Source organism: Equus asinus, chromosome 10 (assembly GCF_041296235.1).
Source record: "Equus asinus isolate D_3611 breed Donkey chromosome 10, EquAss-T2T_v2, whole genome shotgun sequence".
Lineage (NCBI taxonomy): Eukaryota > Metazoa > Chordata > Mammalia > Perissodactyla > Equidae > Equus > Equus asinus.
In genome coordinates, this window is record NC_091799.1 from 107,756,290 (window position 1) to 107,876,431 (window position 120,142).

A 120,142-nucleotide genomic window follows, 5' to 3' on the forward strand; every position below is an offset into this window, starting at 1 on the left:
CAAATTATCTTGCAGTTATTGTTTTGTTGTTGTTTTGTTTTGTTTTGTTTTGCTGAGGAAGATTGGCCCTGAGCTGACATCTGTGCCATCTTCCTCTATTTTGTACGTGGGACGCCGCCACAGCATGGCTGATGAGTGGAGTATGTGAATGCCCAGGATCCGAAGCCGTGAATCTGGGTAGCCAAAGCGGAGTGTGCCTGACTTAACCACTGCGCTACAGGGCCAGCCCCCGGTTATTGTTTTATTGCTTGGTTAACAACTTCTTCACCAAAAAGTGCTCTAAATAAATATGAGAGAAGAGGTGACATTTTGACTTGGTTTCAGTAAAAACTTGGTCACTGATTTCTCAACACGACAGCTATTACTCAGGAGACACATGGGGAACAAGGGAACAGGACCCTGTGTTTTGATGAGCCATGCTTTTCACTTTGTGAACACACATCAAGCTGGGGAAGGGGGGCAGCGGCCATTGTGGACCCTTGTCCGCAGGTGTTCATGTCGTCTGTCCACCAGGTGTGTAGATGCACCGTTTCCAAGCACAGCCTGTGACCTTGTGTATTCTCTCTGCCATGGCCTTATTTTCAAGTGCACTTTAACTGCACAATGACCATGAGCTCCAAAGAGAAGGAACGACTGGTGAAGAAAATAGCGCAGGAAGAAAAAGAAAGAATGAAAAAGCTTTGACCATTGAGCGATGGTGCGATGAGCAGCGTTGGGAAGAGAGCCGGCAGGAGAGAGTAAGATCTTCCCGCAGCACTAAGTGTGCAAACCTCGAGAAGGTGAACAAGGGCTCCGAGTCCTGTGGGTCTGGAAGGGGGCGGCACCAGGATGCCGGGGGGTGTGTGAGGAAAGTCAGCCTGTCGTATCTCACCCAGTGGACAGAGAACCAAAGTGACTGTGGACGACCATTGTCAACTCTGATGAGGCAGCCGAGGGCCCATCGATGTTCAAAGAACTGAAGAAGGCGGGCGAGACGCCCGGCACAGCCAATCTCAGTGCGTGGGTGGTTTCAGAAGCGCCCGTGTGCGGGGGACAGGATCACGGGAGATGCAGCCTCTGCTGCCCTGGAGGAGCCCCGGTGCTGGAGCCTGCTGGATGCTGCCAGTCACGTCTCCCCTGAAGTCAGCATAGGGCCATGCTCCCCACCTGGCAGCTCCTCCACCAGCTCCAAGTCCACACCTTTTTTTTTTTTTTTAAGATTTTATTTTTTCCTTTTTCTCCCCAAAGCCCCCCAGTACATAGTTGTATATTCTTTGTTGTGGGTCCTTCTAGTTGTAGCATGTGGGACGCTGCCTCAGCGTGGTTTGATGAGCAGTGCCATGTCTGCACCCAGGATTAGAACCAACGAAACACTGGGCCGCCTGCAGCGGAGCGCATGGACTTAACCACTCGGCCACGGGGCCAGCCCCCAACTCCACACCTTTGTACCCGTCGTCCGCTGTGCCCTGAGTAACTCAAAGCTTCTGCAAAGTCTGTGTATTAAAGTGCTTGCAATTCACCAGGAGTTGGGCTCAAGCTGTGATGCCCCCCAAGTGGTGTAAGCCCCTCCCAAGCAGTCCCCCAAGAACGGCCTGGGGATGACTTTACAATGCAGACCCCCAACCCCACCCGCAATTGGAGGAGGTGGTCAGCAGGGCCAGAAACCATCTCCCAAACGCAGCTGTTCCGGGGCTGCCCCTGAGAACGATGGGTCAGAAACCCCGTGTTGAATAGAGTATCGGGTTGGGCAGCAGAGCAGGAGCCCATGCGCCCCACTCACCGGAGCAAACGGCTCTCGAGTTTTAAAGCTTTTGTTTTTTGCATGAATAATTTGTATTATAAAATAAATGACCCACGAAGCTCTTCACTGAAACCGACCCCACAGGAATCCTCCTTGGACGCACTTGGTGACTTCTCGATGCCGTCCGCTCCGTGATGTGGAGACGCTGACCTATAGCTCCTCACACGGACTGTCCGATTCAGACTCTTCAACGATGAAAGCCGGTCCCCAGTCCTCCCCAGAGCAAGGCTTTAGGGCAGCTTACAGCAGCATCAATCATGCGTAGTCAGCGTGTCTGAATCCCTCCTCGTCTCTGAACACTCGCTCACAGACTCAGCTTTCCTGACTCTGAGCCGGGCAGGATCCTGGGACAAACCACATCCCGCCGTCGGGGAATGAATACCCTGGGCAACAAGAAAAACAGCGAGAGACTGAGCACACTCAGGATGCTCAAGACAGGTTGTGCCAGGGAGTGTGTGCCAGCTGTGGTGTGCAGCGGGGTGGTGGGTGGGGTACACTGCCGGGTGCAGGCCCTCAACTGATTTGTCAGTGTCCCATCACACTGGGACGGGCCCTCTGCTTTACTGAGCCTGTGGATTCAAATACTAATCTCATCCAGATACACCCTCACAGACACACCCAGCAATGATGTTTGACCAGAGGTCTGGCCCATGATCCAGCCAAATTGACCCATAACACTGACTGATGTTTCACGGGGAGCTCTGGCTTCCGTCTTGAGGATACGCTGTCAGACGGGGCAGGAGTGGAAGCTGGAGACACTTGGGGCTGCTGCAGTAACCCAGGCCGGGACCAGCCGCCCCTTGTGTCTCAGGCTTCAGCCAGTGTCATGGGCCGACCAGCTTCCTGGTTTTGGCGCCTCCCCTCTGGGTACCCACCTGCAGGATCTGGTGGGGGCTCCCAGAGGGGAGGATTTGGGGCCTCTGATGCTACAGTCTCCTGGAGGGCCCTCCCCATCCAGGCAGGACCAGGCTCCCCTGGGTGGCCGCAGGGGTGATCATCTGTGCTCTGCCGTCCCACTGTCTTCCCCATGCTCGTCAGGCAATGCCTGGAGTGCTAGTCAGAATCTGGTGCCCCCATCCACATGGCTGTTAGGAAAAAGGAGCAGCCCAAACGGGTCACAGGAAAAGTGGAGTTTTCAGAGCACCTGTGGCTTTGAAATGCAGGCCCCAGGGCAGGGGCAGGGCAGGGGGGGGTGGTGCGAGGTGGGGGGGGTGGCGCGCTGCTTGTAAACGTTAGCGGAGGCTCCCAGACGCTTGGTGGGAAAGATCAGCCTCAGGAGCAGTCAGCCAAGGCCCACGCTTTCCCTGCTTTGGAAACTGATGCTCAACTTGCTCATTCGAGTGGTTTTACAGCGGAAGGAAACGTTGTTCCTGTGAAAACCTTCAGTGCTTGCTTCCAACAGTACTGTCGGTTCTCGTTATGCGCAGTAGCTATGTTCTGCGAAGCCACCCGAACGCTGAGTCAGCCAGCACTGAGCGGCTGCTCCTGGAGGAAGCACAGGGCGAGGTTCCCACAGCCTCTGGTCCCGACATTTCCCTCCGCCCATTGGCACACGACCTCGGTTAGTGTGTGCTTCTGTTTACAGACGCCTTATTGAATACTTACAGTTGGTTCACTGACATTGACCTCTGGGTACAGAACTCGGGCTGAGTGAAGATTCTCTCACACACTTTTTCTCTGTGAGGCAGATCACAGCCTCCCTGAAGGCTGCAGGCCACACATCCATCCAGCTCTGTGTGCTGGAGATAGCCATGCCTGCAACCCACCTTCAGGACAGCACTTCAGCACTATGCTTAGGGGCATTTTAAGCAGCAAAATCACCTAAAAGGAAAAACCACAAAAGTGCAAAAAAATATGGCTTTTATAGACCTTGAAAAGGCCACGTGTCCCCAATACAAGCTGAGACAGACAGGAAGGCACAACCTCAGTTGGAAACATGCATGTTGGGTGACTCAGAAATTTCACCACACTGGCATGTCCATAAAAGACGGTGAGGGTGCCACAAATATTCATTTAAGGTTACAAATGAATTTTCATAAACAGGTGGACTGAAGTGAGGAACCCGGGAACAATGAGGACCGGCTGTCACTGAGCTGTGTTCCTCCCACCGTCCAGGACCAGTCCTGCACCCGGCAGCTTCCAGGCTGTGACAGGATGGCACCTCTCAGTCAACGCATCCCAGCTGTAAACACTCCCAGGCCGGTGCGCGAGTCACTTAGCACAAAGGGATGTGGATGGGGAACAAGAGGTCAGCAGGGGGCACACGAGGCAGGGCCAGGACCTGACACCCCGTCTTCCAGGGGCCCCACAAGACAGCCAGGGGCACATCTATACAAAGCTATGCAAACCAGACAGACGTCCAGCCTGGCCCGGTGCCTGGTGTTGCGTGGTGACAAACAAATGGCAAGCAATAGGATGGAGTACACGAGGAAGCCATCGGTGGAAAGCTAATTCGGCCTGACCTTGTCTTTCCAAAAGGGCCTGACATGGCCCTTGAGCATACACTGTGTGTCTGCTTTAAGCGTTTGCTGTGTCCCAGAGGCAAGAACAAATGGCCTTAAGATAAAGATGCAACTCCCCCCCACCCCACCCCCCCCACCCCCACGCCCCCCCCCACCCCCCCCCCCATGCTGGCATTTCCTTAGGGATAAGCATCTCTCCCTAGGCTAGGAACTGATTGCTGTGCTCACCTGTGACCACCCAGCTCCAAACAACAGATCTGCCACCCTGCTGTGTCCACCAAGACAGCAGACCTACTACCCGCTGTGTCCGTCAATCGCTGTGCCGACAGAGCAGTCTCATGATATTGTAAAAGGGGCATTTCAGTCATATGTGGAACATGCTCTTTGAGGGCATGTAACCACTCTGTGCACCCCACTTCTTTGGAACGCTCCATTCCTCTATGGAAGGACTCTCCTGGGCTGTATGGTCCTCACATCTGGCTCAAAATAAACTCACCCCAATTTTGATTTATAGATTGATTATGGCTCATTTGCATCGATGGTGGGCATTCTGTAAATAGTTGTGACCTGACCATGAACCCCAAGGGGCCTGGGAAGAGGAGCTCTCATCCTGGCCTCGTGGCACTGCTGGCAAGAGACCCATGGACGTGGAGCCTGGCACACAGTGTGTCACCATCCGGCAGCAGGGCCACGGGAAAATGGGCAGTGAGGGTGACACCAGCGCACATGCCGCCCTGCTCACCCAGGCGAGCAGTGCAGCCGGGATTCATCTGGACTGTGGGTGCTGGGGAAAGCCATGTCTGCAACCCGCTTGTGTGGCAGAGTCATACGGTCCCTGCAGAGGAAGCTGGAGAGGAAAACAGAGGGGCTGAATAGGGCTCGGGGGGAAGGCCCACCGAGGTGTGGAGGAGGGCGCCAGCCAGGGTCCTGCCCGGGGGAGACCCCCTTCCCTCTGTTCCTTTCAGCAAGTGGACACATCAGGCTTTCTGGGTTTCCAGGTGTGATAGTTTTCTAGAGTATTTTCCTTCTGCCAAGGAACTTTCAACCTTAATTTGCTAGAGATGTCTTACAACCTCGTCTCCATCCATTCACATATTTTGGGGGAATTAAGATAAAACTTTCCACTTTCTGTCCTCTTCTAAGGGATTTATTCAAAGGCTTCGATATTCCAAGCACTGTTTTGATTTTATAATTCACCTTACTGGGCAAGTTGGCTTAAGGAGAATTTCTGAAATAGACCAGGAGATGGGCCTGGCCACACCACCTCTGAGCGCCACATGACGCCCTTCAGATCCCAGCTCCTTGGCCTGAGCTGGGAGCCACTGCGGGTTTCCCCTCCAAGAGCCAAGCCCCCTCACCTGTGAAGCAGGTGACACCCCTCCCCATCCCGCACTGTTGGGGGCCAACAAAAAAGATCACTTGCAAACTCTGACCCGTTGATTGTCATGGCATCATTGTTGCCATTGTGTTACAGGTAAAACTCTAATAAAACAGAACAGACGAAGTGGAGAGCCTGCGGTATTGTAAAGGTAGGAGTAAAAAGCAGCCATCTAAAATGGTCAAAATATAGGAGGTACCAGAGTTTTCTAAATTCTAATATTTAAAAAATCTATTTTGTCTCGGAAATTACTTCTCCGGATTGTCGTGTATTTCACATTCATCTTCAGCCGGGAGTAAAGATATTCAGCTCTCCAAACTTCCGGCATGAGCTTTGGGGAACTGGCCATGGCCAGGCTGCCAGGGACAGGAGGGTCACCCCGATGCCAGCCTGCTCAGGCCAGTGTCTCAGAGGAGAGCGTGGCTGGGCAGACACAGTGGAGGGATGGGGTTTGCCCGGCCGGCCCCCCTGCCCGTCCTTGTGTCCTTGCTCCCTTTGAGTGGAAGAGACTGGAGGGAAGCCCCACCCCAGAAAGCCAGGGCCTCCTGGGAAGCTGGGTGAGCAGAGAGGGGGCTGGGTCCTGAGACCCAACCCCAGGCCATGGGAACAGGCGTGAGTCAGCTCCGGGCAGCTAGGCAGGTGCCAGACACATCTCGTGACTTCCACTGCAGCCTTGGAAAAGGAACTGAAGTGGAGGGACTCACTCCCAGCCCCTCTGCAAGGAGGGAGGGAGCCAGGACGGGGAGGGTGGGAGCTGACAGCTGGAGGTCTGCCCTGAACCCTGTCTCTGAGTCCCCTTGTCTGGAGAGGCCCCCAGGGGTGGGAGAAGTCAGGAGGGGCTTCTGGGATGGAGTGTCTGCCACTTGGCCTGGGTGCTGGTTTCCACCGGGGCTGACCCACCTCAGTGCACCGATGCTGGGTGAGGTTGTGCAGGGGCACCCCTGGCATGGGGTGGACAGCGAGAACTGTGTGAGCTCCCAGCCAGGAGTGCACGCCCGGCTCTCTCATGGGGCCCGTGTGTCCTCGAGGTCGCCGAGCCCTGACCTGCATGTCAAGCCTGGTGTCTCAAGGGGAGAGAAGAAACCCAGACAAGGAGGGGGTCTGGCCAGAGTGCCAGGACTGGGAGCAGAGCTGTGGCCCTAGCTTAAGCCAAGAAAGCCCTAAAAACTGGCTTTCACGGTGATTAATGCCAGGGAACTGGGTACATGGTCCAGTTGGATGAGCCGGAAGCTGAAGAAGCCGACAGACAGACAGATCTGTGTCCCAGACTTTCTTGTAAGTTTGTTGGTTGGTATCCACCGTCACGGGAGAATAAGGATGCTGCTGGACAGAGGGCCCTAGACGTTCAGGCGGCTTTTCCATGGGCTCCACAGGCAGGTCTGGAAAGCCCCCTCGGCCCGCACCTCAGCCGGCAGGGCCCCCAGACTCTGCTGCTCCAAGAGCCGGCCGGTCCTTCCCTCTGCTCAGGGGTCTGCCCAATTCCTCCAAAGCCCCGTCACACACAGCCCCACCCCAAAGTCCAGAGTCTTATGATTCTCCAGCCAGACGGGGACAGCCAGGCGTGTCCAGGGGTGTGAGAGACTCCTCGGGGACATGGAGTTCCCGAGCGTCGGCTCAAGCAGAACTCCCAGACACCTACGGTGCATTGTCCCCGAGCAGATGGGTGAGCCCGGGAGGGTGGAGTGGGCCAGCAGATGGCCCCCCGCCTCCATGCCCCACCAGGCTCATGGTGTCCTAGAAGCTGGGCCCTGCTGCCTCACGCAACCATGAGCTGCTCACGTGGAGGAGTCGGCCGACATGTCATGGGGAAAGAAGTCCCTGTCTGCAGTGACCCCAGGACTCAATGCCCAAGACACAGGAGGGGAGAGAGCGGCAGGGACGTCCCCTCCCACTGCGGCCCCGCAGACCCCCACAAGCTAGAACGGCCAGTCACGGTGGCCGGGCACCGTCCCCTGCTCAGCTTCAGTCCCCCTGAGGAAAGCCTGTGGTTGTGAAGAGCTCCCACCCAGAAAGGGGCTGTCTGTGGAAACACTGATTCTGGGGGCTTCATCCAGAAGTACCCTCAGCACCCAGAGGGGCCCCTTGCCGGGCAGAGCCTCAGTGCTGTGCTCCCCGCTCTGAGGGTCACAGGCACCTTGGGAGGCCCCACAGAGACGAGACCTTCCTTCCTCCTGAGAGTAGGGCACAGACACACGCCCCAGCTTCAACGGCAGGATGGGGCGTCACGGACACTCATTGGTCTGGGGTGTCCCAAAGCTTCTGCACATGAGGGGCTTTCCCACCCCCACGGAAGAGGAAGAAACCGGGGAAGGGGTCCGTCTGCCTGCTATGAATTGATTGATGGATTCATCGATCGCCTGCAGCCTGCTGCCTGCGTTCCTGCCCGAAGCTCAGAGTCTAAAGCTCCCACCGGGTCCCTCAGCTTCAGGAAGGGGCAGAACTTGAACTCTGATCTTAACTGGCCAGGTCACTCTCCCGCCATTAGCAACCATCACAATGATGACGTTACAAAAGTGATTCTGTAAGATCATCCAGATTATAAACCAAACCGGCTGCTCTCTTCTCCCATCTGGGGAACTCAAGGTCATAGCCTTCAACTCTGGCCCCAGCACGGCCCTCCTGGCAGGCTTCCTGGCCCCTGGGTCTGAGTTCACAGCTGACACTTGTACAAAGAAACCGGCCTCTTTCCATTGAGCCCAGGGCCACTGTCTCTCGCACGTTCCATGCCACACCCTCGAGGACACCTCCCCCAGAGGATTACAGACCTCCTGAGGCCTGACGTGCCCAAAACACATGTCCACTGTCCTGTGGTTCGGCAGCCTGGGGCCTCGGGAAGTGCCGGCTTCAACGTCCCCATGCTCTCCGAGCGTGGCCGGGCAGCAGGCAGCCTCCCTGGGACCTTGTCAGAGAGGCAAACCCCGTACCTCTGCCCCCACCACTCCCACCTGTGCATCCATCCGAGCTCAGGCTCAGAACCACAGCCCCAGGCAACCGGCATCTCGCCACCACCTTTGCCACATCAGGGCAGGTGGCACACGATTTGTCCTCGTGGCCAAGATCTGGGCCTGCTGCCCATCCCGGCACGCTGTCCTCTGTGCCCCTCACAGCCCCAGCGCTCAGTTCCCATGGAACGCCAGCCTGGTGCCCCGGGGGTGTCAGGGTGCGCATGGGTTCTGCAGGGTCCTCGGGAGGCCGAGACCACTGAGCAGCGTTCACGAGGGTCCTGCGCATCTCCCTGGCTAGCTCGCACACCCTTGCACGCTGGAGGGACGCGCGATGAGCCCCCACTAGCATCAGGGGGAGTCAGCACCCTGTGCCTGTGGCTGGCGGCCTGCCCGCAAGACGCTCCTGCCGTCCCGGGAGCTGGTCCGGAGTCACTGCTAAAACCCTCAAGACGGAGGACAAAGATGGTTTCTTCTCCAGCAGAGAGGGTGGCTGCGCAGAGAGAGACGAGGGAGACGGCCGCCTCTCCAGGGTGCTCTGCACATCCCTGGCAGCCCCCAGCAGAGCGGCACGGGATGCTCAGGCTGGAGGCCGTGGGTGTGTGCCTCCCACAGAGACTGGGTGAGGTGGCCTCTTCCAACCAGCTTCCATGTCCGAGCGGCTCTCCTCTTGCGGCTACTGCAGGCTGCCCCCACAGGTCCCTCCAAGCTTTCCCCTCTCATCCCCACGGAGCACAGACATCCCAGGGGAGATTAAATGGGCGTTCTGCAAATAGCAAATTGATGGTGGAAATTTCCTTTTTTGCTAAAATTTTAAATATACCTTGGAAAAAAGCTAAACACGTGTCCATAGTCACACCCATTGTCACGAGAGTTGGTGTGGGGCAGGTCAGGAAAGGTCAGGAAGGAGACACTCGAACAGGGTTCTGAGGGATGAGTAGGAGTTCCTAGGGGGGAGGAAAGTCGTTCCAGAACAGGAAGGTACAAAAGCATTTGGGAAGGGGTGGGAGCCAGCCACCTACTGCCTTCGGGAGGTCCTCACCCACCGACCTGCAGGGCCAGGCAGGTGGGCAGCGTCCTGTCTAGCGCAGGTGGCTGTGACTCACCTCCCACCAGGTGGGGCCTGTAGAAAATGCAGCCAAACCTTTTGAGTTCTTTCGAGAAAAGCAAAAATACAGTTTTTCATGTGAAATCTGCTTTAAATGTTTATCTTAAGAAGGAAAATTCCCCTCCACCTGATGTTTCCTTAAATTTGAAAGCACTCAGTAGATGCAACGGGAAGCCCCTCTGAGCCCCATTTCTTATGCCACACAGATTACATAGCAGTCAACGTTGGGGCAGAACAGGCATGTCTGCCCCCTGCAGCCTCTGCCCAGTGGATGGAGGCTGTTCCTCCCCCCCGGCAGAGCCTGCCCCACGGCGGCCTGGCAGGGTCAGCCTGCCCAGGGCCAGGGCTCCCCTGGGCCCTCACAGAGACAGTCCTGCACCCCACCAGCTGGCTCGGGCCCCCGGTCCCCCACTGGCACCAGCTCTCACCTGCGACTCTATGGTTCAGGGGCCCCTGTCCCCTCCCTCCTGCGGTTTCTGGTGAGGGGCTGCCACCATCTGCCAGCCAGGACCCCCCTTGTCATAACGGATCCCCAACTGAGGCCGCCAAACTTGGTCTGTGCAGGGCTGGACCCCGATAATTTGAGGCTCCACAGAGCCTTGGGTCTGGGCCGCAGCTGCTCATCCTGATGCTGCATCGAGACGACAGCCACAGCCACTGCGTAAACAGCTGGGCACAGCCGTGTCCAGTAAAGCTGTGTCCACAGACACCTGCCCGTGGGCCGCAGTGACCTCTCCCGGCCCCGGGTCCTGCTCACACCCGTGAGATGGGACCTGTGGGCATCCTTCCCCACGGAATCCTGGCTGCTCGGACGACCAGGCCCCCAGAGCCCTCGCCTGGTGCCAAGTGGAATGTGAGGCTGCAGATGGGCTCCTGGCAGCCGTAACGGGCTTGTCCTGGGTCTGGATAGCAGGAGGGGCGTCCTGACCTGGCCAGGTGCACAGGCCCCGTGACACCAATGGGTGTCTGTGGCTGGTTGCTGGCTTCTGTGGCCTGCAGGCCACCCTACCTTTGGGGCTTGGCCAGTGCCTGTGGCTTTGTCCACAGGAGGAGGCTATTTCCACAGAGCCCCTCTGCCCGGTGGGCCTTCACCAACCCCAGGGAGCCTTGGGATTGAGGCTCCTCAGTGGAGAAGGGGGGGTCTCTCTGATGGGAGGGGCTCTCTCTGCACAGCCCAGGTCGGGGCTGTGGCTCCATTGAGTGCCCAGTGGGGTGTGAGCAGCGGTCCCTGAGCTCAGGGACTCGCTGTCCCTCAGAAGGGCCGAGCCTGGCGGCTCCACATGTTCCTGCCTTCAGGGCGGAGGAGAGGGGCACAGGGAGCAGGCCTTGGACTCACATGACGTTTCCACAGGCTCAGGAGAACTGCCCGGCCCCTGGTAAGCTCCAGACTAGACACGTCCCAAGCCGGCCGGGCGCCTGGGCCCTGGAACAGGAAGCCAGCATCACGGGATCACCTACGGGGAAGCGGGTCCACGGTGTGTTCTCCGGGGAGGCACGCGGACGTAAACCTGGAGAGAAGGCAGCGGCCCTCGAAGACTTCCCACGAGGACCCCGTGTGCCTAGGGCATCCCCCCTTGTGTGTGTTAGAACCCACACTGTGTCCCCCAAGGTTGTTAGAGTCCTGACCCCAGGACCTCAGAATGCGACTTTATTTGGAGACGGAGTCCCTACAGAGGTCATAAAGCTAAAGAGACATCACTGGGGTGGGCCCTGATCCAGTAGGACTTGTGTTCCCCCATAAAGGGGAATCTGTTCACAGATGCAGACATGGGGAGCAGAAGGCCGCGTGAGGAGGAAGGCAGAGATGGGGAACACGGCCAAAAGTCGGGGAATGCCAACGATAGCCAGGGGCCGCCAGAAGCTGGTGAGCAGCGTGGACAGATGCTCCCTCGGCCTCAGGAGGAACCAGCCAGCGGCATCTTGACCTCGTGCTTCCTGCCTCCAGAACCAGGAGAGAATGCACGTCTGTGGCTCCTTGTTCCCGAGCCCCGGGGCCTGCCCACCTGGGCCCAGGCCCATCCTGACGGGAGGTGCCTCCCACTGCAGGTGAGTGCCCACCCTGGAACCCGGCACCCGTGTGGGCTGGTGGCCGCTGGACGGGCTCAGCCAGAGTTTTTCCAGAAGTTGAGCGCAGGACCCAGAGCTCAGAGCAGCTCCCATCCGACTCACAGTGGCTTTTGCCTTGTTGCTGCTCAAGAACGACTCTCACACCCAGGTCTCCCCCGTTTGCAGACTGAGTAACCTCGGCCCACCCGGACGGGACCATGAGAAACCTTAGGAAAAGAGTCACTGAAACAGGTTCAAAGTCAAACAAATACCTAGAGGAGATCTTAAAACTCTGAACCCGCACTTTATGATGAACATGATTTATTTCTTATTTTCGAAAGCAACATCTGCTCACCTAGAAAAGCTGGAACAGGCAGAGAAGTAAAAAAGAAAATTTAAATTTCTGCCACCAACCTTCCAGGGCTTTTTAAAAATCTGTATTCACACATATTCAGGGTTTAGGTCGTAAGTTTTCGTCATAGCGTGTCTCATCATTTCCATGTAGTAATATTTTCTTAAGACTTCTTCATTTCATGAAAGTTCTGCAGAAGCATAGTTTTGAAGGAGTGCACAGCATTTCTTCACGTTGGATTTCCTTCATTTATTCAACCGTCATCCTTGCTGGCCAGGTTCTTGCTCAATGCAGGGTGTGTAGCTTCCATCCTGGAGCCATGGGACTGCCTCCTCACTCTTCAACCTCACCTCAGGGCAGCCTCCCCAGAGCAGGTCACCCCCCTGGGCATCTCCAGAGATGCCCGTGGTCCCCTCCACCCATCAGTGGTGCCCAGGCCTGGTCAGGAGGAGCTAGGTAGGGAAGCCACATCCCCCATTAACGGTACCCACAGCTGGGGCCCCCGTCCGACACGGGCTTGGCTCCCTGCACAGCGTGGATGAGATTCTCCAGTGGCTGGTGGAGAGCGGGCACATGCATGTGTTCAGGATCAGCCACACGCAAGGAAGCGCAATGCTGCCTGCATGTACAAGGGCCATGCTCTCCGGCTGCCTCCAGCCAAAGGGCAGCAAGTTGGAAAAATGCTCTCCTTACAGCTGGATTTTGGTCGGGAGTCGTGTCATGAGTTCCTCGAGAGCACAGCCCTCGGTCTGGAGAGGGTGGGTCCCAGGGGTCACTGGAGGGCGGGGGGAAGGCTCTGGTCTGCAAGGTGTCCTCTCAGACTCCAGCAACAATTCTGCCTCCTCCAGTGGCTTCCTTGGGATGACCAGGTCACCTCCCTGAGCCTCGGGCTTCTCATCCTGGAAGGTGCTGGAAACGTGCGCCTGGACCCTGGTGGGCCGTTCTGAGGTTACACAAGACCCTGTTGGAAAGCGGGTTGCAAGCGGACCCTTGTGCAAATCGCCGTTGAAGCCGTGCTTGTGTCAGCGAGAAGGACGAGCTGGTGTGACTTCCGGACAAAGTCACCGTCTGCACCCCCTCATCAGATGTTCTGTCCCGAGCTCACCCCACGGGTGGCAGCTCGCTCATCGCAGGCCGCACCTGGGTCACAGCTTGGCAGTGGAAATATGCCTTTTCCACCATGCGGTGGCGGTCCAGTCGGATGGCCGCAGTCCAGACCTGTCCCCTACGTGTGAATTCCTCAGGGTCCTAAGTCACCCAGAGCTTGAGCGTGTCCTTGCAGTGCCGTGACCCTCCAGTGCTTTTCTTCACTTCATTATGAAAACACAGGTGAGGCGGTGATTTGCACAGTTCATCATAAACCGCTGGTTGACTAACGGACAGCGCTTGTCCGTAAGAGCTATCCTGACGTGATGTGGACCCGTGAGGCTGGCACACGCAGCTCCTCACGACTGACCTGGCCTCTGCCTCCTCCTCCGTCTCCAGAGGCTGGGCCAGCCCTCGTGCTCCCCACAGGCGGACGCGAAAGCTGGGCAACGATGGGGAGGACAATAAGGGCCGGAAAGTTCTATCTGGAGCAGGGGAAGTTTTGTGGGAAACTGAAGGAGGAATCAGAAGCTTGGTGGTGTTTACACAGCGAGGGAAGTGGGAGACGAGGGGAGACCTTGACGTGCTCTTACGCAGTTAAACACCTGAGAGATGTTTTCAGGAAGGAATCTAAATTCAACAGCTTAGCAAACAGTGCACAGGAGACAACACCCTGAGGGCTGGATGCGGAGCTGGACACCAGCCAATTGTGGACTAGGTTCTGCCAAGGTCAGCCTGCGCGGAGCTGGGGGGAGGGCACCCGCCCACAGGCAGAGCCTCAGTGACCCCCAGCAGCACCTCGCCACAGGGTCCCAGGCAGCCCCAGCCTCGGCCTCCTCAGCGGGCCCCCTGGAGGCAGAACCACCGTGTGCACTGGCGGGCTCCAGGTCCATGCTGCCTCTGGTGAGTCAGGGAGCAAAGGAGCCCTTCATCAGGCCTGCTGAGAACCCAGACGCTGCCCCCCACATCCTCGGGCCGTGTGTAATTGGAACCACTGAAATTGTGCAGAAAGACAAACGCCGCACAGCAGCTGCTTCCCACGCCTAACGGAGGAGGCCTTGCCGTCCAGATGCGGCCAGACACTTAAAGGGAGCACTCACTCAAAAAAAGAAGCTTTAAAACTAAGGAATCGTTCCTGTGAGGCTGAATAATCCTCATGTTAATAGAAAAATCGGTTTCCAAATTAATCTGTCTTATATTCGAAATCTTTATGTATCGAAATGTCTTAGAGCAAAGTGCACCCACCGTGGCCCCCATGGCCATGTGATCAGGACACCGGGACATGGTTAATCGGCAGCCACAACAGCCCCCGGCTTTCTGGGTCCGTTCCCAGCGCCCAGTTTTATGGGATGCTTTACCAGGGGTCTGGGTGAGCCTCAGGGTAAGACTTGGATGAATGTGTGTTTACTGTAGCCTTGAAAACACAGTTAAAATTCCTAAAACTTGTCATCCCACAGAGGAGGAGGCAGAGGGCCCGAGTGCCCAGCCTCGACCAAGGACACGCAGTGACCCGGGATCGGCCTCCAGACCTGCCCCCTCCCACCCGCCTCACGTGCCGCCGGCTCTGGAGTTTCTGTTTGGCCCACGGACCCTGCATCCGTCTCCTGCCTCCAGAGCCTCCTGCCCTTTCCCTGCCTCATGCTGCCGAGTGCAACCCCACCTGCTCCCAGAGCACCGCGTAAAATGTGTGCGCGCGTGAAAGTGTTTGAAAACCGCACAGAGCAGCACCACACGCGGGCGCGTTCCGGAATCGGGGCATGCTCGCCTCCTGCCGCACATGAGCTCCTCCGTCCCGGTGAGAGACAGGTGGCCCCTCGAAGCCCCAAGCTGCCCTGTGGGACGTGGCCCAGGTCGCCCACACGGCACCCGTTCCTTCTGCTCTCTCCTCCCTGCGTGTCCAGAGGGCTCATCAGAAAATGGAGGGATGGGGGCAGAGGGGCCGATGCATAAAAAGATCAGAGGGCGTCGTTGCACCCGCCGTCTGGACATTACATCCCTGGGGCCAGCGTTCGAGGCCAGAGGCCTGAAAGTGTGAAAGCAGCTTCAGAAGCTTGGCTGCAGAGAGGAGGGGGGCCAGTGGGGTGGGGGCCACCGTGGGGAGCCACTGGGTGGCAGTGGGTCTGTCCAGACCCCGGCTGGAACCCTTGACCTCCCCTGCTCTCTCGGCTGACTTCCAGTGGGGGTTTCAGCCTGTCTTCTGCTCCCAGGGGTCTGGCCAAGTGTCGCTTTAAGGATGGTGCCCAAAACGGGGAGGGAAATGTGTCGTCTTCGCTCTTTCTGTCTGCTGGTTTCTGGAAAGGGAGTCCAGTGGCTTCCGGATGCTGAGATTTAGGGCTGTCGCTTAATGGGAACCTCAGTGCTCGAGTTGAACACTGAGCCGACTTAAAAGGACCGCCCCGTGGCTGGCAAGACCCCTGAACCCCAAGCCCTGAAATGTCAGATGCCCCCTCCACATCTCAGAGTCTCACGAGCATCTCCAGGCCCGACCCTGAGGCCCCGCCCTCCCCAGACCCTGAGGCCCCGCCCTCTCCAGATGCTCCCCTCGCAGCGGGAAAGGCTCCCACCAGCCAGTTCCCCCACCAGCAGACCAGCTGCAGCCCACCTGGGGCTCAGGCTAATAGGTTTCAGGTCCCTGCCAGGCCGCAGAATTATTCAGCCAAGCTCGTCACACCCTCCCACCCTGGGAAGAGCGGCCGCCCGCCCACGCTCGCCACAAAGCCTGGCCCGCAGCCCCTGCGTTTCCTGCCATTCCTGGCGCAGCCTTGTGTGGCCCTGTGCTGTGCGGGGTCCTCCTCGCAGCTGTGAGCACCCGGGATGGGTCACCTGCTGGCAGTCTCACCCATCCAGGTCACTGCGTACCGCTTAGGGTGGGATCCTCCCCAACGGGGAGAGAGCAGGTGATCAGAGCGGCCTCTTTGGCTGCGTTGACCCAGCATCCAGGCCCAGGGAGAGCGCCCCAGGACCCCCATCTCCTCGGTCACCAGGCGTCAGGGAACCCCTCCCCCTTCCTGGAACCATCCACACAGCTCAGGTTTCAAAGCCAAAAAAAAAAAAAACAGGACTGAGAACTGAGTACACAACCCCACAAAGTCTGCATGAAGGGAGGTCTCCTTCCCGGAACCCGGAACTGGCTCCAGTTTCTGAGTCGTGGGGCCTCTCACTGACGGCAGGAGGGTGCTGACGGCCAATGTCCACGCCCCAAAAGCTAAAAACAGGATCCTTGCACGTTAGGAAGCAAAGAAAAGGTGGCCATGAGCGTCAGCAAACTCTTAAAGTTGCCCGAGAAACTCGTGATGGGGTTTCCTCCAGGTTCACCCACTGAGCTGGAATAGGGGGGCCCTCTGATCCTCCTGGCCTAATTACAGAGCCCTCCCCCGGGCGCCCATCTGTGGGACCCTCTCTGTTCACAGCCCGTCGTGAATGGAACAGAGGCCTTTTGTTGTGCTGAGATTTCCAGGGCTGAGCTGGCTCCGTGTGCTGAGTGATCCTGTCCCGTGGAGGGGGGACGCCTGGCCTGCGTCCAGCGGGGGACAGAAGGGATCTGTGTCATGCTGGGTCCACATCACAGCGCAGTGACGGTGGGAAAGCGGGGCGTCCGTTCACAACTGCTGGACTTGCGTGAATGAGCTTCGCTTTTCCCAAGCAGCCAAACTGTCGCTGCGTGACGAAAGTTCCCTGCCCACCAGGGTCATCGCATTTAGGTTTAAATAAAAGTATGAAAGAACCAGAAGGGATGGCAAATTCTTTTTTCTTACTCTCCTTCAGCAAAGCTGAATGGAATAACTGAGAGCAAATCCTGCTCTTCAAAACCGCGTTTGGCTGAGCACTGCCTGTGCCGCGCGCCAGCCTGGATTAATCCTCCCATTATGAGCCCCGTGAAAGACCGGCCGCCGCAGAGGTGCTGACGCCGCCAGAGCACAGCAGGCGGGTGAGACGCGAGCTCTAATTTTATTCTGAGAGCGCAAGGGCTTGGCTGCCGAGCTGCGTCTAAAATCCAGAGGCATGTAAGTGATGTCAGCAATAAAACGAACAACTGTTAGGACAACAGTTACGCTCTCAAACGAAAAACAAAATTCAAACCTGAAATTAAAAATATAAAATGTCATCCTTTCATGATCAAATCAAATGAAACTGAACACCTAAATGCAAACTTGCAATCAGGCACCTGTCGGCCTTCTCAGCGTCAGCCCCGCTCCTCCGTCCAGTTCCCGCTTCCCGGGCCTGAGACTCCACCTGGACTCGGGCGCCACATTGTTCCCCACACTGCCCGGCTCTGTGCCCACTCTCAGCCACAGTGGGTTTATTTATGGGGTTGCTTCAACCCTCCAGATGGCGTTTCGTCACCTGCCGTCTCTGCTTGTAGAGATCCCCTCCTTCTCTTAGAAGATCCTGAGTCCCCATCAGGCGATGCCGTGGACTCCGCCTCTCGCTCTGTGTCTCTTCTTGTCCCACATTGTGATTATTTCAGGGCTTCTAAAAAGTCCCCAGTCAACCAGGGGCTCGGGGCTGTGCCTCAATGTGACTAATCCTCGTGGGTGCATGTGGTTCCGGTTACTAACTCGATGCAGTTTGGCACTCGCCACACGCCTACGAACACTTTACTGTTGCTTCCCTCCATGATGGGCATTTTCAGTTTCTCACAATCCCCAAGTATAAATGATTCTCACATTGAGATTTCTCGGGGAACTATTCTGAGGAGCGAGGTTCCAGGATCACAGGGCATTGCTTCTTGACTCAGCGCACGTTCGAGGGCTGCTCAGCATCACCACGTGTCTCCCAACGCTCGGCCCCGTCAGACCCCCTCGCACGGCGGGGGGGGCTCAGGAGCCCAGGTGCAGCTCTCTGGGCTGTGAGCATGTTTCCAGCGTAGAGTGAGCACCTGCACCTTCCCTCTGTTTTTCTGCGTGCGGGTGGGTTTCCTCCTCTGAGAATTGCTTCTTCACGCACTTTGCCCATTATTTGGTTGTTCTGCTTTCTTAGAGCCACGTAGAAGCCTTTTTTGTTGCACAGAGGCTGATCTTTTCCTCAGGACATTCTTTGTAACTATTTTTTGCCCCGTTTGTGGCTTATATTTTCAGTCGGTTTATAGAGAAACATTTACAGTGTTATCTTACTAAATGCATCACGTTTTTCTCTGTGGCTTGTGATTTGGGTGGGCTTATGAGGAAATCCTTCCCCATCCCGAGGTCATGAAGGTGATCTAGCATCTTTTTAAGCTTAAGCTTACACTTTCCACATTTAATCACTCATTCTTTAGCAGTATTTTTTATTGTGGTAAAATATACATAACATAAAATTTGCCATTTAAACCATTTTTAAGTGTACAATCCAGTGGCATCAATGTCTTGCCTCCATCAGCCAAGCTCGCTCCTCGCCCCAAACAGACTCACTCATGTTTTAATTGATTTCTTCCACAGATCGTCACTGAGCACACACCACACGCAGCTCTGAGGCAAGGGAACAGAGTCGACACAGTTCCCCATCTGCAGGGCCGGCCTCGAGTGTGGGGGGCTGACAGACACAAGGGCACCACAGACAAGTGGTAAGAAACGTGGACTGGCCAAGGAGAGCCAAGGCGGCTTTTCCCAGGGACCAAGATTTGTCCCCTGGGGTCAGAACCCACCACCACCTGTGAGGTGACGTGTGGCACCCTGGCCCCGGCCATGTGATCGGCCCAATTGCACAGGATGCTGCTGCACGTCCAAGGACTTTCCTCAAGAGAGAGGATTAGAGTGCTCAGCTCTGTGGGCTGGGGTCTGTGCAGGCAGGTGCCGAAGCCCCTTAGTATGAGGATTTTGTTCTTCCAGGTGTGGACAGGAGGCCACAGCTCAAGCAGGACACAATGGCCTGGCAGCCACGATGGCCCTGGTGTGAGCTCCCAAGTCACCCAAGGGCAGCCATGAGACCAGGTGTCTGGAGAAGGGGCAGATGGCTCGGCAGAGAGGTGCTTTCGGGGTGTGGATGGACGAGGTGCCAAGCCCTGGGGTGGGGCAGCAGAGGGGTGGAGGAAGGCCCCATCCTCGGGGTCCCGGGGGCTCATGTCCCACTGGGGCTCAGCAGCGGGCTCCTGGCAGCCTCTTCACAGGTGCAGCTGGAAGGGACAGGGATGAGTTCAACTCTGGCTCCCTCGGGATTTGTTGTGGGGGAAACCCTGGCTCAGAACTCACCCCTGGATGAACGAGCAGGACGGCAGGGTTAGGGCCACACTCACGGCCCTTGGTGGGGCGTCTCAGGGCCAACTCATGGTGCTAGAGAAGACCCACAGGCTGGACCAGCCATGGCAGCAAGTCAGCGCCTGTGCCCAGCCCTGGCAGAGCCCAGACCAGATGGGCTCCCCGGCTCCAGGTGCTGCTTCTCTCACACTGGCCTAGAGCCCACGTCCAGCCTTGTCCTGACTCTTGTCACCCAGGCCACCCCCGTCACCGCCATTTTTAACATGCCTTCTCCCCAGTAGTGAGCCACCTCGGACCTTGGTGACAAAGCTGTCAGGGAGACGTCCCCAGAATGGGTGGCCGAGGCAGGCAGGTCCCACAGGGAGAAAGCATGGGGGTCTCCTCGGGCGCCTGCAGGACTCGCCTGGGGCGTCCTCCTCCAGGCGACAGTTAGAAGGTGGCCTTGACTGTGGGGCTGGAGCTTATACAATCAGAGGTGCTTTCTCTGGGAAAAATATACAAAATTGCCACAACAGACCGACCTGTGACTCTGAGTATCCATTTAGAATGCGGAAAGAAGAGGCAGCATATTACCAGCGTTTTAAAGCCGTGTGTCGAGATGCAGAAGGTTGTCAAGTGCAGAGGCCCGGCTGGCACCGCTCTGCCTGGGGGCCACTCCGTGGATGGAGAGGACGGGCACCAGCTCAGCCTCAGGCCGCGGGCGGCAGCGTTCACTGGCAGTTTAGGGAAGTTTCTTTCCGCTTTGCAGCTGCTCACCCTAGGTTGGGGGCCCCCTGGAGAAGTCCTGCCCTTTGACCTCACTGGTGCCATCGTTGCAGACCTTGCATAGCCTCTGAGCCCCTTGGCCAGCCCCGGGTGCCCCTGGGAGAGCTTGCCATGTGTGGCTCCTTCCCCTTGGGATCACAGGGGCCCATGCGAGTGCTGGGCCTAGGCTCCCAGGGCGGGGAGTGGCCAGGCGCCACCCAGGACCTCACCCGGGGAGGGGCACCCCCCTCCCCGCCTCCTGCACCTGCTGGAGCCGCCATCTCCCCCCACAGGTCCCAGAGGACCCTCTGGAAGGGTCACGGAAGGAGGGTGCGGGGGCTCGAGGGGGAGGCACCCCAGTTCCTGGGTGAGGCCGAGGGTCGTTCTCCACAGAGTGGGTGCCTGTGGCTGATGGGCAGGAGCGCTTCCACGGCACAGGCTGTCAGCCAGCCCTCCCTGACAGACGGACGGATAGACACGTCACTGCAGGAGCATCTCCAGTGCGGTGGACGCCGCCATGGTCAGAGTGTCCTGGCAGAAAGAGGGAGGACGAGGACGTATTTCCAGGACAGGTTGACTTTGTTACGGTCATTCTCATGTGTGAACAGTGGCCACAGGGCAGCATTGGGCCCTCCAATGCCTGTGGACTGTGGACGACCCCGACGCCATAGCTATCATCACCTCTACAATGGTCTTGGGCCCCTCTTGCTGCCCCCTCATCCTGCTCTGTGGCTCCCTCCCTCTGCTCACTCTAACGGGACCTGGGGGCCGCCCCGACCCCTGTCACTTCCCTCTGTCACTGTGATCCCCTGAATTCTGATCCAGTGACCTCCAGTGACCTACCCCATCACCCCGCCACGGCCTTCTCTCCCCCTCTTTCTCTCTGGGGCTGCGTCTCCTCCATGAAGGCTGCCGTCAGCGCTGCTCCACTCGTATCCACTCCCCAAGCAGTGCCAGCACATCTGGGTGTCCCTTACATGCTTGGTGGACAGAAAACAAATCAGCTTTGAGGATCTGAGAGGGAATTCAGCCCAACAGTTACAAAGAAAATGGTTGGATGACCCCTAGACAACAAAGATTCGAACATAAGGAACATGTGGATCCCAAAGATGCTGCTGGTTGTTCGACGATCAATACAATAAGAATTGGCAATGCTAATCAAATGATAGCTCGTCCACAGATTTTATTTTCTACTGAATCTCCTGCCACCAGAAACTTTCTTCACTACTGAGCTAAAACATTAAAAGGATTCTGAGAAAAAGATTAAGTTGGAGCTTAAGAAACTTGTCACATACAGCTTGAGGGATTAACCAAAAAAAAGAAGAGGTCATTGCAAAAATGTGACAAGTGTAACTACGCAAGTCTGTCTGCCCCCAGATTTCACGAGAGTTTTCTGTCTTAAAGCTCTGGATGCACCTTCTGAGAAACGTTTGCCTCACGTTGGGTCACGGTGTGTCTTTACATTTGACTGGATAAAGTAGATGATACTGTTTCACATGGCACCTGGTCCCAAGGATCCTGTAACAGGCAAGTGGCCTGACTGGGGATTCGGCCTCCCAACCCATCGACTGCAGAAAGCCCCCCGCCCCCAACACCAGGCGTCCCGTCCTCTCCTCTCTGAGCCCCAACCCTGAGAACATAACAAACTAGACAGCAGGGCGAGCAAATACCTGCCTTACATCAGGGAAATTTAAACTTACTCTGCACCCTTTAGGGCTGATCCATCCAATTTCCCAATGCGGGTTCCTACGCAAGGAACTCATCTCCACATTTCACCCCCTTACATGCAACCAGAGTAACCGGGGGAGCAGACGCAGGGGCTACACGCATGTTCCTGCAGACTCCGCCGCACCTGCTTCAGAGAATCAGGTCTCTCCTCACCTCCCGCCTGCTGGGGACCTGCAGGAATTCTTCGTGACGTGTCCTGGCTGCCACGAGCCAGGAAGCTCCTGACACCATTTTATTGACGTGATTTATGAGCCATAGTAACAGCGTACAACAATAAGCAACATCGTAAATACTTTATGAGTTCCCCTAAAATTAGACTGTTTTGCTGTATGCAGCATTTTCCCATGTTTCTTTTTTTCAGATGAAAAGATGGTGTCCTTAAATCATAGTGCCTATTGATGCATGATTTAACGTCGTTGGTTTGATATGGGCGAGCCGGGGTCTCCTGGTCTTGTGTCAGAGGCTCTTGAACTCCTGCCCATCCCCGCTGACTTCCCTGGGCAACAGGCCAACATAGAAGTGGGACAATTTACTTAGTTATTTTCTTTGTAAACCTCTTTGGACAATGATCACGGAAGAAGCAAGATCTGGAGGCAGTTCTGGGAGGGCCCACAGAGCTCCAGGGAGCAACCCGCAGACGTAGCACTCAGATTTAGACCCGAATTGCCTTCAGGGCCTGGTTGACTAACTCTCCACCAGAGCACAGCATCCCTGAGGTGGTCAACGTGTGAGTTAACACTCTCTAATAAGAGGAAGCAGGAAACCAGCTGAAAAACATTCTCTGATTTGGAATAATAATAATAATTAATAATATAAAAAGACAGCAGAGCATCAGCTCAGCTTCTCCCCAAGAGAGTACGGGGTGGACGTGGACCCACCGGTCATGAACACTGAGCAGACCCCCGAACCAAAAAAAGGCCACAGTCTTACACCTCATGGAGGAAGAAGAGGACAGTCCACTCAGTTGGCACAGCGAATGAGAAACTGCAGAATTTTCCATTTAGGGGAGCGAAGGTGGCGCACTCTTTTCGTGCTAAAACTGACAGCTACGGTTTGTCCAGAACTCTCCACAGGCCCGGCTTGGCACTAAGGTTTGACAGCAGGGTGCTATTTGCACTGACCCTTGAGATGGTGGTCTCATCAGCCCCTTTTCATAGATGAAAAAGCCAAGGCTTAAAAGTGGTAATATTGGGCCGGCCCCGTGGCCGAGTGGTTAAGTTTTTGTACTCCCCTCTGGCGGCCCAGGGTTTTGCCAGTTTGGATCCTGGGCACGGACATGGCATCACTCATCAGGCCATGCTGAGGTGGCGTCCCACATGCCACAACTAGAAGGATTTACAACTAGAATGTACAACTATGTGCTGGGGGGCTTTGGGGAGAAGAAGAAGAAAACAAAGAGGATTGGCAACAGATGTTGGCTCAGGTGCCAATCTGTAAAAAAAAAAAAAAAAAGGTGGAAATAACCCTCTAAAGTTCCCCTTAGGGTCCACGTTGGTGCCAGGTCCTAACGCACCCGCCATCCCCAGCTAGGGAGGTCTATCCAGAGAAATGTGTGTGTTTTAAGCAGTAACCAACTCAAACTGTCAAAATGAAGAACGGAGGACACACCGTCAAAGTTGGACCCACATGACCGTCCACGAATGTTAAGAAATCATTTGTTCAATGAGAAGGTGGTGAGTTGCCCCAGACACAACTACCGTCTCTTTCTCGAGGAATCAGAAATACTCAAACCTGGAGTTCTACAGAAATACACTGACTCGGTGGCCCTCTTTCATCCTGGTAGTCTAGTTGGTAGCTGAAATCACAGTAGCTTTTTACAAAATCCCGTTTGCAATCCAGGATCCAGCTCTCAAGGAACTGTGAGTAATTCCCAACTTTCACAAAAGTCAACATTGTGCATCCCCCTGCTCATGAAATCAGACTCTGCTGAGAATTCGGGGGTTGCTCTTGTCCACCCCAACTGCCCCCTTGTTGGTGGAAAGACTGCAGACCCCAGAAGATGAACGCCAAGCACGGGGTAAGACAGCAAGGGCTTAGGGAGCGGCTGTCGGGTGCCACGCCGACCCGGGCACCCCACCTGCATTCACTCTCTGAAGTTCACAGGATCCCTCGGGGGAGGTGCAACTCTATCCTGATTTTACAGATGAGGAAGGAAATCAGGGCAGAGAGAAGCCATCCCCCACCCCCCACCGAGGTCGCCGGTGCTGTAGCTCTGCCCTGTGGCTCTGTGGGGTGTCACTCACACAACAAAACCAGACTCGAGACCTGGGTCAACCCGCCCCAGCGGGAGCATCGCTGTTGGTTGACACTGGATATTTAGGATAATGCTGTTGCTCTGAGCAGGGAGGAAGGAGAACACTGTTGGAAAACGACATTGCCTCCTTGAAGCTCTGTCTAAAAGAATGGCTGAGCCAGATTGAAACCAAGGGTTTCCACATCAGATGGGGTTGGGCAACTGAACAGTTTGCAAGGAAATATTTCATTTTCAGCTTGAAGAATAGCACTGCCAAGGAAATTCGGTTCATTCGGGGTTATCAACGGGCATGTTCTAAATGGGGATCCTTCTAAAAATGCACGATGAAGTGAAACGTGCCATTCAGTTCTGACTAATCCAGCATTCCGGGACTCAAGGACGCACATCTAACCCTGCTCAGAACGTCCTTCCTCAAATACAAATGCTAGTTCCCCTCTTCGCTGTAAGACATACGCACAGTTTATGGAGTCTTTAAAATCAAACCACTTATAAAAAGGCCTTTGATCCAATAAGAGCTCCTGGCCTGGCCTCATCAATTCAAGTACCAAAAATATGTACAAGGATCCTCTTACCACAAATATCCCGAAGCCAAAGAGCCGGGTCACGTGACTCTAGCACCTGTTACCAGACACGAGCTTCCACTCAGGAGGACTTCCCTGTTTGCTGAAGCGAGAACTGCTTGTGCAAAGCAAAGCCCTGGGCCACCACAGCTGGGGCATCAGCACAAGTGTGGGGTGACACGGAGAGGGCAGGTGTGCGTGGAGAGCAGGTGTGTATGTAGGGGCAGGTGTGCATGGGGGCAGGTGTGCATGTAGCGGCAGGTGTGCATGGGGGCAGGTGTGCTTGTAGGACAGGTGTGCATGGTGGAGCAGGTGTGCATGGTGGAGCAGGTGTGCATGTAGGGCAGGTGTGCATGGAGGGGCAGGTGTGCATGGAGGGCAGGTGTGCATGGAGGGCAGGTGTGCATGTAGGACAGGTGTGCATGGAGGGGCAGGTGTGCATGGAGGGCAGGTGTGCATGGAGGGCAGGTGTGCATGTAGGACAGGTGTGCATGTAGGGCAGGTGTGCATGGAGGGCAGGTGTGCATGGAGGGCAGGTGTGCATGGAGGGCAGGTGTGCATGTAGGGGCAGGTGTGCATGTAGGGCAGGTGTGCATGTAGGGCAGGTGTGCATGTAGCGGCAGGTGTGCATGGTGGAGCAGGTGTGCTTGTAGGGCAGGTGTGCATGTAGGGCAGGTGTGCTTGGAGGGGCAGGTGTGCATGTAGGGCAGGTGTGCTTGGAGGGGCAGGTGTGCATGTAGTGGCAGGTGTGCATGGTGGAGCAGGTGTGCTTGTAGCGCAGGTGTGCATGTAGGGCAGGTGTGCATGTAGGGCAGGTGTGCATGTAGCGGCAGGTGTGCATGGGGGCAGGTGTGCACGTAGGGCAGGTGTGCATGTAGGGCAGGTGTGCATGTAGCGGCAGGTGTGCATGGTGGCAGGTGTGCATGTAGGGCAGGTGTGCATGGGGGCAGGTGTGCATGTAGGGCAGGTGTGCATGTAGGGCAGGTGTGCATGTAGCGGCAGGTGTGCATGGTGGAGCAGGTGTGCTTGTAGGGCAGGTGTGCATGTAGGGCAGGTGTGCATGGGGGCAGGTGTGCATGTAGGGCAGGTGTGCATGTAGGGCAGGTGTGCATGTAGCGGCAGGTGTGCATGGTGGAGCAGGTGTGCTTGTAGGGCAGGTGTGCATGTAGGGCAGGTGTGCATGTAGCGGCAGGTGTGCATGGTGGAGCAGGTGTGCTTGTAGGACAGGTGTGCATGTAGGGCAGGTGTGCATGGGGGCAGGTGTGCATGTAGGGCAGGTGTGCATGTAGGGCAGGTGTGCATGTAGCGGCAGGTGTGCATGGTGGAGCAGGTGTGCTTGTAGGGCAGGTGTGCATGTAGGGCAGGTGTGCATGTAGGGCAGGTGTGCATGTAGCGGCAGGTGTGCATGTAGGACAGGTGTGCATGTAGGGCAGGTGTGCATGGAGGGCAGGTGTGCTTGGAGGGGCAGGTGTGCATGTAGGGCAGGTGTGCTTGGAGGGGCAGGTGTGCATGTAGTGGCAGGTGTGCATGGTGGAGCAGGTGTGCTTGTAGCGCAGGTGTGCATGTAGGGCAGGTGTGCATGTAGGGCAGGTGTGCATGTAGCGGCAGGTGTGCATGGGGGCAGGTGTGCATGTAGGGCAGGTGTGCATGTAGGGCAGGTGTGCATGGGGGCAGGTGTGCATGGGGGCAGGTGTGCATGTAGGGCACGTGTGCATGGGGGCAGGTGTGCATGTAGGGCAGGTGTGCATGTAGGGCAGGTGTGCATGTAGCGGCAGGTGTGCATGGTGGAGCAGGTGTGCTTGTAGGGCAGGTGTGCATGTAGGGCAGGTGTGCATGGGGGCAGGTGTGCATGTAGGGCAGGTGTGCATGTAGGGCAGGTGTGCATGTAGGGCAGGTGTGCATGGTGGAGCAGGTGTGCTTGTAGGGCAGGTGTGCATGTAGGGCAGGTGTGCATGTAGCGGCAGGTGTGCATGGTGGAGCAGGTGTGCTTGTAGGACAGGTGTGCATGTAGGGCAGGTGTGCATGGGGGCAGGTGTGCATGTAGGGCAGGTGTGCATGTAGGGCAGGTGTGCATGTAGCGGCAGGTGTGCATGGTGGAGCAGGTGTGCTTGTAGGGCAGGTGTGCATGTAGGGCAGGTGTGCATGTAGGGCAGGTGTGCATGTAGCGGCAGGTGTGCATGGTGGAGCAGGTGTGCTTGTAGGGCAGGTGTGCATGTAGGGCAGGTGTGCATGTAGGGCAGGTGTGCATGTAGCAGCAGGTGTGCATGGTGGAGCAGGTGTGCTTGTAGGACAGGTGTGCATGGAGGGGCCGATGTGTGGTTAGGGGCTGGTGTGCATGCAGGGCAGTTGTGCACGTAGGGCAGGTGTGCATGCGGGGGCAGGCTGTGAGCAGATACTCAGGGTCACCTATGGCTCCACGGCCCAACTATGCACACTCGCTGAACACACCTCCGGGGGTGAGTGAGGGATGTGACAACACCCAACTGTGTGAGAAGCGCTGCCCAGGAGCCGGTGCCCAGCAGCTACACCCCTGAGAGAGAAAGAAGGGAGAGGAGCAGGCTCAGTAACCTCCCCCCCACAACATGAACAAGGTGCTTCCACCCAGCTGGGCCTCCACTGCAGGGGACCGCATGTTCGCCTCCTCACTCACTGCTTTCGGGGGCCTCTTTCCAGACCTCCTCAAACGCCCCCCGCTCCTCAGAGGCCTTCCTGGTGTCCCAGCAGGCGGTACCCCTCTCCTCCTGAAGCCCTGGACCTGTCCTGGTCCCCCTTGCCCTAGATGCCTCCCACAGGGCTCACCTGTGGGAGCAGAGCGCCCTTCCCTCTGCGTGTCCCTCTCCCAGCCAGAGCGTAGGACGTCCTCAGGGCTGTTAGATGGTGAATAGGGGGATTCCTGCCATGACATCCTTCTGGAATTACACATTTTGATTCTCCAGATGAGTTTATTCTCTTTCCTTTTTCAGACAGTGAATATCATACAACTAAAATGTCTCAGGAGTTTAGAGCCAAACTGGCCCCTTGAGAAGCTTGTCCTGATGCCCTGAGATGTCCTCAGGCTTCAAGAAGATGAAGAAGAAGGTGCTGAGGGTGGCACTAGAAGTGAAACAACCCTGGAATGGAGGATGAAGCCACAGAGGTGAGTCAGAGGCGTTTAAAGGGCTTTCTAACCCTGTCTCCATGCACGAAAACCAGCTCAACATCGCCTCGCCTTTGCTCTTTCATTCCTAGTGGCTTGCATATTCATTAGGATTATGTTCACTTGTAAGTAACAGAAAAACCCTAAACAACAACAGCTTAAACAAGATAGAAGTTTACTTCTTCCCTGCCATCAGGAAGGCCAGAGGTAGCCAGCCCAGGGTTGGGAGTACCCTCCATGGGGACCAGGACTCGGGCCCCTTCTCTCTGATTGCTCTGCTGGCATTGCTGTCATTCCCAAAGTTGTTTCACGGTCCAAGATAGATGCTGTAGCTCCAGCCATTGCGTTCACCTTCCAGCCGGCAGGAAGGCACCCTCTCCTTAAGGCACTTCCCAGAAGTTCCACAAATCATGTGCTTGTGTCCCCTTTGCTGCCAGAACTTAGATGACCGCGGCTAGCTGGCAGGCAGGCTGGGGAAAGCAGTCTGTACCCCAGATGGCCGTACTTCCTGCTGAACACGTGGTTCTATCACTGAGGAAGTGAAGACAGATGTGGGGAGAGCCAGCGGGCTCCCTTTGCCCTGGCCACTGCTCCCTTCCCTCCGTGCATCTCCATCTTCAAGAACTTGCCCTGCTCTGGGAGAGCGAGGGCTCTGTCTTCACAACTTTGCAAAAACAATTTGACACAGTGTTTCTCAAAGCCAGTTGGAAAGAATTACTGTAGCAGTCTTTCCATAACGCATCACTCCTTTGAGAATAATTGTTTTTATATTTGTGCTTTTTTCGATGTTTTAGGAAGCAAAATTACATGCAAACATTTGTTCTGCAAACCCAAAGTGTGAAGAAAGTTGGGCTCAAATACTAGAAACAAGCTCCCTGCCTCTGAATTTCAAAATCTTCTTCGTTTGCATAAAGGCTCACAGAAGAGATCGTCCTCTCAGCTGGTCTTCTCCCTTAAGGATCGGCTTCTCACGTCAAGGAAAATGACACAGACGACTCTAGTAAGGTGGGTGCTGTGTTGGTGACCTGTATTTCTGTGACAGTGGCTTCAGACTGCTGGTTTTGTGGTCAACATTACTGTCATATGTGTTCTAAATACTTACTTAAATGGTAGTGATATCATTAAATATTAAATGATAGTCGAAATTTATAAATAATAGATAAAATAATGTCAAGTCTCTAGATCCTTATTTGATGTCAAATGTCTGCATATTTGAGGAAAATGGTTTTAAGGGAAACCAAGTGTTGTGAAAATAGGACCTCCCCCTGGAAGGCCACTTGCAGAAGTGGATGACCATGGGGAGATGTCCAGCAGGAAATCCTGACACGTGAGCAGAAAGAAAGACCCCCGGAAACGAGGCCACAGCCTCACTGGCCCTGGCTACCATCTCGGTCACAGTCCTTGTGCCTCATTTTCCCCATCTACAAGATGATGGTACTTCACCCATGCAAAGTAGAAAGTCTTCCGACAAGGTGGGTGTTGCAGGGCGGCCCAGGGAGGGCGGAGCCCGACCCACTCCTCTGACCTCCCCAGGCTCCCTTGGGCCACAGCCAGGAGAGCAGCCAGGCAGAACCTGGAAGACCAGCCCGGCCACCGGAGCTCATGGGTGGGGTGCAGGGCTGGGACCAGGGTCATGGCAGTGGGTGGCAGGAGAACCAAGTCCTCGATGTGCCCTGAAGCTCTGTGTCAAGCTCGTCCTTCTCTTCTGATGTTTTGACACCCGGGGCATTGCAGACCCTAGAGGACAGCCACCCACAGAGAGCCAGCAACTCACCCGAGAGCATGCCTTCCATGGGCCCCCACCCAAGCCAGGGCCCACGCCAGCCACCTCCTCCACGCTCCCGCCTGCAGGCCCTGTCCCCCCCCCCAACTCCCACGGCAGGGACAGCCCCACCCCCAGAGCGGCTGACTGCTCACAGCGCCATCCTCAGCCTGCTCACCTGGCTACTCCATCCCTCCGGAGGAGACCACAGAAAGCTCAGCCCTCCCCGTCCTGATGCCTCCTGGGGAGCTCGTGGGATGTGCCAGGCCCTCCTCTGGGAGCAAACCACCTTTCAAGGACAGCCGTCTCCTGATCTGCTGGCCTCACTCCACCTGAATAATAAAACCTACACTTTGAAACAAGCTCTCACCTTCAGAAAATGCTGATGGATGTGAGGGGTGGGACAGAGAGGGGCCAGGATGACACCCAGGTCTCAGCCTGAGCAACCAGAGGGTGGGCCGTGGACAGGCACCTGTGGATGAATGCCCGTGGACGGGCGTGGGGCACAGGTGTGGGAGGAACTCGGAAGCTCAGCCATGGACTGGACAGGCTGAAGTATGTGTCCGACCCTGCTGTGGGCTGAACTGTGCCCCCGCATTCACATGTCGCAGCCTGACCCCAACGGGAAGTGGTCTTTGGGAGGTGCTTAAGGTGAAACGAGATCACGATGGGGGTCCTCAAGATAGGAGCCACACCCTCCTGAGCCCCCACAGGGGCCATCTCTCACCTCCCCCATGGGAGGACCAGTGCCAGGGCAGCTGGCTGGCTGCAGGCCGGAGGAGGCTCTCCCCAGAACCCAGGGCCGGTACCCTGCTCCCAGACTTGCAGCCTCCGGAGCCATGAGAAGTCAGTCCCTTGGTTAAGGCCCCATCTGTGGTGTTTTCTGTGGCCGCTGGAGCTGACTAACGCAGACCCCCAAGTGGCACTGACGTCGGACGTGTGATGTGGAGCTCAGGAACGAGGTCCAGCTGCAGAGACAAGTCCAGCATCACCCACGTGGAGCTGCTCGTAAAAGCCCAGGACCGAGGAGAGCGGGGTGGGGCCAGGGGGCACTGTGGAAGGCACATTCGGAGGTGGATCAGGCCAAGAGCCACCACCAGCCAGGACAGGGGCTGGACAGGAAGCCTGAGGGAGAGCGAGGTGACCGTGGCATCTGGAAGCCCAAGGAGAAAGGTTTCTCTCAGTCTCACTCACGTGTCACCTTGAGGGCCTGTCTGCTGGGTGGGGATGGCACTGTGCCATCACAGGCACGGCATGATGCTGTGCAGACTCATGTGTCACCGCCACAGCCGTCTACAGCGGAGGTGCTAGGAAGAGTCAGCACCCTACGTGGAACCGGTCGCCTGTAACAGGGACTTCTCACAGGTGGTGTCCTGGCCCCTGCGAGCTCGGGGAAGGGGACAGGCCCTGGAAGTCACCCTGGTGCCCTAGAATGGCCTCCGTGTTCTGTTAGCCGGGGAAGCTGAGAAGCACGGTCCCAGCCAACATGCCGATGTTCGGGCCTGTGCACGATCCACAGAAGAGAGAGCTCCTCTGGGGGACGATAAACACCAAGAGGCTGCAAGTCTCATTAAGAAGCCACATAATGCCAACTCTTTAGGGTATAAAAGCAACATTCTCTTCATGTTTCCACATTTGATAGGGCACTTAAAACGAAGTTGAGCACAGAGAAAATGACCCTTCCCTGTGTTCTAGATAAAACCCGCCCAGACGTGTAATAACTTTCAGCTGGCTGACATTTATCAGTGTTGTATTTTGACACGTTGAAGTATCCAAGTAGGTGCTTTCTGTCTCCAAATTGGCTCAGTGTTGAGCCGACTGAGGAAGCAACACGGGCACCCTTCATGGCGCTCACTCTGCTTTCTCCTGCAGACGCGTCCGCCCGCATGACCCCCTCTTGCCCAGGTACGCGGCTGTTCCCTGCTCTGAGGGGTAACCTGGTGAAGGACATGGACACCGCAGCCCAGACTCCTCCCTCCGCAGAGCCTCTGAAGACGGGGTGACAGCAAGTGACCAGAGCTGCTGCACTCCCCGCCAGGGTGTTGCTGCCACAGTGGGCAAGACAGACCCCGAAGGGGCAGAAATGGGTCTAGGCAGCACCCCAAACTCTCCTAAACCACGGTTTTGGGGGGACTCCTGAGAACAGAAAGCGTGGGCGGCAAAGTGGCCTTTTTATGACAAATTTGTACAGAAGGCTCATCGAGGCTCATCAAGCAGGAGCAACAAGAGTGAAGAGGCCACGGTAAGACCAGGTTGGCATCAGTGATGCCGCCAGAGCCACCGCAGGGCCGGGAACAGAGCACCCGTGGGGCGGGCCTTCCTCCGGAAGCCGTCCTTCGCAGAGGCGGGCCAGGCAGCTCTCTGGAAGTGTGCGTTTTGGCCCAGCTCCTCCTTCAGGATGATCAGAGAGCTGCTGCCACCAAGGCAATGACCGCTCAGCCACCTGGACAGGAGCCCTGAGCACCAGCCTCCGTGGCAGGGTGGAGCGAGGCCAGGGGCGCACATGGAGCTCACACAGGCTGCATGCGATCTTTAACATCTATTCATGGATTTTGCAGAAATTGCCCAAGATTAGCTGGCTGTAGTGGGCTGGGTTGTGTCCCCAAAAAACACGTGTCCAAGTCCTGAGCCCTGGAACCTGTGACTGTGACCTTATCTGGAGACGTGGTCTTTGCAGAGGTGATTAAGGTAAGAGCTGCAGACGGGGTCATCCTGAATTAGAGAGGCCTTAAATCCAGGGACTGATGTCCTCACAAGAGAGAGAAGAGGGTGGTTGGAGGCCCCCAGACGCTGCTCTATGTCTATTAAAGAAATCTAATTTAAGTTAAAAACACTCCCAGAAAGAAAACCACACACCCAGATGGCTTCACGGGAAATACCAACAAACATTTAAAGAAGAAATAATTCAATTCTACACAAACGCTTCCAGAAATTTCCAGTGAAGAGAGTGATCCCGGCTTATTCTGCAAGGCTAATATTGCTGAGAGCAAAACCAGACACAGATGTTACAAGAAAAGAAACTACCAGGCTAGACTCCTCGTGAGAACAGAGGCAAACACTCTTTAAAAATGTTTGCGAATAGAATCCAACGTGTAAAGAAAGGATCATCCGTCACACCCACGTGTCAAAGACAGGTGTGTCCTTCCCGCCTCTTCTCTTTAAAAGTTTCCCCAAGATGCTAGCTGGTAAAATCAGGCAAGAAAAGAAACAAAGGACCCCAGATCTGAAAGGAAGAAGTAAAACTCGCATTGCAGACAGCATGGTTTTCTACCCAGGAAATACAGAACCTATGAGAAAGCCGTTAGAACTTGCAATTGAATCTAGTAAGATGTCAGGACAGGAAATCTATACTAGAAATAGTTTACATTTGTATATACCAGCAACGAACCATCCAAAATGGACATGTCTGAAAGTACCATGTACAATAGCACCAAAATATTCATTTAATTAATTAAGTCTGACAAAAGATGTACAAGATTTGTACACTGAAAACTATAGAACATTGTTGAGAGAAAGCAAAGAAAACCTAAATAAATGGAGAGATGTACCCTATTTGTGGATCAAAAGACTTAACACTGTTAACATGTTATTTCTTCCATCCCAACAAAATGGCAGAAGGATTTTTCCCGTGGAAATTCACATGCTGATTCTAAGATCCATATAGAAACGGAAAGGATCGAGAATAGTTGCAAAAACTTTCAAAAAGAAAAACTAACTTTGAGGACCAATGCTGTCTGATTTCAAGACATATTATGAAGTTATAGTAATCAGGTTGGGGGAGAACTGGCATCAAAGTGGATAAATCGGTCAATGGGACAGAACAGACAGTGGAGACAGAAGGACATATATGCAGTCCATCAATTTTTGACAAGGGTACAGAGGTAATCTGTGGAGAAAGGATAGTCTTTACAACAAACGGTCTGGAACAACTATATATCCATAGGCAAAAAATAAAAAGCCTTTCATCTACACCTAACATCATATAAAAAATTAGCTCCCAAGAATAATAGACCTAAATGTAAAATATGAAATTATAAAACTTCTAGGAGAAAATGTTTGTTGGGGCCAGCCAGGTGGCATAGTGGTTAAGTTCCCTCCCTCTGCTTCGGTGGTTTGGGGTTTGTGGGTTTGGTTCCTGGGTGCACATCTACACACCACTCATCAAGCCATGCTGTGGTGGCGTCCCACATACAAAACAGATGAAGACTGGCACAGATGTTAGCTCAGAGACAATCTTTCTCAAGCAAAAGGAGGAAGATTAGCTATAGATGTTATGTCAGGGCCAATCTTTCTCACCAAAAGAAACAGAAAAAAAGGAAGAAGAAGAAAATATTTGTGACCTTGAATTAAGCAAGGATTTTTAAGATATAACTCTAAAAGCACAATTCATTTTAAAAATGATAGATTAAAAACAACCATAAAAGGCAGAACTAAAAGTAAATATCCTGCTATATGATCAAGTGGGGGCTTGTCCAGAAAAACAAGGTTGGTATAAGATTGGAATATCAATCAGTTCAATTCAACATATTAACAGGATTAAGGAGAAAAACTATATGACAGGTTTTTGACAAAATGACAAAAATTCCCAGCAAACTAAGAATAGAAGGGAACTTCCCCAACCTTATTAAAGATGTCTATGAGAAACCCAGCACCATTTACCACAGCACTGAAACAAAATACTTAGGGACAGAATTTTTAAAAACATAGGTAAGACCTATAAATTACAAGTAAATACTTCTACAACAGGATATAGGAAGCATGATCCATAAAAGAAATATGTTGATAAATTGGACTTCATCAAAATTTAAAACATCTGCCCTTTGAAAAGATGCTATTGATGCTTAACAAACCATGACAACACTTAGTGACTGAAAATCACAACGATTTATTGTTTCTCATGATTTTGTGGGTTTCCTAGAAGGTTTGTCCACTGCACCTGCTGGGGACCCTCATTCCACTGCATCCAACCTGAGGGTGGAACATCCACCTGGCGCAGGAACGGCCAACACGGCCTGTCATCCCCCACACTCTGTCTTCACACAACCTCCACAAGATCAACACGGCCAACAGCACTCTTCCATATGAGCCATGAACAATTAGAAAAAGTAACAAAAATGTAAGATTATTTTACCATGGCAAAAGTATAACCTCTCCAGGAATTAATCTAATAATAACGTGGAATCGTTATGTAGAACAATTTTAAACACTTTCAAAGAATGTAAAACAAGACCTAATAAATAGAAGAATAACTATGTTGGTGAAAAACAATGCTCAAAATCGCCAAGTATCTGTGTTTTCTATATGAATCATGCTTTTGATTTCCTGTATTTTCTGGTGCTGTGACATTTTGGGGCCTCGTCCCTCCCAGGGATCCTTACTGGGCAGTAAGTCTTTCAAATGCAAACCAGCCTATGCAGAGCCAACCCCCCCCCGCCCCCCCTTCCTCCACCAGCTCTCACACTCAGGGCCACGGTCCCCATTTCCTGATCACCCCAGAGCCAGGTGCCAGACAATCAGGGACAGTGCCTAGGCCCCAGAGCACCCTGAGATTAATCAAACTGGCCAATTCTAAGCCTGCTGACCCTGCCTGGCCAGTTCGCTCCTGTGGAAATCACCATAAAGGGTCCTGCCCAATTTCCCCTGGCTCCCATGCTTCCCTGTACAGCCCCCGTGGCACAGCATGACTCCTGTTTCTAGGGATCTGTGAGCAAAACTTCCTCCTTCAGGACAGTCATGGCCGTGACTCTGTCTCATCAGACCACATCAAAGCAAATCCTGGGGACCCTGACAGCCACTCTTCCTAAAGTCACCTGCACATTTAACGTAATTTGAAACAAAACCTCCAGTGGGAATTTTTAGCAACTGGACAAACTGATTCTACGAATTGATTCTATAATTTGGAAAAACGAAGTTCTCTGCCTCGCTAAGACAATCCTTGAAAAGAAGCGCCAACCGGAATTCACCCTACTGGTTGCCACGGTGCATTTACTCCAAAGGCATCGAAGTGAGAGCAGTGTGGGACCAGCACAGGAGCAAACAAGCCAGTGGAACAAAACAGAGCATCCAGAAATAGCTTTATAAATACTTCTGTTCCTGCCGAAGAGGAACCACAAATGGGAGAGAGAGATTGATAAGTGGGGGCGAGAATATTGGGTCACTATGCGGAGAAAAAAAATCTTTACCTGCATTACAAACAACCCTGAAAGGCAGAACTAAAACTAAATATTAGGAGAAAATGAAGGACAACATCTCTTTCTCTCCTGTAAATAACTCTAAAATGCAAAAAATAGACAAACCAAAAATACGCAGCCCCACAGGAATAAGCAGATACCTTGTGTTCTCAGTTCATTTGGAGTTCAGAAACATTTCTCTCTAGATCTATCCTCTTAGCACAGGAGCAGAATGAGAGCAAGGAGCCGCGGACACGGGGCACGCACCCCAGCACGGAGGATCTGTGTTCCGGGAGGGTCCAGGGACCGGGGCCCAGGTAGAGGTCTCTCCAAAACCAAGAAACTAAGTCCTGGAGATGAAAGGAAGTCCTTCCGCCTCTACTGAAAGAAACTGCTTATAACCCTGGGCCCCAGACCAATGTCTCTGAATCAAGCTTCCAGAACCCTCTGGGACTTCCAGAACATTCCATCGCTGCATTAAAACTGAAGCCTGCGTGAAGGGCCAGGGCAAACCCACGAACTTCCCAGCCTCTCCTCCCACCCGCCAGCCCCCGACGAGTTCCTTTCAGGCCTCAGGAGAAGACAGACCCCCTCACAAACCAGGGGCCTTCATCCCCAGCCGTTAACTGTCCAGCTTTGCAGCCGGAGCAGGGAGGGGGCCCTGCCCCTGGTCCCAGCACACCCCTTCCCCTGAGGTCCAGGTCCCTCAGGGCTGAGATCCGGCCACCGCCACCCCTCTCTCAGGGGGTTTCCACTAATCCCGTGAGGCAGCGCTCTGCCACCTAAGGACAGGCCCTGGGTCCCCCCCCTAAAGCAACCGTCCTGGATCCTACCATCCCTCGCGAGCCTCCATTGTGGCTCTGGACGGCCTCCCAGTTCTCTCCCTGCCGGTCCTCCCAGTGGGCAACTCCACAGACTGCCCCTTCTGGCCCCTCGGCCCCTCGGCCCTGCTCTCCTGGCCATCTTCTGCCTCGTCACCTCTGAAGGTGCACCACAGCTCTGCTGGTCGTGAATGAGTGGGGCACCCCTCCCGCTCGCTCCCTCCTCTCTCTCTTTCCCCTCACTCCACGCTGCCCCTCACACTGACCCACCAGCTCTCCCAGCTGGCCTCACGTGTCTGCGGTCAGAGCAATTGGCAACTGAGTGCCCAGGAGGTGAGCCGTGGGCTGAAGGCCACAGAGGCGAGGGAAACAGAACCCACGCACGTCCACCAGCAAATAAGCTGCACCACAGTCACGAGGACTTCCATGTCATCACGGCACAGCCGAGAGGGCTGGCACCGTGCCCGTTGCCTTTTACAGGCGTGACAACCAAGGTCTTGAGGAGACATCACTTGCTCAGGTCAAGCATAAGGTTCTGAAGTGTGTGGGACCCGCCCTGCATGTCCCTTTCTGTAAGGACGACACCGCATAGGAAGTCGTAGACTGAGTGGAACCACTGGCCTTTCTTTTGTCCCCCGGAACCCCCCCCCATTTCTCTTTCTCCATGTAATACAGAAGGGCTCTCTGCACATAGCAACATTGCCGTGTCAGCCAGCCAGGGTATCCGCTGGGCGATCAGAGGGCCAGCACTCCCTGGCCTGCTGCCCAGGCAGGGAGGAGGCTGGGGATCCCCAGGAGCCCAGGGCTTTAGAGAGGTCCACTCCCAGCCCCAGAGCAATTCAGGGAGGGCTGCCCTGCGCCTCCCCAGGGCTCCACTGCAGCTGGGGTGCTGGACCCTGTGGGTTGTCCTTCCTCACGCCTGGGGGCCACTGCCTGCTGGCGTCCTCCACCTCCTGCCTGTGGGGCCAGAGGAGACCTGCAGAGCACTCGGCTGTTCTCGCTACAAAACGCTTGTGGTGAATTTCTGAAACTCACACATTTTGACAAGGGAACTATTTTGCCCTTGCCCAGTTAATACTGCGTCACAAACTAGGGATCCCGCGTGTCCCCTTCCCCGCAGGAGTAACGCCAGAACTACGCAACTAGGGAGTGAGAAAGCATCGTAGGATTCACAAACCGCTGGCCCGGCCCACAAATGCCCGGTCTCACCATTTGGGTGGGCCCTCTGGTCTGAGCGGACCCTGGGATCCGAGCGGACCCCACGCGTCCGGGGCGGGGTCCGCCCACACCTCGGTGGGCACAGCCCACAGCCGGGACTGCACCGACTAGACCAAGGAGCAGCGCAGCGAGGACCCCTGCCCCCACCGGCCGCCTTCCAGGGTCCCCAGTCTGAGCGAGGACCGGCGAGGGGGAAGAAAAGCAGGAGGAGAGCCGCGGGGAGCTGGGTCCCGGGCGGGGTCCTAGTGCAACCGGGACCGAGTCCGCAATGGCCTCTCACACGTGCGGCCTGGCTGGCCCAGCTCCTCGTGTCCCTCGGGATTTGGGCGGGCGGGCAGCGTGGCGCCGGGACGCCCTGCGGGCTCAGCATCCGCGCCCCTGGGTGCGCGCGTGCTGGGCGCGTGCCCGCGCCTTCCCCTGTCCGCGCGTCGCTCAGGGCTGGCCGCCGCGAGCCGCGTCCCCCGCGCGCGCCGAACGGCGGAAAGGGGCTACGTGGCGGGCCTGCCCGCGCTGGGGACAGGACCTCCCTTCTCCGGGAACTAAGCCCGGCCAGCGGTCCCTGGGCCCTGCCTCTGCGGGAGGGGCTCAGCCAAGCCTCGGCGCCCCTCCGTCCTCCGGGCCCCCCACGGACCACTGACTCCTCCGGCCCCCCGGTCCTCCGGCGCCCCGGCCCCCCAACTCCCGGGGCCCCCCCACAGGCTCCCACGGCCCCCTGCTGCCCTCCCCGACTCCCCTGGTCCTCGGAGTCCGTGGGTCCCACAAGCCCCGTGCTGGCCCCCCAACCCCGGCCCCCAGCGCGAGCCTACACCCGCGGGGGCGCGGGAGGCGGGGCTCGCGCGGACGCCCCGCCCTGGCCCCGCCCCGCGGGCCCCGCCCCGCCCACGTCACGCCGCCGCCCCTCCGGCGCCTGCGCGGCCGCGCGCCAGGCCCGCTCTGCCGCCGCGCATCCTCTGCCCGCGCCCCGCTCGGCGCCCCGCTGCCCGCGCCCGCGCCCCGCGCCCTGTGCCCCTCGCGGCGGGCGGCGCGGCCATGAGGCTGCGGGGACGCGGTCCCCGGGCCGCCCCCGCCTCCAGTGCCGCCTCCAGCGCGGGGGCCGGCGACGCGCGGCTGCTGGCTCCCCCGGGGCGGAACCCCTTCGTGCACGAGCTGCGCCTCAGCGCCCTGCGAAAGGCCCAGGTGGGTGGCCCCGCGCCCGGACCGCCGCGGTGCCCTGCGGCCAGCAGCCCTCAGCCATCCTGCGTCCCGTAACCCTGGTTCCCGCCGCCCGTGCCCTGAACCGGCCCCGCATCCCGTTACCCCCGCACCCGGAGGCTGGCCCCACCCCCTTTCCCTGGATCCCCGCATCCCCTTTCCCTGGATCCCCGCACCCCAGGCGCCGCCCCACCCCCTTTCCCTGATCCCTGGCCCCCCGCAGCCCGTCGTTCCGCGCCAATGGGTCCCCTGGTCCGGGTGTCGCCTCCCGCCGCGTGCAGGCCCCGCCCGGAGCGGCTTCCCTGGATGTGAGTTTGTCACCTGATGAGCTTCGTCTGTGGGGACCTGGCTGGTCATTTGAGTCAGCGCCGGCCACAGTGGGGCGCGGGCTGTTGGGGGGGCTCCCCTGAAGATAAAAGGCAGGAGGATTTCCGCCTCTGGGTTTGCGAGTTGTTTTCCGGGGGGCGTGCAGGGGTTGGCCTGCGGCAGATGCAGGTTTGTGCAGCCTCGGTTCCAGCGCGGAGGGAGCAGTGTGCGCCCGGCTTCCGTCACGTTTTGTTCGTGGGGTGGTCTGGTCCTGGTTGAGGGAGGGGCGGCCGCAGGCAGCAGCGCGGCCTCCAGACTTGCCCCTTTCCTTCCCTCGCGTGGCTTCCGACCCGGCGGGATCCGTCCAGGGCGGTGTGCGGTCTGTGGTTGGCAGCCTCTGGTTGTGTGTTGTGTTTGCGTTTCTGTAAGATCCCGCGCAAGATGGCTTTTCTTTTCACCCCGGAAGGGTCCAGAGCGAAGGCGCAGCTTCAGGACTTGGTGGTTGTCCAGTTGGTGGGGAGTGTTTTTCCTACTGTGACAAAACTTTTTGCCTGGAGACGGACATCTTTTCACGCGTAAAGTAATGATGATGTTAAAGAGAAAAGTTCTTGGAGTCAATCTGAAGTCCTCACTTTCCCGGTCGCCTGCTTTTTCTCTAAGCGCCTTCTGGGTGGGTTTGGTTCTCATGGATGGGAGAGGAAGTTGTGGGCAGAAAGTTGAGAAGAGGGGAGAGAATGGAGCGTGGCATCCCTTCTGGTGACAGGAAAGGGCAGGGCCGTCCCCAGTTGGCTCCTGGGCCTTGTCCCTTGTCTCTGTGCTGTCCCAGCCAGACGCTGGCATCCTCCTGCCCAACTGGTCTGCTGTGTTCATTTACTTGAAGACTCGCTGTGCCAAGTGCCATAGGGTTGAGACGCACAGTCGCTTCCTCTGGGCTCCTGAATGGGCCCCCAGCCCCCAGCACCCCTCCCATCACTCATGTGGTCCAGGGGGCCTTCCTCCCCCCTGCTCGCTGCTCAGAACCCTCAGGGTACCCCTGGGTCAGGTGGTTTCCAAGACCCTCCTTGGCCCTGCCCTACCCCCAGACTTGGTGCCCTTGGCTCCAGCTGCCTGGGGGCTGTCCTTCTTCCTGCCCCTGCCCACTCTCTCCTGGCCTCTCTGCTCCTCCCTCAGATCTCGGGTGAAATATCACCTCCAGGAGGAAGACTCCTCTGCTTGGAGGTCCTTGGAGGGCCTCCTCTGCATCCCCGTCACATTCGCAGCCCCTTGTTACTGTGGGTGCCTGGGGGCCAGGCCTGTCCTGCCCGGGTGAGACCCACCCAAGAGACTTGGCTAATTGTTGAGCGAATAAACAAGTGAAAGGGATGAATGTCAGAGTCCGAAACCCCCAGCCCCCTGGAGCAGGGGTCACGCGATTGGAAACTGGAGCTTCGGAGCAGCTTCTGCGGGTTGTTTGCGGGTTGTTTCTCAGTGAACGGTTGATGGGAGTCCGAGATTTTGGTTTTAGATGTTGGCCTGCGCACCTGGATGGCATTCAGAAAAAGAACAGGTGGGTGGGATGTTTTAGCCTCCCAGAAAGGAAGAGATTCTTTGTATCCACCTCGTTGCAGTGTTTCAGAGGCCATGTCAGAATAAGGGTAGTGTATTTGTAACAAAGTGGTCATTACTGCTCTGATGTCTGCAGTGTGTGGTCGCGAATGTGTTGCTTGTGAATTCCCTCCAAGTTATGAGTCCACTCTGCAGAAACATTTTGTTTTTCACCGAGCAGTGCTCTGCAAAGCTTTCCACCTATACGTAATGTACTATGGTAAAGTTTCTACAGACTGAACTAACCCTACCCAAGCAGAGAAGCCTGCCTGGCCAAATCAGTAAGTGAATGGACCCAGCAATGACTGAGACACCCGAGGGACACTCAGAAACTCGCCTAAATTCTGAGTTCACCTCAACCAGCAAGGGTGCCTGCGTTTTCCTGTTAGCATCTGCTGCCCGGGAGGGGCTGCCACGTGTCTGCGGGTTAATGACCAGTCCATCTGTCATTTAACTGCAGATTTAGCAAGGAGCTTAAGCATCTCTTGGACAGAAAACAACACGTTAAGATCTGAAAACCGTGAATAGTGTAATACTGGGTAGTCTCATGGAGATTTGTTGCTTTCGGAGTCAAGAGATGGATTTCTATCACCTGGGTTTTTTTGGTACTTCCAGTTGGAACTCACGGGGGTGAGCACATCTCACCTCCAGCTCCAATGTTTCCCCATTTCTGAGCTCCCTGTGGCCAGTGCCAGTGAGAGTTTACTTCCTGGAAGGTAGGCCGGCCTCCTGTACACCTTGGAACTGAGTCCTTGGAGGAAGGAGCTGCTGCGTGCACCCCTCCCCCAGCCTAATCCTCGGAGGATTACCATGAGGGTTGAAGCCAGGGACAGACTCCAACCCACCAGTGTGTGCTGTGCTGTGGCCTTCGTGGAATTTAATCACCCAAAAGTGTGGGGGGAGGGGAGGCGATCTTCTTCTCAAAGTTCTTATCCCAATGCCCGAGTTTTGATAAAAAAGCAACAGCGGGCACAACCCAACTCGGCCTGGATCCTGAGTTAGGTGTGGCCATTCTGGCGCGGGGAATCCCACCGCCTGGTGCTTCCAGGCCACAAGTGGGGAAGGCTGCTGACTGCGTCCTGGTCTCGTGCACTGCCCGCTGACCTCAGTGTCTCCCACCATGCATGCACACAGACCAGGCTTGGCTTCCCTCCTGCTCTGACCTGCCAGACTTCTGGGGCTTGCTCTGGCCCCCCACACCCCATCCGCTCCCTCTGCCCTTGTGTCTGGTGTTCCATGCATGAGGCTTCATAGTGAGCAGTTCTTTACCCAGCCCCTTCTGTGACCCCAGCACTCTGCCAGGGGGTGGGGGAGGATGGATAAACAGGGAGGTGTCCTGACCTGAAGCTGGTGGGAAACCTGAGGATGGAGGATTTCCCAGAAACCGTGCAACCCATAGGAGGGCACAGAAGGCTGAGGCCCCAGGTGGATGCCAGGCCCCATGTCTGGCCACCTCTACGACCTGGGAGCCTAATCGTCCTGCCTCTGTTGGTGCATCTGTAGCCCAGCAAAGTCCAGGGGTAATCCTCAGTGTCCTTGCCACGGTCACTCAGCATGGCCCTGGGAGGCAGGCGGGCGGGAGGTCAGGTACCGTATCCTTGCATTCCAGGTGAGGGGACCGAAGCCCAGGCACTGTGCCATCCCCAGAGTCCTGGGCAGAGTGAGCTGGCTCAGTGCGGACATCTGACCCAGCCTCACAGGGAGCCCGGCCCTTAGGAGGTCGCCTTCCCCTCGAGCTCAGCCAGAGCCTCCCGTAACCCCATTCTGATTCCCTGAAGGGCCACGTGGGACTTAGCTGTGGCCGATGCTGAAGGGTGGGGAGGGGTCCAGAGGGGAGAGACTTGGCTTCTCAGTTTTTATGCTCTTCTGTTCTGAAATAGGGGTTTTCAACATGTGTTTATATGTTTTATATATGTGTATATGTACACAGACTCATGCATATGCACATAAGTATATCCACACTTATTACACATATGCATGTGCACGTAAGTATATACACACTCATACACATATATACATACACGTAAGGAAATGCATACGCATATATACACATAAGTACATGCATACACATATATACACTCACACACACGTATGCACACATAAACATAAGCATATACGTACACACATGCACACATGCCATGTAAGAATATATACACACATACATATAAGTATATTCACACACACATACTATGTAAGTATATACACACATACATATAAGTATATTCACACACACATATACTACGTAAGTATATACACACATACACATAAGTATGTTCACACACACATATACTACGTAAGTATATACACACATACATATAAGTATATTCACACACACATACTATGTAAGTATATACACACATACACATAAGTATATTCACACACACATATCCTACGTAAGTATATACACACATACATATAAGTATATTCACACACATATACTACGTAAGTATATACACACATACACATAAGTATATTCACACACTCATACTATGTAAGTATATACACACATACACATAAGTATGTTCACACACACATATACTATGTAAGTATATACACACATACACATAAGTATGTTCACACACACATATACTATGTAAGTATATACACACATACACATAAGTATATTCACACACACATATACTATGTAAGTATATACACACATACACATAAGTATGTTCACACACACATATACTATGTAAGTATATACACACATACACATAAGTATGTTCACACACACATATACTATGTAAGTATATACACACATACACATAAGTATATTCACACACTCATACTATGTAAGTATATACACACATACACATAAGTATGTTCACACACTCATATACTATGTAAGTATATACACACATACACATAAGTATATTCACACACTCATACTATGTAAGTATATACACACATACACATAAGTATGTTCACACACACATATACTATGTAAGTATATACACACATACACATAAGTATATTCACACACTCATACTATGTAAGTATATACACACATACACATAAGTATATTCACACACACATATACTATGTAAGTATATACACACATACACATAAGTATATTCACACACTCATACTATGTAAGTATATACACACATACACATAAGTATATTCACACACACATATACTATGTAAGTATATACACACATACACATAAGTATGTTCACACACACATATACTATGTAAGTATATACACACATACACATAAGTATATTCACACACTCATACTATGTAAGTATATACACACATACACATAAGTATGTTCACACACACATATACTATGTAAGTATATACACACGTACACATAAGTATATTCACACACTCATACTATGTAAGTATATACACACATACACATAAGTATGTTCACACACACATATACTATGTAAGTATATACACACATACACATAAGTATATTCACACACTCATACTATGTAAGTATATACACACATACACATAAGTATATTCACACACTCATACTATGTAAGTATATACACACATACACATAAGTATGTTCACACACACATATACTATGTAAGTATATACACACATACACATAAGTATGTTCACACACACATATACTATGTAAGTATATACACACATACACATAAGTATATTCACACACTCATACTATGTAAGTATATACACACATACACATAAGTATGTTCACACACACATATACTATGTAAGTATATACACACATACACATAAGTATGTTCACACACACATATACTATGTAAGTATATACACACATACACATAAGTATGTTCACACACACATATACTATGTAAGTATATACACACATACACATAAGTATGTTCACACACACATATACTACGTAAGTATATACACACATACACATAAGTATGTTCACACACACATATACTATGTAAGTATATACACACATACACATAAGTATATTCACACACTCATACTATGTAAGTATATACACACATACACATAAGTATGTTCACACACACATATACTATGTAAGTATATACACACATACACATAAGTATGTTCACACACACATATACTATGTAAGTATATACACACATACACATAAGTATGTTCACACACACATATACTACGTAAGTATATACACACATACACATAAGTATATTCACACACACATATACTATGTAAGTATATACACACATACACATAAGTATGTTCACACACACATATACTATGTAAGTATATACACACATACACATAAGTATGTTCACACACACATATACTATGTAAGTATATACACACGTACACATAAGTATATTCACACACTCATACTATAAGTATATACACACATACACATAAGTATGTTCACACACACATATACTATGTAAGTATATACACACATACACATAAGTATGTTCACACACACATATACTATGTAAGTATATACACACATACACATAAGTATATTCACACACTCATACTATGTAAGTATATACACACATACACATAAGTATGTTCACACACACATATACTATGTAAGTATATACACACGTACACATAAGTATATTCACACACTCATACTATGTAAGTATATACACACATACACATAAGTATGTTCACACACTCATACTATGTAAGTATATACACACATACACATAAGTATGTTCACACACACATATACTATGTAAGTATATACACACGTACACGTAAGTATATTCACACACATATACTATGTAAGTATATACACACATACACATAAGTATGTTCACACACACATATACTATGTAAGTATATACACACATACACATAAGTATGTTCACACACACATATACTATGTAAGTATATACACACATACACATAAGTATGTTCACACACACATATACTATGTAAGTATATACACACATACACATAAGTATGTTCACACACACATATACTATGTAAGTATATACACACATACACATAAGTATATTCACACACTCATACTATGTAAGTATATACACACATACACATAAGTATGTTCACACACACATATACTACGTAAGTATATACACACATACACATAAGTATGTTCACACACACATATACTATGTAAGTATATACACACATACACATAAGTATGTTCACACACACATATACTATGTAAGTATATACACACATACACATAAGTATATTCACACACATATACTACGTAAGTATATACACACATACACATAAGTATGTTCACACACACATATACTACGTAAGTATATACACACATACACATAAGTATGTTCACACACACATATACTACGTAAGTATATACACACATACACATAAGTATATTCACACACACATATACTACGTAAGTATATACACACATACACATAAGTATATTCACACACACATATACTACGTAAGTATATACACACATACACATAAGTATGTTCACACACACATATACTACGTAAGTATATACACACATACACATAAGTATGTTCACACACACATATACTACGTAAGTATATACACACATACACATAAGTATGTTCACACACACATATACTACGTAAGTATATACACACATACACATAAGTATGTTCACACACACATATACTATGTAAGTATATACACACGTACACATAAGTATATTCACACACTCATACTATGTAAGTATATACACACATACACATAAGTATGTTCACACACACATACTATGTAAGTATATACACACATACACATAAGTATGTTCACACACACATATACTATGTAAGTATATACACACATACACATAAGTATGTTCACACACACATATACTATGTAAGTATATACACACATACACATAAGTATATTCACACACTCATACTATGTAAGTATATACACACATACACATAAGTATGTTCACACACACATATACTATGTAAGTATATACACACGTACACATAAGTATATTCACACACTCATACTATGTAAGTATATACACACATACACATAAGTATGTTCACACACACATATACTATGTAAGTATATACACACATACACATAAGTATATTCACACACTCATACTATGTAAGTATATACACACGTACACATAAGTATATTCACACACTCATACTATGTAAGTATATACACACATACACATAAGTATGTTCACACACACATATACTATGTAAGTATATACACACATACACATAAGTATATTCACACACTCATACTATGTAAGTATATACACACATACACATAAGTATGTTCACACACACATATACTATGTAAGTATATACACACATACACATAAGTATGTTCACACACACATATACTATGTAAGTATATACACACATACACATAAGTATGTTCACACACACATATACTACGTAAGTATATACACACATACACATAAGTATGTTCACACACACATATACTACGTAAGTATATACACACATACACATAAGTATATTCACACACACATATACTACGTAAGTATATACACACATACACATAAGTATGTTCACACACACATATACTACGTAAGTATATACACACGTACACATAAGTATATTCACACACACATATACTACGTAAGTATATACACACATACACATAAGTATGTTCACACACACATATACTACGTAAGTATATACACACATACATATAAGTATATTCACACACACATACTATGTAAGTATATACACACATACACATAAGTATATTCACACACACATATCCTACGTAAGTATATACACACATACATATAAGTATATTCACACACATATACTACGTAAGTATATACACACATACATATAAGTATATTCACACACATATACTATGTAAGTATATACACACATACACATAAGTATGTTCACACACACATATACTATGTAAGTATATACACACATACACATAAGTATATTCACACACTCATACTATGTAAGTATATACACACATACACATAAGTATGTTCACACACACATATACTATGTAAGTATATACACACATACACATAAGTATATTCACACACTCATACTATGTAAGTATATACACACATACACATAAGTATGTTCACACACACATATACTATGTAAGTATATACACACATACACATAAGTATGTTCACACACACATATACTATGTAAGTATATACACACATACACATAAGTATATTCACACACTCATACTATGTAAGTATATACACACATACACATAAGTATGTTCACACACACATATACTATGTAAGTATATACACACGTACACATAAGTATATTCACACACTCATACTATGTAAGTATATACACACATACACATAAGTATGTTCACACACACATATACTATGTAAGTATATACACACATACACATAAGTATATTCACACACTCATACTATGTAAGTATATACACACATACACATAAGTATATTCACACACTCATACTATGTAAGTATATACACACATACACATAAGTATGTTCACACACACATATACTATGTAAGTATATACACACATACACATAAGTATGTTCACACACACATATACTATGTAAGTATATACACACATACACATAAGTATATTCACACACTCATACTATGTAAGTATATACACACATACACATAAGTATGTTCACACACATATACTATGTAAGTATATACACACATACACATAAGTATGTTCACACACACATATACTATGTAAGTATATACACACATACACATAAGTATGTTCACACACACATATACTATGTAAGTATATACACACATACACATAAGTATGTTCACACACTCATACTATGTAAGTATATACACACATACACATAAGTATGTTCACACACACATATACTACGTAAGTATATACACACATACACGTAAGTATATTCACACACTCATACTATGTAAGTATATACACACATACACATAAGTATGTTCACACACACATATACTATGTAAGTATATACACACATACACATAAGTATGTTCACACACACATATACTATGTAAGTATATACACACATACACATAAGTATGTTCACACACACATATACTACGTAAGTATATACACACATACACATAAGTATATTCACACACACATATACTATGTAAGTATATACACACATACACATAAGTATGTTCACACACACATATACTATGTAAGTATATACACACATACACATAAGTATGTTCACACACACATATACTATGTAAGTATATACACACATACACATAAGTATATTCACACACTCATACTATGTAAGTATATACACACATACACATAAGTATGTTCACACACACATATACTATGTAAGTATATACACACATACACATAAGTATGTTCACACACACATATACTATGTAAGTATATACACACATACACATAAGTATATTCACACACTCATACTATGTAAGTATATACACACATACACATAAGTATGTTCACACACACATATACTATGTAAGTATATACACACGTACACATAAGTATATTCACACACTCATACTATGTAAGTATATACACACATACACATAAGTATGTTCACACACACATATACTATGTAAGTATATACACACATACACATAAGTATGTTCACACACACATATACTATGTAAGTATATACACACATACACATAAGTATATTCACACACTCATACTATGTAAGTATATACACACATACACATAAGTATATTCACACACTCATACTATGTAAGTATATACACACATACACATAAGTATGTTCACACACACATATACTATGTAAGTATATACACACATACACATAAGTATATTCACACACTCATACTATGTAAGTATATACACACATACACATAAGTATGTTCACACACACATATACTATGTAAGTATATACACACGTACACATAAGTATGTTCACACACACATATACTATGTAAGTATATACACACATACACATAAGTATGTTCACACACACATATACTATGTAAGTATATACACACATACACATAAGTATGTTCACACACACATATACTATGTAAGTATATACACACATACACATAAGTATATTCACACACTCATACTATGTAAGTATATACACACATACACATAAGTATGTTCACACACACATATACTATGTAAGTATATACACACATACACATAAGTATGTTCACACACACATATACTATGTAAGTATATACACACATACACATAAGTATGTTCACACACACATATACTACGTAAGTATATACACACATACACATAAGTATGTTCACACACACATATACTACGTAAGTATATACACACATACACATAAGTATGTTCACACACACATATACTACGTAAGTATATACACACATACACATAAGTATATTCACACACACATATACTACGTAAGTATATACACACATACACATAAGTATATTCACACACACATATACTACGTAAGTATATACACACATACACATAAGTATGTTCACACACACATATACTACGTAAGTATATACACACATACACATAAGTATGTTCACACACACATATACTACGTAAGTATATACACACATACACATAAGTATGTTCACACACACATATACTATGTAAGTATATACACACGTACACATAAGTATATTCACACACTCATACTATGTAAGTATATACACACATACACATAAGTATGTTCACACACACATACTATGTAAGTATATACACACATACACATAAGTATGTTCACACACACATATACTATGTAAGTATATACACACATACACATAAGTATGTTCACACACACATATACTATGTAAGTATATACACACATACACATAAGTATATTCACACACTCATACTATGTAAGTATATACACACATACACATAAGTATGTTCACACACACATATACTATGTAAGTATATACACACGTACACATAAGTATATTCACACACTCATACTATGTAAGTATATACACACATACACATAAGTATGTTCACACACACATATACTATGTAAGTATATACACACATACACATAAGTATATTCACACACTCATACTATGTAAGTATATACACACGTACACATAAGTATATTCACACACTCATACTATGTAAGTATATACACACATACACATAAGTATGTTCACACACACATATACTATGTAAGTATATACACACATACACATAAGTATATTCACACACTCATGCTATGTAAGTATATACACACATACACATAAGTATGTTCACACACACATATACTATGTAAGTATATACACACATACACATAAGTATGTTCACACACACATATACTATGTAAGTATATACACACATACACATAAGTATGTTCACACACACATATACTACGTAAGTATATACACACATACACATAAGTATGTTCACACACACATATACTATGTAAGTATATACACACATACACATAAGTATGTTCACACACACATATACTATGTAAGTATATACACACATACACATAAGTATGTTCACACACACATATACTACGTAAGTATATACACACATACACATAAGTATGTTCACACACTCATATACTATGTAAGTATATACACACGTACACATAAGTATATTCACACACTCATACTATGTAAGTATATACACACATACACATAAGTATGTTCACACACACATACTATGTAAGTATATACACACATACACATAAGTATGTTCACACACACATATACTATGTAAGTATATACACACATACACATAAGTATGTTCACACACACATATACTATGTAAGTATATACACACGTACACATAAGTATATTCACACACTCATACTATGTAAGTATATACACACATACACATAAGTATGTTCACACACACATATACTATGTAAGTATATACACACGTACACATAAGTATATTCACACACTCATACTATGTAAGTATATACACACATACACATAAGTATGTTCACACACACATATACTATGTAAGTATATACACACATACACATAAGTATATTCACACACTCATACTATGTAAGTATATACACACATACACATAAGTATGTTCACACACACATATACTATGTAAGTATATACACACATACACATAAGTATATTCACACACTCATACTATGTAAGTATATACACACATACACATAAGTATGTTCACACACACATATACTATGTAAGTATATACACACATACACATAAGTATGTTCACACACACATATACTATGTAAGTATATACACACATACACATAAGTATGTTCACACACACATATACTATGTAAGTATATACACACATACACATAAGTATATTCACACACTCATACTATGTAAGTATATACACACATACACATAAGTATGTTCACACACACATATACTATGTAAGTATATACACACATACACATAAGTATATTCACACACTCATACTATGTAAGTATATACACACATACACATAAGTATGTTCACACACACATATACTATGTAAGTATATACACACATACACATAAGTATGTTCACACACACATATACTATGTAAGTATATACACACATACACATAAGTATGTTCACACACACATATACTACGTAAGTATATACACACATACACATAAGTATGTTCACACACACATATACTATGTAAGTATATACACACATACACATAAGTATGTTCACACACACATATACTATGTAAGTATATACACACATACACATAAGTATGTTCACACACACATATACTATGTAAGTATATACACACATACACATAAGTATGTTCACACACACATATACTACGTAAGTATATACACACATACACATAAGTATGTTCACACACACATATACTACGTAAGTATATACACACATACACATAAGTATGTTCACACACACATATACTACGTAAGTATATACACACATACACATAAGTATGTTCACACACACATATACTACGTAAGTATATACACACATACACATAAGTATGTTCACACACTCATACTATGTAAGTATATACACACATACACATAAGTATGTTCACACACACATATACTACGTAAGTATATACACACATACACATAAGTATATTCACACACACATATACTACGTAAGTATATACACACATACACATAAGTATGTTCACACACACATATACTACGTAAGTATATACACACATACACATAAGTATGTTCACACACTCATATACTACGTAAGTATATACACACATACACATAAGTATGTTCACACACACATATACTACGTAAGTATATACACACATACACATAAGTATGTTCACACACACATATACTATGTAAGTATATACACACATACACATAAGTATGTTCACACACACATATACTACGTAAGTATATACACACATACACATAAGTATGTTCACACACATATACTACGTAAGTATATACACACATACACATAAGTATGTTCACACACATATACTACGTAAGTATATACACACATACACATAAGTATGTTCACACACTCATACTATGTAAGTATATACACACATACACATAAGTATGTTCACACACACATATACTACGTAAGTATATACACACATACACATAAGTATATTCACACACACATATACTACGTAAGTATATACACACATACACATAAGTATGTTCACACACACATATACTACGTAAGTATATACACACATACACATAAGTATGTTCACACACTCATATACTACGTAAGTATATACACACATACACATAAGTATGTTCACACACACATATACTACGTAAGTATATACACACATACACATAAGTATGTTCACACACACATATACTATGTAAGTATATACACACATACACATAAGTATGTTCACACACACATATACTACGTAAGTATATACACACATACACATAAGTATGTTCACACACACATATACTACGTAAGTATATACACACATACACATAAGTATGTTCACACACACATATACTATGTAAGTATATACACACGTACACATAAGTATATTCACACACTCATACTATGTAAGTATATACACACATACACATAAGTATGTTCACACACACATACTATGTAAGTATATACACACATACACATAAGTATGTTCACACACACATATACTATGTAAGTATATACACACATACACATAAGTATGTTCACACACACATATACTATGTAAGTATATACACACATACACATAAGTATATTCACACACTCATACTATGTAAGTATATACACACATACACATAAGTATGTTCACACACACATATACTATGTAAGTATATACACACGTACACATAAGTATATTCACACACTCATACTATGTAAGTATATACACACATACACATAAGTATGTTCACACACACATATACTATGTAAGTATATACACACATACACATAAGTATATTCACACACTCATACTATGTAAGTATATACACACGTACACATAAGTATATTCACACACTCATACTATGTAAGTATATACACACATACACATAAGTATGTTCACACACACATATACTATGTAAGTATATACACACATACACATAAGTATATTCACACACTCATGCTATGTAAGTATATACACACATACACATAAGTATGTTCACACACACATATACTATGTAAGTATATACACACATACACATAAGTATGTTCACACACACATATACTATGTAAGTATATACACACATACACATAAGTATGTTCACACACACATATACTACGTAAGTATATACACACATACACATAAGTATGTTCACACACACATATACTATGTAAGTATATACACACATACACATAAGTATGTTCACACACACATATACTATGTAAGTATATACACACATACACATAAGTATGTTCACACACACATATACTACGTAAGTATATACACACATACACATAAGTATGTTCACACACTCATATACTATGTAAGTATATACACACGTACACATAAGTATATTCACACACTCATACTATGTAAGTATATACACACATACACATAAGTATGTTCACACACACATACTATGTAAGTATATACACACATACACATAAGTATGTTCACACACACATATACTATGTAAGTATATACACACATACACATAAGTATGTTCACACACACATATACTATGTAAGTATATACACACGTACACATAAGTATATTCACACACTCATACTATGTAAGTATATACACACATACACATAAGTATGTTCACACACACATATACTATGTAAGTATATACACACGTACACATAAGTATATTCACACACTCATACTATGTAAGTATATACACACATACACATAAGTATGTTCACACACACATATACTATGTAAGTATATACACACATACACATAAGTATATTCACACACTCATACTATGTAAGTATATACACACATACACATAAGTATGTTCACACACACATATACTATGTAAGTATATACACACATACACATAAGTATATTCACACACTCATACTATGTAAGTATATACACACATACACATAAGTATGTTCACACACACATATACTATGTAAGTATATACACACATACACATAAGTATGTTCACACACACATATACTATGTAAGTATATACACACATACACATAAGTATGTTCACACACACATATACTATGTAAGTATATACACACATACACATAAGTATATTCACACACTCATACTATGTAAGTATATACACACATACACATAAGTATGTTCACACACACATATACTATGTAAGTATATACACACATACACATAAGTATATTCACACACTCATACTATGTAAGTATATACACACATACACATAAGTATGTTCACACACACATATACTATGTAAGTATATACACACATACACATAAGTATGTTCACACACACATATACTATGTAAGTATATACACACATACACATAAGTATGTTCACACACACATATACTACGTAAGTATATACACACATACACATAAGTATGTTCACACACACATATACTATGTAAGTATATACACACATACACATAAGTATGTTCACACACACATATACTATGTAAGTATATACACACATACACATAAGTATGTTCACACACACATATACTACGTAAGTATATACACACATACACATAAGTATGTTCACACACACATATACTACGTAAGTATATACACACATACACATAAGTATGTTCACACACACATATACTACGTAAGTATATACACACATACACATAAGTATGTTCACACACACATATACTACGTAAGTATATACACACATACACATAAGTATGTTCACACACTCATACTATGTAAGTATATACACACATACACATAAGTATGTTCACACACACATATACTACGTAAGTATATACACACATACACATAAGTATATTCACACACACATATACTACGTAAGTATATACACACATACACATAAGTATGTTCACACACACATATACTACGTAAGTATATACACACATACACATAAGTATGTTCACACACTCATATACTACGTAAGTATATACACACATACACATAAGTATGTTCACACACACATATACTACGTAAGTATATACACACATACACATAAGTATGTTCACACACACATATACTATGTAAGTATATACACACATACACATAAGTATGTTCACACACACATATACTACGTAAGTATATACACACATACACATAAGTATGTTCACACACATATACTACGTAAGTATATACACACATACACATAAGTATGTTCACACACATATACTACGTAAGTATATACACACATACACATAAGTATGTTCACACACTCATACACACGTTACTACATAAATATATACACACATGTATATACACACATGTATACTACGTAAGTATGTACACATGTGTACACACGTATCCACACAAGTATATACACACACATATACTACGTATGTATATACACACATACACATAAGTATATTCACACACACATATACTACGTAAGTATATACACACGTACACATCAGTATATTCACACACACATATACTATGTAAGTATATACACACATACACATAAGTATGTTCACACACTCATATACTATGTAAGTATATACACACGTACACATAAGTATATTCACACACACATATACTATGTAAGTATATACACACATACACATAAGTATATTCACACACACATATACTATGTAAGTATATACACACATACACATAAGTATGTTCACACACTCATACTATGTAAGTATATACACACATACACATAAGTATGTTCACACACACATATACTACGTAAGTATATACACACATACACATAAGTATATTCACACACACATATACTACGTAAGTATATACACACATACACATAAGTATGTTCACACACACATATACTACGTAAGTATATACACACATACACATAAGTATGTTCACACACTCATATACTACGTAAGTATATACACACATACACATAAGTATGTTCACACACACATATACTACGTAAGTATATACACACATACACATAAGTATGTTCACACACACATATACTATGTAAGTATATACACACATACACATAAGTATGTTCACACACACATATACTACGTAAGTATATACACACATACACATAAGTATGTTCACACACATATACTACGTAAGTATATACACACATACACATAAGTATGTTCACACACATATACTACGTAAGTATATACACACATACACATAAGTATGTTCACACACTCATACACACGTTACTACATAAATATATACACACATGTATATACACACATGTATACTACGTAAGTATGTACACATGTGTACACACGTATCCACACAAGTATATACACACACATATACTACGTATGTATATACACACATACACATAAGTATATTCACACACACATATACTACGTAAGTATATACACACGTACACATCAGTATATTCACACACACATATACTACGTAAGTATATACACACGTACACATAAGTATATTCACACACACATATACTACGTAAGTATATACACACATACACATCAGTATATTCACACACACATATACTATGTAAGTATATACACACGTACACATCAGTATATTCACACACACGTATACTACGTAAGTATGTACACATGTGTACACACGTATCCACACAAGTATATACACACACATATACTACGTATGTATATGCACTCAGTTTTGTTTCACAACATCTTTAATTTCTTAGTACTGAGTAAAGCACAGTCTTAAGTCTCATTTTAAAAAATCAGGATTTTGTCCCTGAAACAGAAGCCGTTCAAGAGCCGTGCTGCAGGAGCCAGGTCCTGCCCATCCCGCCCGTCCCCATGGCAGTGGGCCCTGGGAGGGCGCCCCAATGGGGAGGGTGTCTAAGCAGGGCCTGGGCTGCGCTGCCTGGGAGCGTCTGAGCAAGGCTCCCACACGGGGTGTCAGGAATCCTCGCCCCGGCCTGCTGACCACTCCGCTTCTCAGTCTGCCGGCTCTTCATCTAACACAGCCAGATGGCCCGAGGCTGTGGCATGCTGGGGCCACCTGACCTTTCCCGAGTTAGCGTTGTCCCGTAAACCTGTAGTCTGGTTGGGAATTAGTTTGAAAATGAGCCCAGAGGAACATGTGTGTTTGGAAATAACGTTATATTTCAGTGTGATTGTTGGGTTTGTCCTTCCAAGGTACAAGTCACCACATGCCCTCAGTGCCGTGTTTTGCAGTGTTAAAACTAATCCACAGGTTCTGTGGCCTTTTAACCATGGTGCAGCCTCTGAGCTTGGGTGTTTCAACGTTGTCAAGTGCTGTTCGTACTCGCACACAGGACAGCCGGCTCCTGTCCTCCTCCAGGCACAGCCTGTCCTCGGCTCCTCCACAGCTGCCACGGACTCCCGTGTGCTAGAGCCGGGACATGCCGCAGGTGCCTGAGGACCACGGCCTGTTCCCAGCACAGATTTTATTGTGAAAAGTTGTATTTCCATTTTAGAGCCAGAGCAGTGATTTATTTTCCCCAAAAAGTTATTTGCAACATAAAGCTTTTTAAAAACATCTTCCAAAATGTTAGTATGTCAAACCCCTAGGATGGGGACACAGAGCTGGGCTTTGCTGTGCTGTGTCTCACGCAGGGTCCCTGAGATCCGGAGGGCGCAGACCAGCCTTTGCCACCAGTGGGCCCTGCTGCCTTGCCCTGGGGCCCAAGCACACTCAGAAGTGACCTTGGTGCCCAAAACAGCCACCCCAGCTAGGGGGTCTTTTATATCAGGATCCACTTTCTCCCAGGCCACCCCTGGAGAGAGGATGGCTGTCCCACGTAGAGAGCAGGTGACAGAGCCCCCACTGGCTGCCCTGCCCTGGGCCCTCCCATTCCATCCTGGCTGCACCTGAGCTGTGGTTCTCAGGAGCAACCAGATGGGTCACCTTCATCCTTCCCTACTGTGCTCAGAGAATTGACCACCCTGGCCAGGGGGACAGACCACTCCAGGCTCCTCTCCACGCCTGCTCCTTTGACAGTCACCACAGGCCTGGGGGCAGGCCTATCCTGGCTCCACAAATGTTACTGGTGGGCAGGGGCTCCCTGTACCTGTGGGACAGAGCCAGGATGCTCTGGGAGAGGTCCCTGCAGCTGGAGGCAGAGCCAGGATGTTCTAGGGGAGCTCCCTGCAGCTGGGGGCAGAGTCAGGATGCTTTGGGGGAGCTCCCTGCAGCTGGGGGCAGAGTCAGGATGCTCTGGGGGAGGTCCATGCAGCTGGGGGCAGAGTCAGGATGCTCTGGGGGAGCTCCCTGCAGCTGGGACAGAGTCAGGATGCTCTGGGGGGGATCTCCCTGCAGCTGGGGGGGGCAGAGCCAGGCTGCTCTGGGGGAGCTCCCTGCAGCTGGGGGCAGAGCCAGGATGTTCTAGGGGAGCTCCCTGCAGCTGGGGGCAGTCAGGATGCCTTGGGGGAGCTCCCTGCAGCTGGGGGCAGAGCCAGGATGTTCTAGGGGAGCTCCCTGCAGCTGAGGGCAGAGTCAGCATGTTCTAGGGAAGCTCCATGCAGTTGGAAGTACAGGATGTGGCCATGGGTGTCCTTGCAGCTGGAGGAGGACTCCTTGCAGCTGGGGTTTGGGGGGCGGTGTCGGCAGATGGTGGCCTAGACCCAGAATTTCAGTGGGGGGCCTCCTCTAGTTAGGGGTGGGGACTGAGCCTGATGTTCTTTCTGTAATGCTCTCTGTATCTGAGGGGGGTGGGGTAGGAGGTACCCAGGTTGGGGTGCTGCCCCAGCTGGAGGTCTTCCCCCAAAGCTGGTGAGCCCTGGACAGCCCAGGATGGCCCAGGGAGGACTCCTCCCACAGGGGGACTCAGGCTGAGCTCTCCTCAGGCCCTGCTGGCTCTTTGCAGATATTTGCTGAACAAATAGAAGCAGCTAGAAATGCGACAGTTCTTGAATGTCGAGATTCTTTTCTTCAGACTATGCAGCCAGGCCCTGGAGGTAAGGAATTTCCTTGGGCCACAAGACCAGAGTGAGTCTATCTCCAGTACGTGCCCTGAGCTGCGGGGGCCTGTCTGTGCACACGTGAGCTGTTATTGTTGGGGTTCTCACGGTCTCCTTGGTCCATACCCCCCACACTCCTGCCCCTGCTGACTGTCCCCATCGGCTGAGGTGCACCCCTGGCGCAAGACACCAATGAAAACAGAATGCCGCCGGCGAACCCAGAGTCTGCCGCCGTGGTGGGCTGCACCCCGGCTCCATACAGAGTGGAATGGTGTGCACTCGGCAGCAGGGCTGGCCGGCCTGGACCCTCCCTGCTTTCTCACCAACTGCCTGGGCGCCGAGCCTTGAGGGCAGGCACGGCCCTGTCCTGTGCTCAACCTGGGCTAGTAGGGGCCGCTGGATGAGTGGTCAGTGAGCAGACGGCCACTTGACCCCCTAGCGCTTGCAGCAGCCCCTATTCAGACAGTCTCTCTGGGTGCCGCGTGGCACCACTTGCCTCCTGGCCCTGTGGGTGGTGTCACTTGCTCAGTAGATCAGCACACGGCCTTCTCTGTGCCTGGCCTCTGCCCCCTGCCCCCGCTTCCTCCTGAGTTTCTCACCCCCTTGGATGTGGATGTTCCCAAGGACAAGCCAGTGCCTCCTGGGGTGGCCGTCACATCCCTGCCCCTCCCCAGGCTGCCTGTGGTGAGGGCCTGCTCCCCTGGACTGCCCGTCCAGCCTCACTCGGGGTCTGAGCTTCTCCACCCATCTGTGGGACTCGCAGCCTCCTGGGTCCGTCTCTGCAAGTGGGAGCTCCGTGCCCTGCAAGCCGCCTCTCCGTGGGCGTGTTCTATAGGGTGTTCTGCGTGCAGGGGGACGGCTGTGGGAGTGGGTCAGGTGACCTTCTGCAGCCTGGGAACAGGGGCCTGGAGCCAGCTCCTGCTTCTGAGCCTCATCCCCAAGTGGGACGTCCAGCCCTGAAAGCTGCTGCTTTCCAGTGTTTCTGTTCTTCCTCCCCACTGCCCCGCCCCGGTCCCTTCTCCTGCCCCCCTGCCCAGATCTGGGCCCTGCTGGGTGCTGAGTTCTTGGGGGTGACTGGGCAGCCGCGGAAGGGCCCAAGGTTTGGTTTGTTGTGGAATTTTCCTCTGGAGGCTGCAGGTCACAATCACAGGGGCCTCAGGGACAGAGCCCCGGTCTCCAGCTGTGGGGCCCTGGACCCCTGGGGAGATGAGGTTCTATAGGAAACTGAGTGAGGAGAGAGTGCAGGCAGGACCCGGGGGCCAGCCCAGCATGCCAGCGATCGTCCAGAAGCCATGTGCATCCCCCGGCGCCCTCTCTGCCCTTGCCGCCTCTGTGTGTGGGATGCCCCCCCAAGCTCCCGGTGTCCCCTTCAGTCTTTGCTTAAACCCCACCAGTTACTATAGAGACCTTTCTGAACTTCCCTGGAGAACAGGTGTCCCCCGCCCAGACGTGCCCTCCTCACCGGGACACCTGTCGCCTGCCCCAGGTGGTCTAAGCCAGAGGTGCTGCGCTGTCCATCAGGCTGGGGCTTCGCTGTTCACGGCTGCTCCCCAAGTCCGGAGCAGAGCTGGCCCATCCAAGCTCTCGGTGCCTGTTTGTGGAATGGATGCGCTTGCTCTCTCTCACACGCCTTTCGTCCAGCTCCTCACAGACGAGAGTGGTGTGCGAGCCCCGAGCTGTTTGCCGGGCGTCGTGCTCTGTGCTCGCATGATGTGAGTCTGGGCTTTGGGGACCCCCAGTCCAGCCAGCGCCCACCCTGATGTGGGGCGGGCAGGAACTGGGGAAGAGCCGGGGATTGGGGGAACCACATCTGGCTGGGGGGCCGGGAGCAGCCAGCACCCCTGGGGCTGCCAGGAATCTGTCACTTTGGGAGTTAAAGGTCGAAGATGTGGCACTCCCTGGACATCCAGCAAGCTGCGTCTCTGGAAATGACCGGGAGGGTCTTGACCAGAATGCGGGGCTCCGGGCCCTGGACGCCCAGGGCATTGAGACTGTGAGTTAAGGTGACAGATGTAGGAAAGGGGTCTTTTATCGAAGGTGCGTCGTGCAGCGCCCCCCCCCCCCCCCGACTGTGTGCTCTTGGGGTCCACACCCTGTGACCCTCTGCGTGCCTGCAGGGGGAACATTGCAGCTGAGGTGACTGTGTCTCCACAGAGAGAGAAAGGTGTCCGGGCGGTGGCCCCCGGCAGAGACTAGCAGGGATGCGGAGTCCTCCTGGCTCTGCCCCCATCCTGTCCTCCCACAGCACCCTCATTCACTTCTGTCTGTGATCCTGGGCAGGCGCCGCCCTGAGCCTTCCCACACCCGACCTGCTTCTTCTCCAGCTGCGCTGGGCCCCCTGCCCCTACCCTGTCTTGGGGCCCAGCCTCTGGCTGGAGGGCGCTGTGGTCGGTGTCTCCCTGGTAGTTTTCCCTGGGGACCCAGAGTCCACATGGCAGGTGGCTCCTGATGTCCCCAAGGGTCCGCCCCCCTGGCCCTCAGGTGGATGCTCTTTTGTTTTTTAAGGTATGCCTTTTTTGATGAGGAGGTTTGGTCTGTTGCCAATCTTCCTTTTTTTCCCCTCCCCAACGCCCCCATACATAGCTGTATATCCTGGTTGTAGGTCATTCTAGTTCTTCTATGTGATGTGTCGCTGCAGCGTGGCCTGACCAGTGGTGTGTAGGTCTGTGCCCAAGATCAGAACTGGCGAACCCTGGGCCACGGAAGTAGAGTGTGAACCTAAGCACGTGACCACAGGGCTGCACCCGGGTGGAGGCTCCTTTGCTCGTCTGCTGGCGCGTGCCCTCAGGCCCCAGCGCCCTTGAACATGGACGGAGAGCTCAGGCCGGCCACCGGGGCTCCCAGTGCTGGGGTCTCTGCTGAGTCCACCTGGAGACCCCAAGCTGCTCCTTTGTGCTGAGCACTGACCGTGTGGTTGGCTTCACACCTCCTTCCCCAGCTGGACCGTGGGCCCTGCTGCCTCAGGCTGCCTGGTGCCTGTGACCCGTCAGCACTGAGGGACGGAGCTGGACACTGAGCCGGGCAGGGTCAGCCAGTGTGGCGGGCTCCAACCTCCCACTGGAACCTCGGGCACGGCTCCAGGGCAGGCAGGAAGGACTGTCTGGTATTGGTGGGTTTCCCTGTGGTCCCCCTGGTTGTGGGACGTCAGGTGTAGGGTTGCCTTAGACCAGAGGGGTTCTGGTCCCGTAAAGAACTGCATAGATGCTTGTCGTTGCCTCACAAACCTTTACACACCAACCAGGGTGTGTTGACAGTGGGAAATACGGTCGTCTGGGGGAATCCCTCTGCCGCTGGGCCACGGGACAGGTTTGTAAATTCAGAGTGAATTACTGAAAGACACGCTCAGTTTGCAGAAGCCTGCAGATTGGGCGACACATTGAGTTGAAAGCCCTGGAATAGAGAAGACGGGGACAGTGAGGAAGTTGGGGCTGCCTGCGGGTTTGAAAGAAAAACATCACTGTTTTAGAAAAGCTATATTTAATTTTAGACTCGAGTGGGAGAGCTGAGAAGAAAGCTTATCTCTAGCAGTGAGCGTGGCTCTGGAAGAAGCCTTTCTTCGAGTGGAGGCGCCGTTATCCTGCTGTCACCCAGGAGGACAGAGAGTGTCAGGATTGATACAGCTGAAGCCTAAGGTCAGGACCACCAACATTCACATGTTAGTAAGAAGACCTGCGAGTCCTGTGTGAGTTTGGGCGCAGGATGGCCGGTCACACAGAAGCCAGCTGCCTGATAAAACGCTCATAAACAGGAAGATGCTCCTCTGGCCTGACCTGCACTCCCCCGTCCCCAGCCCCTCACTGAGGATACCGTGGAGGCTAGCCACGCCGCGTCTCTTCTGTCCATCAGAGCAGCTGCGTGTGCGACAGGACAGAGTGACAGCGATGTTCAGAATGACACATTTTCCTGTTTCACTTTTGCTTTGCAGCAATTTCACCGTTCAAGTTAGTTGTGAAACAACTTTATTCCACATTAAGCACAGCACACGATTTGGACCAGAAGGCATTTCATGTTTAAGGAAGGTGTTGGCCGATGGTGGGGAGCAGAGAGGATGCGTCTTCTCCGGTTGATTTGCTGGTTTGCCTCTGGGAGATGGCGGGCCCCGGCCGATGCTCTCTGCCGCGCTTGGCAGCTGTTGGCCCACTGGTTCTGTGCTGGGGGTGTTCCAAACGGAAGCACCTGGTTGTGCCAGCTGAGGGGACCCGTGTGAGAATCGCTGTGCTTTTTCTAAGTTGCTCTCTCTTTGAAAAGAAAATATAATAAAATTAGATGTATCCTTTTCCTCTCGCTACGTCAGGAGAGACTGGCCCCGGCAAACGTCAGCCGTCTCCACGTGGCTCTGTGGAACCACCTCCTGTCTCAGGTGTTGGGGCCACACACTGCCCCAGGGCATCAGGTGTTGACCTCCCAGTTTTAGAGTCTTCTGTCTATCCTAAATCAGGATTCTCAAAAACAGCTTGTTTTATTTATTTTTTTTATAAGTAACAGCAAAAACAACAAAAAAAGGATTGACTTCCTGGGCGAGGTTCTTCCCCTCCCACCGTTGATCCCACGGTGCCCTGGAGATCGCTCGGCAGAATTCGTGCAGTCATCTCTCATTCACTCCTCACAGGACAAGCTCGGAGGTGACCAGGACCAGCCACCCAGGGTGGTGTTTGAGGGCTGCACAAGACCCCGCCCCAGAAACCACTGCTCCCTGTGCTTCTGAACCCTGGTGCCTGCTTCTTTTCGAAAGATGCGCCCTTACTCTCCCCACCCCGGACTCCAGCTGATCTGCCAGGTGCACGTTCGTGCTCCTGTCTCAGAAATGCTCCTGCATGGGGGAAGGGTCGGTGCACCTGTCTGCCTCCATGACTTCTCACCCCTCTGCAAGTTGGGCGTGGGCCCTTCTCTCTGGCCGCGGGGTGAGCGAGGGTTCTGGAGCCAGCCCTGCAGAGAGTTGGGAGGGACCCGCCTGCAGAGGAGCTGGGGCAGGGTGCGGTATGGTAAGAGACCAGAGGGAGGCCGGGGTGTCCAGCACAGGCCGGGCCTGGGGACCTGGGGTCGCAGGGTGACCCTGTAGCCATGCAGAACTCTGAGCACCAAGGTGTCTAGTCTGGCTGTGCCTGGAGGGCCAGGGTGGGAGCTCCTGTGTTGCCCCTCAGAGGGAAGGGGGCGCAGACTCTGGACTTTTTTTGGAGAGGGAGGCAGTAGGAGTTGGTAAGAAAGGGAGGCAGCAAATTTGATTCCAAATTGTGTGTCCATGGACCAGAGGGACGGAGCTGCCCCTGAGCGGAGCGGGGCGGGCCAGGCCAGGGGCTCAGCGTGGGTGTTGGTTGTGCCTGATGGTGGATCGGCTGTTGATGGTATGTGTCTGGGGCCCCAGGCAGCAGCCCCAGCTGGGACGGCAAGGTAGGAGGCATGTCCCCGTGTCAGGCCGATGCCCAAGGGCGTGAGGTGCACAGAGGAGGGACGGGCTTCCCCCCCACACTTCTCTCCCAGGGCAGCCCCTTCTCATCTCAGCTGCCCCTCAAACCTTGGCTTTTGCTCTGACCAGCCAGCTGACCTTGGGAAGCTGCCCTCCCTCCCTCGCTGGGCCTCAGTTTCCCCCGATCCAAGCCCATCCACAGTGGGTGTTTCCTCTCTGGGGTGTGGACTGCACTTGCATCCCTGGCAGGATCGTCTCTGCCTCCCCCACCATGGCTTTGTGTGCAGGGTGGGCAGCCAGGCCCTGCTGTCTGCATCTCGCTCGGCCATGTCTAGCACGTGGTGCACATGCCGCTTGCGTGGGTTGGCTGATTCAGGGTAGTTGATGCGTCTGTCATGTTCTTCCTGGAACCACTTCCTTGCAGCCCCATGGACCCTTCCTTCTGAGAGGCATTCGTTCCCTTGAGCTGGTGAGCAGTTCCCGTTAGTTCCTGCTTATGTTTTGGGTCCCTCTGCCCCTCCCGGCCTCTGGCACTTCCTATCAGTGGCTGGCAGGATGGCCCCCGCACCACTGTGCCCGGGGATCCTGTCCTCATGGGTGTGGGAAGACCCACCGGTAAGAACAGCTTCTGTCCTTTGCATTTTGGATCTGAGGGCCCTCTGTGCCAGCTCAGTGACCCCCGAAGCCCCTGTGGGTGCTGTGGTTGCAGCACCCCCTGATGCAGACCCCACCTGCCACCCGGGCCCACACCTGCTAGTGATCTGCCCGCTGTCCCCATGCTTACCTGGGTCTGCCTGCCCCGAAGAACACCTCCACGGATGTCATAAAGTGACCTGACAGCATGCAAATGTGAGTCTGGCTTGTTTCTTCTCTTTTTCACTGATCGTCTCCTGGGATTGTCTTCGGTGACCCCTGTAACTCACTCTCCTCCCTCTGCTGACCCCTGGCATCTGACTGTCATGCAAGCGACCTTCATCTCTCTGGTCCCCTGCTGGTCCCCCTTTGGTGGCGTCCAGCTCTGCTGCCACCACGACGCTGCCATCAGCAGTCTCTCAGTGCCTGCCCATGGGAGCAGCTCCCCATGGGGCCAGGCCTGGGCCTGCCAGCTGGCCGGGTGCACACGCCCAGGCTCAACCTGAGTCCTCACCTGCCGCCAGAGGCTCCAGCACCGGAGCTTGAACCATGGGAATTCATCATCTTTTAGTCCTGGAGGCAGGAGGTCTGAGATCCAGGTGGCCTCCTGAAGCCTCTCCTCTGGGCCTGTAGACGGCCGTCGTCTCCCTGTGTACTCACGCAGTCCTCCCTCTGTGTGTCTGTGTCCTCATCTCCTCTTCTTCTAAGGACACCCATCCTATTGTATGAGGGCTCGCCCATGTGACCTCATTTTACCTTAATCACCTCTTTTAAAGACCCTATTTCCCAATGTAGTCGCATGCTGAGGTCCTGGGGGTTGGGATTCTAACATATGAATTTAGGGAGACCACTTCAGCGGCTGACACCAAAGCAGAGAAAGTGGAATGAGCCCCGTGCCCCCGGCCCCGGCCATCACCAGCCTGTGGCCAGTCTGGTCTCATCTACCCCTCTCTCCCCCCGCCCCGGGGACTTGGAGGCAGAGCTGGCCTCCATCACTGCACTCGGAAACATGCTGGCGTGCACCTCAAGGGGAAGGGCTCTGGGTAGCCCCAGCGCAGGCCATGTCATACCTGAAGGCACCAGCAGCCCCGTGTGGTGGTGTTCATGGGAGGTGGTTAAGCAGGCACCCCGCTGGCCCTCGCCCGTGTGCATCTGCCCCGAGCCCACATGGTGCCACACTCCGCACACATGCTTTCCTCCGAGCTCCCCTTCTAGCTCCTTGTTTTGACTTCTTTCTTACCGTGTGTCTGGGGCATTTGTCCCAGAGCGTTTCCTGGTCTGCGTTTTGCAGATTGCATGCCCCGTCGTCACTGGCTGTGTTCCTCTGTCTTCGTGTTTTCCGGAAGCTGGTGGCTTGACCTAGAACTCCGTTTCTGCTGGGTCGTCGTGTGGCTCCTCCACGCAGGGCTCAGCACACCTGCTCGCCTCCATCTGGGCAGGACCCTCTGTCACATGGGCATCTCGAATGGCGCGGTTCTGGAAGCTGGTGTTGATTCCTGGTTGGCACGTCAGGGGGGGCACGCCCTGCTCCACCGCTTGGCTGCCTAAAGGATCATCTCATGGGACGGGCAGCACCAGGCCTGGTTCTTCCCGCGCTGGCCAGCTTCACAGTCAGGAGCTGGTTTCCTAGTGTCTCTGGAGGCAACCAGGGAGGTTGGGGTGTGTGCGTATGACTGCATGTGAGTGAGTAGATGCACGCGTGTGAGGGGACTCGGGGCGCTGATCGACTCATGGTGGTCAGCACATCTGAAGTTCCAATTGTCTCATTGACTGTTCTCACTGATGCTGAAATCGCTCCATCTGCCCCGGGGGCTCCTGAGTCCAGGACCTTCGCCAGCTTTCCTGATTTGGGCTGATCCATGATGTTCCTGGTTCATCGTCTACGCCTCTACCCCTGACCTGGAACTGGCTTCGCCCAGGAGCCCTGGGTCCCATTAGCAGGAAGTGTTTAGAGCTGTGGGCAGCCGCCCAGTTCTCCTTGTACCTGGCGGGTCACCACCTGGACCTGCTCTGCTGGTGACTCCTGATAAGCGCGCCAGTTAGATTGGGAAATTCAGCTTCAAGCCAAGTGTAAAGCGGCTGCTTGACGGCACGGAGTGCTGGGGTTTGCCGTGTCCCTGTCTGCCGTGTTCAGTCCCTTTGGTGGGAGAGTTTACTGCAGCCAACTTGCAACCAGTTTAAACCGTGTGCCTCGGCTGGGCACTCTCAGCGTGGGTCCTCGCAGGACTGCATCATACACCCCCTTTAGATCCCAGGGCAGCAACTCCGGAGTTCATTTGACCTGGCACTTTCGAGGGTGGCTGGGACTCCTGACAAGGATGGGCAGGCTGCAGCTGTTGGCAGCTTCTCGGGAAGGACACAGGACCTAGCATTTCCAGACTTTTCCGTCCCTGGTCCATAGCCTTCTCCACAATATGCTACTGCTTCCTCCTCCTTTGTCCCTGGACCCAGACCATTCATCACCTGGGACTTCGGACAACATTCTCTCCGAGGCGTCCCTCTCCCACTGACCCGGTCTCCAGCCCATGCCTGCCCGAGCCCTGATGCCTCATGCCTGCCCCCATCTCCAGGGCTGTCTCCCCACCCACACCCCACCAGTCTCGTCCGTCCCTGCCTGCTGCCTGCACGGGTGTCATCTGCCGGCTGCCCCACCACTTCAGGGAGCATGGCAGCTCTGAGAGGGCCTTTGGTGGGAGTGGGTTCTGGGTGCCTCCCCTGCTGCTTCCCTGTGCTGGGTCTCTGAGGCAGTGTCTCATTCGGGGCAAGGGGAGTGGAGACCGACCCTCTCCCCAGGAACCTCCCTGCCTTCCTGCGTGCTCCTGATGGGGGACAAAGCCCGAGGACCCCTCGAGCCGCGGGCTCGCCCTCTAGGCTGGCTGAAGAGAGCAGCACAGACGGAAGTGCCTGTGGCTGCCCAGGGAAGGAGTTACCACGTCCAGCCTGCCACTGGTTCCAGCACATTCCACGTGTGCAGCCGGAACTGCATAGAGACAGCACATCCGCTCACTTTCCCCAGATGCTCTTTGTTCTGTTGGTTTTCTAGTCCAGCTGGGACTTCCTAGGAACGTCTTTGTGGTGACACCTCCCTTTTCTCAGCGCCCACCAGAGTTAGGAGTGTCCACGTGGCTGTCATGGCTGCTCCAGTCATCTTCCCTGTGGCTTCCCACAAAAGCACCGAGTCTGCTCAGGCGCTGGCCAGGCTACAGTGAGGGTGCAGGAGTGGGGTGGCCGGGCCTGGGATACACATAGGCGACAGGGCCTGTGGAGAAGAGAGGTGGGTCAGAAGGTGCAGGAGGATGGCAGGGTCTGACCAGGGGGCAGCCTGGAGCTCAGGACAAGTCATCAGAGCCCACAGAAGGTTCTAGAAGGAGCTGCAGAAGGCCTTCCAAGTCCTGCCCCCCCAAGGATGGTTTCTGCCTCCTATGGGACTGGTCTGGGCCTGGCACAGAGCACACAGGCGCAGTGGTGTGCCAAGGTGAAGGCAGGACTGTGGGGACCTGGCCAAGGAGCCCTGAAAACATGTGGGCTCTCAGCCCAGGAAGCCGGATCCCTCTTGCACCCAGCGGCTCCCAAAGGTACCTGCCCTCTTGAAGCAGCTTACACAACACTGCATGCACACACGCACACACATGCACACATGTGCACAGGGGCACACGTGCACACACACACACACACCCACACGCCCCCATAGACACCTCTCTCCCTGTCCTCCAGGCAGAGCCAGAGTGGCTCACCGTGGGCCAGTGGCGCTCTATCCCAGACCACAGTTTGTCTCCACCCGCACCCTCCTCTCAGTGGAGGCTTGTCTGTGTGCTGACCTGCAGCCTTTCCCTGTTTGCTGCAAAACACGGATGCCAGGACCGTGTTCGCCACGCTGCACACAAGAGCCGGCGTGAATACATCATCCAAGGTTTAAGTGCGGTCACACATTGCGTCCTGCGGGAGGTGGCCAAGTGCATCCCGTGGCCGCTGGCCAGCCCACAGGAGCATATGTTGCTAATTAGCCCAGCAACTTGAACAGCAGACTCTGAGCCCTGACTTTGGCGGTGGGCAGGCTCCACCACCCATCCAGCTCCCCTCAGCACCTCCCCGTTGGTCTGACGGAAAGGGGTGTTCCTCCCCGGAGCGCCTCGAGCCCCTGTCCTGGTCTGCAGGTCTCAGATACACCTCGTGGGGTGTGGAAACCGTGTGCTCTTTCTGGAACCCCGTGAGAGACTATTGTCATTCCACTGTTTGTGGCAGAAGCCATCCTGAGAACAGAATGTGGCTTGAGAGTAGGTGTGTGGTGCAGACACACATCGGAGAGGGACACCCTCCGAGCCACGCCGTCTGCGTGGGGTCGACTTTCTGAGCTTTCCTGTTAACGCTCTTTGCTGCCTCTTCCTTTCCTCCACGGTACAGCCACCAGGCCTTAAGCTCGATTTAGGGGATCAAACAGTCAAGTGTCCAGTGGCTTCACTTCTCTGCAAATTGGGAAGATTTTAACAGGAGAAGGAATGTGGAGCTCCCGGGGCAGTCTCTTCGGAGCCGGGAGCCCCAGACAGTGGGGGCCGCCTGAGGGGTGGCCGAGAAGAGCACCACGGTGGGCGACGCATTGGGACCCAGAGGCAGCCTCGTCTACAACTGCCGTCTTCCCTCCGCAACAAAGTCACAAGATAATCACAAAGGATGGACAAGAACGTAATGTGCTGACTGGGTTTTAAAGGGAAAGGAAAGGCTACATTTTAAACTTGTGGGGTTAAGGTGGTGCTTAGAGAAAGCTGCGCGCTCTCAGTGTGAATATTGGGGAAATAAAGCCTTTCTGAAAATAATGCTCCAGGCTTTCACCACAAGAAGTTAAAAAGAGTGTTGGAGTGAACTTGGAGTAGAAGACAGAGACTCCCTAAGAGCCAAAGTTAATATGATTGAACAGCAATGACAGAGGCAATGAACAAATCCAAAACTGGTTCTAGAAACAGATTAATAAAAGAGAAAAACATCCGGCACTATAGGCCAAAAAGTTTTAGAAGGCACAAATAATATTAGCAATGCAAATATAAATCAGGGCAGGGTTGGTGTCAATTCTGAGAGGATGTGATGGGTGCTCACTCAGTTATCACAGAAACACACACGCTGGGCATTTGGTGTGGAAGGAACATCTGCTGAGGGTGCCCAGAGAATTCCTCACTGACGAACACTGAAATGAACTCAAGAAAAAAGAGAAAATTGAGGTGGACGGTCTTAGAAACGCTGAGAAAGCACTGAGCAATCTCCGTAGAAATCGCTCTGAAGAGGCACTGGCTGGCGCCTGACGTGGCTGCAGGATCCGTCCAGAGAAAGGCAGCACGAGGGAAGCTGCGGGTCCCGCTCCCCCGAGAACCGGCCGAGACTGGGTCCCAGACATGTGTTAGCAAACAGACCAAGCGATTCCCTAAAAATAGCGTGACAGGAGGCTCCCAGCGCTGGGCCCAGGGTGTGACGTTAGAAAAGCCGTGAACACTCCACATTCACAGGCTGGGAACAGCGCATGATTATCTCACTACATACAGGAAAGACGTTGGCTAAAATGAGGATCCAGTCATGATTTCAAGCAAATCAAAACTCGTAGGAGCCCGGGGGTGGCCAGGTATGTTCTCCTCAATAAAGGATGTTTACTGACAGCCGAGAGCAAGTGCCGTCTCACAGGAAGCCTCGTCACCACGTCAGCCACAGGACAGCGCATCTGTTGTCGCTGCCTCTGTTCAACCTCTTGTGAAACTGGAGGTTCCAGCCGGGGCGATAGCCAGCCCCGGAAAGAGGAGGAGAGAGAGAGGCAATTAAAATTGCTGTCATTGCAAAGCACACACTTGTCTAGATCCACGCTGTCCAACAGGCAGCAACAGGCCGCACATGGTTTTTGGGCGCTTAAAATGTGGCAAATTTGAATTGAGATGTGCTGTACGTGTAAAACACACGTTGGATTTACAAGACCTTATGAAAAAACTGTGAAGTGTCTCATTCATAGTTTTGTACTGAATACATACTGAAATGATAATGCTTCAGATATAATGTGGCCACTAGAAAATTTAAAATTACACATGTGGCTTGCATTGTGTTCCCATCGAGCGGTGCTGGTGCTGATAGAGACCCCAAGAGAACCTACGGAGAGACCATGGGGACAGGCAGGGGCACCCAGTCGCAGGTAGCAGACACCCGACAAGGAGAGTTGGGGGTGGGGCCACCCAGGCTCCGTCAGCCGGGAAGCTTGGAGATGGCACTGCAGACGTGGGTCTCTTTTCCTGTCTTTTCTGTTCCTATGCACCAAAACCAGAATGTTTGAGATGTGTATTATTGGAAATAATGAAAAACTGCATCTACTGGTTGTAAAGCTTTTGTAAGTCTTATATTTTGTCATCCGTGCCCCGCCCTGTGTTCTAATTGACCACTGAGGTCAGGTTCCTCCCAAGACTCATTGCTGAGTGTCTGCCCTCAGGTGCAGAACCAGTACGTCTGACTTGTGCATAAAACCACTTCGATTTTAGTTCCAGCTGCCCGTCCGCCTGCGCCTCTCCCTCGCTCAGCTGCTCTGCTGAGCCCCACGTGTCCATCCTCGCCCCACCCCGTGTTAGTGGCTGTGCTGTTTCACCTGCAGGGCCTGCCCCTCCCCATGGAGCCCCAGCCCACCTTCCACAGTGTCCTCTCCACCAGACCTGTGGCGGCATTCGATGCCCCACCCAGTGCTGCTCCTTTTAAGGCCAGACTGAGCTGCAGCGCCCCCACCCCCACCTTGTTCTCTGCTGGGCTCCCACCCTGTGGCTTCCTTGGGCTGAAAGTCACCTGACTTCCCAGTCTTCCTTGTGGTCCAAGGTCCAGGCTCGTGAGCACTGTGCCTGCTCCTCACTGCTTCACAGATGGCAGCTTAGCCCCCAAAAGCATCCTCTCATTGCGTAAGGACTTGGGGGAGCTAGGAAGAGCAGGACTGCCTGGTGGGGACGCTGGGGCTTGGGGCAGAGCACTGTTGACTCCAGGAGGGAGCCCCCCACCCCATTCCTAGGCCGCCCCTCAGGGGTGACAAGGACAGAGTGGGAAGAGGGTCTGGTGACCCTGGGGAGGGCGTCCTGGCTGCTTGTCCCACCCAACTGTCCATGAGAAGACAGCGCCCCGGCTGCGGCAGGTCCAGTGCCGTCTGCTGGGCAGCTTCCCACTCCAGGCCCAGAGGAGCCGAGCCTCGTGGCAGTGCTTCTGGAGTGACCGCCCCCTGTCTCCCCAGGTCACCCTCATGACGCTGACGCTCTTCCCCCTCCGGCTGCTGGTTGCCACCTTCATGATGCTCCTTGCCTGGCCCATTGTGCTCGTGGCGTCACTGGGATCTGCAGAGCAGGAACCCACGCAGCCCCCCGCCTTGTGGAGGAGGTAAGTGGCTGGTCCGCGGGCTCTCTGACGTGGGGGCTCACAAGCATCCTGAGCTGCCTTCGTTCTCATGGTTTCTCGTGTCCACCCAGTGTGGCAGGCTACCTTCCCCTTCCTGCCCAGGGCGCCCAGGGCTGCCCTCCGCTGGGACACTGCTGCCTCCTGCTCTGTCCTCCTTTGACGACGGCTGGTTCCTCCCCAGACACAGTCCTGCTCTGACGCTCTTTCTAGAGTTCTGCCAGCCACACAGTGGCTGATTCCCTGTCCCGAGCACAGAGATTCCCCATGATTCTGTGTACCCAGCACACGGATCCCGCATGATTCCTTGTCCCGAGCACTCGGATCCCCTCTGATCCCATGTGCTCCGAGCACGTGGATCCCCGTGATTCCCTGTCCCGAGCACACAGATCCCCCGTGTTTCCGTGTCCCGAGCACACAGATCCCCCGTGTTTCCCTGTCCCGAGCACACAGATCCCCGTGTTTCCCTGTCCCGAGCACACAGATCCCCCGTGATTCCCTGTCCTGAGCACACAGATCCCCCATGATTCCCTGTCCCGAGCACACAGATCCCCCGTGTTTCCCTGTCCCGAGCACACAGATCCCCGTGTTTCCCTGTCCCGAGCACACAGATCCCCCGTGATTCCCTGTCCTGAGCACACAGATCCCCCATGATTCCCTGTCCCGAGCACACAGATCCCCCGTGTTTCCGTGTCCTGAGCACACAGATCCCCCCGTGTTTCCCTGTCCTGAGCACACAGATCCCCCCGTGTTTCCGTGTCCTGAGCACACAGATCCCCCGTGTTTCCCTGTCCCGAGCACACAGATCCCCCCGTGTTTCCGTGTCCTGAGCACACAGATCCCCCCGTGTTTCCCTGTCCTGAGCACACAGATCCCCCGTGTTTCCCTGTCCCGAGCACACAGATCCCCCATGTTTCCCTGTCCCGAGCACACAGATCCCCCGTGTTTCCCTGTCCCGAGCACACAGATCCCCCCGTGTTTCCGTGTCCCGAGCACACAGATCCCCCCGTGTTTCCCTGTCCCGAGCACACAGATCCCCTGTGATTCCATCTCCCGAGCACGTGGATCCCCCGTGAGCCCATGTCCTGAGCACTGAGATCCCCCACGTTTTGTGTCTCCAGCCCTCCGAGGCTGCATGTCAACGTCTGTCCCACTTGCTGCCCCTGGTCTGGCCTCCGTAGGGTCGAATGTCCTCTTGCTTTTACACCTTGAATATTAATAAACCACAGCGATCTGTAAGTAGACGTGTTGCGAATACATTTTAACTGCAGATCCAGCGTGAACCTCCAGGAGTTAAATTGAATCACAGCATTTCTTATTTATTTAAATACCTAAAGCTATTCTTTAGCTCAGTGTATACGTTAGTTAACGGTGATGTGGAGATGTCCGAAGGATTTGATATGTACTTCAGCGTCTTAGGAGTTATCATTCTTATCATAAAACCAAAGTGCTGACAACCTCTGTCTCAACATCTCTCTCGATCATGAGGGGTCCTTGAATGGTTTAGTCAGAATAGAAACAGTATTAGTTTAGTGTGGTTGTTGGCGAAAGGGCCCACAGGCCAAATCCAGCTGCCACCTGTTTTATAAATAAAGCTTTATTGGAACCCGGGCATGCCCGCTTATTTGGATGCCTCAGGGCTGCTTTCACGGAGGGTGGATGGTGGCAGAGGCCACACGGCCCACAAAGCCTGAAATATTTGCCACCTGGTCCTTTACGGGTTCGAGGGATGGGCTCAGTCCTCCTCTTTCCTTTGGAAAGCGTCTGAGCTACAGGCACATCTGTGATGCCTGTGAGAGGCATATGGGGACGGGCATGTGTTCTGAGCACATGTTCTCCCCGATGCCCACGTGCCATGGTCAGACACAGCATCCGTGCGGGGGGAGGATGGCCAGTGAGGTCCAGGGGTTTGCTGAGCTACTCATGAGCGTGGCATGGCCAGGGGCCCTCTCACAGGTCTTCATGCTCCCCTCTCACGGTAGTTCACATTCTCTGTTTCAAATGAACCTTGGTCTCCTCTTCCCCAGTAGACACGAGGGCAGGCCCGTCTGTCCCCAGCACAGCACCTGACCAGGGTGTGCTGGGAAACACTCCTGAGTGAGGGGATGGGTGAGTGAGGGGATGAGTGAGTCAGGGGATGAGTGAGTGAGTAAAAGGGCAAGTGGATGTGTCAGAGAATAGGTGAATAAATGGTGAGAGTGAATGAATTAATGAGTGAGTGAGTGGGTGAATGAGTGAGGGAGGGAGGGAAGGAGTGAATGAGTGAATGAGTGGGTGAATGAGTGAATGAGTGGGTGAGTGAGTGGGTGAGTGGATGGGTGAGTGGATGAGTGGAGGACTCAGTTGGTGCTGCCAGACAGGGGTGGCCCGTGGTCACCTGGGCCCTGGGCACCACTGGCTTTGGGTCTTTCATTTCCCCCTGTTGGATTTTCTAGTTTATCCTTGAAAAGCGCTCTTTACTGTGACGGTTTTTTATCTTTAACTGTGAAATATGAGTTAGTATCAAATATGTAATCAAACAAAATGCATCTAGACCAAACAGGAGTCAGGATTTCAGTTTTGCTGGGTTCAGAAGCCGCAGTGAGAAAGCGGAGGGTTGGTGTCTGATAGATTGCGAGGGATTTGATCAGAGTTTGGGGCTTTAGCGCTGGCGGGTTTGTGACCCTTCCTGGCAGGTGTCATCTCAGTCCCTACTTCCGCTCTGACCTTGGCCTGGACTCCCGCCCTCCTCCGTTCTCTCCCCGACGTGGGAGTCCTCACACAGCTGCAGATTCTGTCTTCAGAATCGACCACCCCAGGCCAGTTCCCCTTCCCCGGGCCAACTCCACCTGGCTTTTCCTGTCCCTGAATATCTTACTCGGCCTCATTGGGTAACAAATGGACCGCAGCAAACTGCAGTTCCTGCAGCCCACTTCACACGTGCCTCAGATGCGTGTGACATGCGTGCAAAGCGTCTGCACAGGGAAGGGCAGGGTTCTTACGAGTCCCAAGCGCTCAGGTGTCTGGGTCCACGGAGGATGACTGCGTGTCGTTCTGTGTGTTTGCGCACATGTGAGAGAGTGTGGCATGCGTGAGAGTGTGTATATGTGTGCTACACATGATGTGTGTGTGGTGTGTGTTCATGTGCATGTGTGTGTGCATACATGTGCAAGCATATAGGTGTGTGTGTGTGTGATGTGTGTAAATGTATAAAGACGAGTGTGTATTCGTGTATGCAAGTGTGTGTGTGTGTGAGTGCGTGCATGAGCACTGTGTATGTGTGAAGCACGTGTGTTTACGTGTGCACGCATGTACCATGTGTGCTCGAGCTGCACACAGCCCCCGGGGTCTCCACACAGCAGTGTTGATGGAGAGCTGGCTCAGTGCACAGCCCTGGGCTGGGTCTGGTGCTTGAGGGGAAACGAAGGGCAGGGGACCTGGACACCCCGAAGGATGCACAGTGACAGGAGCGCCTGATCTGGGGACACGGGAGATGGAGGAGGCGGGACTCAGCGTGTGCCACACTTTCTGCTCAGGGTCGGCGTGGAGTCAGCTGGGAGCGACTATTCCAGGCTCTGCACAGCCAGGGTTTTGAGTAGGTTGACGTTAAAGAGGACTTTTGCTGTACGTATGTTAGTGTCATTCAAACCTTCCTAAAATAAAAACCCTGGGTTTTCAATGAAGAGGAATGACAACTTCACAAAAGACACTTATTCTCAGTTACTTTCAAAACGGTGTCATAAGAACCAGAGCATCTTACAGACCCGAGCAGGGGCTGAGGCCAGAGCCGGGCCAGGCGGGCGAACGGTGACGGTTGGTCCTCTGGCTGCTGCTCCTCGGCCAACTCGCGTGGTTTGGAAAGCGGGTGTGTTGGGCCACTCGGGCGCCTTCACTAAGTACACAGATGGGGCTCAGCCGCAGACACTCAGTTCTCATGATCCTGGAGGCTGGATGTCCGAGCGCAGGTGCCTGCACGGCCGCAGGCGGCGCCTTCTGTGTGCTCGTGGGCAGCGAGCTCAGGTCTCCCCTCTTCTTCCAAGAACGCGAGTCCTGTGGGCTCAGAGCCCCACCCCTGTGACCTCATTTCCCCTTATCTCCAAACACAGTCACTTTGGGGGTTGGGGCTTCAACACGGGAATCTGGGGGGACAGGATGCGGCCGCCGCAGACGGACCCTTTCCTGAGGGCTCCGTGTGGGGACTTCGTTCCCATCTCTGTGATGACTCTGGGTGCCGTGTGTACACTTGGGGTCGGAGCCTGAAGTCAAACTTGGCTTTAGCTTCTCTCCTCTGTCCTGGAAGCCGCACTCCCACCCACACCCCAGCCCGGATCAGCCGGGCAGCCTCCACGCCCCTCGGCGTCTGCAGCCTGGCGTTGCCTCCACCTGCTGCCCGGGGATGGCCCCTGCTCCCAGCCAGCCTGTCCCAGCTGTGAGCACGCCGCTCCTCACAGCTGCAGCCCCAGGACCCTCGTCTGCATCATCAGGGGTCGATGCTCAGCCCCGGAGGGTCCCAAGAGTGCACAGGCTGTCTGTCACCTCTGCCATTTCCAGCTCCCACCCACCTCTGGGCTCCCTCGCACGGCAGAACCATCAGAAACTGCAGATCCGTGCTCTCTGCACTCTCCCAAAGACCCGGGCAGATCCAGCTCTCGCCCCTGCCTCACGGGCCTGGGTGTTCAGGGTGCCAAGGCCTCGGCGGTCCGTTCCAGGGTTGGGTCAGGATGTTCCCTCAACTGGACGTGCCGTACCCCCTCCTGGTGGCCTCCTCCTCTGTGTGCCCTTCTCGGCCCCCTCTTGCCCCGACCCCGACTCCCTCCATGGTCCTTGAGCCCTTCCATGAGCTCATCTCATTCTGGGGCGTTGACGACCGTCCACAAGCCTGCGGCTCCCAGACCTGTCCTCCAGCCGGAGCCCCAGAGCTTGCCATCAGTAAGTGGTATCCAGCTCCACACACCCAAACAGGACCTCTGGGCTCCCATCTCCCCACCCGTTCTAGCCGCAGCCCCCTCGTCTGTGGATGGCGACCATCATCCTTTGTGGCCTGGGCCAGGCCCTGGGAGTCAGCCCCACCCTTCCTCTCGCTCACACCTCCCATCCATACCAGCAGGAAATGTGCTGGCTCCACCTTCAGGACACACTTGACCCCTCCACCCGGTCCCCCTTCCCTGGGGCCCTCACCATCAACGCTCCCCTGGGCCCGGGGATAGCCTGTCACCTGCTCTCCTGCTTCTGCGTCTCAACACGGCAGCCACAGGGTCCCCTACAAATGGAAGTCAGAGCACAGCTCTCTGCTCTCAGCCCTGCAGAAGCTCCCATGTCTGCGTCCCCCGGAGTAAATGTCTCGTCCTTTCAACCCCTACAAGGTCCTCATCATCTGCCGTCCCTCCCCCATCCTCCTCCTCCCTCCTCTCCAGCCACCCAGCCTCCTCACCACCTCCCCAACACTCAAGCACCCTCTTGCCTCAGGGCCTTTGCACAGGCTGTCCTCCCCAGAGTATGCATCACCCAGATGTACATGGGGTTGACTCTTCTTCCCATCTTGCCTTCACTCATCACTTCCTCCTCTGCTGCTCCTGACCTTCCTCACTTTGCCCTCCTTTTATTTTTATTTTTCGTGGATGATATCCCTTTCTGATTTACTCCATAATTCACTAATTTTTTAAAAATCCTTATTTCCCCTGCTAGAGACTGAACTCCAGCAGGCGGGGATCCTGGCAGGGTTCGCTGATGTGTCCCCAGTGCTTTCTAAACCCGTGCCTGGCAAAGCGGGTACTCGGGAAGCGGTGGACGAATGGGTGGATTTTCCTCTCGTCCATTTTCTTGGTTTTATCCCAGTAATACGCATGTGGCATGAAAACAAAGCCATGAAGGAGAGCGGCTGCTGGAAAGCTCGTCTGCAGGCCCGCCCCGCCCTCCCGCTCTGCTGCAGGGTCCACGGTCCCCGTCTGCCTGTGGCTTCCCGCTGTGGGCTCCGTGGTCCTAAGGAATGAGCTGTCCATCATGCACAGACCCCAGCTGCCACCCGGTGCACCTGCACACTGCAGGGCCTCCTGGTGGAGCACGCTCGTCATGGGCACGGATGTCCTCACCCCACGATTTCCCATGTTCTGTGCCCCCAGCGTGCCTCATGTTTCAACTGCACTTCCTAATGTTTTTTCCTTCTTTACACAATTTCTAAATACCTCTCATGTTGCTGTTACAAAAAGAAGGGTGACCCTGAGTGTCACCTCAAGACGCTCCACCCTCTTGGTCACACAGCCACTGGATGGGGTTGCATTCTGCTCCCAGAGGGTCCTGGAGCCCCTACTCCACGTCCCGCAGCCGCGCTGTCTGCCAGGTTCAGTGCCTTCCCACTGCTCTGGGGCATGGTCTGCAATTTCCTGGGCCCGTTTTGTTGTGGTTTTTTCCCCTTGTTTTTTGCCCAAGACTTCCTGGAATTTCGGGTTCTTTTCTCAGCAAGAGGATGTGCAAGAGGAACCTGGGCTCACTTTGTGTCTGAAATGTCTTTGCTCTCCCGACACAGTCGATGGATAGCTTGACTGTGCAGCAGCCTCCAGGCCCAGAGGTTCCACAGCCCACGTCGTCTGAGCTCTGCAAGTGCGAGTGCGTTGCCTGCCGACAGCCGCGACTTTGATGCTGGAGTAATTGTTCGTTCCTCTCTGGGAGGGCTGAGGGTCTTCTCTTTGTCCCTGGTAATTTGGAAAATTCTCCATAGAACTTTCTCAGGATGAGACCTCTTTTTAAATTCATTCTGCTCAGCAGCTTGACGTGGTGCTGAAGATCTGTGTCTATCCCAGGACACTGCCTTCTTCGAAGAGCGCATGGTTCTGTCCTTTCTTCTGTGTGTTCTGGGAGATTTCCTGCCCCTCCCTCCTAGCCTGTCCAGGGGCGTGGTCATTTCTGCAGTGCAATATTCGATTTCCAAGAGCATTTTCTTTTTCTTACTCTCTGCACCTTTTCAGAGCACCTGCTCTTCCCGACTCTGACCACACTGAAGCGGGGGATGTCCAGCCCCCCTGGTGCATGCACTGTGGGTCTCCTCACCTCGCAGTCTGCTTTCTCCCAGGGCTGGTTCTGCTCACACATCTCAGATCCTCAGGTGTCCTCCCCAGTGACGAGTGGAGGATGGTTCTCATGGACGTGGATCTGTCTTCAACTCACTTTCTCTAGGAAAGCTCTGGGGCCTCAGGCTGGCCGCCAGCTGCCTTTGCCTTGGGGTGAATGGTGTTGGGCCCCAACTTTGCACAGTGAGCAGGGCTTTGCTCTGACCGTGCGCCCATGCAGCCTTCCCAGTGGGTCGTTTGACTTAGGATGGCCTCTCTCCAAGGTCTTTAGGGAATTGTCAGGGTTGGTTTGTTCCCTCCTGGTACAGATCTGTTGAGTACTGTTTGGACTTTTGACCTGAGGGGAGGGTTGTGTCTCTAATAGAAAGGTCAAGATTATATCCTCATTTTTTACCATCTCTCCTCTTCCTCCTGCCTCTGAACCTGCCTTCCCGGGGCCAGCTCCTGTTCCCCGTGCAACCTCCCTCGCAGCCTCCTTTCTTCTTCCTTATGCATTAGTGGGCATCTATTGGCTTTTATTTTTGTACATGTTTTTATTGTGAAAAATAACATGCCTGCAGAAAAGCGCATGTAAAAATGTGCAGTTGAACAGATAATTAAAAAGCGTGTAGCTGTGTAACAACACCCAGCTCCAGAAATGGAGCATCAGAGTTTGGTCCCCGGCATCTTAGTGTGGACCTGGCAGTCCCTCTCTGCCGTCCAGACAGCGGTCTTTGCAAGGTGCTCCTTCAGGGCCTCCCTGCTCCTCCAGCCGCTGGCTGCTGCTCAGATCTGTCGGGACTCAGCTTCTAGAATTCTCTTGAGAGGGTTTTTAAATCCCTTGGGAAGTCAAGCTGGTCAGGTTTGAGGCTCCTGTGTTTCTAGGTGGTGATTTTACCCAGTGATTACCCACAAAACCCAGCAGCCGAGTGAGAGGGACGTGGCTCTTTGTACAGGTGCCTCCTTCTCCCCCGGGGGCTGGCGCGTGTGGCCATGCACCCCGTGTGGCTTCAGGGACGTGTTAAATCGTGATGCAGTGTGGAGCTGTCAGAGATTCCCATGAAAGGGCATGTGTAGGTTTAAATGCTTAAATTCCCTCACATTTTAAAAGAATAAATAGGAAACAAGTTCAGTTAATCTTGGCTGACTTACTTTATTTTTCCGATTTACTGCCCATCTAATTTCATCCAGAAGAGGCTCGTTTTCGTAACGTGACGTCTGACTTGGGAAACCTCAGGCACCTGGGGGAGGTGAGACGGGGGGGGGGGGGGACCTTTTGCACAGCTGTCTCTGCTCCTGAGCTCAGGTCTGGATTTCACTCTGGATTTCAGTATGGATTGTTGGTGTTTGACTTTTTATTTATTTTAAACGTATGTACTTAGAATGCTAATAAATCATTTCCTAGCATGAAGGTACCGGCGTCTTTAATTTTGCACGTGAGCCTTGTTCTATTATATTTGGGGTCCCGTGCTATCTTCATACTGCTGTGTAATGTGGCAGAGCCGGCCCCTTGGTTTTCTCGAGGAGACAAATGGACAGGCACCCACTGCACGTTGCAAGGGAAGGAAGAGAGCACGGCGTCCTTTTCCTTTCCCCGTCGCACATCTCTGTCACCCCTGTTGCAGGTGTGTCGGCTTGGGCTGCACGGAGGTCACAGAGCTTGGGCTGGGATCCCAGTGGCGGTGTCCATGCACTGGCAGTGCCCTCGTGAGGCGTGGAGAGTGCAGGCTGTGACCGCCAGCTCAGCTCCATTTGACCCCAGCGTCCTCTTTTGCAGGGTCGTGGACTTCCTGCTCAGGGCCATCTTGCGCACCATGTGGTTTGCTGGCGGCTTCCACCGGGTGATTGTGAAGGGGCGGCAGGCCCTGCCCACCGAGGCAGCCATCCTCACCCTGGCACCGCACTCGTCCTACTTCGATGCCATCCCCATCACCATGACGATGTCCTCCATCGTGATGAAGGCGGAGAGCAGAGACATCCCAATATGGGGAAGTAAGTGTCCACCCCAATCCCCTGGACTGAGTGAGCCCCACTGCTGGGAGTGAGTGAGCCCCCCAATCCCATGGGACTGAGTGAGACCCCCCCCTGCTGGGAGTGAGACCCCCCAATTCCATGGGACTGAGTGAGCCCCCACTGCTGGGAGTGAGTGAGCCCCCAACCCCATGGGGCTGAGTGATCCCCCACCGCAGGGATGGAGTGAGCCCCCTGTCCTACTAGGAGTGGGTGAGCCCCCAGCTGGCCAGTGCAGGTCTCGCCCACGTGAACTAGGCACCTGGCCGTGCGTCCCTGACTTTCCCTGTTGTAATTTCCTCCGTGATGTTAACTGTGGTGACCTCCATGTTTTGTTAGCACACAGTGCCCTCAAATATCATCACTGGCTCAAGTGCTTCTTCAAGTTCTGTTCAGCATCACACAGGATGCTGGCGGTCTGGGGCACTCAGTCACTCTGTCCCGGGGCGTTCGTTGCTGTTCCCCACACCCAGGTTTATGAATGTCTGACTCCCTAGGACGGATTGCAAGACTGGTATCTTACAACAGCAGAAATTTGCGCTCTCGCTGTTCCCGAGCCAGGTGTTGACATCAGGTGTGGCAGGGCTTCACCCTCCAAGGTTCTAGCGCAGGATTGTTCCTGATCTTTCCAGCTTCTGGTGGCTCCCGCGTCCCTGGGCTCGTGGCCACATCACTGCAGCCTCTGCCTCGGTCGTCACGCAGCCTCCTCCCTGTGTGTCTCTTCTTCTCCTCTGTGTGTCTCTAAGGACACTTGTTATAACCAGGGTGATCCCATCTCAAGATTTTAACTAACTTCATCTGCAAAGACCCTTTTCTCTAAATGTTGCCTTCACGGGTTCCAGGGTTAGGACATGGGCACATCTTTTTGGGGTCACCACTGAGGGCGCTGCACCGTTAGTGTCAGATAATCCTGTAAGGAATCCCGGGCAGTCTGCCCCATCCCCTCGCTTTAAGGATGAAAACGCCTTCCCACGCCCAGCCTGGCCAGCCCAGCCGAGCACAGTCCAGGCGCACTCCCGGGCCGGTTCTCAGTGGTTCTCAGCCCCATGGTTCTATCTCCAGCGATCACCACCTGGCCCCGCTCCTACTCCGGCAGCTCCGCCCTGGCCCCGTGTCTGCTGCTCACCTCCTCACCCACCAGCCTCTCCACCTTTCCAGCTGAACCATCTCGGATCACCCGTGCTTCATGCTGAGCACATCTGCGGCGGATTCTGGAGCAGGGCCGGTCCAGGCAGGAGGTGGGCGGGGCTGGGGTGAGAGCTACGGGGTGGAGGGTCCCCACTCCATCCGCCTTCTCTGAGTTTCCACCTGGCACCTGACAGTGTTCGCATACAGAGAACGTTGTGTATGTTTTATTCTGTCCTTCTGATAAGAGGAATGTTCTGAGAGAGGGTGTAAGGATCGTGCGCTGTTGGCGACGTGGATGCTGACCAATGTTTCCTTGGTTGCATGTGGACCACGTGGCGTCTGTCACAAAGTAACGCAGACCAGCAGCTTCTACACAACAGACGTTATTGCTCGCAGTTTGGAGGCTGAGTCTGAGCTCAGAGTGCCGGTGTGGTCGGGTTCTGGCAAGAACCCCCCTCCGCCCTCTTGCCGTGTCCTCACATGGTGGAGGAGAGAACGGTGGAGGTCTGGTCCCTGGGAGTGGTGTCACATCCTTCACAGACATAATGGTCTCATCCGAGGTGGTTTCAGTGACGTTGGTTAGAAAACAAAAGTGGAGAGAAGGCAGGCCCGTGGGGCAGGCAGGGGCGGCCCGCTCACCCAGCTTCCTGCAAAGGTTCGCAGAAGCTCAGGACGGCCGTGGCCATGGCGGCCCAGCAGCTGAGCTTGGATTTCCAAAGAAAGGACTTATACACCATGTGCCTGAATAGTCGGGTTAAACTCCAAGAGTTTCTGAAAGCCAGGCAGAGACCGTGACATTGGCAAGTTTGTGGCTTACTTTCATGCTTCTGGAGGTCTCCACAGACCCCTACTGTGAAGGAGCCTGGTCCCTGCTGAGGGCCCGGGGAGCCCTTTGGGGTTTTGCAGACATGATACTTGTTCTGGTGTTCTGTTTTCTGTGGTGTTCTGAAGTTTTAAGCTTCAGGCTGTGGCGTGTCACATTCTGGGGAAGTTCTGGGCTTGGGGAGGGTGGCATCTCACTGTGCTTCACGGACAAATTACACAGAACCCTCTGGAAACCTCGGCTTCCATCACAGCTCAAGTCACACCCGTCCGTCCACATCCCAAGTTCAGGGTGTCTGAAGCTCCTCAGCTGGAAGTGCTGGGGCTCCGAGGTCAGAGCTGGGCCCCAGGCCCCCACCTGCTGACCCTAGTCTCGGGGTCAGCAGGGAGGGTCACCAGCACATCCTCTGTGCCGGGGTCCTTCATACAGACTGTAGATTTCTCAGACCTTTTATGGATAATTGACAAGTGAGAGGAAAGGGATGATGACACACCATTTTATTACAAATTTTGATTATAATTCAGAAACAGCACATCCCAAACTATGCTCCCTATTTTCCTGGTTTTGAAGGTAAATATGCAGCTCACAGCCCATCTCTTCGGGCAGAGCAGAAGGGAGCTGAGAGGCCGTCAGGATCGCTGACGTCGCTGTCGCCTCGTCCTTCTAGGCAGCTCCCTCGTTCCTCCCTTTCCTGCCCGTTGTCCTTTTGAGCAGAGTCAGGAAGCACCGGAGAGGAAGGCTGGAACGGGTCCCAGAATGGTGGAAAAGCAAAACGTTTCAAGGCAAAGGAAGAAATCCTGCTGAGATCCACGTGCATCTTAGACCTTCGAGTCCCAGGGACCCAAGTGGATAGAAGTTTTTTAAAATAAATTTGCTCTTTGCTCTTCAGAACCCCTCCAAGAACTCATGAAATATTATTCCTCACAAGCAGTAAAAATGCTCAGAAAAGAAGCTCGAAGCTCATCTCGGGTCCTGCGGGGACTGACCTTGGGGCAGAGCAGGTGGTGCTGCAGACTTGCCCGACCCTCGGGGTGATGGGCTGTCAGGGCTCCGGCCACCATTTCCAAGAAAGGAAGTTCCTGCTGAGGGCAGTCTATTCTGAAGTGGATTCACACTTCTCCTTCTAAGGAGTCTCCCTTCTCTTCCACCTTTAAATCGTCCTGCGAGAGCACCACCGTCTGGTCGAGGGAGCCCTGAGCGTCCGTGCCTAACAGGAGGCCGTGCTGCCCAGTGGTTAGAGTCGGCGCTTATGAGTGTCCTGGGGCCACCATGGCAAAGTACCACAAATTGGGGGCTTGAAACAACAGAAGTGTGCTCTCTCACTGTTCCGGGGCCAGAAGTCCAGCATCAAGGTGTTGGCAGGGCCAGTTCTGAGGGAGAATCCACTCCATCCTCTCTCCAGCCTCTGGTGGCCCCCACAGTCCTTGGTGCCCCTTGGCTGAGGCCACAGCACCCATTCTCTCCCTCCATCACCACTGGCATCCTCTCCACCTGCATTTGCTCCCCCTTGTTTTGCAAGAACACCTGTCATTGGTTAGGGCCCAGACCAAAGCAGCACCAACTCGTCTTAACTTGATTATGTCTGCAAACGCCCTGTTCCCGAATGAGGTCACAGCCACAGGGCCCAGGGTCGGGACGTCAACCTGCCTTTGAGGGACACAGTTCAATCCACAGCAGGGGCTGGTGGGGTCCGAGCCATGTGCCCCAGGCCCTTCTGACCTGGGTCCTTTGACCCCTGCCCCCTCAGCTGTTAGCAGTGGTGACTGAAGGCTCTGCTCCATGGATGGGTCAGCCCCCCGTTCCCTTTCTCGGCTTTGTCATCCATGGACACCCTGTGTGGTTACTTTGGGTCTTGAAGGTTGTGGGGCTTTCCACTGACATCTAAGTTCCCCAGAAGCTTTAGTAATTTTCCTGATTCCCTCGTGGTCAGGCTTTGACTCACCACCCACCCTATGGCTCAGCTCTCGGGGCGACTCTAGGGGGCTCACCACCAGCCGGGCGCCGTGGGGCAGCCCCTGTTGGCCCCCACCCCCCGGTCCTGCCCACAGGAACGCCCCCTCTCTTTCAGCTCTGATGCAGCACATCCGGCCACTGTTGGTGTCGCGGTCGGACAAGGACTCCCGCAGGAAGACGGTGGAAGAGATCAAGAGGCGCGCCCAGTCGAACGGAAAGTGGCCGCAGGTAACTCGGTCCCCCCCTGCGTTTTGAGTGGATTTATTCCAAAAGATGCTAACTTAGAGATGGAGTTGGGGCAACAGAGGGTCCCGAGCTCACCTCCCTGGGGCTGGATTGTTTCGTTTCATTTTATCTTTGATGAGTTTGCAAGTCCAAGAATGTGCTGAGTATCAGGTACTTTTGGTTCTGGAGTCTTAAAATGAAAAGAAATAAGGAGAGGCTGGCCCGGTGGCTCAGTGGTTGAGTTCAGCGTGCTCCACTTCTGTGGCCTGGGTTCCTGGGTTTGTATTCCAGGCGTGGACCACTTGTCAGCCATGCTGTGGCAGCGACCACATATAAAGTGGAGGAAGACTGGCACAGATGTTAGCTCAGGCTGAGTCTTCCTCAGCCAAAAAAAAAAAAAAAAAAAGAAAGAAAGAAGGCAAAACAATTATTACATGCATCTCGAGTCATCTTTATTGAAAATGAATTTTTTGGAAGTTCTAGGTCAGAAAGAGCTGCTGACCTGCCCTCAGGGGTCAGCACAGTCTCGTGTCTGAATAGTGCATTAGTCTATGGGGTGTCTCCTTGCTTCTAAAAACCCTGGACTGGGCATGCTTGCACGTTTGTGGTTCCTGGGATGTGAGGAAGGCCTGGCCCAGGCTGTGAGGTGGGGGCCTCGCCCATGTTGGCCGTGGATGTGTTTGACCCACCCTGCATGTTTTTCTTTTCAACTGAGCTGACACTGAGAAGCTGGACATCCCACAGGACTCCCTGGGTTCTGGCAGCTCAGGAAACACTAGAATGTCTGGCCCACAGCACCCATGCCCTCAGGGTGCCCTGGTTGCCACCCCCACAGCCAGGGGCATCCCCCTCTCTGTTCAGCTAACCTGCATGGTCCTTAGGTGCCAGGGTTTGACCCACACTGGTGCAGTGCTGGTGGAGTTGAAAGCAACCACACGGGCTGTGTTTCCAACAATGGGGGAGGTTCAGGTCACACTTTCTGGCTGGAAGTCAGTGAACTCAGAGTAACTGGGGCCCTAGTGGGGAAGGCATTTCTCTGGCAGCCCTCACCAAGCCGCCCAGCCTGGGGCCCTCCGTCTGTGCCTTGTCCTGCCCCGTGCACAGTGCGTCCTGTGCACCGTGCCTGGTCCTCACGGCAGAGGGTGGGCACCAGCAATTGCCCGTTTACAAACCCGCTGTCTAGGAGGCATGCTGATTGCATCCTTGTGTTGCTTCCAGCTTTTAGGGAACCCACTGTTAGAGAGGGAGTCAGCAAACCTTCCATGGTGCGTCTTAACCCTTCCCCTGAGTATGGTTCAAGGGTCCACGTGACCTCAGAGCAGAGAGGATAGACTGACAGCTGCCATGTCCCTTTAATGCCAGCCTTTTCATTTTTCCATTTCAAGATAATGATTTTCCCCGAGGGCACGTGCACCAACAGGACTTGCCTGATTACCTTCAAGCCTGGTAGGTAGTTTTCTTAGTTATTTCTTTTTCTTCTCAAGAAATCAGGAGAGACCTGCACTCCCACCTGTGCCCTCGGCCTGCAGACGCTCCTGTCTGTCCCCTGCTGGGCAGGGCCACGACCTGGCATTTTCTGTGCATGTTCAAGGGCAGCACAGAGGTTGGGAAACCCTCCAGGCACTGAATGACGATTAGCCAGGAGGGCCTGGCAGAAAAGCCCGTTTTATTCTGAGGCTGGCATGAGGTGCGCAGGCAGAGGACCTGCTGCCTCGGAAATGAGTTGCGTCCTTTTCTCTGCAGGAGCCTTTATTCCGGGAGTCCCTGTCCAGCCGGTGGTTTTACGGTACCCAAACAAGCTGGTGAGTGTGTTTTCCTGGGGGCTCATGTTAAGGTGAATTACCTGGGAATGAGGAGTGTGGGGTGTTTTAATGTACTGTTTCTAATCGACGCCAGTATTCCAGAATAGTCCTTAGAATTCACCCACAAAGCCCCTCTTTCGTAGGTCGTGAACCTGCGGCCCTTCCTCACGTGGGATCCATCCACATTTTGGTGTGAGACCCCTCCCGCCCACATCCTCAGCAGCTCTCACGACCCCGTTCAGACTCCAGGAAATTTTTAAATTAGGAATATTTGAGTTCTGGAAGCCTGGAGGCAGCAGGAGAGAAAGGAATTAAGTGACTTTACGGTTGATGCGCCTTTCTAGTGCCCACTTCAGGTGCAGAGGTTTTGTTTGTTCTAAAAGAGCAAAATAAAAGAGGTCCTGGGTGATGTTGACAGACCCCTGGCTCAGAGGGGCTGGACAAGGCGTCAGCAGGTTCTGCCAGGTCCCGCTGTGGCCTCGGCCTCCGAGTCTGTGAGGCAACCATGGCTGGCCTTCCTCCCACGCGCCCTGAGGATGCCCTGCCCCCTCAGACACAGTCAGCCCACCTGCTCAGGGCGGGTGCCAGGCTCCCGTGTGCCTGCTGCACCTCACTTCTGCTGGAACCCCGTCCTGGTGGGCGTCCTTGCATGGTGGTAGATGAAGGACTCTTGCAGCTGAGAGAGGTCCACAGGGACCTGTGTCCCCTGGCCCTGCCTGGGTGCTGGGCGCACTGGACTATTTCTCGATGGAGGACACAGGAGGCAGATTCATTCATGACACTGAGCTTTCTCCCTGTTGCAGCGTCTTTATGACACAAAACAAGACACTGGCAGGTCATGACACGGTGGGGTCTGGAGTCGCTGGTCCAGATGGCAGAATTACGTGTGACATCTGTGAGCATGAGGGCTGCCAGGCCAGGCCTGCAGGGTCCAAGGTTTGCACGCTGGACTCTGTGCCTGCAGGTGTGGACAGGCCCAGCAGAGGCTCTCTGAGTGGCCAGTAAATAAGTGTCAGTCAGAACCAGTAGCCACGCAAACTCACAGATAACATTGCTCTTACGGTACGTGACTGAAACTCTGAGGAGTGGTGTTCGTTAGCCAGTTTCTAAGAATAAGAGAATCTGTCATCGGTGTGTAGAGCTCTAGATTTTCCAGTTTTTAAGTTGATTCCGTCAGCTTATCTTAAGCAGGGTGCCCCTACTGGGTTCTTAGATCCAGCTTAGTTGTCAGAGAAGCAGAACGTCTGCCTTGCGCTCGTGTTTCATCAGCTGCAGGGAGAACAGAGCCACGCAGGGGAGGGAGCTGTGGGGGGGGGGGGGGCGGGCTGAGGGAGGCCATGTGGCAGGTGGGTTTTTAGGAGCCCCTGAGCGGGGTGCAGGTGGGTGTCAGGACTGCAGAGGAGAGAAGCCCACGTGAGTGACCAGGGTCAGGGTAGAATCAGGGCTTGTGTCCCCACCTAGGTGGCTCATGCAGCTGCTGATGCTGAGGCTGGAGCGCGTCTGAGATCCCCCCATGGGTGGAGCCCTGGGCACACAGTGGGCGGAGAGGCAGCCCCGACAGTGGTTTGTTCTGCCCCTCCCGAGCCTGGGGCTGACCTGCTGGAATGTGTCTCTGACCAAGAGTCGAGCCGAGGACCTTTAGGGGTACAGGCGGGTGTGGAGTTGGAATGAGGCTGCCAACAGCACCATGTGGCTAGGTGACAGTGACGAGCAGGGCAGGTGTTACAGGCCCTGCTTGAGCACATCTGAGGGAGCCAACAGATAGAGCAGGTGCCCACATGGGGGACTGAAGTTGCCAGGGGCACCTGGAGGGGGGAGGGCAGAAAAATGGAACAGGGACGAGGTCTTAGGCAGACACTGGAGTTGGTAACCGTGGAGCTGTGGGAAGATGGATGAGCCTTCCTGGGGAATCTGGGTCCCCAGGGAGCACCCACCTTCTCCCTGCCCTAGAGGGAACTTGAGAGGAAGGGGAGGCTAGCGTCCGGGGTCAGAGGTGGGCTGGGATGGGGGCGAGGGCAAGAGCCTGGAGCGGGGCCAGGACAGGCAGGCACGGCTGTGGAGGGAAGAGCCTTTCGGCACACGTAGGGACTTGTGGCACCAGATGTCCAGTTGTGGCTCATTCTCTCCTTCTTGCCCCCAGGACACCATCACATGGACGTGGCAAGGCCCCGGAGCGTAAGTCAGACGCCGTGTTGTCTTGTTTGTCCTGTCCTCCTGGGAAAGCCCGGGGGCCGCTCAAGAGACCTGTGTACTCCAGTTCCTTTAGCAAGTGTGAAAACTCTGAACCCTGACCTGGGGCCCTTTGACAGCTGCTGGCCTCAGCCCATTGTGGAAACTCGATATACAAATCGGGCAGTCCTCACTCATGGATTCGGGACTTAATGTCTCCACCCAACGGGAAGGTACCCGCAAGAACTCCTCTCTTCCCACCCGTGTCTGTCAGCTCAGGGGTTCCAGCACGTCATTGACCTGGGGTCCCTGGTAGAGAAGGAGGCAGCTCCCGGGGCAACCTCCCCTTGCACAGCTACAAGGGGGGCATGGGGTTCCAGGCACACTGGGCCTGCAGGGCCAGCATTGAGCTGGTATTTGGAGGTGGGACAGAGTGGTGAGGCCAGGCAGAGCCCCCCCAGCACCCCCAGGCCTTGCCAGGGGGCTTGGAACAGGGCTCTGGGGAGGTGCCATGAGGGGCAGCACATCTGAGGAGAGGCGATAATATTCCCAAGGCTGGAGTGCAGAGGGTGGATGGCAAGAAGTGAGGTGGAAGCTGGGAGGAGGCCCAGGAAGGGCTCCTTCAGGGTCCTGTGGCCTGAGCTTGGAGCTGGCAGTGATGAGGCAGAAACAAATGGGTGCATACAAAGAGAATTAAGAGGGAGACTATCCATCTGGGGGAGTGAGTGAGGGCCCAAGAACAGGGGACCCAAATGGCTCCCCGTTTCCGACTCCTGCAAATAGAAGGATGGCAATGCTGGTTCTGAGGTCAGGAACTCCAGGAGCCAGGCTTGGGGATGGTATAACTTAGGGCCTGTCCAGTGAGTGCTCCCAGGGGACAGCCAGGGTGGGGACAGGTGTCAGGTAAATGAGGTTTCCTGAGCTGGAGGACAGACTTGGGAAATGGTAGCTTGCAGGGCAGACCAAAGCTACAGGCGTGGGTGTCTTTAATGAGAACAGTGAAGACTACTATTTAATAAAATTAGCCTTGTCAGTCATCACTGTGTTTTAAGGTTCGGATTTAGGCTGAGGAAGGCTAAGTGTCTGCTCCTGAAGGAGAATTAACTGCCTGCTGGTGCCCTGTGCAAGGAAAGGGGTCTGGAGACTTGGCTCCAGAAGTGGAAGTGATTTAACTAAAAGGAAGTGAGAATCTTTTAACCAATGCTGTAAATCTGTTGGTTTTTAAGGTTGAAAATCCTGTGGCTCACGCTGTGTCAGTTTCACAATCAAGTGGAAATTGAGGTTTGTATAGATATAGTGTCACAGAGTTACATTGGGGTCTACATAGATACAATGTTATACAGTGTTGTATTAAGATCTGTGTAGATGACATTTTATGCAGTGTTGTATTGGGACCTGTATAAATACAATGTTATATTGTCAGTGTAGATACAATGTTATACAGTGTTGCAGGTACAGACAATGTTGTGTTTTCTATATAGATACAATGTTATATTAAGGCTTGTACAGACATAGTGTTACACAATGTTATGTTGGGGGTCTAAATAGATACAATGGTATACAAGGTCACATTGATGTCTGTACAGATACAATGTTATATGTTGTCTGTCTTGCTTTGAACTCTCCATTTCTCAGGGCTCCTTAGAGGTGCTTCCGCTGGTTTTTGCATCAATGGCTTTGTGTCTCTTGCATGATTTTGAATCCATTCAGATAGGATTTTTTTTAAAGTCAACAAGGAAGCTAAACCCCTCATTCTTTTATTATGATTAGCATAGCTTAAGGGCATATAGAATTGGCACATATACAATGAATTGGTTTTTGGGCTTTTATTTTTACCTGATTCTAATACTGCTAAATTTGTCATGCTGTTATCCTCTGTTTAATACTTGGTTAGAGCTGTAGGCTGCCTCCCAGTTTTCAGCCCATTTATGTCTCTAAAGTCCCAACACCCATCCTCTCAGCTAAATCAAATACAGTCACATTTGTGCAGCCTGTAAATTTTATCTGAGTGGATGAAGAATAGAGTTTATTTTCTTCAAAAGGGAATTAATGTGCTACTCCCGCACCTGAAAATTAAAGATGAGTCATGGGCAACTTAAATTATTTAATGAAACAATTAGCTACCCTCTGATAAATTTTACAGAGTAACACTGAATTTACAAATGAGCCCAGCTTTCAGCCAGGATTTTCACTTCGGTAGAATATAAGCCACTTAATTACAAAGAACTGAGCTGAAAGAGCCCTGGCCTGGGCCGAGGGTGGCAGGCCCACCACTTAGGATGTTTCACGTGGCTCGTCTGCAGGTAGCCAGGAAGCCCCAGGGGAGTGAGGCTCTCAAGAGGACATGCCGGTGCTGCCCAGGCCTCCCAGTGTGAACGGCTCCATTTCAGACCTGGTTTCTAACTCTAAGAGTTGAGAAGAAACCGTATGGCTTTGTGAAGTCACTCTAAATGTCTTTACTCATGTTACTCCTACAAGATACCAAAGCTAATGTGAGAAACTGTTGCAATTAACATAGTTTTTAAAAATGTAGCAGTAAGTGACAGATTAGAATTATACGATGAGAATTGATAGGGTTTCAGGATGTTCCTGTATTCCCAAATACCCATTTTAAAGAAAAAGGGCTGGGTGATGGTCTTCTCTGCACAGTGAGGTTGGCACCCAAGTGTGGGACTTAGTCACTTAAAAAGCTGTGTAAGCATTGCCCACGCAAAGATGTGTGTTCATGGGTCACCGTATTGTAATCTCAAAATGCAGTAGATGTCAATAAGCTAAAAAGTCTATCTTTCAAGTAGAAAAAATTGGTTGTGCTTTCTACAACACAAAGCTGAGACCTTTAGAAATGGAAGCTCACAGGTAGTTCTTTGCATCTAAACATTAAGCCCCTGTGTGAAGTTGGAAATACAGTGCACAGGAAAGCAACACCTTCTGTCTCGGTGGAGCAGGCCCTGCTGGTGAGGAATGCTGGGTTGTGAGTTTTCACACAGGTGTGTGTATGTGTGCATGTATGTGGGTGCAGTGCATGCATTTTGTGTGTGTGCGTGTGCCTGTGACAACTTCAAAGACAATTCTAATAGAAAGTGCTTCGACAGATCTTAATTTTGTCAGACTCAGGGTTGTTACCTGCGGTGGCCTTGGTAAGGTAGGTGTCTTGTGATGCTCATGGAAGTAACGCATCCTTCTCTGTGCTCAGTTCCTCCCCGTGTACAGCCCTTCAGAGGCGGAGAAGAAGGACCCTGTGCTGTACGCCAGCAACGTGCGGCGCGTCATGGCAGCGTGAGTGAGCACCCTCCTTCCTCTGTGGCTGGGATGCCTAGGGCCTGGACTTCCCTAAGTATTGCTCAGGACTCTTGCTTGCCAGGTGACATTTCTGCTTGCTCAACAATGGGAAGGTGTTTCATTGCCACTTAGTTTTACAAAGTTCGGACGTGACCATAGTCATCAGTCACCTGAGTGCCATGTCCGTGTGCGCCCAATGGAGACAGGCAGTGGAGCCGTGGGCAAGAGCGCCGGCCCCAGGCAGACGAGGGGATTGGGTTGGCGTGTCCTGGAGCTTGATTTTGTCCTCTCCCCATATAGTGTTTATTAATGTTCTTGTTCCATCTTACCGAGTTAAGTATGGTATTTGCACACTCACTCTGGTGTATGACTTGTGCTGCGTACTCAGTGAGCGTGTGCACTTGGCAACAGTCTTACTTCCCACTTGCACACAATTCCGGTTGCCTCAGCGAGCAGTAGTGTCAGCCCACACCCCACCCCTCTGCCCGCCTTCCTCCCTCCGGGTCCCATCCTCTCCCCTCTTCTCCTGCTTACAGGCTGCAGGGGCTGCCTCTGAGTTTGGCCACTGTGGTGCCGGGAGGGGGTCTCAGGGCTCAGCGGCTCTGGGATTGAGTGTCCCCGTGGGGGCGTCTGCGTGGCTGCAGAGGGGTTCTGATGGTGCTGTTGCTGACCTGGTGTGACTGAGGCTCCTGAAATGAGCTCCGTCTGGACACGTGTCATGACCCCACTTCACTGGGTTCTATGGGACCATGTTGAGCAAAATCATGCATTCACCTCAACGCTAGTGAGCTAAACTCAGCCCGGTTCAGGCTGTCCACACGCTCCTCAGAAAGTTAGGCACTAGGAACAGTCCATGGACACTCCCCTCTCCTCTTGGGCACCCACCCTCTGGACTTCCATCTCCCTCTTCTCAGAATCACGCCTGGGGACCGTATGGAGCTGCCAGTGCTCAGGATGCACTTCATCCTCTCAACCTTTGGGAAGTCTGGGTGCTCAGTGACACCCTTGTCCAAACTCTTGATAAAGAAATAATATCCACAGAATTGCAGGCTTCACAGGTTAGGTGTAATTTTTTTTAGTATGCATTCAAATAAATTAACTTTTTTTTTTTTTGGTGAGGAAGATTGTCCCTGGGCGCACATCTGTGCCAGTCTTCCTCTATTTTGTGCGTGGGATGCTGTCGCAGCATGGCTGACGAGTGGTATGTAGGTCCGTGCCTTGGATCTGAACCCAGGAACCCCGGACCGCGAACTAGATTGCACAAACTTAACCACTACGCCACCAGGCCAGCCCCAAATAAATTAACTATTAAAATTTTTAAAAATGTGTGTCCTAAAGAGACTTTCGTGATGTCAGATACTCCCCGCATTGGTGGAGGAGGAGCACCATATATTTGATGGAGAAGGGCAGCTGTTCATCAGGCGCCCCCTTGCCTCAGCAGCCGCAGTGGGATTCTGGAAGCCTGGAGGTGGGCGGTTACCTCCCTGACCCCTAGTCCCCCTAAGTGCCTGGGAGGGGCCAGGACCCCTGGGAGCTTTGCAGGCAGTCCCTGAGCTGGCCTTGTCCCACCTCTCCATGGACCAGTCTGAGACGCTGCTGGTGCACTGCTGACTTCTCTCCCCACATGTTTATCCCCAAGTTTTCTGAGGGGGATTCTGAAAGCCAAGAAAGACGTCTGCAAGTGCCTGTTTCCTTGTTACGCGGTTGCACCCAGTGTTGCTGTGGCAACAGGGAACTGCTGTGGAAGTGACTGACAGCCCAGGCAGTTCCGGAGGCTGGGGGCGGGTTCCATTTCTCTCCTTGGTAAATCTCCTGCCATGAATGTGTGTTCTGTAACAGTCAGGACGGGGCTATTTTTTATGGCATATGACGCAGCTGTGTAGAGGAGCGCCCAGCTGGGGCTGGGGCTTCGGGGCCCGCATCTCCCCTCCTGCCTCCAGATTTCCTGGCCAGTCCGTCCTGTCCTGCAGGCCCCGCAGATGCCCATTCCTGAGGGGCAGACTTCCTTTTGTCACTGGCAGGTGGGCACAGCTCAGGGAACCATGCCTGCCCTCCTCCAGTTAGGAGGGGGAGAGGCTGTGAGCCTTTAACCCAGCGGGCATTGAAGGTGGGTTCACCCTGCTGTCCTCGGCCTGTTCCTCCCGTTGTCCCGGGCACTTTTCCCTCGCCCGACATGTTCTCTCGAAACACTGGAAACCCCTTTGCTATGAGGACAGAAGTCTGAAGGGGTGACTCTCGGCTGCATGATGAGCCCTGAGATCTGGAGTCTGGAAGGCTTCACCTGTTCCTCAGGTCTCTTCACGTATTTGGATGTTTTAGTCCAGTTTTTAAAGGTTTTAGACATTGGCTTCATTCTGCTGCCACTGGCCTGTTCTGCTTCCCCAGGCTCTTTCTCTGGCCGAGCGCTATGGCCGCACCGGGGCCTTCCGTGGCGAGCTGCTCACTTCTCCAGCCGCCCAGCACACGTCAGCGGAGTGACGTCGTTTCTCCAGAAACAACTTCTTTCCCTGACTTTCACTTCCACCTTTGACACCACCTGTGCTCAGATCAGTTTCTCCTTTTAATATTTAGCTGAAGTCAGTTTTACAGGGGCTCCAAAACTAAACACTGACACCTCAGGACAGCGTCATTTACCTGAGACAGAGGATGTCTCAGACCCCACGCGGGAGGGATCCCTTTAACACATGTGTTCTCGTGGACAGATGGCCACGTGGTGCGCACCCCACTGGGCTCCCAGAGCAGGACGCTGGACTTGCAGGAGCACAGATTTCTGCCATTGTCGCTGACTCGGGCGAGACCCCCGGGAAGGGCCTGTACAGGGGCCTGTGTTGTTCAACGGCCTTCGCCGGCTCCTGCTGCACCCCAGTGGCCCTCTGTTGTCCCGAGGGATTGGGCTGATGGCGTGCGCCCTCCTCCCTCTCTTGCAGGGCCCTGGGCGTCCCCGTAACCGACTACACATATGAGGACTGCCAGCTGGCCCTGGCGGAAGGACAGCTTCGTCTCCCCGCCGATACCTGCCTTCTGGAATTCGCCAGGCTGGTGAGGGGCCTGGGGTGAGTTCTCTGGTTTTTCTTACGAGCCTTGTGACGGGTGTGAGGCTGTGGGTGCCAGTGACAAAGGTGACAGACACCGAAGCGCGGTTTGTTGACAACATGGGGAGTCCTGAGGTGCGCAGCTGAGACGCATCTTGCAGATGGAGGAGCTCCGGCCCTCTCAGGTGTCCGCCCTGCACCTGTTGGCGAGTGGGCCGGAGGTGGCGGGCGCCGAGGGCCGCCTGCAGAGGGTCACAGTGCTCATCCTCAGCGTGCTGGGGTTTCCAAATGCCAGTGTCAGTCCACACGGAGCTATCCTAGAAGCCTCATGCTTGGCGCCACCTGTCTCTCTGGATGCCCCGGGAGGACCCCCCGGCCCTCAGACTGACCTGCTCGAGGGTGGGGTTCCACACGTGCAGGGGCGTAAATGGTGGCAAAGATACTTAGACAAACACACCGTGCACGTCCCAAGAATGAGAGCACCTCTTCCTGACAGTGAACTGGTTGCTTGTTCGATGAGCGAGTTTAGTATTTCGTTGGGTCTTCAGACAGGAACACCCTCCTGTTGTTCGCATCCCGTCATCGTGTGGAAGAACCGTTCCTCTTTTTTTGTTTAGCCTAAAACCAGAAAAACTCGAGCAGGATCTGGATAGATACGCAGAAAGTGCGAAGACAAGGCGAGGAGAGAAGATCCGTCTGGCGGAGTTCGCGGCCTTCCTTCAGGTCCCGGCCTCGGCCGCAGTGGAAGACTTGTTCTCCCTGTTTGACGAGGTAGGGCTGTCGCCCCCGAGGGCGCTGGGGGGAAACCTCCGACTTGTCCAGGGTTACGTGGTTTTCACTAGAACGTAGGTGGAGAAGCAGAGTGGCCCTCACTGCCCGGCCCGCCCGGCCCCGTCGCTCGGGGCATTTTCTCCCACGCCTTCAAGTGCACGTACAACTCGACATTGAGGTTAAGCTTTGCTGATGAATGTGCCTGGCGCTTGGGGTGTTTGTAAAGCGAATTGCTCGAAGGCCCACTGATCCCACACTGCGATGCTGGCCTGGCCCGTGGCCCCTTCCACAGCGACCTCCGCGACCCCACTCAGCCAGGCCTCGCTCAGCCATCAGCCTGGAGGCCCTCCGCGGCCTCTGTCTGTGTGGGGGGTTTCTCCCTGGTGTAGTACCCACCCCCTCTTCCCTCCACCCCTGTGATGAGGTCAGACGTCTGGCTGCACGAGGAGTCCACCTTCACGTCACCACAGCCCTGGAAATGCAGGGTGGCCTTACGGGGCCCCGGGAGGGTGGGAGGCAGAGCACGGGGCAGGGCGGGTGCCCCTGTTGGCCAGAAAGCCCTGACACTGCTCCCTCCTGGGGGTTTGTGTCGCAACGTGGACGCCTGTGCGGGGGGCCGGCAGGAGCCAGTCACACCGCAGGGCTTGTTGAGGGCGCTCTCAGCCACGAACATGTGTGTTCTGTGTGCACCACATCCTGTGTTTCGTGTGGACAGCATAGCGTGTTCCATGTGAACAACACAGTGTGTTCCGTGTGACAACGCTGAGTGTTCTGTGTAACAACATAACGTGTTCTGTGGGACAATATAGCGTGTTCGGTGTGGCAGTGAGGAGCAGCCTGTCTGGCCTGTGTCAGAACTGGGAGGATGGAGTGAGTCACGCGGGCACTGACATTGTGCGTGACGAGCTGTGAGCGAACCCTCGCTGAGCACTGGCACCTCGCCACCATGTGCGGGCTGGTTGTCATTTTCTGCTGGTTCGAGGGCACAGTGGTTTTCTGTGGGAGGAACTTCTCTGCTTCACGGAGGACCTCTGACCCCAGAGCAGAACGGGCAGGCCTGGGGCCTCATGGGACACGCCCTCTGTGGCACCCGCGCTCCTGCCTGAGACCACTGCCCATGCCCACACCTCGAGCATGGGGTCTGGGGCAGCTGTGGGGAGGCTGGCATTTACCCTCAGGAGACACCGGGTGCCTCCCCCACCCCAGCCCCATAACCTGTGGCCTGTGGTTGACACGGAGCTAGACAACTGACCAGAATCTTCTCTCTGACCAGGGGGCCTCCCTCTGCCGAGGTCCTCCCCACCTCCTCCTCTCTGACCAGGGGTCCTCCCTCGCCCCAGGTCCTCCCCACCTCCTCCTCTCTGACCAGAGGTCCTCCCTCTGCCGAGGTCCTCCCCACCTCCTCCTCTCTGACCAGAGGTCCTCCCTCTGCCGAGGTCCTCCCCACCTCCTCCTCTCTGACCAGGGGTCCTGCCTCTCCCCAGGTCCCCCTCACCTCCTCTACCAGGAGTCCTCCCTCTGCCCCTGTGACCTCGCCCTCCCCCTCCACCCCACTGGCCCGCCCCTGTCAGTACAGCTGCCTGCTCATTCAGAGCCACTGCCTGTCCCAGGCTGACCACCTGCCCCACTGAGAACCCTCACATGGTGCACGCTGGGTCTGCAGCTAGCCTGGTGCTGGGGGTTCTGCACGCACAGCCTGGACTCACCTTACTCTGCTTGCTGGTTGTTGACTGCTAGCAGGCGAGGTTCCTGGAGCCCTGATAGGAGCATTGCAGTTTGCTGCTCTGTCTTAGCAAAGCCTTGGCCGGTGGTGGCTGTGACCTCACCTGCACTTTCTCAAGAAACCTCCGGGGCAGGTCATCCCCATGGAGGTTAATTATAACAGCCTCAGAGGCGCACGTGGTGCAGTTACCTTGGAGAAACCCGTTGCTTGTCAGTGTTCTTCCAGAGTGCTCTTCACGTCGGCGGGCCGTATCGAGTCCGGGCGGAGCTCAGCTGCAGCTCCCGGCGGAGTGGAGCCCCGTGCTCCACTCTCGGGGCTGGGCTGTCCTCTGAGATGTCTCTGTTCTCTTGGGCAGAGCGGAGGTGGCAAGATGGACCTGCGGGAGTACGTGGTCGCCTTGTCTGTCGTCTGCCGGCCATCCCAGACCCTGGACACCATGCAGCTGGCGTTCAAGGCAGGTGTAGAGCGGGCGTAGGCTGGCTTGTGGGATAGCGCGACCCGGCTGCCACCAGACCCGGCCGGGCCAGTCCCCTGTCGTGCCGTAAACTCCCCCTGCCAGGATCAGTCCCCCTTGTCGTGCCGGTAAACGCCCTCTGCCTCACGGTACTTTCACTTTGGTTCCTATCGTAAGAAGGGCGTGGGGTAGGGTCTGGCTCTGTCCTGGGCCGCCTGAGCAGGGCTGCCGACCCTGTGCTTATCGGCGCTCCCAGCATGGCCTCCGCATCAGCCTCCTGACCTGGGACAGCCGGACTTACAGCGTTGCCCAAAGCTGGGCCGTCCACCACGGGTGCAGAGAGTCTGGGGAAGGCCCATGATGGGGTCCCAGCCCACCTGCAGATTCACCTGGCTGTACTCAGGGCTGGCCTCACCAGGACACTGTCACTGAGGATGGAGCTGGACAGGCTTTGCCCACCTAGAGATGATTTTGTCAGAGTCTCAGAGAGGGTGTGTCTCACAGGTGCAACTCACATTAGCCAGACTCATGAGAACCTGATGTAGAAGTCAGGAGGCCACTAGTCTGACTGCTTGGAGAACCCCCTTCTTGCTTCTGACCCCAGCAGACCCTCTCCACAGCAACACCGGGGAATCCTCCCAGTGCAGGGTGGCGTCTGTGGTCATGCTGGGGGATTCACAGGTGATGGTGATACCTGACCCCCCTGTCTAGGAAAGCCTGGCCCCTTCCTCCAGGCCTGGGCAGGCCGTCTCGTGGGCTCCTTCCCCACACACTGTTCCTGTGGGCCCCCACAGGCAGCTTCTCTGAGGACACGCTGTCCAAGCTGGGACAGAACGACCAGGGGGGAGGCGCTCGGCTTGCTTCTCAGCGTGAACAGCCGAGCCCGGAGCAGGACGTGCTCTGGTGGCCCTGCCGAGACTCTCACCCAAGGGGCAGACATAACGGGTGCAGGAGGAGGGGCCGCCAGAGGGAGGTTGGCCCCCACCTGTGCCCACCTTGCCGTAGCGCCTGCTGGATATAGGGCACGTGGCCCACTCGTCTCGGGCAGCCCTCCCTCTCGGGGGCGCACACAGGGGTTACAGCTCCGCGGCCTGCAGGGACCACACCATCTCTCCACAGGTGCCCTGGTGAAGTGGGCGGCCGGCACCCTGCACCCCCAGTGCTGCGTGTGCTGCCTCGAGCTGACGTCCCAACCTCAGGTTTGAGGTCTCCAGGTGACTGGCCTCGCTCTCACCTGGCAGGGCACGTCCCTGGTGTTCCTGCCACAGCCCTGAGGCACCTCCCCGAGCCCACGGGGCATGGCTAGGGCGCAGCCGCTCAGCAGGCAGCCCAGACCCAGTGGGTGGCAGATATGCCACGCTTCCTTGTCCGCAGCCGGACCTCGTCCTGGCTGATGGTCTGGCACAGACTGTGTTTACAGTGGCACAGACACACGAGGACACGCACAGGCCACTGCACCCCCTGAGGGCGCTCGCGCACGTCCTTGCTGGTCCTCTCGAGTCCCTTGTTTCTGCTTTCTTTACCATTGTTACGATTCCATCAAACCTCAAGATGTGGTCGTGGCACAACTCTTGGCGGCTCCAACGGGGAGAACGGACTCGCAGGTCTCCGCCCGCCCCGTCGTGAGCCCGGCCTCCGGGCAGGTTCTCACGCAGCCTTGGAAATAGTTTTCTGAATGTAGAAACACATGGTCCTGTCCGTTGTCAGTGTCACGGCTTCCAACTCTGAAGCCAGGTGCTCACGCCTGTCGGCTGCCGGGTGGGAGGTGCCCGCGGGCATGAGCGGGAGGTGGGGAGGCCGGCTGGGGTTTGGCTCAGCCTGACTGTGAGGCTTCCCCGGCGCCAAGGGGATTAGTCTGCAGATGCTGGAGTCAGCGAGTCTGGAGGTAGGAGGGAGACGAGACCAAGAGGAGACTCAGAAGTGTCGGCGACGGGCGCTGGCTGCAGCCAGGCATGCGGGGGAGGGAGGGCAGGGGGACAGACACCTGGAGGGAACGGCCCAGGCAGCCCCCCAACACGGGAAACCAAACAGAGGCCATCAGAGAGAGGATGTGGTCCAGTGGGTCACCACCTCCCGAAGGTCAAGCAGGGTGGCAGTACATTCGTCCCACTGACAAAGGCCTGTGAGCGCCCACGTGTGCTGGGTGAGGCCAGGGCAGGCAGCGGCCCTGAGCGGGCAGGTGAGCATCCCACATGGAGCCCCTCCGGGTGGAGGCAGGGTGAACATTGGGAACAGTTTTGGGGTCGGGGGCAGGTCTGGGGTCCGGGTCACAGAGTCTGCGTGAAGCAGGAGCTGCGGAGTTGGGGGGAGCCCACAGATGGGCCGGCTGGAGCTCAGGGGCCCCCCGCTCTCCTGCAGCCCCGTCTGCACATCCACGAGGCCGCAGGCTGTAAGGGGTTGTGTGCCCGCCTCGCCTGTGGGCAGCCGCGCTGTGGCTGGACCAGCCCCTGTGGGTCGTCCTCTGCAGGACACCAGGGAGATTTGACGAGACGAGGTTTGTCACTCGCAGTCCTGGGGGGACACAGACTCCTGGGCCACACAGCGAGGTCACGGGAGAGACGGCGCATGGGGTTCTGCCTTTGTTGGGTCAAGGGCGGGGGCCCAGGGTTTCATCTCACTTTGTTGGTGAATTTAAAATGTAAGAGTGGGAATGGGGGTGCAGGAAGGGAGAGGGGGCCGCTCAGACCTTTCTGAGGGGGCTTTGTGGGTGGGCTGCCTGGTCCTTTATCCGGGGATCTTGCTAGTGGCCGTGTTGTACCGCGGGCGGAGTGTCCATTCCACGTGGACGCCTGGGTAGTCAGAGGCTTTGAGTCAGGCGCTGACAGAACGATGTGTGTGCCCCTCTTTCCTGGTGAATTTGAAACAGAAGAGCAGGCTTTAGAGCTCCCATGACCCGTGAGCTCCCCCTAAGGATGGTTTGGCGCCAGTGGCGGCAGCTCTGAGCCGTGGGATCAGGGCCCGCTGGAGAGCCGGAGTCGCCAAGGAGGAGCCGGCCACCCTGGGCGTGGGGGCTGGCGGGGGCGAGGACAGAGGGCTGGCTGCAGGGTGACGTGGGCCTCTGGTCTGCAGATGTACGGGTCTGAGGAGGACGGCAGCATAGACGAAGACGCCCTGTCCAGCATCCTCAAGACCGCCTTAGGGGTGGCCGAGCTGACCGTGACCGACCTTTTCCGGGCGATCGACCAGGAGGAGAAGGAGAAGATCACGTTTGGTAAGTGGGCCCGGCTGTGCACGGGGGTGTCCCCAGGAGATGGGCGGCAGCCACAAGTGGAGTCCCTGCCCACAGGGCTCACCAGGCCGCCCTGCCCTCGTGGGGCACAGACAGACGTTCTGGGGAGGAGGGTTCCTCCCGGAGCCTGGTGGGGGTGAGTGGGAGCCTCAGGTCTCATTTCTGCACAATTCCTAGAAGCGGATCCCAAGCCTGGCTGTGGAGCTCAGGGCCCCACGAGAGATGCTGTCCTTGGGGCTGCAGGCGGCCTGTGCGAGGCCGGGCTGGAACGGGTGGCCCACAAGCGTCCACGGTCAGGGTCCTTGTGGAGGAGCAGACCTGACCCCATCAGGACTGGCCTCTGCAGGGGTCTCCTCTCCCAGGGATGTTCTGGCTTCGTCACCTGTAGCCACACAAGGCAGGTGGCCGAGATCCCCAGGGACTCAGACCTGAACCCTGGCTGCGGGCAAAGGAGGAGGGGCTGGGGCAGTGGGACCCCAGGAGGCGGCCCCCTCGCCCGCCAGCAGGCACGCACATTTCAGAACCAACACGTGTCCTCGCTAAAAACAGAGCCGACGTTTGCTCAGGAAAGGTCACTGCTCACGTCTTGCTTGAACGTGTTTTTAAAATTGCGCCCAAATGTCAGACACGGGTGTGTGTGTTGGAACAGCTGTGTGCGTGTGTCTGCCTCGGAAGCCAGCAGTGCGCCTGCTGCCTTGGGCTTGTGGCTAACCCGCTGCAGACCTTCTCTCTCCTGATTCCTCCTGGCGGAGCTCAGCGTGTCTCCCACGGCCACCGGAGTCCACAGTCTCTGTGCCCAGGCCCTGAGTGTCACCAAGCTCTGGGGCCCTGAGCGCTCTCCACCCCAAGGCCACCGGTGACGCACAGGCACAAAGCCAGTCAGGCCCCACAACCAGCTCGGAGGTGGCGCCCATGCGTGCCTCGTCTCCCCTGAGCATGGCCGTGTCCATCACTAGTGTCTCAGAGAGTCTCAGGTCACTGCCTGGGCGCTTCGTCCAGCCCCTAAAGCAGCTCCTTTGATGAACGGCACCTCCCCCCCTCACGTGCCGAGTACCCGGATCAGACCCGTGAGTTCAAAATCCCACTGTTTCTTTCCATTTCCCCAAAGCGGGAATTCCTGAAGTGCGCAGCAGCCGCCCCTCTGTCTGCACAGCGATTCCGTGCACAGCAGAGCTGAAGTGCAGGTGCCCCCTGCCCTCCAACAGCATCCGCAGAGTCCAGTCCCCCCGGAGCGGGTGAGGCGACACCCACACGGTCCGGGGAAAGAGCCCACGAATTCCAGACGGGGCCCCCGATGTCCCAGTAACCAAAGGTGCCTTTGTCTTTCCAGCTGACTTCAACAGGCTGGCAGAGACATCCCCCAACTTTGCAGAGGAGTACCTGTACCCCAGCCAGACGCGCCCTGACAGCCCCGGCCAGCCCCCGCCAGCTCCAGCCCCCAACGGCTTCTGCGTTGACTTCAGCCCTAAAAGCTCGGACGCTGGGGAGAAGCCTTTTCATAAGAAACTGGACTAGGACGGAAGGTTCTGGAGAGACAAGGCCTCTCCCGTCCCAATGCCGGTGCCACCCCACCACCACGTGGCGCCAGTCCCGTCTGCCATGCCAGCCCTGGGTTCTGCTCTCCCACAGACGCCACGTTCACGTCCTCAGGCCCGAGTCCTGGGAGACCCAGGCGTGGTTCTGACCCTGTTTCTTTGTGAAGAGCCTGGCATGTGGGAGGGCCCCACTGCAGAGCCATGGAGGGGACTCGCGCATGGCCTGCCCTGCCCGCCTCGGCCGGCTCCACGCGCCCTCCTTTCCGGGGCAGGCGGGTGGGCAGGGGGCACGGTGTGGCTTGTTCTCCCTGGGCCCCCAGTTCTCAGTGTCCCTCACGGTTCTCCCTCTGTCCTCCTGGGTCAGCCCTCCGTCTCCGCGTGCACAGCAGACGGGTCCCGGGCATGTGATTCCGGCACAGAACCACCACCCACCGCGTGGCGTCCGCGCACAGAGCCGCCCCTGGTTTTTAAAGTTTCTATATTTGTGGGAGCTCACAAGCATTTTATAAACTTCATTTAGATACTTCAGGAAACATTCAGCATTTTTTTAAAAAACAAAAGAGATTGTTTTTCTACACTTCATTTTCGTTTGAGGGTCAGAGGACATCTGTTTATGGGCCTGACTTTGAGAGAAGCTGTCCGGGCTTCGACTCCCTTCTCTGCAGCCCCTGAGCTGGGTCCACGCTGGCATCTGGGCCCCATGGCGCTGGCCGGCCACCCTCTCCCTGCCCGTCCTCCTAAAGCCCCTGTTTATACACGTGACCCTCTGGGTGTTGGTTTCTGTGTCACTGATCTGCTTCGCTGTGCGTGGACTCGATCGACGCGGGGTGCTGGGGAGCGGCTGAGGCAGGGTGCAGACGGCCCGCCTGCTTCTTGGTGGTGGATGTGGCTTGGCTTGGCACGGCAGAACCTGGTGGGAGGCAGACCATCGTCCCCTTTGCTTGGGTCCCGGGTAAGATTGGGCGCAGCGGACGCCCCCATGCGTCTGGCTGACGTGCCTCTGAAGACAGAGGAGCCGTGTGGAAGGGAACGGCGTGGGGAGCACAGGAGCACACTGAGGGTGTCTAGTGACAGCCTCGTGCCACGGTGACAGGGGTGGCATCGACTCCATGAGATGTCTGTCTGCAAGCGTGGGGTCGGGTCCCCTCTCTGAGCCTGAGGTGCTCCAGGCACACGGAAGGTGACACTCGTCACCTGATTCATGCCTCGTGACATCGCTGGCACGTGTCTTTAAAGCACAGTCATTGCCACAGACTCTGGTTTGTTCCTGAAACAGCCTCTAGGTCTGTTTGGGGAAAAGACTTATTTTGAGTTTCTAAGACGAATTGGATTTTATATTTAGGGCGTCTCAGTAGAAAGCAACCCCCAGGGCTAGAAGTGTAGGGGAAAAGTCTGCTGGCTCCCCGAGATGCACGACACCCACTTCTGCCCCTGGACCTTAGAAACGAGGTGTTGGCTTCCACAGCACGGTCCCTCCGCCTCCTCTCAGCGTGCACCTGCCAGCCAGGCACCAGGCGGGACGGGGCGCTGGGTCGATTCCGGGGCCCTCGGCTCCTCGGACACAAAGGCATCCAGTGCAGCCCTGGTAGCTAGAAGTAACTGATTTTATAATCGTAGATGCATAAAGAGTCATTTTTGAAAGAGAAAAACCTGCAAATGACCAATGAAGGGGGTGAACAAACTAAGATATTCCGGGGGAGCAGCCGACTGGCCTCCGTCCTTCATGTCTGCGGATGAAGAGCTTTTTGAATGAAAAGCTGCTGCATTTTCAGGAAAAAGTCTCTGAGAAGCAGACTGGGAATGGATGTTTGTCCCTCCTGATTCTTTCCCCTTCCTCAGCAGCGCAGCGTCCGTGGGCCGTCAGAGCTGTGAGTATGTAGTTTGAGTTAAATCCCTTTCTGTGAGATGAGGACAGACGGGCAGCTGCGGCCGGCCCCCCTGCAGGGTCCCACTGGGCACGAGGTCAAGGGTGGGCACGTGGCGGGGAGCCGGGATGTCAATGGAATGAATAAAATGTACACTTGAGGATGCATTTTATGTGTGTGGTTTTTTCTTATAAAAACAACAACAGACACGTCCTAGGCTGTGACAGCAGAACCAGTCCAGGTGAGCTTTCTAGTGCTTTTCTATCATGTTTGCAGCACACAACAGCTGAAATTTTATAGAAGACCCTTTCTTCACAGCAAGGAAAGGTCTGGACTGTTTGATGTCCTATCGACAGCGGCGGGCGTCCTGCAGAACTCTGACTCGCGCGGCCACCTGCCTCCCTGGGAGTTGATTTCTGTAGTTTCTCTGATTTAAACACATGATTTAGACACTCTTTGTCATGCAGAGAAAATGGATCTTCATTCATCCTCCTATTAAATCAGTAAAGGATCTAGAAATGAAAGAAATAGAGCTGATGTATTGCAAGTGAAAATCAAGGTTACGGAGCCAAGGCTGTAGGGATAGACTAACAGTCGTGCACGTCCACAGCGGTGAGTCAGAGAGACGAGCCGCAGGAGAGGGTGCATCCTGGCCTCACGTGGTCGGAGGGGAGACGGATGCGCACCAGATGCAGTCATTCACACAGCTGCGGCTTTTATTTACTTCTCTCTGCTTTTAGGCATTTGCCCTTTTTAGTGCAACATATGGGCATTGCCTTTGAAATTGGTTAAATTGGGGTTTTTTGAAGAAAAGAGTTGAAGCAGAGACGGGATCAGATGTTCCACACCCAGAAACCCCCGGCACTGGGTGGCCCGGCTGTGTGGTAAGGGGGGCGCGGGCCGCTGCAGGGTCTGCCGTGGGGTTTGCCGCGGGGCCTGCCGTGGCCTCTGTGTGTGCTCAGCTCTCTGTTCCAGAGGGGAGCAGGCTTTACTTAAACGTGTGCCCTGGGGATGCCCTCAGAAGCAGAAGCAGGTCAGCCCTGCCCACCTGCCTGCAGCCTCCACCCCGACCCCCATCTGCTGACCCAGCCGAGGCCGCTGCAGGAGAGTGTCGGCCTCAGCCCCGGCTCGGGGAACGGACCGCCGTCCACCCCTTCCGCCATTCAGTGTCCATACTCACCCTTCTCCCCGAATTCACGTTACGGACATGTTTCCTCCTAATGTGATGCTTTACCTTCTCCCAAAAAGGTAAGGAGCCCGTGAACCTTCACCCCTGTCCCCGGCTCATAGTACTTCTTCTAATACAGTCACACACCCCCCTGGATACCTGTGACATAAGAACTCAGTTACAAAGTTCACCACTCTCCACCACTGACATCCATCTACAGAACAACAGGGGCGCCAAGAAGTGGGAAAGATGAGTGACGGGTTAACAAGCTGGCGTACAGGCTCGCACACACATGTACACGAGCAGCAAACTCACCAGGCCAGGAAGGCGATCCGTGCGGTCGGCACCACCCTAGTCTGTAGCTACTTACCGGGTTGTGGCCAGTGTTTCTGACCTCCTCCTTCCGGTCCCCGCTCCCTGCTCCCTGGGCTCCAGCCTCCACCTCGGAGGCTCAGGGCTCTTTGCCTCATGAGAGGGTCCAGGTTTCTACTCCGCAGCCTTGGAGCCTTTGTCGGCTTGTCTTTACCACTCCCAGTGTTAGTGTGAAGGAGCCCAGAGAACCCGTGGGGTTCAGACACACCAGCCCCTGCCCCATCTGTTGGCAGCATCAGGAACGCTCTCCTTGCCCTGTGGGTTCAGTGCCAGGATCTCCCCAAATAGCTGGTGACCGTCTGAACTTTCAGTGCAATGGCTCAACTGTGTCCCCAGGGAGCAGTGTCCCATCCTTGGGAACTGTGACCTTTAAGGCAAGAGCCCGAAGTTGCAGAGAAGAAAGGCAGCCAGTGGGGCTGATCTGTGCTGCAGTAACAAGGCGAGCCGCCGAGGCTTGGGGGCAGCAGGTAGATTGCTCCTCACCCCCCTCCTAGGGCGGGTCGCTGCAGGTCTGCCGGGCATTATCTTCTGGGTCCCTATCTGAGAGTGCAGCCCTCTCCTGGGAAGGACACAGGGAGCAGAGAGGTGACAGACCAGACACGGATGTTGAATCCTCCACGCAGAAGTAACACGTGTCAGTCCAGAGGGATCCCGTGGCCACAACTGAGTTCAAGAGGCAAGGACGTATGTCCTGGAGACAAGGCACTGTAAGGAGGGACAAGGGACGTTTTGAACAGTAATGCAAGCCCAAGTAATTCCTGGGTGTGAGAGAGAAGCCGTCCCACTGCCACCCTGCAGTCACAGACATGTGTTCTGCTGTGACACAGCACCGCCCTGGTCCATAGATCGGTGCACATCCTCTACGTGATGGACATCACACCCATCAGGACCCCACAGGCTGCCACCCTCCACGGGCAGCCTCGCTGGAGCTGCAGAAGTCATTCCTCGTCCGCCAGGCCCGCTGCTTCTGGGTGGGGGCCTCAGCAGGGGGTCAGGAGCATCCTGTCGTGCAGCTTCCTTTGTGGTAAAACAAATCCTTTCAAGGTGGAATACGAGATGGGCGATGCTGAGGAAGCCGTGTGTTACGTCCGCAGATGGTGCTGGCAGAAACACCGAGGGCAGAGAAGACACATCCCTCTCTGGGATAAGTGTATTAAGACGAGGACAGATATTTCCCCTCAACGGTGAGGCCAGTGTAATCAACCTGACGCCCGGGGAATAGAGCCACATCAGGGAAAGTACTGGACCTGCTTCTGACAGGGGGAGTCCAGTGGTCCCCACACCAGCCTGGCGTGTTCCTGGGGCATCAGGGTTGTGTCGTTGACCCGTGCTTCCTCTCGCTCCCTCCAGGGCCACTTTGGGCAGGAGTCCATTAAGGAAAGAGGGAAAGAGGCAGGTCGACATGGGTCGTACCTGGATGGGGTTACAGGAGACTAGACGCTGCGGAGAAAATGTCAGTGAGCCTGAATGTGCAGCAGTGTGTGGTCCCAGTGAAGCACAGACGGGAAAGAAAACTGACAGAAAGAAGATGTATCAAGTGCTCTGTCATAGCGATTAGAGTCCCAGAAAAGGGGAGATCAGGATAGAAAAATTATTTGACAAAATAATGGCCAGAACTTTTCCAAATCTATAAACTCAGACGTCCAAGAAGCTCAACATGCCACAAGCAGAAGAAACAACAAAAATACAGCAAGGCACATCACAAAATTCTGAAAGCCACTGATAAAGAGAAAGTCTTAATAGCAGCCAGAGGAAAAGAAAACATCATTGAGGAACAAAGATAAGAATGAGAGCCGGTTTCTGAAGACCCTGGTGGCATCTTCAAAGGGATTGAAGACTAAAACCGTCAACCTAGAATTCTGCGCTAAAAGCAACATCATCAAAAGCCAAGGCAAAATTAAGACGTTTTTCAATAAGCGAAATCCGAGCTAGTTCGTTGCCAGCAGAACATTATTGCCAACAATGTTGAAAAGTCTTCAGCCGAAATAATAGAATGCCGAGTGGAAATCTGGGTCTGCAGAAAGGGTTCATATCATTTGAAGGTGGACTGGGATGTTAAAAATGTATATTGTAGATGCCCCAAATAAAACACAACAAAATAACAAAAAACAGAGAGGTGCGACTAATAATCCAATAGTAGAAATAAAATGGGATATTTTTCAAATATTGCTTTTATCCAAACTAAGTAGGAAAATAAGAGAAAAAGAGCAAAGGACAGGTCACGGAAACGGAAAACCACCAGCAAAGGGTGAACTTGAATCCCCCACATGAGCAGTGACAGTCAGTGTAGACGAGGACTCTTAGATGGCAGTCACTAGACCAACGAAAATTCAGCACCTCACTCTGTGCTGGTTGAACGCACATGGAAAGTGGAAGAGTGGGGTATAGACGCAATCGGCAAACAACCATGAGAGCCTTGCTGTGGCCGATTAACACCACACAGCAGGACCTTTGAGACAGGGGCATGGCCCGTGCCAGAGACAAACATGGCAGAGGGTTCTGCTCAACGGGAGGACAGAATCCCGAAGGGGTATGTACCTGACCCCATAGCGTTAAGACAGTGAGCCAACACGGACAGGGTTAAAGGGAGAAATAAACAAACCAGCCATCACACTTGGAGATTTTAACACAGTTCTCTCAGTGATCAATAGAACCACTGGGGAGAGAAAAGTAATTATGTAGAAAATTGGAACGACCCCATTTACCAAATTGACTTAATTGCCATTTCAGGTGTGCATGAAGCAGTTGACAGACTCGACCAAATGCTTGGGTACAGAGTCAATCTCAATAAATTTCAAAGTATTTGAATCACTTGGTGAGTATGTTCCCTCATCAAAATGAAGCCAAATAACATGCCTTCTGCCCATATTCCAGCCCAGAACCTAGCTCCAAATCCCGCATCACTGCACGGGGACTGGGGGTCTGCTGAGGACGACAGCGGAAAACCCGGTGCTGATGAGCCATACGAGGCCCCCCTGATCTGCGGTTTCGATTTCCACGGTTTCAGTTACCCGTGGTCAACAATGGTCCAAAAATACTAAATGGAAAATTCCAGAAATAAAGAATTCACAAGTTTTAAATTGCCCACGTCACTCGCCTCACTTCGTCCCGTCATGTAGGTGCTGTGTCATCTCACGTCATCACAAGAAGGGTGAGTGCAGTGCAGTCAGACGTTTAGAGAGAGAGACCACATTCACGCAGCTTTTACTGCACTGTGTTGTTATAACTGCTCCATTTTATCATCAGTTACCGTTGTTAATCTCTCCCTGTGCCTAATTTATAAATTAAACTTTATCATACACATGTATGTGTAGGAAAAAACGTAGTATATACAGGGTTCAATGCTATCCATGGTTTCAGGCATCCACGGGGGTCTTGGAATGGATCCCCCATGGATGAGGGGGCGTGACTGTATTGTCAAGAGCTGGTTAAGTTCTGATTAATTCTTTTAAACTTAGTAAAGGTGAACGAGTCCACAGTTTGCTCTGTCGAGATGGAGGAACAGATTGTGGATCTGCCCTCCCTCCTGAGACACAGGTCATCAGGTGCAAAACTCTGACAGGTTTTGCCTCAGCAGTGAGGAAATATTAACCCTAGACGAAACATGACTCTGGTCCAGCCAAACAAAGCTTGAAACAAGACCTGACCAGACTGGTTAGAAGTAACTTGCCTACCTGCAGCCCCAAACAAAGTTCCAGAATATTCCCGGGAAAACAGGCACCTGCACCCTGTGGGGTGGAATCCACAAAGCCTTGTATCCAGTCAGAAATCACCAGGATGAAAAAAAAAAAAAGGGAAAGATCTATAATCAATAGCAACAGAAATGACTCAGGCGATGGAATTAGTGGAGGAGGACACTGACGACGGGCGTACAGTGTAGCCATTCCGTTGTGCACGTTACAAGCGCTAAAGCAGCTACTACAGTAACAGCAAAGAGATGTCACTAGTCATGCGACAAAAGAAGGGGAAATGGAAATTAAAACAACCTACTCAACCCAAAAGAGGGCAGAAAAGGAAGTAAAGGGGGAGAGAGAACAAGCTGGAAAACTAGAGAACAAGTAGCGGATGGCAGAGTCAAATCCACATTGTCAACATCCACATCAGTGCAAACGGTCCAAACACCCCCGGCAGACAGCAGAAACTCTCAGACTGGATGTAAAAGCCAGACCCAACTAGGTGACGCCAGTAAGAAACCCAGAGATTCCAAAGACACAAAGGGGCCATGGGGAGAGGATGGGGCCAGCTCTAACCTAAGGAAAAGTGGAGTGGCTGTCTTCACATCAAAGTGGATTTCAGAGCAGAGGTCGTTAGCAGGTCCAAACAAGGTCACCCGTGATAAGGACCAGTCCAGGAGGACATCCCAGTCCTGAGAGTGTGTGTGCCCTGACAGCAGCGCTCAGCGTGAACGAAGCAAAGACTGATAGTCCACACGCTCACACTGGAGACTACCACGACTTTCTCCCACTAATTGATAGAACGAGTGTCCAGAACCATTGTGAGCACGTAGAAGATTTGAAACCGGGGCAAACCAACCTGACCTATCTGATGTTTGCAGGTAGTTCACCCAGTAACAGCAGAACATGCATTCTTATCAAATGCATGTGGGAAACTTACCAAGGTCGACCATATTCTGGACCATAAAGTGAGTCTCAATAAACTTAAAAGGATTCAAGTGATAAGAAGTATGTTCTCTAATGAGAAAGCAAATAAATCACGTGCCAATGTAAGAGATATATCCAGAAAAGAATAAAAAAGTGTATCCAGAAAATTCTCACATATTCAGAAACTAGTTAACACATGTGTAAATAACAGTGGATCAAAGAAGAAATCAAAAGGAAAATTAGGAAATATTTTGAGCTGAAGGTAAACAGACACAATATATCAAACTCTATGGCATCCAGCTAAAGCAGAACTTAGGGGAAATTTATAGCACTGCTGCCCAAATTAGAAAAGAATATGGGTCACAAATCGATGCCAGCCTCCCCCTCAACAGATCCCAGCTGGCTTTTTTTATAGAAATTGGAAAGTTGGCTCTAAAATTCATATGAAAATACAAAGGACTTGGAATGGTCAAAACAGCTTTAAAAAAGAACAAAGTTGTCTGACTTACATCGCCTGACTTTAAATGCCTTTCAAAACCACCGTCATCAAGATGGTGTGTGTTAGTCAGCCCCAGCTGCGAAAACAAAATACCACAGAAAACAGAAACTTGTTTCCTCACAGTTCCGGAGGCTGGGTGTCCAAGATGGAGGCGCTGGCCAGTTTGGTTTCTGGGGAGAGACGTCTTCCTGGCCTGCGGACGGCTGCTGTCTGGCCGTGTCCTGACATGGCAGAGAGAGAACGAGAGGTCACTTCTTCTTCTAAGGCCACAGTCCTATCAAATTAGGGCCCCACCCTGACCGCCTCACTTTGCCTTACTTATCTCCTAAAGACCCTGTCTCCAGATACAGTCAAATCGGGGGTTAGGGCATCTGGGGGACAGACACGGTTCAGTGCATCAAAGTAGATGATAGATCAAGGAAACCGTCCAGAAATAAACCCACGCAGGCGGGTCAACTGATTTTTCAACAAAGGGGTAAAGGCATTGTAGTGGAGAAAGGATGTCTTCTCAAAAAGTGATGCTGGAACAACTGTATATTCATATGCAAAATAATGGCCTTTCACCCACACCTTGCACCAGGTTAATTGACAGTGGATCATGTACAGAAATGTACAACCTAAAGTTTGAAAAATTTTAGAGGAAAACGTAGGAGAGCATTTTTGTGATCTTGGGTTAGGTAAAGATTTCTCAAACACAGCACCAAAAAGCAGGATCCAAAAAAGAAAAAAAGTGATAAATTAGGCTTCATCAAAATTAATAACTGCTGTTCTTTGAAAGACTCTATTAAGAGAATGAAAAGACAGTCCAAGATTGGGAAAAATATTTGCAAAGCACCTCTCTGAGAAAGGACTTGTGTCCAAAATATGTAAAGAACCCTCAAAACTCAAGAATAACATGACAACCGAAGTGTGCAGCAGATCTGAACAGACACCAGACGAGAAGCTATCCCAATGGCAGCCATACACACGGGAGGTTGCTGAAACATCTTAGTCATTAGAGAAAGGCACATTTAAACCACAACAAGACACTACTACACACCTATTAGAATGGCTAAAATTAAGACGACTGGTCATACTAAGTGTTGATGGGGATGTGGAGCAACTGAAACTCTCGCATACTGTTCACGGAAACGTGAAATGGTCTAATCACTTTGCAAAACAATCTGACAGTTTTCAAAACAGTTAAACACACATCTACCAAATGACCCAGCCATTCCGCCACCAAGTGCTTACCCGAGAGAAATGGAGGCGTATGTCCATGGAGACTTGTACACAAATGTTGAGTCATTTTATTTGAAAAAGCCAAGTGTCCACCAATAGACAAATGGACAGACTCTGTCACGTCTACACAGTGGAATACTACTCAGCAATCAAAAGGACTTTACTGACTCGTGTAACAACCTAGACTCACCTTAAACACGCTGAGTGGGAGAGAACGTGTCTGAAAAACAGTACTTACTGTATAGTTCCATTTATATAAAATTCTGGGGAAAATGAATCTGTAACCGGCAGATCACTGGTTTCCTGGGGGTGACTGTACAGGTGGGTTACAAAGAGGCATGAGGAAAGTTTGGGTGGTGACCGTGTTCGTTATCCTGACTGTGCTCATGTTTCCGTGGCCACATAAATAACTCCCCAGTTGTACACTTGACATGTGTGTCGTTTGTTGTCAATCATACCTCAATAAAGCGGTTTTTAAATAGAAGACACCAAGGCAAGATAAAGCCAGAAACAATCAAATGAGTTTCATTAGGATGGTGGATTGTGAATGATGCTTCCTGTGTCCCCCAACTTAGTTCCTCTCTTTCAAGACTTTTTTGGCTACTGTGGCTCCCTTGCATTTCCATATACGTTTTAGAACTGGGCAATCTCTTCAAAAAAGCGAGTCAGAATTTTGGTTGAGATTGAGTTGAATCTCTGTATCAATTTGAGAAGAATTAGCATCCTAATAATATTGAGTCTTTCAATCAGGAACATGGTCTACCTCTCCACCTGCTTAGGCCTTTTTAGTTTCTCTGAACTGTATCCTAGTTTCCAGCATGTATGTCATACACGTATTTTAAGCCTAAGCATTTTGTCTGAATGCCATTGGAAACGAAATTACTTTACATTTTATTTTACAGCTACGGTTGATTCTGTCATATCCTGTGACCGCGCTAAATCCTCTTATTAATCCTAGTAGATGTTCTGTAGATTTCTCAACATTTTCTGCATAAGTAATCATGTATCCTGCCAATAAAGATCTTGCCATCAATTTCCCGATTTTCTTTGAAGTCTCTTACTATATAGGCAAGCCATTAGCCTCTGATTCAGTTGAGAACTTCTCTCTGACCATCCCTCCTCTTGGCTGGGGAACACCTGAGGCACGGCTGGGCCATCTGCCCCCTGGGGAGACTTCTCCACACGGTGCCTTCTGAGTGTGGCTGTAATGCACAGCGTCCAATTCCTGGTGGGGTGGGTATATTGTGTGCAACATACAGAATCCATATGTTTCCCCCATCAGATGGTCACATGACGCTCCCATGAAGCCACAGTGTGGGTTGAGGAGGTGGTACCAGTGCAACAGGAATTCCTGGGGCTGAGTGTGTCTTCAGCAGCTGCTCGAGCCTGGTGTTGCATACATTGCCTCCATCCGATGATGGCACAATGCTGCCTGTACCAAACGTTACGCATGGCAGGTTAATTTGTGATGGGCTGCTCAGTTACATGGTAACTCGGAGTTCCAGGAGTTTCCGCTATGGCTCAGTGCCATACGTATTCAAAGGAGAACAAATCTTTTTCAGAAGAACGTTCCGCTGTTCTCCAAAACTCTAGTGTCTGCCCCGTGAGTCGCCTTCAGGGGGTGGCAGTGGCTCCACATGACCTCAGACCGTCCAGGATCTTTCACACTCTGCGAGACCCATGTTTCTCAGAGCGCAGTCCCTGCGCCAGCAGCATCAGCCGCACCCGGGAACTTGTTAGAAATGCAGCTTCTCAGGCCCCAGCCAGACCTGCTGAATCTGAACCTCTGACAGTGAGATGCAGAAATCCGGGCTTTCCATGCATGCTGACTTTATTTAGGTGATTTCAGTGGGCACTGAAGTTTGAGATCTGCATGAGGTCTCTTGGGAGAGCAGCTTGCTCACAATTCCACCTGGTACAGGACTCTTTTTCTCTGGGCTAGCCTCAAAACCAAACACGTCACAGATAACTCAGTAAATGGGCCAGAAAACATTCCCAATGTGGGAAACCCCTAGGCCCCAAGAGGCTCCCCACGTAAGGTGGTTCTTTCTGAGGAGCAGGATCGTGAGACGCGTGAGTTACCTTCCACTTCGGGTGTGTGTCATAGCCAGTCCCTGACCCACAGACCCGTGGAGATGTCACCAAGACGGTGAGCCCTAGCGTGGTTTATTTTCTTTTCTCCAGTCTCTAGCAAGCATGTGTCTTCCCGAGGTGTCTTGATGTCTTTACTTCTTGCTCACCAGGCTGACTCCCCACGATGTCGTCAATGTAGGGGACCAACGTGATATGCTGTGAGTGACCTGACGGTAACGGTCTCTGTGACTGGAAATGACCGCCAGCTGGACAGCTGAGGGAAGAGCCGAGATAGGACAGTGAAGGGTGCTGTTGTCCCTGAAACGTGACAGGAAACTCTCTATGGTCTTTCCTAACAAGTACGGGGAGAGGGTATTGACTGCATCAAGAGCTGCAGAGACCAGGATGGCGCTGAGTTACTGCCGTCAGGAAATCAGCAGCTGAACCTGGAGCTCAGTGTCCCGCGGCCGCTGCCTCAGGCAAAGCCGGCTTTCTGAAGAGCTCACAGGAGGCCGCTGAGAACTTCCATGTCCAGCACCGCCGATGCACGCCTCTCCTTCCACTTCCCGATCACACGTGATGGGCTCTCATTGGTAACTCTAACCCAGTCCCACACAGCGAGGTGCAGAGGAGATCTGAGAAGCTGTGGTGCTGATGCCAAGATGACAAAAATGCAGCTCACGTGGGATGCTAGAACTGAGGTACAACCAAGGAAAGCGTTTGAGAGCGTTCCCAGGGCTGCCGCGATGGGAAACGCCAGGACAACACCAGGGCAGCAGGACCGAGGGCGAGCTGCTCACATTGGGGTGAGGAGGCAGACGGTTCCAAGCAATAACAATAATAAAACAACAACCATAAGAACAGACATCTTGCCCTGCGCCTTAGTGCACCTGGGGAGACTTACACTTCTGTCGGAGAGTTTGGAGACGAATTAATGATAAAAACATGGAAAATAAACCAATGAGAAAATAAGCAATTGTTAACTCAAGGGAAACCAAAAAACTTCCAAGAAAGAAAATGAAATCCTAGGACGCCATAGCTCAGTTTGCATAATACGAACATCTCAGTCTGGAGCTGTCATGGCCTGAACGTCTGTGTCCTCCAAGAGTCCTGTGCGGAGGCCCTGGCCCCAGCGGGGTGTTCTGGGAGGCGGTTTGGTTTAGATGGGGTCATGGGGGTGGAGCCCCAGCCGGTCTCAGAGCCCTTGTAAGGAGAGACCGGAGAGTATTCCCACTCGCTCCCCGTCACCCCCATCTCACCTTCCTCCCCCACGTGAGGACACAGTTCCAGACCTTGTCCTGCTGGCACTCTGATCTTGGTCTTCCAGCCTGCAGCCTGAGAGAAGTCCGTGTCTGCTGTTTAAGCGGCCGGCCTGTGGCATCCTGTTACAGCAGCCCAAGCCGCCAAGATGGGAACACAAGCCACTGCACAAATTATAGGTGGGATATAATACAGAGAATTAGGTTAAAAATTGCTTGATGGGGGGCCAGCCAAGTGGTGTAGTAGTTAAGTTTGTGCGTTCTGCTTTGGCGGCCTGGGGTTCGAAAGTTCGGATCCCAGGCACCGACCTTCACACCTCTCATCAAGCCACGCTGTGGCAGCATCCCATATAAAATAGGAAGATGGGCATGGATGTTAGCTCAGCAACAATCTTCCTCAGCAAAAAGAGGAGGATTGGTGGTGGATGTCAGCTCAGGGCCAATCTTCCTAAGAAAAAAATAAAAATTGCTTGATGGTTTGGAGGGGCAAAAGGTGGGAGGGGTGGTGCCACCCACTTGAGGTGTTGCAGGGACCCTCAGTGAGGCCCTCCTGCACCACCTGTGGCTGCCCCACTGCATGGGAACTTCTGCCTCCTCCTGAGGACGCAGCAGGGTCCCGGGGGCCGACCCTGGCCTGAGCCCTGCTCCCGGGTGCCCAGCCACCGTGCTGTGGGGAGTGCCGTGCTGCAGCATCCCCCACCCACCGGGGCAGCCACAGTGACACAATGGCACAGGGGTGTCGTAGTCAGCATCGCTCAGACCCCAAAGAGCCTACGGCTTGCAGACAGCAGCTGACTCCTCTCTCCGGAGCAGCAGCTGTGCTCCTGCCCCACTGGTGCTCCTCCTCACGAGGTCCCCACTCAGGACAGGCTCCCTCTGCAGCCCCTCACTCCCTCCTTCACGAGCCGGGTGGGGCCGCACGGGGCTGTCCGAGGGCAGGCGGCTGCCCGGCAGCTCAAGGACCGCGTGCTGCCCATGAGGTTCGTTGCTGAGGTGACGGCTATTTCAGTCCTTGTCACACGGTGTGAGGGTGTCAGCAAACAAAGGGAGTGGCCGACAGACAGTCAAGGGGGCGAGGGAGCTGCGGTGGAGGCATCCCCACATGGGTTCGGAGCCCAGTGCCCTATGAGGGGACTGGTGCCACCGTTCCGATTGTCCCCTGCGTGTACAGCAAAGATGGCTACCTCAGCAGGTGCACTAACAAGGGAGTGCAGCCCTACTGAGCATCACCCGTCCCTGCCCAGTGCCTTAGGAAGTGCGCACCGAGTTCGCCCTCATCCCTCCATCAGCACCACCACCTAGAGTCCCCTTTCCCCTTGGAGCCTCAGGACCCCCCTCGTGCCCTCCCCTCCGAGTCTCTGCCTATCCAGAGGAGCTGCCCGAGCTGCTGTGGCCACGTGTCTGTCACATGGCACGGTTTTAAGGCACTGCCTGTTCTAAGCGGCTCCACTCAGGAACAGGCCTGATAAGCTTCCTCTTTGTTATGGGTTGAATTGTGCCCCCCAGCCCCAGGACTTCAGAATTTGGAGACATGGTCTGTGCAGAGGTGATCAGTTACAACGAGGCATTAGGGTGTCAGGGTGGCCCCAACCCGACAGCACAGGGAGAATTTGGACACACACGCAGAACGCCGCGTGAAGAGGAGGGCAGGGATGGGCTGAGGCTTCTACAGCCCGGACACCGGCAGATGACAGAAGCCGGAGGGGCCTCCTGTCAGAGCCTCAGAAGGAGTCAGCCCTGCCCACACTGGCCTCAGACTTCTGCCTCCAGAACCGAGAGAGAATAAGTCTGTTGTGTAAGCCGCCCTGTCTGTGGCACTTGGTCACGGCAGCCCCAGCACCAATCCGTCCTGAAGTCGAGCCTGGGACCGACCACATGACAGTGTGGCGCCATGAGCTCTCCGGCTCATCCTAACAACTCAGGGACGCCGAGGCCCCCTCTGCAGCCCCCACACCCGTCGGTTGACACTGATCTGGGAGGAGCCCGCGCCTCCACGTGTGGTTCCTGTGTCTGGTTGTTTGCACTTTCACTGGAACAACCATGACACTCGGATCTGCTCATCCCGACCCACTGATTCCACCCTAACCCTGCAGACAGCTTTCTGAAGCTCAGACAGAATCCCGTGTTTATCCATCCACAGCTCCGGCCTCTGGGGAAGCCAGCAAGCAATACCTGACACCTCACGTGGCCTTTGTCCCCGCACGGAAGTGGCACCATGGGAAGCACCCATGCTGCCTTCCAAAGCAGGGGTGCAGCATGCTGCCCAGGACAGGACACAGGGCAATGTCCGGCAGAGGCCTCCTGGGGGTGGCACCCGGGTGAGTGGCATCACAGGCAAGGCCACTTTGGAGGCAGCTATCTGCACCCAGACCCGTGGCTCACCAGTGGCCCGCCCAAGACTGTCCCCCGGCCCTCTCACGGGCTCTGCAG

At 52.6% G+C, this 120,142-nt stretch overlaps 1 protein-coding gene across 1 annotated transcript; it reads left to right on the forward strand.

The window, feature by feature from the left end:
• The first annotated feature begins 38,626 nt into the window (after nt 1–38,626).
• On the forward strand, nt 38,627–106,687 carry LPCAT1 (lysophosphatidylcholine acyltransferase 1). Its single transcript, XM_044779512.2, has 14 exons — nt 38,627–38,896; nt 73,342–73,484; nt 82,299–82,513; nt 86,551–86,663; nt 88,046–88,106; nt 88,404–88,462; nt 90,603–90,637; nt 91,858–91,912; nt 93,825–93,907; nt 96,838–96,963; nt 97,560–97,713; nt 99,792–99,890; nt 102,960–103,101; nt 104,450–106,687. The coding sequence occupies exons 1-14, from the start codon at nt 38,750–38,752 to the stop codon at nt 104,632–104,634; spliced, it is 1,617 nt and encodes a 538-aa protein (XP_044635447.2). The 5' UTR covers nt 38,627–38,749; the 3' UTR covers nt 104,635–106,687.
• Nucleotides 106,688–120,142: the final 13,455 nt, after the last annotated feature.

Coding starts and splice junctions, on each gene's coding strand:
- LPCAT1 (XM_044779512.2), top strand. CDS start 38,750: ATGAGGCTGCGGGGACGCGGTCCCCGGGCCGCCCCCGCCTCCAGTGCC. Junction 90,638..91,857: donor ACGTGGCAAGGCCCCGGAGC/GTAAGTCAGACG, acceptor TTGGTTTTTAAG/GTTGAAAATCCTGTGGCTCA. Junction 93,908..96,837: donor GTGCGGCGCGTCATGGCAGC/GTGAGTGAGCAC, acceptor CCTCTCTTGCAG/GGCCCTGGGCGTCCCCGTAA.